This window comes from Strix aluco, chromosome 4 (assembly GCF_031877795.1).
Source record: "Strix aluco isolate bStrAlu1 chromosome 4, bStrAlu1.hap1, whole genome shotgun sequence".
Taxonomy (NCBI): Eukaryota; Metazoa; Chordata; class Aves; order Strigiformes; family Strigidae; genus Strix; species Strix aluco.
The window spans coordinates 106,278,099-106,393,298 of record NC_133934.1 but is presented as its reverse complement, the minus strand read 5'-3'; the positions used below and the strand labels follow the sequence as shown (position 1 = coordinate 106,393,298).

Sequence of the window (115,200 nt, the reverse complement as noted above, 5' to 3'; positions counted from 1 at the left end):
ACACTTGAAACCAAATTTCAACAGATGTTGGCAGCATTTGGCCTGAGTAAAGGCAACAGACTGCTGCGCAGGGTTGATTTTCTGGGAAAGGAATAGGGCAAAAGCAAAAGACAAAGCGAAGCTGCTTTTGCAATTGCAAGAGTCCCAAGAACTAAAGATGCAGCAAAGGAGTACTGATGTGTACAGGGAAAAGTCAGAAAACTGGGAATACAAGTTAGAGAAATATAATGGGGCAGTTGGGGTAATCTGTTTTTGAGCAATTGATGGTATATCTATCTTGTCTTACAAGATACACTCTGACATGGGCCAGTGACCATAAGTTTTGAATCCTTGCCTGCATTCAACTTCATTCCATGTCCCTGGCAAATTATTTACTCTCTGTGCAGTTTGCAGGTTGCCTGCATGCACAACGGAAACTGGCCCATCTTCTCAGCACTACTTTTGCTCATGAAATGCTCTAGGGATGCAAAATGTTCAACACTCTTATCCCAGCTGGATTGTTATCAGCCACTGGGCTTCGTACGTACAGGTTTCTTTTTCCTGTCCATAGGCTATGGTCATCAGTGCTGAACTGTTGCTGGGCTTGGAGGCGGGAGAGGAGACATTAGTGGTGAGGGACATTTTCTGAGGTGAGCAAGAGAGGAAGCTCGGCTGGATGCTATCAGGGTGTTGCTGCAGCGCCTTTGCCCAGTTCCCTCTTGGGCAAGCAGCGGGAGAGGTACAGCCCACTAGGAAGGGGAGAGTAGAGGGGTCGTTGCTCTACCCAGGCAAATGCTCTGCCTGGTCCCATGGCTCTTCCCAGTGAAACCTTCCAGGGGTTAAAAGGAAAAAGAGAGACAGAAAGGGGACAAGAGACAAAGGGAGGAATAAAGTCAAAAAATGTGCCGTGAAGCTTCTTGCAGCAAAATGCAGAGAAAGTCATTTCCAACTTCTTTCATCTCGGAGATGAAGCCACTAAATAAAAGGGCAGCACAGAACACAAGGGCTTTTAATCTGTCTCATCTCCTTCATAATAACTGCAAATTTTCCCTGGGCTCCTGGGAGTGAGCCTCTTTCCTCTGTCTTTGCCTTATCTCCCCCCTCCATATTTCACAGCCGGCTCGGATCCCCTCACTCGGCTGCCCCCGGCCTAGTCTCTGAGAGGCCTGTGGGAGCCGCCAGCTCCCAGGGCCTCATTGTTCCCGGCTTGGGAGGAAGCTCAGGGAGGGAATTGAAGGCAAGTCAAAGGGAAATGGCATCATCGCTGCTTCATTAATGGGAACCTTTCAGCAGAAAACATATCAGAGCGAGGTCTTTTCAGAGGCAGTAATTAGCAATTTGGAGCCTTCCCCCCTCAGGAGATGCAGCTGCGATCTAACAAGTGGGAGCAGTGCTCGCCTCCTTTTACGCTTCATATTTATTGTTTTTCATTTTCTCCATCTTCCTCCCATTGTCCAGCCTCCTCCTCGCTGCCAGATAAGGGCCCTTTATTAATCGCTCCCTTTTAATTCTTCATTAATGATAATAACTTTCTCTGGCGCGCGGAGAGGAGTTAATCTTTCCTGGGTATTGAGAAAGGACAGGGCTGAAAGGGAGGGAGTGAAGAAGTGCATGGTGGACAAGGCTATATCACCACATTTCCCTCCCACCCCACCACCCGGAAGGAGTTTCTGAAGACTTTGGCTGTCAAGCTGTGAGTTGCCCACTAAAAGTCTCAGGCTGTCAGTTTGGTCAAGCTGTATGGGTTTGGTGGGATATACTCTGGCTCAGCGATCCAGCTGTTACCAGAGACAGATATACACGGGCCAGAGGGAGAGACCTTCTCTGCATGTCTTTGCCAAAACAAACCAGCATCTTGGTGTGACTAATGGGTTGTGTCTACTTGTCTTGTAAGAACACTTCCTCAGACACCTTCAAAGCCCAGTTTCCCAACTGCCAGCACTGTCCAAGCTTAAACAGCACCTGAATGTGGAAAGAAATGGTATCTGCAAGGCTCTGCACATGACAAGACTCTCCCTGGTGCCTCCCACCGGCAGCTGGTACAGTCTGCCTTGGATTGCTCCCATCTGGAGATGCCAGTCCACCAACATGGACATCTGTATGAGGTGACTGTTGCCAGGCTGGTTCAGCATGGACAGCCCAGCAACAAAAGCTGGATGAAGATGGCAGGGAGGGGAGGAGGCTGGCATGCATGGGACTACTATCAGTGAATACGAGCCCCAAGAACTTGGCTAGGGAGGACAGTGCCGCAATACCCAACACGCTTACAGAGCTTAGCTTCTCTTCCTAACGTTTTGTACCACTGGCTTCATAGGAACCCCTGCTAGTAAAGGCCATGCAACTGGTCTTGCCTCCTAGTAGCAGCCTCAGCCCTTTCTGGGTAGCTGGGCATGCCACTACCAATTAAGAATATTTTACTACTACCAAATATGAGGAAAAAAGGGATGAATGCTACTGTCACCAGAATAGGTGGCTCTACAACCTCACTGAGGATTGTCAAGTTGGCAACAGTGGGAGATGCTGAGGGAAGGGAACAAATGGTGTGAGAAGAACACAGGAGCTCCAGCTCATCAGTCAACTGCAGAGACAGCTCCGTGGCCTTCCCTCACACAGTGGTCCCATCCCAGCTTCACACCCTGGTGTCATTCCATGGGTGTTGCCAAAGAAGTCAGCCAGAGTTCAAATTAGTGACTCCCATGGCTCTGGAAGTGCAAGTTGCCACATGCTCACCTGTGACAGAGGTTACCACAACACCATCAGTATCGTTGCATGCTGATCTGAGGCAGCTGTCCAGCAGCACTGGGAACTCGGAGGGAAACCAAGCTGCTGAGGGAGTCAGGGCAGGAGTGGGCAGAGACAGAAAAAAACCCGAAATTTGGTGTTTTCATTTGCTTCTTCTTTGATGTTATTTGCAGGGCAGATATCCTGTCTGCATTCTTTTACACACTATGATAGTAGATACTTTTTTTCTCTACAGTCAATGTTCTTTCTCAGCCCAACATCAGGACTCCTGCCAATGGCTGTGGGGCAGAGAGGGTCAGTTTATTTCTGGTTACTGGGCTACGAGCATCAGCGGGTGTTTCCTTAATATGCTCTAGTTCTCAAGTGTCTTTGAGGGTGAAATGAAACTCAGGCCTTCATTTATGTTCCTCTGAGTAATCTGCTGCTGACGTCTTTGGTTTTCATATAATGTGGACTTTGAAGGATTCCTGATAGTCCCAATAATCAGGGATGACCTGTATTTCAGTGTCCTATGACAGACCTGTGCTTAATTTCCAGTGACCTTAGAAAGTGGGGCTGGCCTGTCTGTAAATGTTGCATTTTAATCTCCCAGTGGATCAAGCTAGTCCTGTTAAATGTGGGCTGGCTTTTAGGTCTTATTGTTTGCCCACAGCATCTCTGCATGAAGCCAAAAGACTTCACTTGCACACAGCAAATGGAAGAGGTTTTCGCACTTAACAGCAATAAATGAATTTTGTATTTTAAAACATGCATCTTTTCTTTAGACTTACTGAATCAGATCCTCTCTGGTCTAACGCTGCTCCCCTGCAGTGGCAGGCCAGCAGGGTCTATCAAATCACCTCCTCTACCCTTGCTGCCCCACTAGTCATAGAGATGCTCTGCACCTTCTGGGACTGCTGCCTGCCTTCACACATCTGGTAGAGGATGGACAAAGTCTGCATGGGGGAGACAGAACGAGCTGAAGTGAGGGGAGCCAGGAGATTTGTGGAACCTAGTGCATATGAGGGCCACACTCCTTCCAGTATTGTGTGCTGAGCACTGAATAGAGATGCAGACCCTACCTCAGTCAGGATTCACGGGGACTTCGTGGCTGCTAGCAGCCAGCTGAGCAATGACTATGTGCGGGGTACATGGTTAGGAATTGTGACAAGGTGCCACTCCTGCTGATATGGCCAAGTGAAACTTCTGATTGCTGTGGAGACTACACTGTAAATATAAGCGTGAGGTAACATAAAACAAATGTGATTATTACCATGACAGGCGAGAGACAAGGTATTAGAGATGCAGAGTTCCTTGGGGAAGAAATTTTAAAAATTTAGGTAAATCAGTTTTACTTGGATTCTTCCATGGAAAGGACATTTAAATATAGCAGACAGACAATTAATAATGCTGTAACTTGGAAGCAAGAACTAAATAAAAAGAGAAACTGAGGGCAAGAAAGGCAGGAACTGAAGAACTACTAAACAAATTACAGGAATCCCCTTAGTCTTACAACTGAAAGCCTGGTCATGAAGCTACTCATCTCTTATCTAGCATGTTTTATTTGATAATTTTACTTTATCTGGCAATAGATCAAGGGCTTCTGTAGGACTGGTATGGTCTGGGTTCTTACTACAGTGCCTGTCCACCTGCCATTGCTGGTGTAACAACAGTGGCCTCTGAGACACCCAGAGGGGCACTCTGCAGTCTCCTAGTCAGCCTCAGGGACCCAACTAAATCCCCTGAGGATGCTTTGATGCTCAGAAAAAAAATACATTCTCCTTGGCAGCAGAGAGCTGGCAGTGGCAACAGTGATGCTGGTGAGGGCTGGAACATTGTGGATGTTAATGTCGGGTGGCAGGAACTGAGCGCTAGCTTGCCCTCAACAAGAACAAGCGGTGTTTCAAAAGCTATAGGCCTCAAAGAAAGCCAGCTCAGCCAAGTGTGGGGATCACCCACAAAGACTGGTGGAGCCTCAAGGAGGCTGAAATGATGCCTTATGCAGTTATAATGATTGCAGGTTTTGCTTCCTGAAAGTCCTCCGTGAGTCTCTTTCTCCTCTCCTGCTGTTCCTGCATCTTGCAATTATCTGCCTGTTGCAATGAGATAACTGGTATGCAGGAGAGCAGCAGGTCTTATATAGGATTGGAGGGCATGTCACAAATCTGCATAAAGCAGGCAAGCGTGGGTTGCCAGAAGGCCTCATTGGATGTGTTGTCACTCCTTATTTGAGGGGAAGGGCGAAGCTGCTCTCCTCACCAGATGTGTGGTGTCCTGGTTTCAGCTGGGATAGAGCTAATTTTTCTTCTTAGCAGCTAGAATAGTGTTGTGTTTTGTATTCAGTATGGGATTTGGTGTGAGAATGTTGATAATACACTGATGTTTTTAATTGTTGCTAAGAAATCAAGGACTTTTCAACTTCCCATGTCCTGCTAGCGTGCAGCTACACAAAAAGCTGTGAGAGAGAATAGCCAAAGCAACGGACCCAAACTGACCATGGAATACTACATATCCTATAATGTCATGCTCAGTATATAGATGAGGGTTGGCTGGGAAGCTCACTCTCTTGCTTCCAGGGTTGCGGTTTCGGGATCTTCTCTTCTCTGGGATCACTAGCTAGGAACAGGCTGGGCATCAGTCAGCGGGTGATGAGCAATCACATTGTGCATTCCTCGTTTGTATTTTCTATTGTTAATATTACCATTATTTTTATTATTTTATTTCATTTCAATTAATAAATAATTTTTGTTTCAACCTATGAGTGTCCTTGCCTTTATCTCTCCAATTCTCTCCCCTATCATCCAGGTAGGGGAAGGTGAGTGAGCGGCTATGTGGTGTTTGGCTGCCAGCCGGGTTTAAACCACGACAGCTGGGCTGGGTGTTTCAGCCAGGGGCACACTCAGGTAGCCCTGCAGGTTGGCTGGCAACCGTAGGTTGGGCTGGGCCATGTGGTTTATTTTTAAACATGGAGCTATTATGCATACGGGATCTATAAATGTGCAGCTTTAGAAAGCAACCAAGGGGACAGCATTTTCTGAATCACAAGTGTTACTGGAACACAGTTGCATGCAACAGCAGCTGGATCCCTGCCCTAGCCTGTACTTACCCTCCCTCTGCCCTCCAGACCAGCCTGCAGCTAGGGCTCTCCTCCCTTATCTCCAGGTACTTGCCCATTCCTCCTACCACTGCTTTCTTTCTGCACAGTGTATATTTGCCTGGTCCTTGCCTCTTGTTCCTCAAGACGTAAGTAGATCTGCTGCAAGCCCCTGCCCTTTGAGCAGATCCTTCTCACTGCCTTACCTGGCTTTTGCATGCCGGGTGCTGTGGCCTTCCACGGCCGTTCCCAGCACTGCACCCAGGCACCCCCTCCTCCTACCATGCTTGTGGCCAGGGGAGCCTGTGGTGCTGACATTGCCAAACCTTTCGGAGGGTTGAGAGCACTTCACGGTAAGGAAGAAGGCAGCAGCATGGATCCATGGGGAGGGGGAGGGGAGCAGCCTGACAATCCCCTTCGAATTATAAACATATCCTCTTTAAATACATTTCTAAGGATAACATTTGTATTACTGCGTCCTGTGGCTGCTGATAGGGCCCTGCTTATCGCCTCGGTCTCTCCTCCTTTCTCTGGGCCCTGCTGGGAAAGGTCCCTATCTGGAGCCGAGCTGGCAATCCTCCGCCAAGCAATTGTTTCAGTCCAGGGGAAAAATTAATTTCTGCCTATCGTTAATTGAGAGAATTGTGTGGAGAGCTGGGAGGGGGGCTGGCGGGGGGAGTGGGGGATGGAGTGGGGAAGAGAGAGATCGTGTTATTAACAGTGTCCCTTTCATAACCAAATACCCTGATTTCCATCAGTGAGATGAGAGGCTCATTACAGCAAGAAGGTGATTAGAGAACTTGGAGGAGCTATCAGGCTAAGCAGGAGAGTGGCAGGGAATTCGGGAGGGACTCCCAGCAGAAGGGCAGCTGTACCAACCAACCATCCCCTCTCACCCTCACTGCCATCTCCTCCACCCCTCCTCTCCCTGTCAGCCCCAGTGACCCCCTACTCACATTTGAGGAAAAAGCAATGAAGAAGTTCCAAACATCAGCAGTTTTAGTGGCTGGAGAGATGCTTTACATGGTGGCAGAACCTGCATACTCATAACCAAAAGCCTGGTGGAGTTTTTGAGCTCCTAAAGGCCCAGCTGACAGTTCATCTTAAATGTCTTTCCCCAGTGGCCAAAGAAGATGCACAGAAGTGTTGGTCTCCCTCCCAGCTACATGGGGAGGTCATGCATGACTGTTCAGAGTGTCTGTCATTAGCTGATTCCTCAACAGGTGGCTAAAAACTAGGATCCCTGACCGTCTCCCTCACAGAAATGATGTACAAGTGGAGGAAAGCTACCCTGGACTGGACTGTGATCCAGCTTTTGCACTACTCTTTCCATGTGTGTCTCCTTCAGAGGTATTTCCCCTTTTAGAGGTACCGCTGCTGCGATACAGCCCACCAGCCCCCAAGCCATCTCATGCACCATGTTTATGTCTTCATGAATTTGCTGTCCTTCAGCTCACAATCACTCACCTGACAAATAGCTACAGAATCCCCTTGAATCCTGACATTGCTAGAAATAACTTTCTCCCTCTTTGGGAAGGTAAGCAGCCTTGAAAATTCATCCAGCTTGCATAAACACTAGGGGATGGGACTAGGATGCAAAGTTGAACTTCTTCCACCTTGCATGTGAATGATGCAATGAAAAAAACCCCATCACTTCAATTTTATTTCTTTTTTCAATATAAACCTTTGACATCCCAGACAAATTTGCAGTGGACAGGAAGATAATAAAGATTCTACTAAATTAGTCTATCTAACCCATTACTCCCATACTTAATATTAGTTAATGCTTTAGTTATTAGGCTTTTTTTGTTGTCTATTGCTAATGCTGTACTTAAGACTGTCAAAAGTCCTTTTCTGAGACGACAAAGGGGTCTTTGGCAAGGTCCATACTGGAGAGAAAAGCTGCAACAGAGAAGTCAAAGTGTCAGCTGTGCAGCCGCAGATTGAAAAAAATTATGGGGACTGAACTCTTCTCTTCCTTTGACAAAAGCCATTCTTCTAGGCTCAGGATGAGGTGCACGTTGTCTCATTCTATAGACTGCAGGAAACTCAATCCAACACAGCACTCACAATAAATTGATGTGAAAACAGAAATACTTCTCGTCTAGATCATGCAGGAGAACGTGAAGGCAGACAGAACTGCTCACTGTCACAGTGTATGGAGTACTGCATAAAGCAGCACAAACAACCTCTCCTAACTCCCACCCCAGGCAGATCTCCTACCTCTTCTTAGCCTAATCCCATCTACCCATGACCATGTGTTGAGCTTGAGTAATCTCTAGCTCCTCTGGGAGATCCAGACAGAAGCAGACCCTCCACACAAGGCAAGGCCTCCCATTTAGCACCAAGTTTCATCGCTGACAAGTAGAGGACATGTCCAGGAATATATGGTCTCTTCGAAACCTAGCTGGAGGACAGAGTGGTCACCAAAATACATTCAATCCTTAGCAATTTCTCTTCATTCACTTATCCCCATGGGACAATTACTGGCAAAGAGCAAATTGTTAACAGACAGTTAAGAGTAGGCCCAGAGCCAGACTTAGAAATCTTTGAAGCCAGAGTGATTTGTGAGAATATGTATATTTAGCCTTTCCTCTTTAACAAAGTGTCCGTTTCTTGCTGATTTCTTGTGCAAATCACCAGTAAAATGGAAATGGAGAGTAATGCTTGTCGTAAATAGTTTGTGTGTTGAAATTCTGAGTTACTCATATTGTCGTCTTCTAAAGATGCTGAGGGCTTAGCCTTGAGTTTCTAGTATCACCAGTCAACTAATGAGTAAAGAGGAAAATCCCTTATTAATAGGTAGCTCTGGTCTAATACAATTGATAATAAGGCCAACATAGGCTTCATGTCAGCCCCTCAGGTACTCTGACCTCTGGCCAGAGGTGTTCTGGAGACAAAACACAATAGTATGATAGGCAGTCTGACCCAGGGACTAAGCACCCAGTCCTGGTCTTGCCAAGCCTTAAACAGCAGAGATTCCATAGAGGCTACTGTAAGCTGGTAGCCTCAAGCTACCCAGTCTGAGCTGTTGTTCTGCACTCACATAGCCCAGGTTGCCTTCAGGTGGGGAAGCCTAGGCCTTGCATCTCAAACTAAAAATGATCAGACATTTTCAAAAGCCTCCACTACTAGCTATTTTCTTCCTCAGACAGTATTCTGCCACCAACTTTGCAAGGCTGCAGCAATGAGGTCTGAGGAACAGCTTGTATGGCTGCTTCTCATCATCTCTCTCTCTCTCTCTGTGCAGCTCATCAAAAAAGTAGAAAAGGGGAGAGACTGCATGGTCAGCCTTCTGCTAAATCCATCCCAATTGATGGCTCTGAAGTGTCAATTATAATGACTAGAGCAGAATGAGACTGGGAAAGGTCTGCTCCATTCAGTGAGACTGGAATATGTAAAAGGAACAGAAAGGGGAGTTGTCTGGGGGGAAAAGAGCCAAGCAGTGACAGTGAACCAAGGACAGTGACTGAGATAACACAAGAAGATGGATGGGAAAGAGAAGGGAGGATTACAACTTCTCAAACAGGGGAAAGCACTGAAAAAGAGAAAAAGAAAAGACAGAACTTAAATATTACAAAAATTAGATATAAGTGCTAAACAATCATTTCATTAAATGGGTCAGTGAGAAAACAACATGGAAGTTGATAGATGGTATACAAAGAGAGAAAAAAAAAAAGGCAAATTAATAGAGGGAAGATGGGGAACCAAACAAGACAGTACATACTGCTTCAATGCTACTGAGCTAAAATGACTAATGTTCCTATTTATTACTGCTTTCTTGGCCATCATCTAACTTCTCTTTGCCTCTATGTGTTTGGTCCATCAGCATGGGATTAAAAAGGGGCAGCATGGTTATTTTGACCACCTGTTTCTGTGTTATCATGCATTACTCTAGATTTTATAATGAGTCAGCTATAAAAAAGAGAGCATAACAACCCCACCAAAGCATGTGGAAGTATTTCAGCAAGTAAGAAGAAAGCTCCCCCACAAACACACAGCCAGTCCTGCTGAAACCCTTCCTGGTGCTCACACCGCTTGGGCACTACTGGGTGATGTAGAGGACCACAGTGACTAGGTGGAGCCCTTGAAGAGAAGGGGATGAGGGTGAAAGTGCTGAAAATCAGTTCACAGGGCAACTCTGAGATGCTCTGATGATCTCTGGTGTCCCAGGGAGTCCCAGGGCAGGGCAAGGTGGGACAGACCCTGTGCTGGCATAGGGAGCATGCACTTCCCAGCACCTTTTATCCAGTTCAGCACAGAGAAAGAAGTGACATTAGCCAAACTCATGGAGTGAAAGAGAACATGACACCTGTACAAAGAGGGACACGCAAACAAACAGAGCAGCAAGCAGAGAATATGAGAGAATTTCAGGAGGAAGAGTTTGAAAAACAGAAATGTGACTACAAAGAGAGGAGGGTAAGGGTGAATTAGACAGAGAGAGATGGAGACATGGGCTGTGTTTAGAGGAAAGAGCATAGGGGGAGAAAGGAGGGGGGCAAAGTCTGAGGCACTCAGCAAGTTCAGAACAATCTCCATTCTCTACAGCGCTTTCTGTTTAAAAAAATAAAAAAGGAATGATGGAGAAGGGGAGAGAGTCAGACAAGTTTAATGATGTGTGTTCAAAGCTCAGATTGGAAAAATGACAGAGAAAAGCAGCCTGTTTCGGCTCTAATAAATTGTTCTTTGCTGTAAGAGACGCCTGTCGCAGCATTAATACAGGGCCCTAATACACGGGTCAGGGTTAAGTAATTTTCTCCGGCAACTTAAGCGAATAATGAAGCTGGCAGCGGCTAGTGGCGCAGTGGGAGAGATGGCCCGGGCCGCCGGCACTTTGTCTTCATTTATTATGCCAGCTCTCATGATTTGGGTACTGGCTGCAGCAACGAGAAGCCTCCGCCGAGGAGATATCGCTTCATTTCGGCAAGGTAATGAAAGCTGGGATGGGGGGAGGATAAACCAATTTGCTGGCTGACATGGGAAGGAGTGATTTGCAGACCTGGGTAACGGAGGGGGGCGACCAAGCGAGAGGAAGCACAAGGCTAAACCAAGGGGGGTGCTCAAGGCCCTTCCTGAGATAATGGCACCATGTGTTTGTGGGGAGAGCAACGGAGCAGGACCAAGCAGGAGGGGATGGTGGGGCTGGAGTGCAGCACATGTCAGAACCTGAGAGTGTGGGGAGTAGGGAAGAGCCACCAGGAAGAACAGTGTAGGCAGAAGAGGCTGGTGGAGGAAGAAGCAGTAGGAGCAGGTCCAAGGGCTGGTGGAAGTGGTTGGTGGAGTAAAGTTGAAGAACATGTAGTGGTGGGATGATGGAAGACAAGCAGAGAGTGGCCATGTGGTGTAAGGCAGGCGCAAGAAGCAGGGTGAAATGGAGAGCAAGCGATGCTGTCCTGGCACTGTGGGGAAGGGAGACCCTCACGAGCAACTTGTCTAAGGCACAGACACTCCAGAACTGCAGTTCTGGAGCTCACTGGCATTCATCCCCACTGAGCCTATCGCTCTTCCACAAGAAAAAAACTTAGATGAAGCACAAGGCAGCCCTGGAGCCACATCCCACCCAGGAGAGGGAACTTCTGTCTCCTGCACTCCATCCCCACCACATGGGCATAGGCAATCCATCTCTACGCCTACTTCTTCAAAGCAGATTAACAATGACCAATTTTGTGGCTTAACTCCCAAAACATGGTCACTCTGACCAGCATGGGCATACTGTTTGCATGCTCACAGTCCCCTCTGATTACCACTGCACTGTTATCCTCTATTCTCAACCTGAGAGGATATATGTCTAGCGGCTACAATCCCATCTTTGTCCCTGCTTTAAAATACCTGCATCACTCAGAGCACATCCTTACCTTCTTCAACATCCATGCTCCCCACGCCCAAAACAGTGAAAGGAATGGAGGCAACAGAGCCCTGGCAGAGTCAGGTCTGGGACTCTTACACTTTCCTTCCCTCCCCCTCCTCTCGATGTGGGTTAAGGATTTCCAATAAGGACCAAGTGTTGGAGGCTTAACACTGCAGTCTCTGGAGAAGCAGGCCAATTTCACACTAATCTTCCCCATGAAGGGAGAGAGCATCGGAAGCAAGAATTACATCAAAGAGAAGTTAATGCTGAGAAGCAGACGACAAAAAGGAGCTGCTTTCAGTTTCAAATGAATACACACAGCTGGATTAAGAGATCAGGCAGCTCAAAGCCTGTATCACAAGCTTTGGTACCCAGGATTTAGCCAGCAGGGAAGAGTTCTGATCTGGGGGCTCTTTTGAAAGGAGAGGAGGGTCTTTATGGAGCACTGCAGGTATTTGAGAAGAGCTGGGTAGAAGACAGGGAGGCTGATCTCTTGGTCTGGCCTCCGCTGACCTCTTCTATTAAATATCATGACAGACTCAGATAATGAGATGGGTTTGCGCAGCCTACATAGCTCCCGAAGCCTTTTGGTTAGCGAGCAGTTACCCTGTCATTTCCCCCTGCCCTGCACAGCCCTCCCTCCCTGTTTGGTCTGGGGCGTTGCAGTTGTGTGGGGAATAGCCCTCCAGGTCCTGAAATGCAGGCAGTCCTTTCCTCATGGCAGGAGGTGCGCTCAGCTTCAAATGCAACTAGCAAAGGCAGCTGAGCTCCCTGTAATATAAAACACACCCTCCGGAGGAAAGGAGCGCAGAGGGTGATTGCAGTAATGTGTCTGTTGTCCCGTTTTAAGTGGTGTTGAAGTGAGTCCCAGCGCGCTCCCCCCGCCGGGAGGCTGACAGGTGTAAATCCCGCGATGAATGAAGGCACCGAGCCCTATAAAGCTGGTGTCTCTCCACGCATCTCCGCTCTGATTGACTTGTCGGCTCTCTAAGGCTGACTCTATCAGCTCCTCGCTGCCTCCAATTCCAGGTGTGATTTAGTTTGGAGATGAGAGGTGACAGTTAACATTGGTACTCGTCAGTGTAGATCAGGCACAGTCACGCTGTCTTCTCCTGGCTCACTCCCTTACCTCCCCCCCCACACTCCCCACCCCTCTGGTATCTCCCACTCCTATCTGTTGCTCATTCTCCCTGCCTATCCTCATCCACGTTTACTACCATATCCTTTTGCTTTCCGTCACCATCACCAGAGCTCATTGTCAGTAATTTCTTTCCTTTCTCTTGTCTTTTCTGTCCCAGAATAACTAACTTCAACGAAACTTCTCTCATGCAAAGTCTAGGAACAGCTGTTTTGGCTTGGCCTTTCTAATCCCCTGTAAAGCTAAGCAAGCAATATCTAGCAAGTACTCTATTTACCAAATTTAACCTATTTCTTCATTGATGGGTTGTTCATTCGAGTTGAATTCTCTCGAGTGTATTTGCTGTTTGGAATTCACCACATGGTTTTGAGGAATGAATCTGGGCTTCAAGAGAGAAGCAAAGAGGGATTTTGCACCTGGTATGCGAGATTACAACTGAAATGTTTGGTGTGGAAGAGCTCTTTGTAGTCCATATGCTGTAATATCCTAGAACAGCCCTACAACCAAGCTTTATGACACAAATGCTCAGATTTCACATCTGTAACTCCTCAATTTAAAATTTCCAGTTCACCAAACATTTCCTGCCAATGCCCACTACCTATAACTGTTGTGGAGAAGGAACACAAGGGAAAGGAATCCAACTTTTTATTAGAGTTAATGGTTGCAAAAAACCTTGGATGTATTCACACAGCTCTTTTTAACCCAAGTAACTTTCTACTCTAGGTCAGTCTTGGTCTCCCATTTCCCAATCACCTTCAGTTTCAGTCCCTAGTACTTTAAGTGACAGGATTTCTTTAAGCCACACTAAAAAGACAACTGTTCCAGCATCACCCAATAGGAGGTGACTCAGTGGACAGTGCATTGGTTAGGTTCATCCTTTTCAGTTCCCACCTTTCTAATTTTCAGTAACTTATGTAGCTGATTCCCACTAATCTTTTCCTCTTTTCCAGGGAGTAGTCACCCATCATCACAGGCTTCACTGTACCAGAGACTTTCCTCATAAATTTACAGATTACATAAACTGGAAGAGACTGAATGGACATTGTAGGATGGACTCAGAATCCAAAATGACCTTAACAGATTGGAGAAAAGGTCTGGAAGCAAGAAGGCAGGTCAGTCACAGCACTACACTCAGCCATCAGGTAGGAATAACACAAGTAGGTGCAACTCTACAACTAAATGGAAGGTGAGAGACTTCCAGAGCCACATTGTCTCAGCACAGGACATATCACATGCATGTTGCACTTGGAAGTGATAAAGGAGATGGGCTAAAGCTCCTTTAGCATACTCCCTCTCCAGTACATCTGAGCCTGAATAATCAACTGCAACTGAATAATCATGGATCTGGAGAAGAATCAGGTAGATAGCAGCACTATAGAAATGGATGTAGGGAGAAACAGTGGGTCACAAGTTGAAGAAAAATCCCCATGCCAAGCTGTTGTGAAAAGACAAACAATATACTGGGCTGTACAACAAGAGTACAGCCTGTAAGGCGCAACAACTAATCCTTGTGCTTTCCTTAGTGTTAATAAGGCCTGAGCTGAACTTCTTGGCCCTTCCTTGTTCCTGTCTGGACACTGAAGTTCAAGAAAAAAAGTGGACAAGCCAGAAGGACCCAGGGAAGTTAAGCAAGAATGATCGGAGACCTAGAAAACCTGGCCTGCAGGGAAAAGGCTGTAACTGGGTTTGTTTAGTCTAGAGAGAAAAAAGACTGGAGGATACACGATGGCAATCTTCAAATGCATAGCAGGATGCTTTGAAGAGGCAGGGTCTTTGGAGAGTAGGAGGAATTGTAGCCTTAAACTGCATCAAGGGAAATTTAGAAAGCTCAGAGAACTTTTTAGCTGTATGTATAGTAAAGTCTTGAAATAATTTGACTAGAGAGGTTGTGGTAGCATCATCATTTTTCTTAAAGACTGAGTTAGGTAAGCATTTGGAAGGAAACATATAGGTATCTATGGGTTGGATTAATTTTCAGCATTCTTTCCTGCTGTATTTTCTCTGAATCTGCAAATATATCAATGACACTCTGTTAACATGACAGGGACTACTCATAACATATAGTCCCTTCCAGAAATAAACTCCTAGCTGAAAATCTGCAGTGGAGCCACACTAGCATATGAATGACAAAGATACGAGGCATTAGCTAAGTCCTGTCCATGCTTCCCAGCATGGTTATGACAAAATGAAGCAGAGAGGAGAAGAGCCACTATGCATGTACGATGACACTGCTGAGAATCTGAAGGAGCATGTCCTTTTCTCTGCATGAAAGACCAAGATGCATAATTTGGAGACTGAAGGTTTCTTGCTGCAGATATTGCTGAGTTTTGTGATTCTTTCTATGTTTAGGTAATTTAATGATAAATTAAGTTCTGAGCCCTTGGGCTTCAATGAGGTGTGACAGTAGTTCTGTCCAGGGCTAGTGAGAAAGACAGTGTTTAGAATACACTTATCCTTTAATTCAGACTGCATGAATAATATTTACTCTAGTTTATTCAGTGATATTTTTCCTCTAACCATAAATTATTCCTCTGGCTGCCCTTAGAGCCATACCAATCGTGGAAATTGTAATGATATGAGAAGCTACTGAGGTTGGTTGGTTCCTTCTTGTTTGGTCTGGTCTGGATTGGTTTCATTTTCTTTATTTCAGGTAGCTTTTGCTCTCTGAAATCTATATGTAACCATTCATTTTCAGTAATCAGGAGGCACCATGAAGAAGATATATCCCTGAGAAGTTCCATCTCTTCCTGTGAAAGAGGAATAGAGCAACTCTAACTTACATATTCACCCCTTGAGTCTGAAGGGTTGTCATTCCCCATTGTACCAAACACTAGTCAAAAGCTCAAAGCAGCACAAGGTACAGCTGCGCACATCAATATCCACCAACTACAAAAGTTTAGGAGAAAACCTCAGTGGTAGGGCACATCTGCCTGTTTCATTAACTTCCCTGTGACACACTGATGACAGCCACTGTTAGAGGCTGGATAGTCATAAAATCACAGAATGGTTTGGATTGGAAGGGACCTTAAAGATCATCTACTTCCAACCCCCCTGCCATGGGCAGGGACACCTTCCACTAGACCAGGTTGCTCAAAGCCCCAACCTGGCCTTAAACATTTCCAGGGATGGGGCATCCACAACCTCTGTGGGCAACCTGTTCCAGTGCCTCACCACCCTCACGGTGAAGAATTTCCTTACATCTAATCTAAATCTACCCTCTTTCATTTAAAACTGTTACCCCTTGTCCTATCACTACATGCCCTTGTAAAAAGTCCCTCCCCATCTTTCCTGTAGGCCCCCTTTAGGTACTGGAAGGCTGCTAGAAAGTCTCCCTGGAGCCTTCTCTTCTCCAGGCTGAACAACCCCAACTCTCTCAGCCTATCGTCGTAGGAGAGGTTCTCCAGACCTCTGATCATCTTTGTGGCCTCCTCTGGACTCACTCGAGCAGGTTCATGTCCTCCTTATGTTGGGGGCCCCAGAGCTGAGCACAGTACTCCAGGTGGGGTCTCATGAGAGTGGAGTAGAGGGGGAGAATCACCTCCCTTGACCTGCTGGTCACACTGCTTTTGATGCAGTCCAGGATACGGTTGGCTTTCTGGGCTGCAAGTGAATATTGCTGTGTCACGTTGAGCTTCTTGTCAACCAGCACTCCCAAGTCCTTCTCCTCAGGGCTGCTCTCAATCCAATCTTCACCCAGCCTGTCTTTGTGCTTAGGATTGCCCCAACTCCTGTGCAGGACCTTGCACTTGGCCTTGTTGAACTTCATGAGGTTTGCCTGGGCCCACCTCTCCAGCCTGTCCAGGTCCCTCTGGATGGCACATCCCTTCCCTCCAGTGTGTTGACCACACCACACAGCTTGGTGTCATCAGCAAACTTGCTGAGGGTGCACTCGATCCCACTGTCCATGTCACCAAAGACATTAAACAGCACTGGCCCCAACACTGACTCCTGAGGAACGCCACTCATCACTACTCTCCATTTGGACATTGAGCTGTTGATCGCAACTCCTTGAGTGAGACCATCCAGCCAATTCCTTATCCACCAAGTGGTCCATCTGTCAAATCCATGTCTCTCCAATTTAGAGACAAGGATGTCATGTGGGACAGTGTCAAATGCTTTGCACAAGTCCAGGTAGATGACATCAGTTGCTCTTCCCTTATCCACCAATGCTGTAACCCCATCATAGAAGGCCACCAAATTTGCCAGGCACAATTTGCCCTTAGTGGAGCCATGTTGGCTGTCACCAGTCATCTCCTTATTTTCCCATGTGCCTTAGCGTAGTTTCCAGAAGGATCCTCTCCATCACCTTGCCGGGCATAGAGGTGAGACCTACTGGTTCCCCAGGTCTTCCTTTTTTTCCTTTTTAAAAATGGGGATTATGTTCCCCTTTTCCAGTCAGCAGGAACTTCATCAGACTGCCACAACTTCTCAAATATGATGGATGGTGGCTTAGCCACTTCATCCGCCAGTTCCCTCAGTACCCATGGATGCATCTTGTCAGGTCCCACAGACTTGTGTGCCTTCAGGTTCCTTAGATGGTCTCGAACCTGATCTTATCCTACAGTGAGAGGTTCTTCATTTTCCCAGTCCCCGCCTTTGCCTTCTGTGTCTTGGGTGGTGTGGCTGGAGCACTTGCTAGTGAAGACTGAGACAAAAAAGTCATTGAGTACCTCAGCCTTCTCCATATCCCGGGTAACCAGGTCTCCTGTTTCCTTCTGGAGAGGGCCCCCATTTTCACTAGTCTTCCTTTTATCACTGATGTACCTATAGAAGCTTTTCATGTTGCCCCTGATGTCCCTGGACAGATTTAATTCTATCAGGGCTTTAGCTTTTCTAACCTGATCCTTAGCTGCTCAGACAATTTCTCTGTATTCTTCCCAGGCTACCTGTCCTTGTTACCACCTTCTGTAGGCTTCCTTTTTATGTTTGAGTTTGTCCAGGAGCTCCTTGTTCATCCATGCAGACCTTCTGGCATTTTTGCCTGACTTTCTCTTTGTTGGGATGCATTGCTCCTGAGCTTGGAGGAGATGATCCTTGAATATTAACCAACTTTCTTAGGCCCCTCTTCCCTTTGGGCTTTATCCTGTGTTACTGTGCCAGAGTACTGGCTACTGAAGAGGCCAAAGTCTGCTCTCCTGAAGTCCAAGGTAGTGAGCTTGCTGTGTGCCCTCCTTGCTGCCCTAAGGATCTTGAATTCCACTATTTCATGGTCACTGCAGCCAAGGCTGCCGTTGAGCTTCACATTCCCCACCAGTCCCTCCTTCTTGGTGAGAACAAGGTCCAGCATAGCACCTCTCCTCATAGGCTCCTCTATCACTTGGAGAAGGAAGTTATACTGAACTAGATGGATCACTTGCCTACTCTACAGGTGCATTCCTGCATCCCTCAATTCTGAGGGCACAACACCACAGTGCTGCGTATTCTTCACCACCTTACCATGCATAATCCAAGGTCCTAATATTAAACTTCAAGCTTGTCTATAGTGAGAGGTACTCATGCTATCTGTGGCTCACCAAGACAGTCTGAGTCATTGAAAACATGGGAACTGGAAATGCTCCCATGTATATTCTTGGAAACTGGAGGCTGGGAGGTCTCAGTCCTAGCCAAGGAACACCTTGATGAAGTGGTTCCCAGTAACAAGAAGACCAAACTAGAAATTCAAGTTTAAGCGATGGAGCCTTAAGATGACACAAAGAGAATCCATGAGAGAACTGATAGGAATTACCTAAATCAGATCAGAGACAGAAATGGTGAACTCTGAAATGTTCCCATGGATATTCTCAGTTCTTGCCCCAAAGCTCAGCAGCGCTGGAGCCTGACCATACTCATAGCTACACTCAATGCTAAGATGTTTCTCAACATCATCTTAGCCTCTCCATCCCCTATCTGCCAGTCAGTATTCTTAATCTTCCCATTGTCAGAATCTAAATTATTTCTGTCATTTATATGGCTAAATGACAGCTGTCCTCCTATTCCACCCAAAATCCTGTTCTCCAGGGCAGAGATATGTACCTCTCAATCGGCCTTCATCTAGTTTTTCCTCATTTTTTACTCTGCTGAAGATCCTATCTCTACCTTTGGCCAGAAAGAGAATATTCAAAGATATAGCCTGCATGGTGTATCTGGGAGACTGTTTACCCAGGCAGCCTCATCTTGTCCACAAAAGACTTCAGACAGGGGAATTGCAGAGGGAAATGGGCATTGTCAGCACAGAGCACTGGGGGACTGAGCCTGCCAACTTCTTTGTCAAATTGCCCCCAGCAGAGAACACATGCATTTCATTTTTGAATGTCTGAAGGCACTCTTGCCTGTGTTATGTTGCCAGTGTTGGGATGCAGCAGTGGAGGGAACTTAAAACATTTCAAAGTGGCCAAAAGCCTCTCCAAACAGAGGGCTGCTTCCTGATCCCAGCAGAGATCACTGCAGCTTTCCAAAATGCCCTTTCTCTCTTTCTGGAGGCTAGAAGTTCAGTTTGGGGAACAGACTAGGCTTTACACTTCCTAGTTTCTCTCAAAAATGGAAAGCCCCTGCTTCCCATAACCCCACTGTCCGCTCTTGCCTTGTGTCCATCCACTCCCCCTCCCTGCTCCAGCACCTCCTTCCCCACCTCCAGCCCGGGTGACGATCCATGAAAGCCCCCAGCAGTATGTCACGGGAGTGATAATTACATCCCCCTGCTCGCATCATGCCGCCTGCTGCTGACCTCTCACCCCTCCTCTCTTTTAATCACCCCCTGGCATCAGTCACTCTGACAGGGCAGCAGCACGAGCCACGTGACCTGTCAGCCCAGGGACATGACTTATAGGGCCCGGCTGGTGGACAAAGGGAAGGGAGATAGGCAGCATAAATCTCCAGGGCAAATAAAAGAGAGTGATGGGGCACTCTGCTGGGGCCTGCGTTAGCAGATTCTCAGCCTCTTGTTATTCAGCCCAGAGTTATGGTGATGAGGAAGTGGCCGAGAGTGACACGCGCTGGTCCCAATCAACCTTGCGAAACCTGCAGAGACCTAGAGGAGCCTTAATGTCACGCATGGCTGGAGAGCCTCAACAAGGTGGGCTAGGGCCAGGGGAGCAGTCAGAGCAGTCCCCAGCCACCAGAAGCATCTGACCAACAGCAGCTTCACCTGACAGAGCAAGGCACTAAGTCACACAGACCAAGGATAGGGGACCCCAGAGTTGTACCTCTTCATCTCTAGTGAGCATAGCTGCAGGAGGATTTGTGCATCAGAGCATCCACCACTGGCTCAGGACACAGGTTTCATCCCTATCACATTACTTTAAGATCCCCACCAGTCCTCTGCTCACCTGCAGGCTCCCCTGCCATATATCTCCTTTCCACCTGCTGCCTTGCACTCACCTGTTGCTTGGCAGGGTGAAATCACTGGTGCATCAGTCAGCCACTGTCATTATAAAGATACAGGACATCTGGGGTTTCCACCAAGGAACAGTCCTCCATTGCTCCTCTTGCGACTGCAGAGACCTTTTACTTCTGTACAGAGCACAGGAGGGAGTGTGGTCCACTAACACATGCTATGATGGCTGCTGCAGTGGACAAAGGGCATCAGAAGGACCCATTTGAATCATCAACTCCATACTACGACAGTCACCACCCAGGATCTCTACAGGTTATCTTGTCCCCCTCATCCATATATTTCTCAGGAGGGAAAGTGGCAAGGGAGAGCAGATGTTGCTAGAAGTGCTATAACTCCCCTAGTACTGCACTTCCAGAGAAAAGAAGTTCAAGAGCTTTAACCCAGAAGGTGTAGGAAGGAGAAGGAAGCCCAGAGATAAGAACTGGGGGCAGTTTTGAATATACTGGAGGATAAATTAGCAAGAGGGGAAACACCTGGGAGGAAGACAGGGAAATTTTAAGTACATTTTCTTTCATTTGTTTGAAAACTGAAAGTGGTATCTGGAATTGTAGCTCCACAGCTGAAAGCCAAAAACCACAATGACTTCCCCCTGTGCTTCAAGGAACAAAGTAATGAAGCCCATTTCCAGCTTTGGGTGCAGTTGTTTCTGACTGAACAAAAGAAAGGTGAAGCCAAGTAATCAGGAGGGATTTGGCTTCATAAACATATTTATCTGGGAACCACCATGTCTCAGGTGCTCATAACTCTGAAAGCACTGGGGGCAGAGTGGGAAGGCACTGTGCAAACCTCTTACACTGGTGCCCTGTCCCCATCCTGTCCTGCACTGGCAGTGGCTCCTCTAGACTTCAGATCTCATCTACACAGTAAAAACACTGGCAAAGCCAGCTACCAACGTTGGCTGTTTACATTGTATTTAAGCACCACCTTTGACCATCTCCTCTTGCACTTCTCTGAGACCTACAAACTCACAGCACTTGCAGCACTGCAGCAGAAATTCTCTCATTTTTAAGACATGTCAGTTGCTAAAATGAGATGTGTGTCCAGGCAGTGATGGGTGAAGGTCTGCTTGTGTCATTCCCTGGGCCAGGGCCTGCTCTTGTAGGCTAAGATGTCCCTGCTTACTTACCAGGTGAGGGGCCCCAGACATGGCTGTACAAACCGCACAGCTCAGTGCTGCTGTTGCCGCCAAATGAGAGGGAGAAGAGAGGTGCTAATACCTGATCTGGGACCAAGCAGAGGGCTCAGCACAGCCACAGCAGCATCCTACACATATCCCCCTCCCTCAGTGAGTGCCCACTGCTGCTGACCTCCTCAGTTTTCCCATCTCCACCTGCAGTCCCCCAGTCCCTACATAGCATAAGGCAGGGAGGGCTGCCTCCCACACAGAAGAGAATTAATCTAGGCTGGGACCTGGAGGTAAAACTGCTCAGCCCTGGAGACAAGACTGAACAGGGCCCTACACTTCCCTCTCCATCCTTCCTGAAGGCCTCCTCTCCACCAGCAACTTCTCTCTGAGCCCAGGGGGAAGCCCTGCAGCCCCCAGCTTCCTCACCAGCTGGGTCCTAGCCTCCGAGACAGGAACACACAGCTCCCTACCCTCCTCCCCCACATCTGCCTTTTAACGATGATGGAAGCTGCTGTCAGCGTGCAGCGACAGTAATAAACACTCTTCTTAATAACACAGGGTGTCCCTCTTATTAAAATGAATAGACTTCGGTGGTGAAGCCAGGCTGCCTGCCTTGCAGCCTGGTGTGGACAGCAGCCCTCAAGCAGAGCAGTTTATCTGCTGTAATTACTACAGCAGCTTCCACTCCAGGACATTCCTGGTTACGGCACTGTACTGTACCCCCAGGCAGAGACACAGGTACGTGGACAGACGGAGGTACCTACCAACACATCAGCATACAGAGAAATGCAGGCAGATGATTGCCTATGTGCCTGTAAACATGTACAGTAATCTGTGAGATGCACAGACACAGCAGAGCAGGGTTAAATGTATCCACAGTCAGGCTTTTAGGCATCCTAAATGCCACTGAAACCAGGAACAGCAGCTGGTGTCACTCTTTGTTTCTCTCGTGCATAACAGGTATCACACTGCACTGAAAGCAGGTAGAGGAAGGCAAATGCTTAGTCTGTGGGTGAAAAACCCCTCCTCCACCAGCTCACAATGTATCTGCTCAATTTTTCATGTTCCCTGGTCGATGAGAGGTCACAGGATAAATGTATTTCAGGTTTTACATACTAGTGCAACATGTTGAGAAAAGCTGATGTGGCATTCCTTGTGTCCACCCTTTCTGGGTTTTGGATCTCAGTTAATGTATTGGTTTCTCCCCCATGGGGAAGCTGTCCACTTCCCAAGCATCAAATTCAGAGGATCTCTGTATCACAAGCATTAGCTGTCTTTTACCCTGCATGCTGTAGCCAAACACCAAGTCTGCGATTCATGGGACAGGGAAGGAAACCATCTGACATGATGCTTGCCAGTGGTTCTTTTGGAGGTGTGTTTGGACTGGCTGTTACACAGCAGCTTATATGCATGTTTCCTGGCCTGGGAAACCAAAGCATCCCCCTCCTCTGCCGATCTAGTTTATTTTCTTGGCCTTTACTAAGCTGACTGGTTCTGCAAATGTGCCCAGTGCTGACCTAAGGCTACATGTATGTGGAAGAAAAGCTGCACTGGGAAGCACTTTTCTCCTTTGGAGCTCCCTCAGAGATTATCCAAGGGAAAAAAAATCTATCAGAAAGACAAATGACAGTAGCACATCCCAACATCTACTCTGCTGCCATCTCAGAGCAGTTTTCTGGGCTGCAGAGACCCAGTAAGACCAAATCTAGTCCACTGCCTGTCACCCTCCCAGGACAAAGAAGCAGTCCTCAGCTATTTCATCATTTCTCTGCACCTTCAGCTCATTAAGGCAGGTTTCTGCATCACTGTCATCATCAGACCCCAAACAGCTCATGCCCTCACAGGACTCCAGCACTCAGGAACACCTAACTATCTCACCTTGCTGTAACCCTCACAGAAGAGCCCACAGCAGGCAACAAAGGTAGCGGTAGGCAATTTACCAAATTTAGTGATGGGGTAGAATAAAAAAAAATTTGATTCATGTGTCGCCAGGAGCAGCAGTTGGCAGGACCTCACCATGAAGAACCAGACTGAGGTATGTCTGCTTTTATTATCTGTGAGAGACTGGCATCTGTAAGCTCTTCTTAGAAAATATTCCTGGCACAGGATATTACAACCTCACTGGTTTCACTGGTGTTTAGTACAGCAAGAAAGACTAGAGCAGTGGAGCAGATGATAGAAAAAAATGAAACAACGGATGAATGAACCAGTCTTTTTCAGCCAGTGACTTCCTGGGCTCAGAAGTCAAATGCATCACAAGAAAGATACAGACATGCTGTTTATTCACATTTCCCAAGTCACTCATATGCCATGTCCTGAATTGTCTGTCTTTCTGCTCAGTGGAAGGTTAGCAAGTATATATCGGGGGGGGGGGGGGGGGGGGGGGGAGCTGTTGATGAATGCAAATCAAGACAAGGATCTAATCTAAAAGTCTTCCAAAAGGTCAGTAATATCCCAGAATCAGTATCTCTAGCTACGTGCGAATTGGCTACACCACCTCTGTCAACAGTACTCCACCTGCCCGGGGTGTGGCAGGGACCCTCCAAAAATCACTTCCCACCACCAGAACTAGATTTCTGTATCCACATGGTTCACCTTGCTGAATCACTGCCACCAAGGGCTGCAGGTCAGGTTGGGGGCTGCCAGCAAGGCTGCTAGCCTGGGCTTTCAGAGTTGCAAGCCTGTGTCGGTGGAGAGGGCTAAAGCAGCAGAAAATAGCTCATGGAAGACTGGGGGAGCACTGGCAGAGCTCTGAAGGACAGCCTGGCTTTGCAGTCTGCCTCATCCTATCAGTGCCTTACCTAATCAGCACAAACATTTCACCCACTTCTCACCTTAAAAAAAAAAAAACCCTAAAACGATCAGAAGAAAATAAAGGAGAATCTTGCACAAGAAGCTGGGCAGAGCTAGGAAAAATTGCAGCACACCCTTTGTCCCTGCTACTAGTGATTTTACACAGGGGACATACAAGCTCAACACGGCAGCAGGGCTGAGAGGGAAGCCACATGAAGTCCACTTGCCCACTCCCAAGGCTGCTTCTGGCATGTTCAGTGCCTGCAAGGCCAGGCCACCTACAGGAGCTGGGTAACTCCTTCCCTGGACAAAACCACCCTGCAAGACCACTCCTGAGGCCAGAGACTGCTGGAGAGGTCCTGACACTGATGCATTGCCTGCACAGCAGTGATGGCTGCTGCATACCACCACATACAGAAAAGAAAACACGGTATAGAAACAAATTTTCCTTCCCCGGTTGAGAAAGCAGTTGAAGCTTCATTCACCACAGCATCGGGTCCAGGCCTTCACATCGAAGGGAAGTGGTGGTGTCTGGAGTCACCAGGCTGTGTGTCATTGCCTGTCACCAAACAGCACACGGCAAACACAAGAGGGAAAGAAGTTGCAGTGTTCCAAGCAAAGTGTTTCTCATAAATGTGGATACCTCCAACTCCTGAACAGGTCTTGTGCTCCAGGCAGCCTGCAGAGGAAGATTTTGCTTGAGGATGTTGTTCACCATTGCTACAGTGAAATGAGACATGGGAGAGTAGACAACCAACCCTCCAAAAAATCTTAGCAGCAGTAACACTGTTCACCTCCTTCCACTGGTGTCAACTCCAAAGCAGCATCAAAATTTTGCTGCTGGTGCTCTTTGCTGGGATGCTGGAGGACTTTGCAGCACCCATTGAGCACACAGGAGTTGCAGAGGCATGGGCACAGAGGAGCAAACTGAGACCCATGGCCAACAGCCAGGCCAGTCAACGAGGAGTCAGGAGAGGACCAGCTCTTAGAAAGCTCAGATCATGGTTTTGGCAAATCACTTTGAGCAGGTGCCTGGGTGGGCTGACAGAGGGCAAAGGCCTATCGATGCCACCCAGCTGCAGAGCCTTGCAGTGCTGAGCAGGGTGCTGATAGGAGATGGGAACTTGGGAAAGCTGAGCAGCACAAGGCAGATCCTAGACTGAGACATTTTCAAGCAGTTGACATCCAGAGAAACCGAGACAGAAGAATTCAGCCCTTTGACTTCACTGGGCTTGCATGCTCTACGAGGCTGTGACATGTCAAGAAGCAGATGAAGAAATTATTCTGAGCAAGTGTATTTTTCTCCCATTGCCCTGCAGACAAGCACATACAGATAAAGAGAGACCTCTAGTGATGCTGGAGGGACTCTGCCTGTCCTCCCCCTTAGAGCATCCCTCACAGCCAGAAGCAAGTATCTGGATTGCTCTGACTAATTCACTAATCACTTTCCTTCCGAGCAGGAGAAAACCAAGGGCTGATCACAAGAATGTCTGCTCATCTGTGGAAGAGGTGAAGGGGTAGTACTCAGAACAGGGGAGTGATTATGCCAGACTTGGGGGGGGTGTCAGAAAAACTAATGAAATGGGCTCAGGTCTTGCCGACAGCCTGCCTCTTCAGCTGCAGCTGCCCAAGCTCCATCATGGTCCTAGAATCAGGCATATGATTCAGCAGGCATGTGAAAGGTGGGTAATTGCCAGTGCTGGGAGATGATGTGCAGTTTGGAATGTGTGCCTGAAGTTTGCATTCAGGCAGAGAGGGAGCTTAGCAGCTGCCAGCTCAGCATGGTGAGAAGCAGGAGCAAGGAACAGCAGGTCCCTGGCTGAGCCCAGCCATGACAGGAGATGCCATATCCCCCTTGCACAACCCTGACAATTGCAGCATATCAGTCAGCTGTAGGATGGAGGCACCTTTTTGGCTCTTGTGGAATTCAGTCTCAAAGCCCCAGTGTCCAGGTGTGGACAGAAAGGATGATGGACTGTGCATAAGGACATGTTCATGCTGAGCATCCCATACCCAACACAAAGAGAGAAGGCAAGCAAACAACACCATTCACCTTCCCAACTCTCTGCACCAAGAAGGGCTGGACACAGAGACAAGAAAAGAGTTTAAGTCTACTCAGACACACAACTACTACATTAAACTTTGCATGTATGAAAAGGATTTGAGGGGAAACATGAGGAGAAGAGGCAAATGTTAGGGGCAGACTTGGCTATGGCAGAGGCACAGCGATTGTGCTGTGCAATGTCAAAAAGCAGACAAATATACCTGTCCTGTTGCTTTCAAACACAGGGTGAGAGAAGAAAGTAAGGGCTTCTGCCAGCCAGAAGAGCAGGCCTCTCTTGCCTGCTCCTGCCACTTTCTCCACAGCTCTGAGCTGCGATTACTCAATTAGCAGTTCCCGTAGTACCTTCCTTCAACTCGGCAGTCTCTCCTGTTGCCCAGCCAGCACGTAAATCAAAAAGGAGCAGCTCTTTCCCTGGGCTTTCTTTTTCTTGTGCTAGTCCAAGCCTCGGTGACCTCCTGCTGGGAGAGGGGGCAGTCGTATTTTGCTGGAATGTTTTATTTTCTGTGCTGCATGAAGAGTAATTGTGGAGGGGAGGGAGAGCGCAGGCACAAGAAAACATGTGTGCTGCCAACCAGTCCGATGTCCTTGTCCCACAAGGTTATGAATCCATTTTAGCTCAAATAATAATAAAAAAGCCTCATAGAAGCAAGGGATTCATAAAACAAAACATGAGCTGGGCATTTGGCAGCAGCTGCCCACGGAGTGGGAAGCACACATTAAAGTCTGGAGGTAGACAAACTCTCTGTAACCTGCCAGCAGCTCAGAGATTTCAGGGAGCTGGCAGGGTTTGTGATAGCATGTGCATGCATGTGTGCACACGTGTATGCAGAGATAGCTGGCACAAGCTCACTTTCTCTTTCCCTACATGCTTCACTGATGTTACTTCACATACTCAGTGTGGCAGAACTCAGAGGCATTCAGACTGAGGAGCATATCTGACCCAAACAGGAGCAAGTGGAAGGTGAGAACAGCCTGCGTGGTGATCTCCCTCTCCACCCTGCTGCATCCCAGCACAGCAGAAATGCAGCTTTTTAACAGCTGCATGGGATGCTTGCTTGCATTGAATGTTTCTCTTCCCTGTTTAAAGGACAAACATTATGAAGCACAGAAAAACAAAACAGCTTACACCTGAGACAGAAGAGCCTCCCCTGTGACAATTCAGGAAACTCTGGGGATTTACAAGTGTTCTGATGAAATCCCAACAGGCATGTGAATATTTCCAAGTGATAAATAAGGCCCCGAGGACTAAATTCAAGACTTTCTGAAAAAACACTTCATTTTGCTTAATATATAGTGAGCTCTAATAACAATTACTATTTCTTTCTTGTAACATGCATGGCACTTTCTTGACTGCAGAGGACATCTCACTTGTTCATTTCCAGTGCACCAGGACAGAGACATTTAGATCAAATGCAAAGGGAGCTGGGACAAGTTAAGACTGCCTGGTACTTTGGAGGAGTCAATGGTTTAATAAATTATGGGTTAGCCAAAAAAAAGGACTGAATGGGTTAGAAATTCAGCCAGTGTTGTTGAAAGATAAGATCTATTTCTTCCTGATAGGTGTTCTTACATTAATTAGTCCTACAGTTAACTAGGGAAGCTGAAGGCAAGATCCAAGCAGTTGGGGATTTCTGAGTTTACTGCTCAGAGTGCAGAGAATTAGACCACTGACCAATGTCCACATCAGCCTAAACTGTAAGTGGCTTTTACCCATCAACTCTCCAAGCTCAGCATCTCCAGGCTAGAAGTCACAAACTGGAAGAGCAAAAAGAAACTGAGGACAAATCAGAAATGCTTCTCTAAAAGAAAACCAGCCATACTTAGTCTACTAGAAACCTCTGAGCAAAATTGTTAGAAAAGAAGACATCATTACCTGGACTTCCAAAAAAAACTTCATTGTCTTTAAGAGTCTGAAGCTAAGCCATGACAAGGTAGAGGTGACAATGAAGTTCTGGCATGGGATTAGAAGAGGAAGAAGTAGACCGCTAATCTCAACATACCTGAGGAACAGCTTTGGGATACCAGGATGTGACCTCATATAAATGCTGTTTGATAGATTCGTTGGTGATTAGGGGTGAGCAGAGCAGTGGCAAGCTGTATTAGCAAATCCAGGCCAGAGAAGCAGGGAGCTTCAGAGATGCATGACAGCAGGCACACAAAATGCTGGTGGATGCAAGGCAGCACACATTCAGTTGGTGTCTTCATCAGGCCAGATACAGTTGGGAATTTGTGACATGGAGCAGTGAGGACAGGCTGCTCCTAAGGGGGGGTGAGCTGGGAGCCAAGGGTGATCCCAGCCCAAGTGGTACTCTCACTGACCAAGGTACGGTCCTGCAGCACCCAAGCATGGTAGGCAGAGGTGGGTGCTGTTAACAGCATCCACCCACTGACCCAGGCAAGACAAAATGATGAACCGGGTCCAGGGTTCCTCCAGGGAGCCCCATCAGGAGCAGCAAGAGATGGGGCTGGAGACGTTGATGCAGCATAGGTCTGAGACCCATCCAGGAGATGAAACCAGGGACAGGACTAGAGACTTGAAGACCTACAACACAGCTCAGGAAAGGAACAAATGGCCCAGGCTGAGCTTAAATGGAGCCCCTGGGGAGAGGGTGTGGGTGAGGGCCCCCAGGTGAGATCACTCAGGGCAATTAAAGCTTATTGGTGCCATAAGGACCCTGACAGTTTTGCTTAATGTACAGACCTCCTTCACATGGGGTAGGATCATTCACATAGGAAGTTTATGTGCAATTGCCCTTCTGTGTTAGCTGGCCCTTAGTGACAGCATTCCTTATACACTCCTGTAACATCTGTCTGCCTGCACTCACAACAGGGAACATGTGTTTATATCCCTCAGGAAAGGATTTAGCACCATCCAGGCAACAGCATTAGGGAAAAAAAGCAACACCCAAAAAAAGGTAAAAAACACCAATTCCCTCAAACTGCATTAAAAATAATGCAAATGCATTTCCACTTCTGAAGAACAAAAAAAAAAGGGGGGGGGGCTTGTAATGAGAATACCCTACTGTAGCGCATAACTAGCCTGTAGGAGCTGTTGATGGTGTGTGGAGGATGTAAGCCCAGAAGAGACTCGGACATTCATGCAGTTTAGGGGAACACCCACAGTTACCGCAGACAGGATTTTAAAGACAACATGTAATTTGTGAACCTTCATGGTCGAGGGCATGTGGCGACCATTAAACAGCTTGGAAGGAGGAAAACAGTACACTCTGAGTAGCTTAAGCCCCTAATTGTCCATTACAGCATTTCTTGGCGGTTTTTTCCTAAAGTTTTCAATTGTGGCCACCCTGAGCACTGGGCAGTCAAGTCAGTTCCTTCTGCCTGGACAATTCATGTGCTAAGGGAGTGCTTTTTTCCACCACGCTCCAAAAGATGCTGCAGGATCGAACAGAAAGTGTATTTTCTGTCCTGAGGAGTGAGCTGTGCAGACAGGAGAGCATGAAACAAGGCAGCAGATCAGAACAGCGATCAGCAGAGAGCACAAAGGCAGCACAGGGGCTCATAAATATAATGTTTTGCTGTTACTTTGGAATGGCAAAGACATGTCCTTGCAGGAGCAAAACTGTACACATTGCTTTATTATTTTCAGTCCAATGAAATTAGATGGAGAGGAGGGAGAAGTGAGCGAAACAACAGACAGGAACAGCGGGGATGGGCGGTTGGTACCACAAGGGTGCCCTGTGCTTGGGCTGCACAAACCCCAGTGCCAAACCCACTGAGCTGGGTGATGCCTTGGAAGCACAGTGTGGCTGGCTGAACCAGGGGTCTGTCCTCACAGCCACAGCAGGTCCCGCTGACACCTGGGTGAAGGTTTGGCAGCAGGGCCACTCTGGTTCGCTGCAGGAAGCTGCAGGGAGCCTCCAGCTCCCTGTTGCTGCTTCACAGCGCTGGGACCCCACAGTGCCCCACCCTCTCCCTGCCCCTTCCCAGGTCCATGGTACACCCTGCTCCCCTCCCTGGCACTGAGAGCAATACGAGCCTGTGCTCACCCCATCCATCCACCCCACAGGCTCTGAAGGAAGCAGCACCGTAACTGCCATGCCCATAGGCACGTTGGTCACTTATTCCCCTACTGCATTTAGTGATTTATTTATTTGATGTAGAAGCCTTTGCATGCTCCCCCCACCCCTGGTCTCCTTTCACCATCTGTCCATTCATTTGGAAATCTGTTCCAACTGACCTCGAGCTGACCAGCGCTTCCCTCTTCCCTCCGTCCTGCCATGGGCTCCTCCAGACGTCCCCAGCTCAGCTCAGGGGCTTTTAGCTGACTATGCAAATGTCGCCCAGCCAGCTGGTGTCTGCCTCCCAGAAACACATGTTCAAAAGCCCCCTGGACAGCCAGGGGAGAGGAGGGGGCAAGTCCCTGTGCCCCGGACTGGGGGCTATGCAAAGAAAGTTACTTAGCCAGGAATTATTCAACAAACAGATGGGAGGAGAGAAGGAAGGCCAGAGAACAGAGAAAATAAGAGTCTGGTGCATTTGTGTGAGTGTGTGTAGGTGTATGGGGGTCCCAGGCTAGTGTGTGGGAAATGAAATCACTGTGTGAGGATCGGTGGTGGTGGAAGGGATGTGTGAGAGAGATATACAGATCAGAGGAGGATGTTGCTGATAATTTTATGGCCTCCTCCTAATGACATCTTCTGTAGCATGCAAAAGGGGCTGTAATAGCACAGCATAAAGGAGATGCAGCTGTCAGAGGGCCAAACAGCAAGCCCACAGAAACGGCACCCCAGGAGAGTTACTAAAGCAAGGCAAGGCCAGGAGGGCTCATTTAAATTCTTATTCAAGAGCTCTCTCTTCTCTCCATCACCTAACATGTGACCATCCACCTAAGATCCCTAGGTCTCCATGGAGGAAGAGGATGGAGATGCTGAAACTGGAACTGAGGATCTGGGGAAGGATTTGGGACTGAACCAAGGAGGGGAGAGAGCAGAGAAGCATTGCCACAGCACCCCACCAGGGCTGATAACCACTGCAGGACATGCACGCCAGAAAGCCACTCACATGCAGCAGTCCAGCTCCCTTGGGTATCTTCGCAGGACATAGGCTGTGACACAGTGATTTCCTGAAGTGTTAGCAAGGAACAGGATTAACATGATGATGGCTGCTATGTCTTTGCCATGCATAAGGTGAGATGAAGGTTTGGAGAAAAAAGGACAAAGTATCCACAGTGCCTCTTAGGGACCCCTTCAGCCAGTTATGGACCTCCTCAGCAGCTCTGCTGCTGCACCCAAAGGCTAATGCATCCTCAGTTTTTCAGACAGAATGGAAAGGTTGGGTGTCAGCATGTAATAATACAGGGCTTGGACAAACTTGAGAAACTAATTTTCTTTACCTCTTTCAGATGCTTTCCCTCATCTGACTTCAGGTGTCTGGGTATTTACTTCTGGGTACTTCCCGATAACATTTGAGCAGGAGAACACCAAGTCACATATCACTACTCTCTCTAGGCTAAAGAAAAATCAGGATATTTGCTCTTAAAATTTAACAAGATTCTTCCTTGTAATAGCAATTAAAAGTAGAAGAAGCCAAGGTACCTCTCCCCAACCTAAATTTCTCCTGTCACAACCACAGCTCTGGCCTTCTGATAAGGACCCTTTGGGCTCCCTGGGAGAAGGCAGGATGGCAGCTCCAGATGTAGCTGACAGATGATGCTTTTCCTGGCCATAGGCAAGAACTGTGAAATGGTGAGCTGCCAGGAGCAGCTTAAGGAAGAAATGCAGAGTGTGTGTGCAAGGGAAACTGGGACATTACAGCATCAATACAGAGCATAAGGGAGCTGCTGGACATTGACAATGTCTCTTTTGTATCCTGACCACAGGTGATGATGAAGCCTGTCCCTAAGTCAAGCCTAATGATAGAGAAAATGTGCACTGTGTGAAAGAAACCCAGGCAGTACCACGTGCTCCTTTCCACTGAGATTAACATGACTCCATGTGAGAGACGAGATGGGACGTGACACTCCAGTGAAGGTAACCAGGGCTGAGTTTGTTGCCCAAAATGTACTTGAAGTCTGGGGTAAAGAGACACATTGTTCAAGGATGGAATGGACTGGTCCTGCTCACATCCATGTCCATCTCGTCTGGATTTAGAGTGGCTCCCAAGATGTCACTGGTTTAGAAAGAACAGCGTGGAATATGTGAACGGCTACTGCCATTCCTTAGCATGCATTTGATGTGGTTGGGTTCAGCATAAGAAATAAAAGTGGTGGTGGGTTTTTTTTAATGAAGAAGAAATTTGGGTTATTTTTGCACTATGGCAAGGCTCAACACAAGCAAAGCTAGGGGAAATCACAGGGCAGGTCAGCAGACTATATGAGCATAGAACCAGATCTTCTTGTTTCACATATGCTAGATGCTGTGTCATAGGTCTTGGTCATCCCAGAGATTATAGGGGAGGTACCTGACAGGCTTAGCTCCTTCAGGCTCAGGGGCTTGGGCTAAGGGGAACAAGGCAGCCCTGTATTGGTTGATACAGTCTTCGGAGCAGAGACCTGTGAGTGCATGCTTTAGACACTATAAGACCAACTGAATGTCCCTGAACAGTTTGAGGCTGAAAAAGATCTCCATCACCAACCTGTTGTGTTTCTCTAGGGCCTTCAACCCAACTTCCATAGCAAGCACAGCAGAAGCATCCTGTGACAGGCTGTCAGGAACACACAATAAAGAGGCTGTACTGGGTTAGTCCAAAGGGCCATACAACCCACTATCCTGCCTCCAACAGGCAGACTGGGTGCAATACTGGAACAGGGTGAGCACCACTGTGGGCTTTAATATGAGAGAGACTGTATCCCACTTCTTCCAGGGCAAAACAAGCATCAGCTAAGCACAGCATGAAGCCAAAAAGAGCAGAAGTTACCTGCCCTCAGTGTGCACCCATTTTCCTGACAGTTGATGGGATCTTTGTGCCTTGTACTGCAGTCCTCTCCTGAGCATCTCTCAGCAACATTTTTGTTGCGATATGTCTTTTTCCTGGTAACCCCGATACCCTGAGATCAGAAGTCACCCACCAAATAGCGTCAGAAGGAAACCACAGGGCTGCATGTACACTAGTGAATTTACCAGGGCACTGGAACTCTCTGAACATGGGCAGGCTCCTGGTGGGGTGCTGGTCCTCACCAGCTAGTGTCCTCCCAGGCACTGCCTGGCTGTGAAATGTGGGGGGACCATGGGTGACATGCTGTCCCCCAAAAGCAGAACAGAGGAGGCCTCTTTGTTGTGTGATGGAAGAGGATTGGGACATTTCAGCATGAGCCATGCCATTCAGCTTGAGGTTGCTTGAATATACTTGTATAAGCATAACCACAGAAGCCCATCAAAGGATACCAAAGGGAGCCCATTTCAAAGAGAAACTCAGAAGCTGCGAATCAGTGGAGTGCTCTCTGATGCTCAGGTCTTAGCCAGACCCACCGAGCAAGACCCAGCACCTAGGCTCATAAATCCCCAGCCTAACCATAAAACCAGAACTTGAGCATTCAGTTTAACACAAACCCAGGGAGTCGTTCTCTCCTTCTGGCTGCCAGCATGCAGTACTGGCTTGGCCTCTCAAGCAGCCCTGAGCTGCTGCGCAAGGGAGCCGGCAGCCCTCCCACCACCCCGGCCCAGCCAAGCGGGGTGCGGGGTCCCCACCAAGCTCCCCCAGCTCCGCGGGAAGGCTGCGAGGCAGAGCATGTGAGGAGGGGGAGTGGGCTGCGTCTCATGTCTCCTCTCCCTTTGTATGTACCTCCTGGTACGATTATTAAACGCAAATTACAAAAGATGTGACCCAAACGATCTTTATTTCTTCTTCACCGAGCAGTGCCTGCGGGGTCCTGATTCTGAATTCCGTTTCAATTACCGATGCCATTTTAACACAAAGCGGCTTCTGTCTGCAATTACCGGTACTGACGGCGGCGCAGAGGCAGCTCCGGTGGCAGAACACAAAAGCCTGGCATCTTCCGCCTGTTTAGAAACTTTTATTTGCCGTGATTAAAGGCAGAAGACGCGGGAGTTGTCTGTCTGCAGAAGTGCGCCGCACGCCGCACGCGCTCCTTGGCGGTAGGGTCCCTGAGAAACCAGCCCTCAGTGCTCACCTCCACGAACAGCTCAGAGGACTTTAACTGATGTTCCAGCCGATATTATGCAGACAGACTGACAGAGTTAACCCCATCACGCCTTAGTTTAGCAAGAAGCTGTCTGCTTTTACTGCTGGTAAACCCAAGCAGCCTGAACTGCAGAGCAGAGACGCTGGTACGGGCTGGGGCACCAGGCAATGCAAAGATGAGTGTTTTCCTTTTACACCGGCAAGCTAAAGCACTAGTTAACAATTTACAAAATACACTCAATCCACTTGCAGCTGAAATGCAGCCTCCTGTAAGTACGAAGGTAGGAAATGCTACATGTATTACTGGCACAAATTAACACAGAGAGAGGTGATGTATCCCAGCGCCAAATGAAACTGGTAACAGGAGACGTACACATATGCTGGAGTTGTCAATTACCTAAGACAAGAGGGACTGACGACACCTGAAATCTGCGGGGCATGGACCCAGTTTTGCATCTTCTTGCAAAACCAGCAGCTCCACCCGCACAGCATCCTCTGGTTCTCAAGCAAAATTCACAGCGACTGCAGTTTTGACAGCTAAAGTCAAACACAATGGAATTCAAAGAGTACATTTCTGTGCTGTGGCTGCACATCATTCCCTGCAGCTGTATCCGAGAGCCTCTGCTCTGACTCAAGCTGGGGCACTGCCTGTGTGCTGACTCACGGACAGCCACACATGTGCCCCCAGGGTCACCCAGGCCCACGGCCAGGGAGACAGACACCACCCCTCTTTTGCCCCATCATCCATGTTAGTTTTTGCTGATGCTTCTTCAGTATACGTGACTGCGCCTCCTTGTCCTTCAGCCTCCTCCACAAGCTCATCTTGCTTGCACGTGAGCCTCAAGCTTATTCTCATCTTCCAGACCCTTTCCTTCCTTTCTGTCCAGCCTCCGCCAATGACATCTGCTTTGTCCCCTCTTGCTCCCTTTTCCCACACCATCCATAACGTACCAACCAATTTCCACCTCTTTAATGCCACTGCCCTCAATGGAGTTTCTGCACACCCAGGAAGAAGCTGATTGCAGGTGCTGTTGGCTGGTGAGAGGTGTTGTTCACATTTATTTTGTTACCCAGTCTGTTCTTTTTCCTCTTGCCTGTTCCTTGACATGTGGTTTATTTTTTCTCAGGCGGTGCTTTACGTCTCTCACCTGTATGTTTGTTCGGACACGAGTGCACAGCACCAAGCCCATGTGAGCACTGCAGCGACATGTGCAGGGCGAGTGTGCGGCTGGGGCAGCCCAGCAATGCCAAGCCCCCCCACCAGGCAGAGATGCTGTATCCCATGCTCAGCAGCAAGGGGTAGATGGCTGATGTGCCTTGGCTGGGTTGGCGTGGGCATGGGGAACATCAGCCATGGAGGTCCCGGCTCTCAGAGGCAACATGGTGCCTGGCCAGAGCTGCCAGCCCAGCTCTGTCACCTGGGAACAGAGGGACCCTTGGGAAGACACTGTCATCCTTACCCTTTAACACCCTCCCAGAGCTTGCATGGATGGAATGAGTCTTGAGACTCTTGGCCACAAAATATGACTTAAATAGGTGGTTTGTAGGTCAGGAAGGCACCCCCTTGCTGCACAACCCCCATTTTCCAACAACTCCCTGGGGCCCCTTGGTCTGCATGGCCCCACCAGGGAGTGAAACGGGGACAGTAAATGTCACAACCCCAAATGACAGTGCTGTAAGGTCTCTGCCCCAGCAGTGGCTGGTGTCCAAACTCCCGCGGGTTTTCCCCATCCTGTCCTGTGGTGGGGCAGCACATTTTGCATGGGCCTGACTGAGCCACCGTCTGTCTCTGGGAGCTGGCAGAGGGTGAGGAGGGGGCAATTTACAGCCATGGTTATTGAGTGGTGTGTGAGCCGTTTGTCACGCTGAGCCCTGGCACCTTGTTCTACCTGTGTTGTGCGTGTTTTATTGGTGTTGAGCAGAGGGAGGCCGGAGCAGAGGGGAGTCTGGGAGGAAAGGCACTCAAGTGAAAAATGAACCGAGCCAAACAGGATTGAGAAAGAGAGAGAGAGAGACATGCAGGGGAAGGGGGTGAAGGGGCCAGATTATAAAACACAAGACAAATGTCCCCACTGGCAGCAGGGTTAGGGAAAGAGGGAGAGGGAAGAAATGAGGGGGGGCAGGGGAGGAAAAAGAAAGAGAGAATAAAGACACTGCCTTGTGGCCAGCACTATCCTAGTGGGATCGGGGATGCACATGTAGTCAGAAAAATAATTCTCAGTTTAACAAAGCAAGAAGAGGGGGGTGGCAGTGGAGGAAAGCTACAGATCCAAATGGAAAGTGCCCCAGGGTGTCCAATCTGCTGGGTTTTAAAAAAAAAAAAAAAATCATTTTGCCTCATCCCCCTCCTTCCCCCACCGGGGAGCCGACTCCTTCTCCGTCCCCCCAGCCGCCACCACCAAAAGGAATGGGACCAGGGAGAGAGCAGAAGGTCTGTTTAGAATTTCACATCCCTTCCATCCTGCTCCCTCAGTGCTAAACTTTCAAGACAAAAATCATAAAACGAGGTGCTTTGTTGGTGAGGCAGATTCAGAGATCTTCCTGTTAGGAACAAGAAAGGGAAGAGAAAGACAGAGAGTGAGACAGAGAGATAGCTAGATGGAGGGCTGGCTTTGTGCTTGCAACAAGCCACTAAAGGTGCATTTTTAATTAAATTTATACAAAATGTGTCAGTTTTATCTCTATGTTTCAAACCTGACTCTTTTCTATCAAAGTAAAGTATTGATCTTCACTGCCCCGAAGCTACCTGACTGAATTAAACAGAATAAATAGAAGAAGGACTGAAAGGGCTTAGAAACAACTGCAGAGAAGCGAATGTTTAATGGCTCCACAGTCATTTGCTGCAATTAAAAAACAAAACCGTTTAGAGGGGCTGTTAACACCTTGAAGTCTGAAAATCCTCACTTCAAAAAAGCCCCAAAACAGCTTCCAGGCAAAACATTTTAATTGCCATAAATACTTCCAACCTCAGCCATCACTGGTGCATGTGCACGTTGTACAGATAGACAAACAGATCCCTGGGCCCAACAGGACAGAATGCTCTCAACTGGTGAGATATAGGTATGCTCTATATGGCACAGAGACACTTCCAGCCAAAGAAACACATGTATGCAATATGACCCAGATACATACCCACTTTATGTAAGCAAAAAAACCATTTATCTGAGAAGTCAAGGAGAGACATTTTAGACCTCCACACGTGTTCCAGGTCTGTTTGCCTAATGTGACATTGCCTATACTGAACATTATTCTCCAAACTGGTCATACTCAACTGCATGTCATGCAAGTCATAGGCATCTTACAAAGCTCTCTCTGTGCCTGTCATGTCACAAGAAGCCATCACAGACTGCGCTGCAACCAGTCCCACTCAATTAAGAACTAAGTGTGTTGGGGCTGGGGTACCCTGTGACAAGAGCCTACAGCCCCTGGGACAGACAGGGTCCACAATTTTGTTAAAGGCTCTTGACCATCATGTGACTTTAAAAAGGGAAAAAACCCCACATTTCCTTGGTTAATCTTAAAGCAATGTGGTACTATGTGACTTACCAAAGCCATTCTGAACAGCCTTTGCATCTCTCAGCATGGAGAAGATTTCTCCTCTTCTCTGAGCTCAGTAAAAGAGCTGGATTTTGGAAACTCTGTAGAGAGACATCAGCAGGCTGAAGAGCCCTATCTGCTTCAGACTTCCAGAGTTTGCACTTGAAAATAGTTTGGCACAACCCATCCCTTCCCCTGGCTATTTCTGGGATGAGGGGAGCTGGCTTATGGCAGGAAGTCATTTTTGCAGGAGATGATTAGAGTTTTCTATCTCAGCAGGGTTACTACCGGGTGGGCAGTGTGCTGTGCTGTTCCTGGGGAAGGTGTTTTGTATAGAAACTATGAAGTTTCACCTTGTGTTTCTGAAAATGTGGAAGGAGCTTGAAACCAGCTTTTGGTTGGAAATCAAAATAAACAAATATACTGGCCTTGTTCATCATTTCAGTTAGTCAGTGAACTAATGTGGCTGCAGCACTGGATGGATGCTTGGAGGGGCTGGATTCAGTTCCTAGCTGTGTCACAGTCTCACCACGGGACCCTGGAGAACTTGCATTATCAGCCCATGACTCTGGTCCCTGTGTATGAAATGAAGAGCATCCAATCCCCCTCACACAGGAACAGACAGGGTCTTAAGTCTTGGGCACCATGGGTTTGAAAGCCATGAAAGTAAGAGTATCTCTATGAAGCATAGAGCAGTACAGAGGGGCAATACCAGAGATGGCTTTGAAAGGGCTAGCTCAGATCCCTGAGGAGGAGCCACAGCACTCCACTGGGCAAATCCAGGCTGTTTCTCATCCCTCTGGGTTAGATGGAGTTTGCTATCTGGACTAGCTTTGAGTGAGCTCAGGTATAGCTACGATAGCCTGAGCTATTATCACCCATTTACTTAGCAGGTTGATTCACCAAGCCATTCAGCCATCTGTACACATAAACCCAGAGGCCACAGTGAGCCACAAGCTTAACTCATTTGGCTTTGGAGCTCGAAGCACTAAGAAGGTTGCTTGACTTGGACCAAATTCTTGGGCAGTTTCCCAAAGTACTTTTCTGGCCTTGTGGGTCTGATCGGGATCTGCTGATCAGGATAATGATCAAAGCAAGACTTCAGCCTATTAAGTGGGCTGCAAGTCCATCTTTTTTGGCTGATTCGAAATGTCCCACAAAACCAAAAACAGTGTCCCTCATCATTTCTCAGGGCCAAAAACTATCCTGAGAATTTTCCTTACTTGGATCTGAAGGGGAGGTGATTTTGCTGAAGGAACAGGGTCAGAGAATAAAAGCTCTGAACAGTTATTAGTGTGTCAGTTTAGGCAAGTGAATCCTGCATCTTCTCATCTTTCAAACATTTTGTTCAACATTAAGTAATGATGAAAAGATTTTCTGTGAGCAGCAGGACATTTCACATGGAAGCAACAGCATGAATGTCACCATGCACAATTCTTGCCTGTGATTGTTACAGAATCACATGTTTTTAAGGGATCTGCTAAGCCATGCACATGGATTTGTACTGTGGCAGCTCCCTCACCAACATCTGAACTGCAGGTTAACGTTCATCCCAGTCAGCTGAAATGCTCAAAAGCAACAGAAGCACAGGGACAGAAGCCAGCGTGGCTCTGCTTGACAGGATTTCAGAGCTACACTCTCACTTGAGCATCAGGAAGTTCTGCCCTATAGCCTTCCTGGGCTCACAGCCTCTCAGGGGTGAAACAGCCCTACAAATCTGAGCCAGTTGCCATATTCTGTAGCAGAGGGTACATACGCATTCAGTCAACGCTGCAACTTGTGCATCTGAAATGAACCGTTTGGGAACCAAATAATATGCATTTTTAGCGCTAAGGTTGAATACTCCTGCTGCTTATGGGCAAGCTCCTGCTGCTGCACTTCAGAGCATTTTGCTTTGTTACGGACCCTTGATTAACACTTTCTAAGCATTTCAGCCCACACTCCAGTCACTTTACGGATTGCAATGAATGCAGATTTGAGTTTATGGGTTCATAAAAGTGTGAATTAGCACAACAATTTTCCCGCAACCTATTTGCACAGCTCTTCCTCGAGTGACCTGTCCCTTCAGACAACACAAATATTTCAGCTCAAGCAAACTGCCCGGTGAGGCGTTTTTAAGAGACTAGAACGAGATCTGTGGCCCCAGGAAGCAATGCCTGTGGGAGCACAAAGCAGGAGCATCACTGTGAAGCCCAGCACTTGCATCGCTTGGCAACATTAGAAAATGCTGAGAAGCAAAGTCCTTTAGCCCCTGTAGGAGCTGCAGTGATCCCAGGAGCCCCGGCAGTGCCACCCATACAGGCTCTGAGCCTGGCATTGCTATTGCCACCCGTGCTAAGCAGAGAAGGGTGAACAGACCTCCCCTGCCTGTCTTGCGCTGGTGCAGTGGTGCCTCTTGCCTGTGGTAGACATAGTTGCACAGCCCTGCACTAATACGCTGGGTCAGACACAGAGACCCCAAACCGAGCACCTCACAGTGCCCCAGTGCTGTGCTTCTCCGTACACATGCGCCTTATTCTCTTCCAGCCTCTACTCCAAAATCCCATATCTTTGGGCTGTGGAAAACACTGTCACCCAGTAATCTGCCCCCTTTCCTGCTCTCCATATATCACTAGTGAGATCGGCCCTATCTCTGCATGGAGGAGGGGCTGGCTGACCAAATTTCTTTAATTAAAAGAAAAAGGATCAGGTTTATTCCAGATAAGCAGGCAGGATTAAAATAGACAGAAAGAATAGACAAGGGGCAGCTGTCAGCACTCCAACCGATCCAGCGTGATTATTAATAATGATAAGCAGGAGAAGAGGGCTAATAAAAGGATAATGAAGTGGTCCTGAAAGTGACAGGAGATGGAGCCTGATAAGAGGGCCCGTGGCCCAGAGCTGCTCCGGCCCCAGCGAGGTCTGTGCAGAGCAGCCTGCTGGGGCAGACTCGGGTAGCAGGGCACTAGGTGGAAAGGTTTCATCTCTCCAGGGACCACAGCAGAGATTAATGGGCTCAGGAGCTCTGGACGTCCATGTCATGCAGCATTCATGACTGAATCAGTCAGGATGCTTCCCAGGCTGTGGCCACAAGGAGTGCGGGTCATCCCCCCAAATAAAGCATGGCCCTGGGAGGACTGGTCTCACCAGGGCAGCAGATTGTGGATCCCTCGTGGTGCCCCACAGCTGGGGCCCTGCCTTGGCCCTCACTCAGCACTGCACAGTCTCAGCACAGCCCAGGACTGGGATGCCACATTCTGAAAGGGATCCCAAGCGGGAGAAGCTGCTGAGGTATGGGGGCAGTTGCTGGGAGAGCACAGAAGCAGAGTGGGGCATCTCTGCCCTGTCTGGGGATCACCCACTGCTCCAGACTCTCCTGGCTCTGTCAGCTCTCCAGGCCAGAAAAGTGACCCATATCCCAGGCAGTTGTCCAAAAAGGTGGAAAGATTTGGCTGAAGAAAGAGCAGCCAGTGGAGGACTGACTCTGGGTGCCCTTTCCCAAAAGGGAAAGCTCACATTCAGAGCATGAAGCACAGGCAAAGATCGCTGCAGCATGGAAACAACACAGTGCACCCACCTGTACTAGCTGGATACAGCTCCTGGCCGTGGTGGGGGCAGGCTGGCAAGCAAGGCCTGAGAGAGGAGCAGGGAATACGGGCTCTGGCTCGCGCTGAGTGGCACTGCGCTCCCGCCACTCTGGGTCACCACAGCAGATGCTGGGAGCATATGCCATGAATTAATTCCACTTTCCCTGAGACGCTCCGGTGAGAGGAACGGTGGTGCCTTTCCAACTTATTAACATAGGAGCTCCCCCCCACCTCCCATCACTTTGTCACACTTAATAAAACAGCCAGCCACAGTCCCTTTAAGAGGCTCCTGGCTGGCAGGCAGGCTCTTTAATGGCAAGTTGCTGGGTCTGGCTTTTTTTTCTACAGTTTTTTTTCCGTCACTGTGTATGCTGTCTCTGCCCCAATATCCCCACACCACCAACAAACTGTACTCTAGTAAAACGTCTCCACCAAGAAAGTCTATAATCCACCAAGAAAGCCTATAAATATTGTATCCATTATTATAAGCAAAACTAGAGATTTCTAAAACTGATAGGACCTAGATTTAGTTTTTCCTTTGTGCACTTCTTTTACTTTGTCTGTGATGAGGCTCACTATTTGCCTGGGGTAGCCTATGGAGCCCTGAGCCTACAAGAGGCTATCTGCGGGTAGATATTTACACTCATCCAGAATCCCAGCAAATCTCTGGGCAAACACCCCAGATCAGCTCACTGACAACACACACTTCGACAGATTTGCAGCTCTCCCTCAGCAATATATGAACAGAGCAGAACAAAAAGCAAGCAGGACACAACTGTCTACATTGAATTGCCATCTTCAAATCGAAGATGGGAAACACCAGGTATATGAAAGCCGTGTTTCAATCGGGCACTTGAGGTTCCTTGTTTCTAATTCTGATTCTGCCACAGATTTGCTGTGTGGCCCCGGGCACACCACTGCACCTCACTTTACCCCTCTGTGATCCAGGTCTGTGGAGATGTGAAGGGATTATTGCTCTATTCCTTGGCTAGGAACAGCCCAGAGGGCTGATCTGAGTTCCCAGGAGCCGGGTGCACTGTTCTGAGAACTGCTCCTCACTTCTCACCTCACCTGGGGACCAACCAGAGCTACACCTTTGCAGGCTACAAGAAAAAATTTACACTTGCCATTTCTTCCTTTGCATGCTCTTTCCATGGGACTTTTCACAAATGCAGGTTCCTGAGGCAGCTTTGTCACAGCCAATACACACTGGTGCATCACCTCAAGCTAATAGCTGGCCTGGGCATGCAAAAACATCTCATTGTTTCTTTTTAGCAAGGAGAGTAACAGGAAATAGGTTCTCCTCTAACAGCACCAGGACTTGAGAGAGAAGCAATAGGTCTCAGTCACCTTCCCAGCACTGCAACCAAAACACCACTGTGGAAGGAAGCTGGGTGGGAACAGTTTGCTGGAGGAAGGCCAGGAGCCAGACGCTCTCCTCCCCTCCTCCAGCTGGGGAAGGAATTGAAAAGACAGGGAAACAAGTCTCAGTCTATTAAGTTTATTGAAGGAAATTAAAGAGACAACTTGATCACAGTGCACATAAATACTGAAGCAAGGAGAAAATATCTGACAGCATGGCTTAACCGGGAAGGTGAAAGCATAAGCAGGCACAGGGAACAGAAGATGAAACTCAAAAACTGAGTCTAAAAATAAAGTAGATTTTGAACCATAAGGGCAATTATCTGTTAGAAAAACTAACCAGGGAAGACCTTCAAATATACTCTCTGCCTTTTAGGAAGGCAGGCAAAGCTCAGCCACATCTCACTGGACTCTGCCTTGGCCTGTATTATAGCAGGCCAGGCTAAATGACCAAAGCCACCCCTTCCCGCCTTAAAATAGATGAGGTTGTGATTTTTTTCAAGTCCTAATCTCAAACTCTGCCTGGGTATTTGCTGGGCTCCCAAGGTCCCAGAGTGGGCACAGGCCTGGCCCACACACACTTGCCTCCCACTCCATCAATCCCTCCCACTCCCACTCCATCCCTGCCTAGAGCCTCAAGCCAGAGGCGGGTAGCCAACATCACCCAGCTCCAAGCACATTCCTCTGGGAGATTTTATGCAGCTTTAGAGCTGCTTGTCCAGCATAATGTGACCACAGCTCATCAGCAAAGGCCTTATTCAACTCCCACTATGCTCTTCCTGTGCTCTGTTCTCTCCTGGCTCCCCACCAGCACCTGCTCTGGCCTCACTCCCCTCCAAATTTTATGCATACTCTGTTCCCAAATCACGCAACCTCCTTGCTCCTCTTGCTCCTACCCTGCCTCTCCCACAAACGCCACTCTTGCTTCTGGCCCCCTTCTCCCCACACCCTGCCACAAATGGCCCTCCCCAAGCCCTCCCCCATTCCTACCTCTCAAATTCTCCAGGAGGACCTCCAGGGTCTGATATCCCTCCTGCTCTTGTTTCAAGGGGTGCTTTCATCTTCCTCTTGACTCCTGAAGGGCCCCTGTGGCCTCTGAGGGGCTGAGCACCACTGCACAGCCCAGCTCCACTTCTCATTCCTCCCTGCTGGGAGAGCAGCCAGACAGGAGTGCTCTGCCCACCCAGGATGATCAGAGCAGCTCTTGGAGGCAGAAGATGGCTCTACCAGCATTCCTGGAGACAGCCCAGATTGTTGGTGCAGCACACAGCTGCTAGAGGACAATAGGCTTGGCACGACTCTTGCATGGAGCACTCAGTGGTTACAGTCCCAACTACTGCTTAGTTATCCCCTCTTAATGCTCCACATGGCCAGTAATGCCACCTCCCTAAGCTCCTAAAGAAAATGCAACACGCAATATTCCACATATCACACACCATACCTCAGGCTGGGTGGCCAGAGATGCTGGATTCATAGCTCAGCCGCTCTTGTGCCTCGGGCCTTGGCATCTTCGGCTTTTGTGGTCATTGAAAACTGGTTGATTTGCACTGGGTGATTGCCTGGTTTTATGAGGTGACCCAAAAGTCCAAGGCCTCCTATGCTTTGCAGCAGTGACTGAAGGGTGGGCTCACCTCTCAGCCTTCCTTTCTCTCTCTGCTCGTGTTGTTTTCCTGCCCTCCTCCTTGATAAACAGGAGGCGAGTGCAGCATCGTAGTAGGAAGACAGTTACTTTGCTGGTAGGGACATGGTGCAGAGACCCAAGTTGCAGTGGGGGTACTTGCAGTCTGTTTAGGGCCATTCCTGCAACCACCAAAGTTTGTCCTTTCTCAGGGCACAGAAAGTTATGTTTGCTTCATGCTTCAAAGAAGACAGTCTGAAGCCAGTCTCACTTGAAGCAGATATGACTGAATAAGGTGATACCAGGCAAGCATCTTATAGGAGCAGTGTGGATTAGAGCCTCAGATCAAGTAGAAGGGAGACAACCCACACTAGATGGTCCTACAGTTCGCAACTCGGAGGAAACTGAGTGCCTCTGCTTTCTCTGTGATCTCTGAGAGATGAACTGAGCAAATCCATGTCCCATACCCTCCTTCATTTACCATTCTCTTCCTCTCAGACTGGCTTGTTGGGTTTGTCTGATTTACTAAACTATTTCAGTTTGCTGAAGTTAATTTATTTTTTTTCCTGGAATGTGGGAAGCATTCTAAATTCTCTTTGTCCAAGAACCATAGGTGTCACAGAAAAATAGATGTTATCTCAGCTGGGAAGTTTCTGTTCATACCAAAACAGGTTTCTCTGCTCAGAGACTTTGGAATTACCCTCCATACACTGGCCTCTCAAGCTTCTGTCTCACCTAGTTTTCTAGTTATAGGGAAGATTTCTTGGTTGTAAAAAAACTTAGTGTCTCCTTAAGACAGATGAGCACCCCCTTATTTTGGTGGCCCCAGAGTGGAGCACAATTGCTTCTCTCTTTTTGTTAGAATTGTTTGGCATATCAACTCTGATCTGAAATTTTGCAGACTACTAAATTCACAGTGAGTTATATAACCTGTCCTGCTGTCATATAACCCCACAAGAGTGGGGATGCAGTGCTCTATTAGAGTGACCAAACAAGCTAAGAAAAGCAGCACAGCAAGCCTTCCTCCCAGCACCTGCACTGCTCCCCACAAGTATGGTGCAAGATTCACCAACGGGACAAGGTTTTGAAGGACATTGGCTTACAAGTAATGTTACTGTTTCCTGCAAATAATGACCATGGTTCTATGGGGACAAGGCATTAACAGCTAAATGGGTTTTTCTTTAGATTACAATAAGAGTGGGTTACTTGGTTCCAAGGAGACACCCACCAGGGAGTTACCTTGTTTCAGAGCAGCAGGCTCCACTCTTTCAGATTCGTGGAATAAACAGTGTTTTCTTTGCAAACTACCTATTGCCTGAAGCTATCTCCGTTCAGGCTGTGATCTCATCTGATTGCAAAAGCTAAGCAGGGTTAGGCCTGGTCAGAATTTAGCCGGAAAATCTCAAGGGAAAAAAGAGGTGCTGTAAGAAGTGGTGTTGGCAGTTTAATAAGTGATGCCGCTTCCTCTCAGTCAATACAGAGGTAATGTTCCAGGAGAGAGGTTAAACTAGCAGGGGATGGCTGGAAGCTGCTGGATGAAATGTAAAACGGATATCCTGACAACTTGCAGCATCTGTTGCGAGGAGGAAGGTAATCTTGATGTCCTAGGCAAACAAATCCTATCAGCCTAAGCTTCTCTGATAGCCATCACCGAAAACCACACTCCATTGTAAGATGGTCCAATTCAGAGAGGCTGCATTTCCGCAGAGGAAAGATCAACCATTGCAGTGATCTGTAAAGGTGCTAGTGAGGTGGAAGTGACTGTTCATAAGTAAATATTTTATTGGGTTTAGAATTCCTAATCTCTTTTGTGAATAAAGATTCTTATTACAAAATACCAAAAACTTCTCATGAGCCAGTTTTCCTATGAAGCAAGGTCCTATTTATTTTCATGTCTGAAATAAATCCTCTAATACAAACAAGTGAATATAAAATTAAAGTGCTAAACTATTTACAGCTATGCATGTATATGTCTGGTGTGCCAGTGCTCTAGGGCAGACTGAGGTGGTCCTCTCTCTCAGACTGTCCCAGGTCCCACTCAGTCACTAGTTCTGAGGACACCTCTGTGAAGAGATGGTCCCAATCCCAGCTGACATCATCCTACCAAGAGGAAAAAGACAAACATGCTGAAATGTTACTGGTGATACCCAAAGGTCTCTGAACGATGCCAAATATTCAGGATGAACAGCAATGAAAGAGAGAAACTAAATGGCAACTGCCCTGGCCAGGGAAGTCCCAGATTCAGTTGGCTAGAACAGGAATCCTAGTCAGAATGAAATGTGAATCCCTTCTACAATTTAAAGATGTTGACAGAATTATTCATGTTCCAAAATTCCATAAAGGACAGATTTTTTGATACTTGTTAACCTTAGATATTCCCTGGCAAGGCATAAAGAGGAGCCATAAAAATCTTCCACCCTTCTGCACTTCTGCTGAAGCATCTGCAATTTTGAGCAGCAGAAATCCTTTGTTTTAAGTCCTGAACTCCTGCCTGCCCAGTTGTATTGAGGTTACTCTGTCCTGCTTTAAAACATCCCTCTGCCCAAACTCCAAATGCCTTCTGCCTTTGTTCCTCTGTACCACCCTGTAAAACCACCTGGAGCTCACGATGGCTACCAAAGACAATATACAACAGAGCACTGTTTCTGCAGGGATCTGTGACAGTGCCAGGTCCTTCACATTTTCTTTACTAGCTCTTTCATACTGAAGGGGGCCAATCATAGTGATGCCATAATCTCACACAGATTATATATCTTTAAAATAATCTGCTGTGGAAATCCAATCTCCATCAGTTTGGACAAGCTCCTCCTCACCTCTTTCCTCCACCCCACCAACAAAGGCTTACTTTCCAAGTACAGTATGAGACACACAAGAAGCTTTTGCCTTGTTGGTATTCCAAGACTCACCTCTCGTAGTTCATGCTCTGGAGCCAAAACTTTGGTAAGAAGCTTCAGGTCAACCTCTCCATCCTACGAACACACACACAGAGTCACCGTCTTACAGACAGTGAAAAAGTGGACACCACTGTTTCACCAGGTAGGTCTTACTAGGGATGGGCACATTTGCCCCATAAGGGACATATACTTTGTCCAGAACAGCAGGAGCTTCATCTGAGCAGCAGATACCATACCCACACTATTTACAGACACAAACAAGCACGAAAGCCACACTGCAGGGAGGAACACTGCAGGAAGCCTGCAGGTTGTTTGGATGATAGGGTTGTGTATTTTATGCAGCTGAGTATCACTGTGGAGGACGATGGGAGCCTGGAAGGAGAGGGATTCACATCGGTCACTCCATAAAACATCTACTTACCAAAGTCTGAAAGGCAGCATACTTCATTAGGTCTTTGTCCAGGTCATGGTAGGTCAGCACTCGGTTCACCTGCACACTGTAACCAGAAAGGGTCAAAGTACAAGCCTGGGTAAGTGTGGAAGTGCATCTGAGGAAAAGGGTGTCATGAACGGTAGTCTGGTGACACCTATTTCAAGTGTCCATATCACCCATGTGGACTCTTGAGATGGATGTCCCCAGGCGGAAGCATATTTCATTCAACAAATGAACAGTCATTGACAAATCTGTTGTGCACGTGCATAAAAACAGGACATGGAACAACCGTGGACTCCTTCAGAGAAGCCAGCATGCTGGAGAGAAGATCCACAGTCTACCTGGCAAGGACCAGACAGAAAACAGGAACGTAGTGAACATTCAAACAGCCCCAGTGCCATAGCAAAGCAGGCTCTGAGCGCCCTACCATACAAGCTACAGAACAGTAGGGACTTTGTGATTTCCATGTCTGAGCTGAGTCACAGCTATCAAATACCATTTCTTAAAATGTAGCCTTCAAAGAGAAACATGGCATAGGTGGGTAGTATACTGTCATGCCACGCTACCCTTCACAGGTGATGCAATAGTATAGAAAAGACCTCTGTTGATTTAATTTCTGTTTGTGTTTGTCCATGAAAATCACTTGTCTTTTCTGTTGCAGGAAGACTATGGATACAGGAGGAACAGATGGGATTATAAAAAAGAGAAAAAACACAGAAATTAACTCTGGTAAGAGATGAAGTAATTTTGAATTTACTACTATAAATTGTCATTTATTTTTGTTAACAGCTATTTAATTACAATAACTACTCCATACTTGTGAGAGAGGCATCTGTGGTCAGGAGTAAGATATCCCAGCCCTCCAAATAAGGGGCAACAGAAATCCCAGTCTGTGATCTTGGCAATAGGCCCAACAGAGGAGAGAAGACTTTCCTGATATGTTTAAGTTAAACCCCCCAGAATTTCATTTTTTAAAAACTTGCTGGTCTCCATTGAGCTAACCCCAAGACTACTCTGATAACACCTTCAAACAACAGGATTGTACTTTGCAAATTAACTAGTCACTTGAGTAAGTGAAGGATATCCTGTGGAGGGCAAAGCAGCCTATGACCACGCATAATCAAAGAGTGTGTGATAATGCATGTGTACTGGAGGCATCTGGTGTTATACAAGCAACCTTAAATCAAGCAATTCCTCACTCTTGAAAGTTTGATTTTGCAATATCAAACATGTTACTGTAGGTTTTTTATATATGGAGAGAATATGCAGTAATTGCTTTCTCTGTGTAACAGGAATCAAGAAGTTTGCACTGTTCAGCTTGGAGCCCTGATGCCACAATACACAGCACCAAATCCTGCTGAATGGCACTGCTGCTGACATCCAGAGAGCATGAGATAAGGTGGAGTTTAATTTCACCAGCCATTCTGCACTGCTGATGAGAGCCTCAAGAGCACCTGGCAGTGCTCTTACCTGGGGGGAGCGGCCACTTGCATGGCCAGATCTTCCTCCTGGACTTCCTCCAAGTCAGGGATCACGGGAATGTCTGCAACAAGAGAAAGCAGCAGCAGTAGGTGGGGAGTGTTGTGCTCTCCTCTCACTAGAGACAAAGGTTCCTTTGCTTCACAGATATGAAACAGCCTGTTTATTATTACAAGAAAACACAAGGCAGTTATTTAGCAATGATTAAAAATATATTGTTTAATATTAAAACAAAGCAATGAAGCTTTGAAGCTTGGGGTCAAAAGAAATCTTGCAAGAGAAGCAGATTTGGGCTGGGTAGGACTCCATAGGCCATGGATCATGTATTTGAACACAACCTTGAAGCTGAAAGAAGCCAGCTGCACTAAACCCTGCTGCTTACTTGTCATCATCCTAAGACTGGCAAGAATTTGCTTCTAATGTGTTATCATTTGCTCAGGTCAGCCGCCAGTCACTTAGACTGTTAGAAATGAAATGTGGGACAGAAACTGAGAGAAGCCATGTAAAACTTCATGTTGAAGGAGCTGCTGGCGGGGTCTCAGGCTGTGCAGAGGCCTGTGACCTTCCTGATAGCTGAGGAAGAAAATGCTGGTGGTCTAGAAGATACAAAGACTAGGGAAGATGCATCTAGTTCTAATGTCATAAACATTTTCACGTTTTCCAGTGTGACTGTGGAATGGCTGATGTCTGGGTCACTGGGTATACCCAGCACAAGGACTACAGCTACTCCATATAAATAGGATGCTAGAGACAAAAGAATGGAAGAGAGGAGGAAGAACAGGGCGTACACTGAATCCTACTAAAGCACCAAGACTCTGAGAACATTGCATGGGTTTTGATTTAACAAAGTGCTGTTAACAGAAATGAAGAGAGCAAAAACGGAGAGGGAAGAAATGGGAAAGTAACTGGAGGCGCAAAGCAAGGACAGAGTTCACCGGCACAGGGCTCCTTTAAAGGCTCAAGGCCACAAAGGCTCTCCAGAGACCCTGAGCCCTCAGACTAAGAAGCTTGTGGTTTGGCTCTGGGAAGAGGTTTCCCTTGCACAGTGTATGGGCAGAGCTGGCCCCTTTGGCACTGGAGCGAGCAGGCTGCTCCCGGCTGTCGTCAACGCAGCCATGCTACTGCTGGATGGCAGCAGGTGGCTGGGCCTGGCTTTGCCCCATTTTGCTGCCCCAAGCTGAGATGAATATTCAGGAGCTGGAGAGACGTTCCCACCTATGGCACTTGGGGCTCTGGGCAGGGTCTTCCCGAAGAGCCCTTTGTCCGCCGCCTGTCAGAGCTTCGCAGGCTCTCAGCTGCCCTCTCCCGCTCAACGTCCACTGCACATCCCCAGCTCACCGGCCGGCGGGGTGCGAGGCAGCCCTCACCCAGCTGCAGCAGGGCACGGGTCAGCCCGGGCCTTGGCACGGTGGCCGTTCGGAGCTGGCCACACAGTGGGATTTCTCGCTAATTGGCTGCCTGGCGGAAGGCTGAGCGGGACAGGGGCTGCCTTGAGAGCCTGGCCACAGCAAAAGGCAGTGACAGCTTGGGCAGCCTCAGCAGAGCTGTGCCTTCTGGCTCCCCAGCCGCCCAAGGAGCAGGTGCCTGCAGAGCGGCTCTCCAACTACAGCAAACTTCCCAAAAAACATTTAAAGGGAAACTGCAACAACAGACCCCAGGCCCCCAGGCTGTCCCTTAGATGGAGGAGGCATGTGCAAGAAATGCCTTACCAGTGCATCACTGGGCCTTTGGGGCAGATCTCTCCCCGCTCTGCTTGTAGGGACAATACACAGTAGTCCCGCTGGCTCTTCACTGCAGGGCTCCCAGCTCTTGGTAAAACTTGTAGCAAAATGCAATTACGGGACAAAAGCATCTCCATGGACAGACAGACTGACCTGTGGAGGCAGCTGGTAAAACCTGCTCGGTGATGATATGGGAGAAAGTCCCTGTAAATAAGCAACAAAGACCAAGGAGGGAACAGACTGGTGACACTGGTCCAAGGGGAAGGTGCAGAGGTGCCCTGTTAAGTGCAGACAAACAAGCATGGGAATGAGAAAGTCTAATCTCTCCTGAGCTAATTTATTCTTTTCAGCAGGAGACCATGAATGTTGCTCAGCAAACACAACTAAATTAAGAACTAACTGTGAACAGAACTGCCCTCACCCATGGAACAGCACTCCCTATAGCAGGAGAAAGTCATATCCCTATCCTCTTTTGACAGGAGAAATGTGAAAGGTGTTTGCAGCTAACTGAATTTCTTCACTCAGTGCTCATTTTGGCAGCTATTTCTGGGGTCTCCTCCTCTTCCTCTGCTTTCACTGATGTCTTTTTGTACTAGAAAAAAACTGTAAACTTAAGGCCCGGATCAGTGATATTCCTCCCATTTTGCAGGTTCCCCAAGACTGCTGAATTCTTCAGTGCTGATTTTATCTCACTGCCATTGAATTCCATGGACAGATTCCCAAACCCCTTGCAGAGTGCTACCTCTACTCTGTATTAGCAAAATCCAGGCAATCACATAGAAATTCTTTCCAAAAGAAATTCAAGGCTCCAATATTTTATAGACACTTTGAAAATATTTCAGACAGAAGAGCTGGAAACGCTCTGGGGGCTCCTGCCAGCCCCTCCAACAAAGGCCAGTGCATGCTTGTTCTTACTGCAAAGTGCAGATGATTTGTCCATTACTAGGCAGAAGCAATGCCCTTTAGGACTGCCAGAGACTGACAGGAAACAGAACAAAAATGTCGCAAATTATAAGAAAATATCAGTTCCCCAGGCTAACTGCTATCAGTGGCAAATCAGCCCTGAAATATTTGGGTCTTTATTTCACTCATTACTCAGAATTTCCTCTTCCCTCTGCCAATTCCCAAGGTGCCACCTCTCCACAATCCCTTTCCCTTCTCTCTCTCTGTACAGTTTGCAAAGTGTCTCAGTTGAGCCAACCTTTCCCCTCACTCAAGTCTCCAGCCCCCTATTGTTTCTGCTGCTCTTCTTAGGACTCGGATCTTTTTTTCCAGAAAGCTCTGGTAACACAGCCAAGTCATGGCACTATGTCAGCTGCAGGGGGAGAAGTACATGGGCTATTGTGCTGGAAGACTGTAGGCATATGCTCTACTTCCAGTATTCCCCTTAGCTGTAGTGAGGCTACTTACATATAACATTAATATATCCAGAAATGTTCACAGGACCGTGTTCTCCCAGTCTTACACTGCAGATTTTTCCAATGACAAGGTTACATTACAAACCCCCGCTCTGTGTGCTTTGCTCTGTGACCCACATTTTTCCCCTCCTGTTCAATGTGGGGGCTTCAGATCATTTTCCATAAGCCTGTGTTTTTGGTGCAGAATCTTGACACATACTTTACTGTCCAGGCTCTCATGTCTGAATTCAGTGCCCATGTAGGTAAACCTCAGAAATTGCTGCACAATGCACCTACATGCTAAGGAGCTGCCTGCGTGCAAAAGAGGACACCTTCACAGATAACAGGTCACTGCAATGAAGTGAACAAGTGGCCTGTGCATTACAAAAAGAAAACGTTTTGCAGCTGAGCAGAAGGGGTAGTTTCAAAACCTGGAAACAAAAGATTATTCTCTGCAGTCTAGTTATATGTTTTGAGGGTGGTTTTTTTGCATAACTCAGATGCATTTTGGAGAACAGCTTCCATATTGTCTTTAATATCAACCAATTTTAATCAAAACAGGCAAATCTCAGAAGCAACATGAAAATCTTACAGCTTCAGCTGGTTTTCTCCCACTTTCACATCCTTTCCTGAAGACCTTGAAATGAGAACAAACTGATATGATACTAATAGTAAGAAACATTAAAATAAAAGTTGAGTTACTGGTAAAAAAATACTAAAAAGGGGAACAAATTGAGTACAAATCACCTTACCAACCTTGGTCTCCCAGCTGGCCTCTGAACACTGTGCTGCTAAGTACTGTTACCTATGTCACCTCCCTCAACCATCCTCCCCCAGATAGAACTCCTCTGAATCTCCATTTCATATGGCAGGTAACATTCCCAGAGTAAGTGCTCCTAAAAATGACACTCACTCTCCCCCTGAGAGTGAGCATCCTGCTTTCATTTTAGCTGAAGAGAGGGGAGACTAGGTAGACACACACATCAGGTAGTGTTTTACAAGCAGCAGAAATGACTGTATGCAACAGAAGATGGAGGGGGGAACATAAAACCTCAGTGCATGCAGTGACCTTAAAAGAGGAATGTATGAGGCTTCTCTTTATGGCTCAAAATGACCGGGAACAGAGTAACAGGAAGTCTTTCCCCATGGATTTCTCAGCCCATAAAGAAACAAGATATTGGCTTTAGAAACTGCTCATGGTGGAGATGTGAAATGCTGAGTAAGCACCAAATGCTAGGTGATGAATGCAAACTCCCCTCCATCTTCCAGATGATAGTGAACACGAGTGAACAAAGAATGAAACCAAAATGAGTGTATCCATGCAGAAGTTATGGTGGGGTATGAGACACCAGTATCAAATGTTGACTAACATGTTATACTGCACCAAACATCATCTCAGAACACCTGAGTCCCAACATATAAGTAAGAATAGTAATTTTATTACAACAGATGGACTGAGCTAGGTCCTACACAAAAACAGCTTCATGCCTAAGTTATGGCAAGACACCAATAGCATAAGGCAGAAATGTGTGGATGGTAGGAGGAAAAGATGGAGGGGAAAGACCAAGAGTAACCCATACTACATGCAGATAGCCAAACAATAAGCAAGGAACAGTGGCTTTTCAAGTCATAAACAAAGGAGTTCATATGTGTTCATATTAGAGTACATGCAGTAACCATCACCTTTTTTACCTCCTGACAACTAACTTACTGACTGAGAGCTGAGGAAGAAAACCACAGAAAGCAACAAGCAGGAGGTAGAACCTGCACCACTTTTAACACCCAGTTGCTCCTACACATTGGTGAGCTGCACTTCCCCTCCCAGGCAGAGCTGATTTTTGGTTTAGTAGCAACACCTGAAAGCTGGGTGCCTTAAAATCCTGCAAGCTCATACTAAGATCTGGTCCTAGCCCCAAGGCTCTCTGCTAGAGACAAGACAGCACATAAGTGGGGACAGACAGAATCTGTTCAAGGTCAGGCAATAAATCTGTGGCAGAGCTGGATCTAGAAATCATGTCCCAGGTCAGGCCTGCAGTTAGTCAGCAGTGTGGTTGCCACTTTCTCCTTGAGCTGCTTTAAGAGTCTCCTGAGCCAACACCCTGACACTCAAAAAAATTACTCCATCTCATGTAGTCTGATTTGCTTCCCCAGCTGGGTGAGCATTTCAAAGGCCAGTTCAGAAGGGACGTTCTTGCAGTGGGGACCATGCTGCCCTCCCTGCCCACACACCACCATATCCAGAGAACACAAAGAGGGTAGTGGCTTCTGGAGCTGGCAGTCCTCTGCCACTAAGCAGGCATAAGAATGAAACTAACTTTAGTTTAAGTTGCTTGCTCATAAAATGTAAAACTGAAATAATTACAATATCTCTGCTGCTGCAAAACTTTGTTTTACTGAATGCTGTTACCTTCTGCATCACGTTTGGGGAATTTTAAACAGGCAAATGGAAGAAGGTCTGATTGAAGATGAAGTTAAGTGAAAGAAATTGGTCTCATTTAGCACATGACAGGATTCATCTGTGTTCCCAAGTCCACTGAGGTAGCATCATGGGCGTTTCATATTCATGAGCTGCTGCGACACTGTGTCCCCTCATTTACAAAGCACCGTGTTCAGCAAATTCTGTCCCTGTGGACACTCCGTGCATTTCATGGTCTTGTCAGAGAGACATCAAACACTTCAGTAACCAAATACCAGAAAATGGCTTTAATTAGCGCATCTCAATGCAATAAATAATTTTTCTCTCTAAGTGGAAAAATGGAGAATTAAAAAAAAAGAAAAGAAAAAAGTGGAAAGCAACAGGCAAAAAAAAATCTTCAAAAAAACATAAGGAACAAGGGACACAGACAGCTTCTGCTGAACACACAAACAAGCTTGAAGCCTCTTGGAAGATTTCTCAGGAGAGCAGCAGGCAAATGGAGAGGATAAAGAACACTTCTTTGGATGCTTGGACATTAATTTCATAGGGATGCCTTTTCCTGACTGAAATTGCCCTACTAGTAGGCCAATGCAGAACAGCATACCTGCCTGATCAGCCAGCAGGGAGATGAAAACAGTAGAGTGAAAAGCAGGCAGTACCACTGCTACTAGGGCACTGCTTTAAAAGCTGAGACAAGCAGATGATAACCTGAGTGTCCCATGTACCAAACACCCTTTTGAGAAGAGAACGGCAACAGCACAACCTGGACAAGCTGATGGGAAAAGTCACCCAGCGAGTGGGTGCCAGAGGATTAATAGGATCTAGGGGAGGTCATGCAGCAGATTCAGTACTGATCCTCCAGCCTTGCCTTAAAAGATTATGCATTTGCCTTGCATCAGACAAAATAATTTTTTCTTCAGCCACCGAGCTCTGATGATACTGTCAGGATGACTGGCTGCTTGCTTCGATAGTGTTGTGCTTTCACACACTGCTTGGGGTGGCATGGCTTCCTCCTCAGCTGAGGGCTTGCCAGGGACAGGCATTAGGCCTATTTGCCCAAGGCTGCTACTGACACAAAGCCTCTGCCCAGTTTCAACCCCTGGGAAGTGTGAAGAGATACAGGGCACAAAACAGCCCTGTCAGATGAGTCGCTGGGCTCAGTGCAGGGCTTCAGCAGGCAGTAATCCATGGCTTGCGTTGTGCAAGAAGTAAAAGCAGACACTGATGACTTTAAAGATGGGGAATCTCTTAATGCATAGGTTTGTTCACCAGCAGCAGAAGACAGGAGAGACTGGAGGCCAGGCTCAGGACTTGGGAGTCCACCATATTCCTGAGGTTATCAGCATTTAGAGTGGTAACACACCTCCTAGCCTTACCAACAGCTCCCTGACAGAGCACTATGTCTGCCCTCCTTTTCGGTAACATGTTTTCCTCTTTTCAAAGGCTGTTCCCTGTTCCTTTGCAGTATTCCCCTGAAACATACTCAGAAGGTGGTGGGGCAGCAGATGAGAAGGCATGAGCTGCCCTGGGAGGGTCTGGTGAACTCAGAGACACAAAACCCTCCTCAACAGTGCTGGAGATGAGTGATTTTGCATTAGAGCATTACTGTGGCAGGGAAAGAAGCTTCTCAGGATGCTCCTGTGGAAGTATGTTCAGGAGCAGGCGTGTCTGATTCTATTTCATCCTCTTCATGTTATGCTGGAAAAACAAGACAAACTACATTTCTTTTATGCTAAATCCTTAGGTTTCTTATTTTTCTTATATATATTTATTAAAAAATGCCTCTTTGATCGGCAGCACCCATGACACTTCCACATCCAGCAACTCCTCAGAAGCCTCCTCCCTCCACACAAGGCCACCGCTGCTGACAGCCAGCCGGGTTTGATCAGAGCCACTCAGAATCGGATTTTCATAAGACAGATGAGGAATCTTACCGCTGCTCTCTCTCATATCAGATGAGAAACTGAGGGGGAGGGGGGACGGGTCCTGAGGGAACAACACTACAATCAAGGGCTACGCGGTTCTCTCTCTGTCCCTCCACTGCTGCAATTTTCAAAGGAGTTTGCCTCAGGCAGTTTTAAATGATGGTGTCTCAATTCTGTAATCATCTTTCAAGAGCTTTTTCTTAAAGGGTATTTTAGGTAAACCTAGTCCGTCAACTACACTTATGGACTCAGCAATCACAGACCCAATATGACTGTATATCTACCATATCGCAGAATTTAGTGATGGAAGATGCTTACCCAGACCATCATTTTCAGCCCCCAACAAGCTGTGCGTGCTCCCTTGCAATTAAGCTGCCCACTGCCCCTTCACCAGTGGTCTGCTGTTTCCAATAGGACTTCAGACATATCCCTTGGGACGTATTTTCTGCTCCCCTCTGCCCACTGTGGCTGACAGGAAGGAGCTTTCCTTGAACACCAGAGGCTCTAGATCACAATGTCAGCAGTCACTGGAGGAGTTCAAACTGGCCTGGACCAACAGTTCAGTGGAAACCATCAGGTTGGGCAGAGTCTGACCTTGTGCAGGGCAGTGCATTAGGGGAGCAGCCAAGGGGAGGACTGTGGTGTGCTGACAGCGCCACACACAGAGTCACAGTGCAGAATCCCAGAAACTCAGCAGCAGTCACTGTCACTCTCTGCCCCAGGCCCCTCTCTTCAGCCCATTCACAACGCTTCCAAAACACTCTGTCTCCATTTCACTGATGCTCAGAACTCTTCGTCCATTTAGCTCTCCCCAAACCATTCCACCACTGCCTCCTGAGCCTGTCAAGTATCCATGGGCCATCTCCCTGGCTGTTCCTGCACATCCTCCCCCTCTCTTACCCTCAAGCTCAACCAATGCAACTGTCCTTGCAGCTCACAGCCCCTGGAATCCACTAGCACTTGGTGTGTTCTGTAAAAACAGCACCTCACCAGGGAAGCAACTGGCAAACTTTATCAGAAATGATAGAGCCAACAATAACCCACACTGCACTCTATTTTCAGCTCTGTTTGGAGCAATTTCATCATTGGTGCATATTTGCATGCAGCTCAAGAGGTGTTTGATATTTTATGGCTGTGAATTCCAGGTGCCAGATACCCTGTAAGGACTGTCTCCCACCTGACAGACAGACATCACTCCCCAGAAGAATGTGGAGACCATGGCATATGCCCACCTCCTCTGCTGTGCACAGACCCTGGACTCCTATCCTGTTCAAATGCAAAGGAGCTGCTGGCACACGCCAGAAGGGTAAGAAGTCCTTCTAGAGGTTTGACATTGTATAGAGAGGTCTAATCGTCAGCTCTACTTCCTTGAGGAGGCTTCCCAGCAGGCAGGAAGGGGTTTTGCCTTGAGGGCACAGATCTAGTGACTGTCTCCTGGCAGCTTTCCTCACCTGCAGGTCAGGTTTGGGTTGTCTGTGTAGCATAGTCAGGCTTTCATTTCAATCAGCTGTCTCATTCACACACACTATCTGCTTTAAAATAACAAGCCGTTGTTCCTGCAGACAGAGAATCACACATCACATTCCAGTCCTCCAAGAAAAGCCCTGTTCTAGGAGCTATGCATCCCAAGGGTAACAGAGAGAAGGGGGGAAGTGACTTCTGAAGATGGGGCAATAGTCTATGGGGGAAGGATAGCTGGGAGAGATGACAACCTTAGCTAACAAGCCCCTGTAGAGTGCTGAGGAGAAAAATACAAGGGCAATGTAGTGAGGAGACAGGCATCCGGGGGAGTGCAACTCAGCAGTGCAGAACTGGTGGACAAGAAAGGAACAACAAAGAAACTTTTAGCCAAAAGGACAAAGCAGTTTGCTGATGGAGGAGGGGGGAATGACAGCACTTCTCACCCAGACAGGAAACAGCCCTTTGTAGCTGCATGCTAGAAAGACACACACAAGCAGACTAAAGCCAAATGAAATACCCAAGCGAAGTCGAAGCAGAGACTCTACTGCCCTACCAGAGAAAGGAGCAAAGGGAGGGGAAAGCCCTTCAGTATGAACTGGGTTGTTCTGTCTTCCCTCCCACCTCATGACAAAGAATAGTCTGCACCTGGGAGAAGCTCTTGGCTGCTACAGAAAAGGAAGCAGTGCTCTGCAGATAGCACTTTTTAAATTCCACTGATAGTCTCACATCTCCCATCTCATGCAGTTTTCCTGCCATACAGAGCTCAGTCACTGCTGCCCATTTCCCCTGTTGACACAGACAGAAAATTGAGCAATTACCCTTAAACTCCTCTCTCAGATTGCCCAGATTGCTACATACACAGCATTAAGCCCCCAATTGCCCCTGGCCAAAAGTGACTCAACTAGGTCTGTCCTTTAGGAATTAAATGCTTTTGTGTTGCTTGTGAAGGTTTATTATTTCTCAAGTTGTGATGCATGAAATCCTGATAAAGCAGGTTTCCCACCATGCAGAGGCCCTCACCCTGCCATAACAAGGTTCAGCTGCACACACACCCACCTAGCAAAGGTGTGTTATTCATTTACTATGGGTAGCAGGAGGATGGGCAACTAAGCTCACAGTGGGTGCTGTAGGAAACCCCAGTATCCATCAACTAAACACTCCAGAGCTATTTCTAGAGAGCCACTGCACTTTTTCAAAACAGTCCTTCCAGCCTGGAGTTTTACAGGAGCAAATGGTGCTTTTAGTCAAACACAAGTCTTTGCTTCCATATAACGCAAAACTGGCTCCTCTTTAAAGTGGTGCTCTCGTCCTGGACTGGCCTCTATGAAGAAGAAATATGGATTAGAGAAAATGAATTCTGAGCATGACCTGAGTCAAGGTACCTCACTGCTAATATTTCAACAGTTTGTATCGTGCAGTATGGATGACTTGCACATTTTGGGTTTCCCTGTGCAACTATAAGGAATGGCTAAAACTGCAGATAGCACCATGCATGTTCCTACTGGTCCACCCACTTACAATCTTCCATACTACTTCAGTTTTTCCACACCACCTGAGAAGTGACTGTCCTTCTCTCCCAAACTCCCATGGAGATGAGGAATCAGATGCTATTTCATGCACAGGGTGAATGGCCAAGAGCATTGAGAGAATTCTACTCTTATTTCTGAAACTACAAGGCATATCAAGGCCAAAAGTCTCTACTTGGCTGTACAACCTTCCCTCCATTCGCCACGTGCTAAACTGGGCTCTCTCCAGGCCCTATGCTTTTTTAACACTTTCTCCAATGGACCCCAAATTCTGAGCCTCTGGGTGTTAATGATGTATAAACGATCATAACTGAGCACATTTCAAATACACAAAAATATCTTTTTGAGGGCATATAGTTTTGTCCTTCATTGTTCTAATGAAAAGGTTGGATGGCGGACAAACAATGTTAATGGAATGGTACAGCTCAGCTTTCTAATAGGTTAAAGAAAGGCGATCCAAATGTATTGGTTGACAGCAGCAATCATTACGCAACTGTGCCTGTTCATATTAAGGTGTACAAGCTAACACATTATGCAGCACAAAATAACCATGACCCATCCTTGGGGATCCATACACCAATGTCTTGATTTTTGTATGTTTAGAATCTGAGTTTTACTGCTAGAGTTAAGGACACAAGACCAGGTGCAGTTCTGTGCAAAGGGGAGGCTGACACGGCTCAACTTACTGCACAGCCACAGCATGCTACTCCCTGCTTTCTATACTGAGCAGTTTTTGTATCTCTCTGCTTATTCAAAAAGTAATTTTATTCAGGTTCTGGAGTTTGTTTATATGTCACTTTTCTTTGCTGCAATTGCTGAGCCCACATGGAAAACTCCTCTCCCAGAATAGCTTGCTTAATCTCCCTGTAGAAATAGGAGCACAAGCATTAGAGATCTTCCGTATGTACATTAGATTCACAGCCCAGTGTATCTGACTGTATCAGAAAATGCCTGGGTAGGAACTGTAATCAGATGAGTGGGATCTTTCTTCTAACACATAGATTGAATCTAAAACTGAACTCTGGTTTGCAAACAATCCAAATACAACTGTTAACCACAGGTTAGGCACAGATAAATGAGTGAAGTGTATTAGGACTTGCCATGTCTTCATACCACATTCTGCATCAATTCTATTTTGTATTTATTACCCAAGGTCTTAGAGCACTAAAAGTCACATGCTGCAAACATGCGGCAAGCATTTTTATGCCTGGTTAGCAAAGACAGTTATAATACTCTGAATACAAGACCAAGGTTCAACAAGAAGGACAGCACGTACGCAAACAGTCAAAGAGCTGTTCAGAACAGACTATCAGCCTCAGTGACATACGTTGAAATTTAAGAAGCCTAAGAAACTTCCCAGGGGGAAAATTAAGTCTATTCTGAAGATGCCAATGCTATAAAGGTGCCACTTCTGGCAGGCATGTGTTGCAATGCTTAATCTGTCTGGAAGACCCAAATAAGTCTTCATTTAATCTCATTAACCATACTGATGTCTGATCCTTTGTGACTCCTGGTAATTCTTCTGATGCTTGGTGATATTTTACAGATGCAACATTTTATACACTGTATAAATTCTTAGCCCTTGAAAACTGACATAGCTCCTACGGACTTTAATGAATTTCTATGCTCTCCACAGTTCTCTAGTGCTCGTCTCAAAATTCATACTGTGGATTTTTCCTGAGATTTCTCTTAGCTCATCCAGTCCTAGAAGAGCAGGTGATATACACTATAAAGAAAACTAGTGCTAAGTCAGGAGTCCAAAAGATTTCACAGCAGTCTGTACAGGGATGGGATGGGATGGGATTACCCACCAGTGCCTATGTTTAGCTTATGATCCATGATCTTGGGTTAGAGCAAGCGAATTTTTTGAATTAAGAATTCCCTCATGACAGTGACCCCAGGGGAGTGGTGCTTGTCCTGATGAGAACAAGAAAAGGATGTTACCATAAAACATGAGAGGCTTTAAGCAGAGCATACTATTACTTAAACTAGGAGACAGCAACGATTTCTTTCCCTGCTCTTAACATTTTACTGCTCTTTTAGCTGTCTTTTTGCCCCTGTCCACTATTCTCCACGTGGAGGTAATCACAGAGAAAAGCGTGTCCTTGACACTTTCCTTCCTCCCAAAGGTGCTTTATCATTCGGTGTTAATGAAGAGCCAGAGTTAGACTACAGGTTCCCTTCCTCATCCTCCTCTCCATCTCCTTTGCTTTCTCTCCCTCAGTCAGCAGCTGGGGAGATGTAATCAATTCCTGCATTTGTTTACCCTCAGGGTGGTTCACTTCCTTGCAATTTCTTAGAGGGTGCCTCTGCTCACTTTACTGAAGAACCCCCAGACAAGCATGAAGGCACTTCTTGCAGTCAAGTAGGTGATACCTTACCTCCTCCATCATCTGATGCCTCCAGGCTCTGCTGTCTGAGACGATGGCTGCAGCAAAACACAAGAAAGAAATAATTTTAATTGCAAGGCCAGAAAAGCATCTTAGTGTGTCCCCTTCCTCCCCACAAGCCTCATGACTTGTCAAGGGGAGAGTTCCCAGGTACACTTAGCCTGCAGACTGACCTTCTTTCATTCGCCTCATTGCTGGACTCAGCAGAAATCTCAGCTTAGAGCGCTTAAGGAAAAGGCCTTGTACCTGAGACAAACCCTTAGGCTGCAGACACTAGGGCCGGGGGTGGGTCTGGGAGGGAAGCGGATGCTTTGTACTTTTCCTTCTTTCTGTCATATGGGAGTGACAGAGCCATCACCTACTCCAGGGAGCTATAGAGTGACCAGCCCTACCCCATCCCAGGACACAACATGAATTCATGCCAGGCTCTGCACCCTTCCCAAGTTCCAGATCTTGGTGTACTGGTGCTTAGAGCTGCATGTCCCTTCTCCATGAGATCAGATGTAAAAGTTGTGGAAGAAGTCTCAGCAACAATGGGAACTTACTCTTCTACTTCTTCTGCATGCTTTCTTCCTGACCTGCAAGACAAGGAAGGGCTTAGAAAAGGCTAGAGAAAATTAAAAAAACGGCACCTTTCCCTGTATCACTATTATGCAAAACAGTTCCTACACCAGGTCCAATATAACACATTGCACCCTTAAAGAGTTCTGAGTGACCATTAAACCAGTGTATCAAAAAGTCCCTGAGTGCATCAGATTGAAGCAGAACCACTTGGGTCCAATAATGCAGCCATGTCCAGATACAGCAAGAAACATATTCCCTGGTTTTTAGCTTCTGAGATACTTTTTCATCCCCTCTGCCATCAGCTGCAGGTAAAGCTTGCCTTAGTAGAAAGGTCGGCACATTGAGGAGTGAAGAAGATGCTATACTTTGTCTACCTACCCCTGAGAGATCAACAGGTCTTTCTTCCCCCTGGTCGTGCATAAAGATTATCTGGTTGCCTTTGTAGGTTAGGAGCCCCACCTGAGCTAGCCAAGTTCAGGTCAGATGTGCTGTCGCTGCAGTAAATCAGGGTTGATCTGGCTGAGTTAACAGGAGTTCATAATAATAACGTGCGGGGGAGGCACTGGCAAATGGCAGCTCCCTTGCTCTCCACCCCAGCAAGCCCAGAAGTAATTCAGTCCCGATTAGGGACGCTTGTTCAATATTCAAAATGTAAAACATGGAGGTTGCTGAACCAGCACTTTGAAAAGTTAATTAAATGCCAGGTTTCTTTTTAGCAGATACTCCATCACTCGCTGATTGCTTTGGCCATTTTGCAGAGTGAAGTTTCATCTCTATGCACTGGAATAAATATTCTCCCCTTCCTTGAAGTCAGGGTGCCATGACAAAGAACGCACGGGGCTCTCCCCTGCCACACACACTGCCCCAGGACACACCAAGATGTAAGAGAAGTTGCTTCATTGCCTTGCACTGCTCCTTTCAAAGCACTTCCATGAGATGGGACAGGCCTCTCCTCATCTGCTTTCTGTTCTACCAGGTTATGGTCCTCTTCTAACCCTCCTGTGAATAATCTACTGTTCTAAGAGCAAGGAGCAGGGCACAGAGAATATCTGGATATGAGGAGAAGCCCCTTGTCTCCACTGCTCTCCCTGGAGCTTGCAGCCTGCGAGAAGCGAAAAATTACATCAAATCAGTGATCTGAGCCCAGTATTATCCACTGCTGTAATCAGAACTGCAGCTGTGTAGGTGACATCTGCATCCGGGCTTTCAGCTGTATCTGCACCCTTCTGTTCATCAGAAGAGGCAGAAGTGCAATGGAGCTGGGGAATTTAGGAAAGAGCTCTTCCAGTGAGGAGTAATTGTCCAGCTCCATCCTCCTCCCCAGTGGCAGTGCAAAGCACTTTTTGTGAACTGCCTGATATTATGCAGAAAGAGAGAGCCCACCACCAGCTCTCACTGGAGTTTAGAATCTGAGGAGATGGAAAGGTGATGCAAGATTTATCCTATTTTATCCCTCCCTTCTGCCTCCACAGAACTGCTTCCCACACCCTGTCTTCAGATCCTTACCCTCACTGAGCTGATACATCCCAAACGATGGCTTTGCACAGCCTTGCACAGTGAGATGATTTCCTGGAGGTTCAATCTAACCTCTTCTTAGCATGATCCCGTTACTCTTGATAATTGTCCAGCCCCAGATAACACTACACGCCTCAGTACTCCCACTCCCTACATCTTTGCCCATCTCCTGTCCCCAGGCAGGAGTGAAACACTTCACATGTTTATACCTCCCAGGAGAGGGTCACTCCTGCTATCCCTGTAAGCAATTTTTGTTTCTTTTTCCTCAGCTCCCTGTCATGACAGATACCCAGGTGGCCCACAGGGAAGGCAGTCATATGTTAGTCCTAGAGGCAGAGACTACTTTACTCATATTCTGAGACTTAAAGCTTTCTCAACTTTTTCTTGTTATGTTAGGAGAGGACTTATTCAGGGCAACAAGAAAATACTTCATTATGAAATAGCTGCACTATACTGGAAAAAATAGTCATTTGGGGAACAAATTCATAAAACAGGAGGGGAGAATAGTACTGACCCCTTTAAGGCCAGAGCCCAGGTGTTGGAACACTCTCCCGTCAAACAAGACAGTTCCCTCCTCTCCCTAGGGCAAGCTAAAGCCCCACAGTCAGCCCCCCAAAAGAACACCCTAGTCCCTATATCACAGGGTCCGAAGGTGGCAGTGGGTGATGCCAGTCTTTCATGCTGATAGTCCTGGAGTTTATACAGAGCATTTAAATACCAACAGCACTAGAGCAGGAGCTAGAAATGACTGTTGCTCTGTTTAGGTGAGACATCTGCTTCCAGTTACTTGTACTAAATACATTTGTTAATATATGATTTGGAATAGCATTATTTGATGAAACTGGCATTTCAAACCAGCTGATAAGCTCACAGGTAGAGAACTATCCTGGAAATATAGTATGAAACTTCTGGAGCACAGGAAGGAAATGCATGTTTTACACTCTCTGGGACCTTAATGACTGAGCTATTAGGTAAAGAAGATACCCAGTCTGCTGTTTCCTTTCCCTTCTTATAAGGTTTCATTTCATTTTGTTTGAGATGCCATATTACCTTTTCATTCCTTATTTCAGATTGGAAAAAAGAATTCACAAAATATTTTTGGTTTGTTCCTGACTAATCTTCTGCTTTTTTGGCCCAATTGCATTACCTAAATCAACCTAACAAAGATACCCTGAAAGAAAAGTTTTTCCTTGTGTCCTAAGGTTAAAAACCTTCGAGGCAGTAAGAGAAGTCATTAACAGATCCTCAAAAGGTGCCCTACCTCCAGCCGGGTCCATTCCATAAGCTCAGCTGAGGGCTACGTTATACATGGAGATACTGTTCCTGCAGAACCAGTCACCTGCTTGTCTCTTTGCTCTCCAGGTGCTATGGGAAGCCCCACAGGCATTCTTCATGAAGTTATCACACTGCTTTAAGCACTGTGGAGTATCCCTTCATGAGAACTGGCTCAGCTTATCAATGCCAATTGCAACATGTTGAGACCAACACTTCATCCTTCAGGAATATCAGGCCTGGGTACACAGCATCCTCTTCATTCACCACATGGGCACAGCTTTCTAGTGGTGAGTGAAAGCAGACATGGAAGAAACCAGACTGTAAACTCAAGCCAGCACAGACAGACTCCCTATTCTTTCCTTACGTACTCAGCAACAAGAAGTACACTGCCCTGGTTTGTTTGCTCCAGCTGGAGGCACAGCCCAGGGAAGGCAGCAACAAGCGCCTACAAAATGACCAATTGTGTATGAACTATAGATACACCCACCCAAGTAAGGGCAAACAAAACAATACAATTCTGGGAGCAGTGCTCAGAAATGCATTCAGTCTGATGTATTATACACCAGCCACCTCCAGGTTTTGTGAGACAGCAATACCTCTGGTTCTTCCATTTCTTCTGATGAGCCCATTGCATCTGGAGGGTCAAAGAACATGGACCGACCCCATCACCTGGACAACTTCATTTAAATTCTCTTTCATGGAAGGCTGGCTGTGCTCCCAAACATAACCAAAATCCCAGAATATTCCCTCTGGCTTTGGCCAACTGCTGACCCCCTCTCTATTTCAGGGTGCTGAATAGCTGAGAAACTGGGCAGAAAACCCTGACGGACCCCATGTAACCCCCCTGTTATGTAACTCCCAGTACAGAATACCTATTTCTCTCCTTGTGTCCTGGGACAGAGGATACGGATCTGATCTTGCTCTTGAGTGCTGTCTTAGCTCAGTTCTGGCCAGCAGGAATCCTTTCTCCACATTAATGAGAGGGGGTTAAACCTCATACACACACCCCTAATGTACAGCTGAGCTGCCTCGGAGCTGCCCGCAACTTCTGTGCTGAAGGGTGAGAGGCAGTTCTAATGTAGACATCATCTCTGTTAAACTGTTTCTTTCTCATTTAATGGACTACCACGGAGATCTAAATGGAGATAAAGTAGCAGGGCTCAGAGAACAGCCAGGATGCTATCTTTATGCAGCATGACAATGTGCAGTGGTTAATTAGACACCGTTAACCTATTTTAGCAGGGGACATAACTGGGATGAATGGGGGGAAATGTCCTTGAAATCCTTTTAATGTCCACAGCTCATGAGCGCTCTAGACACGCTTGCATCCAGCACCGAGCCACAGCCAGGCACCAGGAGGCCAGCGAGCAAGATCCGCGGCTCTCTTCTGTGTGCCCCGGCAGGTGTGAGGGCGGGCGACGCTGCGAAGGAAAAGGGCGGCAACTACGGCGGGAGGTTAAAACGCACATGGAGGCGGCTGGCCAGGACCGCCGGGCCTAGCCTGCCGGGGGCAGCAGCCGAGGAAGAGAGGGGGCTAGGAGCGGGGGTAGCCCCCTCGCCCGGCGCGGTTGCCATCCGCCCGGCCGGGGGGCCGCGTTCTCTCGCCGGCGCTCCCGCACCCGGGGCGCAGCGCCCGCCCCGCTCCGCCCGGCGCCGAGGGCCCGGTGCCGCCGAGCCGGCGCGGCTCCGGGCCGCGGGCGGGCCCCGCGGCGGCCGCGCTCCCCTGGGGCCGCCCGCCGGCGCCGCGGCTTTGCCGGGCCGCGGCCGCCCTCTGCCGGGCCCTGGCGGCCTGGCGGCGGGCCGGGCCCCCCGCGGAGGCGGCGGGTCCCCGGGCCGCTGCCGAGCGAGGAGGGCGGCGAGCGGCGGGCTGCGATGGGGCTGTCGGCAGGCAGCCGCAGCCGGCATCCACTGGGCTGGCGGGCTGTCCCCGGGAGGGTGGGCCCGCTCCGCAGGAGCGGCGGGGCCGCCAGCCCCCACCGAAAGGTGTTCTCGGTGTCCGACAGGGCCTGGCAGCGCGGGCGGAATTTCATCTGCCCGCCTGTTAGCGTGTTGCCTGGCGTGTCTCAACCGCTTCTCGTTGTGAGTCATGGGGAGCCAGAAAGCTGCTTCAAGCTGCCCTCTTGCTGAAAAAAGGAAATGGGGAAAACGGGGACGTCCTGGCACTCAGAGGTACGTTTTGCTGTGAGAGCTGGGCGATCAAAGGCAGCGCAGAGAGGCGGCTGTGTGCGCGGGCAGCTCGGCACTGGCCAGCGGGCGGCCTCCGCGCTGCCATCCAAAGCCATCCCCACCCCAACGCCGAGGGCTGGGCTCGGCCCGCAGGGAGACGGCAAGCCTTTTGCCTCTAGGGCACAGGCTGTAATTCAGGTCTAGGCCTGAGGGAGGAGGGGGAAAAAAAAGATTAAAAAGGACATTGTACTCTCTTGCTCAAGTATTTTTTTAGTGCCCATCACCACAGTGAGTGCACGGTGAGCTACGAGTTGCAGCTTGTTCAATAGCCTAAGGCACACCTAAGTTACACACCCAAAATGACGCACGAGTGCTAACTGATCGGTTCTCCGGGCTCTCCCCGGGTGGGTCTTGGTCACTGCATGTTTGCTGAGGCACAGGGAGAAAAAACACTCATCAAAGCTGTGTGTCAACTAGAACTGCAGCCCGTGCTGGAAAGCACTGCCACAAGGTGTCTTCTCAGCACCTTCCCTGGGGCTCTGATCAGTTCAGTTTCTACCCCCTCTCCCTGGACTGTGGCAGCCTGGAAAAGCCAGATTGATTCAATCAGTGAATTCAATCTTCACATTTCCTAAAATGAAGGCAAGTTTTGCCATTGATTTCTGCAGAGCAAGGACCTCTATGAGCCTTTATTTCTGTCACAGGGTGTCACCTCACAGCCCTCCACTTCGAAGCCCTGGGGCACATGGCTATCTATATCTCCACAATGGGGTTTTGGGCAGACACACATTTTTTTAAACTGTAATGGTCCCACCATCCACTTTCTGGCCCCTCACAGGCTCCCTGGGCTCCACATCTTGAACATACTGCTCTAGAGCATGGCACCGGAGGAAAGATGAAACAGTGAGCAGGCATGCTCTGTGGGATGGGATCTGACAGACACTGCAGCTAGTCGGCTCCAGCTGAAATGAACTTGTGAGGCACTAATAATCTCTAGCAAAAGTGTTGTTGTTTCTCCTCACGTCCTAAAACGTGGGCTTGCTTAACAGAAGCAACAAAGGAGGAAAGCTCTGGCAAGCAGGACGTTAGGAACTGGCACGAAAGAGCAAGCTGACAGAGAGAGCGCATGGGGGTCACTGAACCTCAGCCTACTCACTGCATTGTCCCCGTAACAGATGTTCCCAGGGTTCCCCCACTCGCTCACTGGTAGAGAGCTGACCGGCAGAGCTGTTCAGAGCTCCCACTGAGCAACAGAAAAAACAACACTTAATACAAATTCCTGCTGTGTGGGAAAACAGCGCTGCAGTTTCTAGAGGTATCCACCACACATCTTCATTCCCTGAGAACAGGGGCTCCGATCCAAGTGATCCCGTCTTCAGTCTCCAGTATGCACCAGGGCCAACTCTCACACCAAACAGCTCTTGAGCTTACAGGAGCATTTCAGTTTCCATTTAAAGGGAAAAGCATACTTCTGATCCTCATGGTTACATGGAAGAACAGACTGCTAAAGGAGAAAGAACTAAAATGCAAAGAAAAAGTATCTAAGGTGGTTTTTTTCAAATCCCACAACAGAGAGCAAACTCATCATTCTGAAGTACTGGGCCAAAGACTTTTTGCTTGTGATTGGCCTCACTGAAAACATTTAAATGAAAAACACTAGAAAGAACTAGGTGTTTATTACCAAATGGCACCTTGTGCTGTCATCTGAGAGAAACAGCTTCTGAAAGAAGGTATTTTAAGAACTTGGATTAAGAACTTGAGAATAATAGAGGGGTTAAATGGGGAGGGGGACTGGGGGAGGGGGAAACAGGGCCAAACAAGTAGATCAGGTCATCTTAGGTCTCTTTTCACAGGTAAACTGCATTAAGCTAGACTTCACAGCCAATTTAGAGGTGACCTACAAAGGCCAGACAAGTTTTTAGTCTTGGCTTTGACAGATACAAAAGGGTTGCAAGTTACATGTGTTCTTCAACAGGGTTTTGCTTTTTTAAACTGGAAATATTTGGGACAGCAAGGATAGTATCCCCTGAATTTGCTGGTAAATTCCTTGGAGATGCCGAGAACTAAGGAAGGAAGATGCTTTGTCCTCAATCAAAAAAATCAAAGAGATTATTTACCCTGAGCACACTTCTGCCACCTCAGCAGCTTATATGGACTGTTACCAAATATGTCACACGTCTGTTCCACTTTTGTCATGCATGCTTCATTTTCTAGGGGAGCAAGAGGCTACAATCCTACTAGTTCTTCCATTGCTCAGTGTCTTTCAGGAAAAAGAAGTCAAAGAAAACTTCATTAACAGACTAAAAATAAACAGAAATCTAGCTAAAAAAAAAAAAAAAAAAAAAGGAAAAGAAAGAAAAAAGGAAAAAGAAAAAAAAAAGCCCAACTCTTTTTCCAGGTTCCTCTTGGCACTGCAAAGACACAGGAATGGGCACAAGTCTAGCATTTTCCCTTTGCAGGAAACTCTTGCAAGTTACACTAAGCAGGATTAAAAGGAAAAAAATCCCCTATCACATCATGGTACTGAGGGATTCTCAGGTGACTCTTCTGTCTTTTAGGGACTTTCCTTTTTCTGCCAGTTATCTTTACTGAGTCTAAACAGAAACACCAAGGAGAGCTCACCCCAGCAATGACATGGAGGGACAAGAGGACAAGAGCCTGTTAGCATTCCTGGAATAACCAGCCTATTAAAAAAAAAAAAAAAAAAGAAAAAGAGCAGGGAAGAGAGAGAGTGAGGAAAAAAACCCACTCTGGGCCTGCACATTGCAGCTTACCGCCATCTTGATGTCCTTGATGCGTGCCGATGGCATGGAGGCGGCTGGCACCAGATCAGCCCAAGAGAAGGAATGAGAGGCCAATGGAGATTTATGTGAGGAGAGTGAGATGGACAAGGTAAAATTGTCAGGAGGAGTTGTTAGAAAGTAAAATATATTGTGACAATTCCACTCCTGCCGTTCATCAATAAACTGACAGATCATTTAGTGTCAATTAGGAGTGATAGATGGACAAGTCCCCATGATCCTGGGCCAAAATTAATGGCTGGGAGGGAGAGGGTGATTGAAAATGACGGCTGACATTGAGAGGAAAGTCCTGAAGGTCCCCAAGGGGCCATTACTTGCCTCATTCCCTTGCAGATCAATGCAGGGACAAACCCAAAAACAGACACTTCAAGACAAAACTTAATCAGACTTCCTTTTCTTTCTTCTCCTTCTAAGTTGTGCCCCCTCACTTGGCAGCCTTGATCCTTTGTGACTATACTCTTCACATCACTGAGGACATCCACAGATGGCTGCAAGATGCAGAGTGAGGCTGCCGTCTTCCCCACAGCCAGGAGCTTGGCTCCACTCCTAACATGATGGTGTCACAGGGAAGCCCAGCCTGAGATTTACCTCAACACTCCTGGACTGGGAGTAGAGGGCAGAAGCAATGACACAAGCTTCTCCCTGCCATGTCAGATAGGGAAACTCATGAGCATTTTACTACTCCCACTTGCAAGACAGGGATTGCTAGAGGTTCTATAAACCAGGCACTCTCAGGGGTCATTTCGTATAGATACAACACAGGATCGTTTAAGCCCATATTTTTGAAACAGGAGGTTTTTAACTTTACTTACCTCTAGAGACCTTGAATCATAAAACCCCTTAATCTCTTAAATAACTTTCTTCCAGCCCCAGGGTGCAATCTCACCACTGCCCACCCTCCAGAGCCCTAAATGATACCTACACAGAGGCTGGGTTACCCTGCTCTAAAGGTCACCTCGACTGCATTCCCTTCCTTCCCATAGGCCTTTAATATTTGCCTTCTTGTTAAATGCATTCCTGGACACTGCACCACCACTTCTGTTCCAAAATACTTCAGCATTGTCATTTTCCTAAACAAGCCTTGAATATTCCAACTCTGTATGACCTATCAGTCAGAATGGAGAAATGTCAGTTGTAGCTGGAGCACCTGTTGCTGAACTGCCACAATCCCTGTAGAAGAAAGGAAGTACACGTGCAGGCACTGGAAGGGACTTCCTACTGAAAGCAACATTTGCATTTGCTTGCACGAGGACCTGAAACAAGCTGTTTATTCCACAACAACCCTAGCTGCTGCCTGCAGAACTGTATGAATTTTAAAGGGCTGATTGCAAGACCAAAGATCAAGGACCCAAGTAAACTGGAAGTGGCCTGAGAAGCAAAGAAATAAAGATACTAATAGGGAGAAAATGGAAGAAATTCTGTAAGAAAAGTCAGATAGATGAGTTCAGTAGAAGCTGGAATTAAATGGATCCTGGAAGCACCTCTCCTTTGTGAAATCCTCACTCACCACTATGTAAAACTGAGTTCCCTTCTCCTTTTCCCATTGTCAGGCACTTTGTGTTTCTTCCTTCTGATGCATGAGATAACTTGACAATAAACCTCTGCTTTGCTTGTCACAAGTGTCAACACTGATGTCATTAAGGACATCAGCACAGCGTTCAGAATGGCACTTGGGCTCCATCCAGTGGTCAGAGAGCCGCTTCTGTAGCAATACCAGCTGTAATTACTATTATTTATGTAATCTCAGCAGGGTACTAGGCCCCAAGTGGCTGCCCCAGTTCTTGGCTGGTCCCCTTTCCTCTAATACTGGGGCTAGAGTATTGCTGGGGCAGCAACAGGACTGCCTCTTCTCATAGAGAGTGGTTCTTCTCTCTGAGTACAAATTTAAATAAATACAGCAGATTCAAGTGCAGAGGGCCCCATAACTAAGGAAAAAAGATTATTTCATCGCTCCTCTGCACCATTTATTTGCCAATTGCTGAGGACAAGCCCAAGGGTTTGCTCAGACACTCACCTGCAGTCATCATCATTATCCAGATTTACAAAAGGGGACTCGTAACAATGACATCTGTTCTACAGAGGTACTGGGAGTCCAAAGTAATCTTTCCATGCTTGACTTTTGCAAACTTAGCAGTAAAAGACAGCATTTTAATAGTTTTCGGGAATTTAAATATCGGACACTTGTAAATGCTATGGGAACTCATGATACAATACTTCATCTTACTTGCACACCATCTGGGCAAATTAATTTCAGGAGTAATTACAGGTCAGAAAACTTTAAGGCCCCTCCTCCTCTTCCTATCTTGCAACAGTCTGAGACAACAGTAGTCTGATGGAAAGAACCAGCAAGATGGTGAGAATATTTGCAAGTGTACCTAGGTATGACAAGAGCTGGGCAGGTAAGGGACTAAGAGGGAGCAGCAAAGGTAGAAAAACTGAAAAACAGGTTGCAAATTTAATTCTACTCTAACATGTGCCAAATGAAACCACAAAGAACATTTTCAAGTGATAATTTCACATTGATAAGACTCTGAACTAGAAATACACAGTAAAGAGTTTAAGTATCCCTGCAAGAAAAGCAACAAGTGTGCAGTTGCAACAGGCTGAATCTGTCAGAAACAGAACTAAAAGCTTAGACCTCAAATGGGGAGAGAATAACACATAAACAGCTACAACATAATTTCACTGCAGTATCCCGTCTGACCCACAATATATTTACACAACACAGAAAATCTAACTGTAGCCACTCTGCTCATCCTTCCTTATAAGTTAAAAAAAATATCATAGAATTTAACACTGTCGGTTATGAAAACCAAATTACTTAAACCAGTATGATTCCCAAGTGTAGGCTCAGTTACACTGGCATAAAAGTGCTTACACCTACATCAGATATATCAATAGAAGCATGTTATTCTGACTACATCTACACAAGTGAAATTGGAGCAAGTTAACTTGATGGGCTTCCAAACTGAGTCAAATTGGTTGAAAAGCTGTGGGGAAATAGAGCCTGAGAAAACAGAAACAACAAAGCTACAGCAACATTGGTATGACATCAGCCGATGACTCAGACTTTTCACATGAAGGCTTTACTCTGGGATATATCACAAAGACAGCCTTACAGGCCAGCATCTCAAGACTTTTTTAAGGGAGAGAGATCAGCTTGGGGAGAATACAAAACTGAAGGAAAACAAAGACAGGGGAACTAGTTGTGCAAAATTCTTGTACCTTGTATGACTAAAGAAAGTCAGAACAAACCTCCCCTTCATAAAACTCATTCAATAAAATCTCTTAATATAAATGAATACTGGCAGATATGATATGACATCGTATGTAACAAGGGGCACATCTTCACCTCATGTCCTATTGTGCGGGGTCTCACAGGTAGAAAGGTCTGCAGCCCTCCATCTCCTGTTGTGCTTCTTCAGCTGAATTGTGTCCAACCTCACAGGAGCATTTACTCCAGACACCTGCTGCATCTGTAAGCCATGCAGTTGGGATGCTGGAGAAGCACCACTGATAGCTGCTGCTCCAAATCTCTCAGATGAGGCTAATGTCAAACAATGGAAAACATCCTAAAGTAGCACATGGCACAGTGCTGTTACGTTAGGAACCTGTACACTTTCCTTCAGGGCACATTAGGCACAGCCCTGAATAACTCAATTACCTCCAATCCAGTACTTCACCTAGACAACAATTACATAAATTATTTTTCCTAAACAATGCAATTCACCCTTGTTCTCTGCTGTCATATTTCCATAAAGCTTCTACTTGGTCCTACAAAGATCCAGGATCATTGGTGGCATTTTTTTATAACCCTGAGGTGGATGCATCTTTTCAATGGCAATTTCTAACTGCAGCCAGCCTACAAGAAATAATACCATTATCAGAGTCAAACTGGAGAAGAACAGGAGTAGTTCAGGCTGAGATCTTTATTCCTTTGCTTTACTCCAGTCTCCAGATTTTCATCTGATTTTTTTCTTCAGAGACAAACTGATAATTTTCCCAGAAAAGTACTGTTTTCCAGAAAGGCTACCCAAGAATATAGACCATCTTTCTCACCACCCAAGAAATACTGACTGTGTACAGGTTTCTGGATGTCCTCTCCCATTCTCAGGGTTCCAGGAAGGAAAATACATAACTTTTCCATAACTTGGAGTGCCTCCATAGTGTATGTCCAGACATATACACTCTTATTATAGGCCTTAATGTATACAAGCAATCTCACAGCCCTTCAGCTCTTGTGAATAGGAAATATAACACCAGCATAACTTTACAGCTTGAAAAATAACAAATAGGTTGAAACCAAGTCATCTCCTCCTAGTCTGAACTGTCCTTTAGTTTTCATACCCATTCTGTTACCATGTCCAGATATTTCCTTTCCCTTAGGTGTCCTTAATAAGCATCAGGCTTCTCAACCTACATGCTACAATTTGTATACTTTTTTCCTCCCATCTTTTCTCGCTGACCATCTCCATCCATCTCCATTATACCATAACCCCATACGCACACAAACATTGACAAATTTCACCTTTACTGTCAAGGCCAATCACTAAATCCTGACCTGTTCATTGCATTCTTGTCAGTGGGGCACTGTCACATGTCACTCTCCTGGAAAGGACGCAACCAGTCAAATCCGCCCCTCCCAGCTCCTGCATTTAACATGCTTATTATGTTCTTGACTCCTTCCAGTTACTGTACCAAGTAAGGAATACACTGCCTCTGGCAGACAGTGACATACAGTGACACAGTTCTGAGCCCCGCCAGGCTAATTTATAAAGAGTATTAGCCTGCAGAACCAAGGAAGAGCAATACTTCAAATGGTTTGAAGGAGTTACAATGATATAGGAGACACAGGCCATCTACAAGATCCAGAAAAACTGTTTCAATGTCTGTGACAACAAAGCCAAACTAGTGATGTTCACTTAATCCATGCCTAAGTCCCTCTGATTAAGGAAAGAGGTGAGGACTCACTTGGTAGGTGCCAGTACAGGATCATCTGCCCAGCCTCCTTGCCGGCGTGGGGGTTTAGGTGGTGGACCCTTTAATAAAGAGAAGAGACACATTACAGCCAGCTCCAGTCAAGACAATTGGCACACCAGGTCCACACATACTAACGTAACACTTTACCAAATAACAGATGGAGACATAGTGTTTAAAATGCTGCTTATTCATAAAATAAATGGAAGACAAATACTGCAGAACAGGTTTTTAAGTGTTTCTGTAAGCAAAAGTTCTATCACTCTACTCGGTATCTTGACAAGTTTCAGGTCTGTATGCCTTTGACTTGTCCAGGACACACAGTACAGTAGCAGACTGATCCACAGAGGAAGCGCTCTCCTGGCAAAATATGGTTCACTGGGAACTCGGTCATCACTGCTGCCCACATTTCAGTGGGAGGTATCACATGTTACATCTTTCCTAATGTACAAGTCAGCATGTTTTAGATATCTTGCTTTAGATGAGGAATTGTTCCTAAAAAGTGTCTGCTTTTGTCCACTGCCTAGAGTAAGAGGCTAGATGCCAAGTTCAGGTACAGCCAGATATACCAAACACCTCTAAAGTTAGTTGAGATGAATCCCACCACTGCCACCACTGAAATGCTGAAGGGGAAGGTCACCTGGAGCTTAAAGACACTCCCTGCTATTTTCTTGCATTGTCTTGTGTGGCACTCTGCCGCACGGCGAGAGAAAACAGGAATTCAGCTTGGGGCTTACGATGGGAATTTTCAAAGAATGGGGCCATGAATTCCCAGCATGTGGGAGCTGCCTGTTGCCTTTTGCAGTTTTGGGCTCGGTTCCCCCTTCCTGAAGCACCTCGTACAACACTGCCTTCAGTGTTTTGCATGACAGGGAGTGATGAAAGCAGAGGGGCAAGGTGAACCAGTGGATGAATTTCAGTTTATATAGCTCCCAGTTGATGGTGCCCAGTGAGGGAAGATGGGTTACAGGGACCTGTGAAGGGTCCATCACGAGAAAGGATGATTGGGTAAAAGATGTCCCAAAACAGGGAAAAAATGGTAACTGCAAAGGAGTCTAAACTGGAGCAATGGTGGGGGGACAGGTGGCTCCCACAGCTATTATTAAGAAAGGGAATGAGCTGCGTGACTCCTGAGGATTTTTGACTTGACAGAGGGGACCTTGCATGTGTGGTGGGGTCAACCCTCAGCCAAAGTCAAATTACCTCTTGCCACAGATGAGGAAGGGGTTGACCTAACCCCTGATGGTAGGGGGCTCCCATGTTTATTTCTTGAAGCAGAAGCATTGTTTGTGAGTGTGGGAAATGAAGAGACCCTGCCAGGGGCAGCCACTGCCTGCTGCAGGGAGGGGGCACGACCCTGCATAGCTCCCTGATAGGAGCAAAAATAGTCATCCTCCAAAAATAAACAGGGAGCAGGAATGAGGCAGGAGCTGCAGTCCCAAAATACCAGCTTTCTTCGGCAAAGGGAGCACAGGAGGGCAGAGGGACAGGCAGGGAGCGTGAAATGCAGGAAACAGCCTCCTTATATGGGCTCATCCGCAGGGGACAGAGCTCAGTCGACTGGAATGACCATGTCACAGAATGTGAAGCCTTCAGGGGCCCAAGTGAATGGAGTTTTCTGATCTTTAAATGATTCCCCCAGATTCTTAAGATGCCAAACCAGAGAAGAGGCTATAGTGCCAAAAAAGGAGCATTTTGAATTCAGTTGATCTGGACACACCCAGAGCCCAGGAAAAAGGGGAAAAACACACCACATATGGGCGTGCATGCCCACATAAACATCCCTATTCCCATCACACACACCCCTACCTCAGAAACACACTCCCTCCCACATGGATCCTTCCCATGCAAACAACCCTCCTCCATCCTCCACTCACACCATCTTCCAGATAGCCAGCAGGCCATGTTCCCAACACACAGCCTCACAACTCCTCACAGAGGTGCACAGAGTACCACAAATGTCACCAAAGAACCTGGACCATAAGGCTGAGGGAAAATGCAGCATCTCCAGAGCATTCCAATGCACCTGGAATTTAATTCCCTCATCATCAAAACTAGCTTTCAGACCCAAGATATCTCAAGTTGGACACTCCAGATCAGAGGGTGATGAGAATGACTGCCCCAGTCCTTGCACAGGGCATGACTCCATGGCATCTAGGGGTTTGATTCCAATGTCTTGCCAATGTTATAACGTCCTCCCATTGATCATACACACCAGGCAACCCTGAATGTCTGTCAGACCCTGACAAACACCTCACACATACCTACAGGTCTTTTATTCCTCTTGCAATAAATCAGGTAATTCTTTCTGAACTGCCCACAGGAGCACTAGCAACAGGAAAGGCAACGTTAACTGTCAGCTGAGAATAAATAGCTTTTCTCTGTTAGTTGCCTAGAAAGTGCCATAATAAGCTCACATGCCACATGCACTTTTGTCAAGTAAATAAACTTACTTTCATATACTTTCACATTTCCAAAACCTCAGCATAATTTACAATTGAGAATGCAGTGTGTGCATTGCCATAATACGATGACAGGTAGGGATGATGCAGCTGCAAGAGCTTGAGGCAGAAAGTGGGAAGAACATCAACCCCAGAGAGAGCGAAGCAGAAACAGAAGACATTGTTCTTCTGTAATGGAGCAAATGTGCTCCTGAACACACCTTTTTGGTGAAAAAGACTAGGGGCTTTCTGGGATCACAACTTGTTGGTACTTACTGTGTAATACTTGGGCATGATTTTTATGTATGTTTCCAAATGCAAAGCTAAGCTATACACCCAAATGGTTTGGTGTCCAAAACACTGAGATTCCACCAGCTCCTGACAACAGTGTTCTCTCTCAGCTCTTGCTGCTCAGTCTCTTTCACAGCATTTGTGACCACTAGCTTGCTGCAGTTTGCTTTTCCAGTTCAGTTTTGTCAGTTATTTATCTTCAGAAGATTTTCTCCACATTAGTTTCTGCAGATTGTTCACTTTTTCAAGGAATGTTGCCACAGTCCAGTCCCTTCATTTGATTTTTTCTCAGAAATTCACTTCACGATTTTTGTGATGGCACTTTTCCAGTACTTCTCAGACTGCCTTCCTTACCAACACTTTCATACTACCACCATAATCGGTATTTTATTTGTATCTTTGAAAAATGATTGGCCTGAATTCTATCTCTCCTGCATTAAAGCAGTAGTCAGGCCCTTTCTTATCAGACAGATGTAGAATTCTAATTTGGCTTCCCTATCAAGGCAGAAATTTCGAGGCCACTTGTCAGATCATGTCTGCAGTTTTGAAGGTGCTAGCTGGATGTTGCTTCCCTCATGGAAGCAACTACCCCGTGTGTCTCTGGATCCTGAGGCGTACCCTCAGCTTTCTTTTAGGACCTAGCACAACACAGGGAGATTACAGACATGTTGGGTCCCTCAGATTCTCAGGCAGGTCTGGAAATATGCAAGCACTCCGTGCAGGGAAGCAGAGACTCAAATGACATTGCCAGCATGCAACAGGACACACAATTTTTCTGTCATGTAATACATCTCCTAAAATGTGTGTGATCTACATTCTGCCCAATATACAAGCACTGTGAGATTTTATACAGTGTGTATGTGCCTTGGTTTTATCCAGTATTGACCATGGAGCAGAAAAAAGAGGTGTGGCCAATCTTGAGTTTCCTCTTCTCCAGCAAGTTGCCTGAGGCTCCTCTGACTGAGGAAAAGCAAATCTCCACAAACAGGCCTGATGAATTAGTTTTGACTGCTGCCAATTAAGGAGCTGTAAGTCAAATAGCCCCACTGTTTCCAAGCAGCCACATAACACTAAAAGTCTATAGCAATCTCAGAGCATATATGATATCAAAAAGGGCTCAATTCCCACATCTATGCAAACCTCGGCTTTTTGCAAAGAACAGACCATCTCTGCTAGTCCACTTTATCATGTCCACAGACGGTTCAAGTAGTGCATCTGATTTTACTGAATCCCCTCCAAGGACTTCTGCATGTCTTAAATGCCTAGTAGAAAATACTGGATTTCCATTTCATCCACAGACTGTCCTTCGTGGTCACTGACGTTCGTTTTTCTAGGGAAAGTGCTATTGAGACAGAAAAATTTCTTGGGGGGCTTTAAATATACTCTGTCATCTATCACAGCAGGTAAAGGAGCAGCTTATATCATTAAACAGCTATCAGGAAGTTGTTCCCTAAAACAATTGTCAGCTACCTAGTCAGCTTACATGTGCACCTGCTAGGAAAGCTGTCATATTGCAGTATTTGGCACTCTCAAGAGTTACTGCTCTCCCCTGCATGAAAACAGTGAAGCAGCACACAACGATCTGATTCTCTGAGCAAGGTGTTACCAGGTAGAATCCTCTCACAACCCACAGTTACAGGGCAGTGCCCCTCCAGCCCTCCTAGGTATCAACATCTCTCAAGCAGTTTGCTACTACCTTGTGCTACATTCAGTCAGACATGTTCCCATCTATCTCCACCACTCCTACAGTTCTTTTAGTGCCTTCAGGTGGGTCCAGGAGCACCCAAAACATGAAATAAATGTGTGGAAAAGGAAAAGCTTTTAATAAAACTATTTTCGATGAGATTGTCCCTAATCCACATCAAGGTAGCTAAGCAGGGAGGGCACTACTAGAAAGGCTGGGAAACATGGCTGACTAGAAATGCTATTTCAGTGGATGTCATCAAAAGGCTAGTAGATAACCTCAGAAAGCTGAAAATAACTGCCCTGCTGGCCAGCCACTCGGGGTGCACGGGAGAGAGGCAGCACAAGGCCTTGGGGAGCTCCAGGCCATGCAGTGCTGGGGCTCACACTGGGGAAGTTGGCCTAATTAGGGAACAAAAGTTCAGCTGCATTTTTTAGATTCCTCCTGGAGAATCTGGCCAATTTCCAGCTGAGCGGTCCCCGGGAACAGGCTGGGAGTCCAGCACTTCTACAAGCAACCAGAAGACCACTGGAAAAAAAGCAATCCCTGTAACATGGAAGCAGGTAAAAAAGCCAGTGCCTCCTTGGATGCTGGTTCCTTTTGGTGGAGGGTGGAGGGTGTTTATTAGCACAATGCAAGAATCCAAACAGATGACAGAAACTCTGGGACATGGGACTCTGGGACAAATTCAGCTCAGACCAGGACAAACACACAACTGGTAGAGCATTCACAATGTGCAACAGCTACAGGAAATTCTGCCTCAGAGAACCCTCCCAGGTTCTCAGAGATGCCAGTTTCTTCAAGAGCTATCTACTGCCAGTCCACCTCACTCACAATTGCATGCCTAAGAGGGCAAAATCCTGGCAACATGCCATATACAGAATGCAGCTAGCCCCTGGTGAGGGCTCTTCTACAAGCTGAAGATCACAGGGGAGAACAGGATGCTAGAGAAAAACAACACAGGCAGACTGTAAGATCTTTGGGAATAGGAAGTTTTTGTCCCAGCCACACCCCAACACTCTCTAGATCTTAGTGCAACGCAAGTTGTAGATACAAAAAGAGCTATACAGGACTGCATTACAATTACACACAACTTCTTGGGTCATGAACTCTCTGACCTAGAGGCTGGACAGTGCCTAAACCACCATGATTATTTTTATACAAATAAGGCCCCCCAGAAAGCGCCCCGCTGAGTGCAGACAGTGCTGGGCTCCTCAGTTGCATGTTTCTAAGTTTCAGGGGATGTGAGGAAGAGCACTTGGTGGGGGTGGCTGCTGCACAGATCCAGACCAGACAATGGAATGAGAGTTTGGAGCTGGGTGCCAACCACTGTGTGAGGGTAAGAACTGGGTCAGGAAAATACCGCTCTGATTAAAGGCCCTGATCATATCAAGCCCCAGGCCATGTCTACACCACAGGTGCAGACACACCTGCAAGCAGGATCCATGTGAGTCAGCTCGAGTCTGGAAATGGTCTAGCTTTAGATACTTCTGGTAACCAAGCTGGTACCTCCCTGGGTAGAGTGCATGTTGCTTCTCACCAGGGGATCTCTGCATCATTCTGCACTATATTTTAGGATGCAAATACACTCACTCAAACAACCCAACCAAACTGGGCAACCTAGAAACATAAGTTCACAATTGGCTTCACATTTCAGGCAGTTAATGTTTTTTTATAGTCATTCTTCCAACAAACAATTGCTCCTGACATGTCGTCTTAACCTAAAAATCAACAGTCCATTTTTCCACCTGAATTGTTTTAAAAGCACCGGGAACTAGAATTACAGAAGGACTTGGTTGCCCCCTCTGGAAAGGTCAGATCCTCAAATCTCCTTTCCTTAAAGCAGCATGTCATCACTTGAACTTTGAATAGCGTAGAGCCACAGAGGTCAGCATCCACCTAGCTAAGAGTCAGAAATCAAGTGCTTTTCCCCCCCTTAGTCCATGAAGGACCTTGAGACTACCTATGGCATGTCTACCAAAGCACTAGAGGACAAGGTCCCAGCTGGACTCATTAGGGCTGGAACAGACGTCTTCCCACTCAGATGTTGTTGCTTTCAGTTAGAAAGTCCTTCCCTGTGGCCCAAGAATTTTTTTCAGCGCCATTTGCAAAGCAGAGTGGCTTCAGGAGAAAGGACTGAGAGCCTTCTCAGACCCAGAACAGCTCGTAGATTTGTCATTACATACAATATTCTCTAGGGAGGTGGGAAACATTACTTGATACATCTTTCAGGAGGAGGAAGAGGACAATAAAATCAGTATCTTCCAGCTTGGAAAAGTGATGGTGGGTTTAATCTTTAAGTTTCTGTTTAGGGTGTGTGGCTTCAACATCAAAATGAACACCTCCATCCCTGGAGGTCCCCGAAGGCAAGGAAAATCCCTGCTCCACTGCTGAGGCTACAAAACACAGGATGGTGATCAGGATCACTCACTGCTAGTGCAGGAACATGCACCCCCAGAGCTCTCAGAATGGGGCCAGAACTCCATGGAAGGGCAGGGTTTCCAACACACTGCAGTCCCCAGCCACTCTTTACCACCTTAATAGATCCACAAGGCCCATCCTGAGATTGTCTACATACTACACAGGCACCTAATACAGACTGTGGATTTTGCTATAAGGATAAGACATCTAAATCCCCCTGTGGATCTACATTTAGGGAATCCCCACAGTTCTTCTGCATAAAGCTCTAGCTGTCCTTTCAGAGAGGGACTAAAGCTAACTAGAAGAGGGACTTCTCCAAGGCCCCAAAACAAATCCATGGCAAAGCCAGGAAGCCAACCCAGCAAAATCTTGGCTCACAGTCATGTTCATAACTCCTCCTGCCTATTCTGCCTCTGCAGATTAACTGAGATATTAGGATACACCCTTTATTATACCATTGATCAGCCTTACAGCCTTTGGCTAAATGTCCCAGGCAGCCTTGGAAGGTGCAGCCAAATGAGTGATTCAACTGGCAAAAATTCAGATCCAGGATGAGTGGTTTGCCAGGGGATGCAAAACAAGTCTCAGAGCAGGCAGATGGCTGGAGGGCAGGACTTCAGCAGGTACGTGCACATCGACAGCCCAGATGGGGCTCTTTGCTAGTATCCAGGCAGCCACAAAGTATCTTGAGCGCAGCAAGAGGAAAGGGACCAAATCCAGGAAGAGTTCAGATTGTAACACTCAGCACAGCCCAAAGGGAGTTCAGAGAAGGGTTACATGAGCCATCAGGGGGACGAAGGGGCCAACTTCAGACAAATGATTCAAGAAGCCAAGTATTTCAGCTTGGCCAGGCATGACTAAGGGAGGGATATACCACAACAAGTTTTGGATCACACTTTATAATATAAAGTTCCACTAATAATTGGTTTGGAAGAGACTTACAATACAATTAACAGAAGTTTGCAAGTATATGGTATTGTAAGTTACAAGCAGTTTACTGATCAGTTAGATTTCTCAACGCTCGGTTAACCATTTCGTTACCCTTCACTGGCATTTACAAATGGCAAAATACTATAAAGTGTGACTGTGATACTTAAGAGCCTGAATAAAGGGTGCAGGAATTATCCAAACAAGAGGGGTTTCAAAGCAGGGATCACTTTGTATTAAGGAAAATCTCCTTGCCAGGCACCATTGCATAACATCCCTGAAGCAACAACAATTGCTCAAGTGGAAGAGTCACATCAGTTTAGTTATTTTAATGAAATTTAGCAGCCAGGAGCAAGAAAGTGCCTGTGGCACGTGACCAGCCACCACAGTACAGCAGACCTTAGGAATCAATGATTTAGGGCACTGTATGGAGGTGGAATCAGTTCCAGTGAAATGACTGTAAGGACTGGTTCCAGTGAGGTGGCAGGAGGCAAGTTTAGATCAATTATCAGGAAAAATCTCTATTGGGTAACCAGTCCCCAAAACTATTCCCATCAGTGGGAGGTCTCTGTGCCTGATAAATAGAAAAATGCTCTGGGCATAGTCCTGACTATGACTAATAAACCCAGTGGATCCTTCCTACAATACCATCTCTAGCACTACCAAGAGAAAACTGAGCTAATCTGAATAGTCTTGACTCCTTGTGATGAGCATACCCTTCTGAGGCCAGAATTAGTGAGATGGGTGATAAGGGTTTCTTTTCTGAGCTTTAAATTTCACAAATTAATCTACTATGCTACTAGTACTGGGCTGGTGCTTCAGCAGAAAGAATTAAGAGTATGGAAGACGATGCTTTAATTGTCTAACACATACAGAGAGCAACTGTAGCCAGGAAAAATTGGGCAGCACCAATTCCATGGTTAGGAAGAGTACACAACAATTAGCCTGAAGACTTTAACAGAAACAGGTACTAGTTCTCAGGTTGCTCTGAACAGCACCACCCTAGCTTCTAATGCCAAATGAATGCCAAGATGTATTTTAGCTTTGCTGCAGGATGAGAAAGGATATGTGTATTCCTTTTCTCTGTATAACAGGAGCCTGGTAAGAAGCACTATGTCATCCTATTAACCACAGATATGAGCACTCCAGTGCTGGTGCAATAAAGACACATAGAAAATACAAAGGCACACATCCTTGTTACTACTGGCTGGCCTTCTCCTCTGGGGTACCAGCAAGACTTCATAACCCCTGAAGACAAGTTTTCATGTTATGGGAGCAAGCTAACCATATTGGACAGCAAATCTAGGCTCAGTCATGTTTTGTACTCTATTAGCTAATTGCTGCCCTGACTTTTAAATGAAAATAACAGTATCTTCCAATGGCCACACATACATGTGACCTCAGAACAAGATGCAGCAGCTAAGAACAGCTGTTACAAAGATAATAAAAAAACTCATCAGCAATAGCAACAGAGGATGCAGGAAAGGCACTGCATCTGAGCCAAACTCTGTCTTATTCTCCAACACAAGAGTCCCCTCTTAAGGTAGTCTCCAGACACATGAATAGGTTAGTCCTACAAGTCCCCTTCAGAGGAGCCAGCATCTGCCTAGAAAGCCTCTAGTCTTACATGGTCAACCTTTTCCTCAGGGTCTTCATCCTAGAAGGATCAGGAGGGAAAAAGAGAAAGAAGTTAAAAGGAAGAACTATGGAATCCTGCACAAAATAGCTTGAAGATTGACATGAATGTCTGTCCTGCAGCACATGCTTTGCAACCTTATTCACTTGAACAAAGCTGATCCCACCGTTATAAAATTTTATGTCCAGAGTAATTTATGCATATACCAAGTGTGATATATAAAGCAGGTCTATTTGACTGCAGTGGCAGGAAAGTCTGCCAGCAATCAGACCTTGAAACACATACTAAAGACAAAAAACTACAAATAAGAGCAAGAAGAGAACAGACTTAGTTCCTTCTCCCTATAGCATGAGAAAACCCAAATTACTCAGGTGTGCAGGATGCTAAAAGATTTGTATGGATAGGCTCTGCAACAATGTCAGAGACCAGAAATTATGTTGGACCAGTCATGCTAGGGGTTATATATTGTGGCAGGCTGCAGCCCTTGTTTTCAGGAGCTACTGTTTCTCAAGGCAAACTCAGATCCTCCGCTGCAAGCAGGAGCTGTAGCAGTTAGCACAAGATAGACATAGCTGACAACAGTGTTAGCTTTACTAGATGAACCTGAGTAACCTTATAGTATAAGGGAGTAGCTTGGTGTGAGAGACGACTTGTAACTCCCCAATGGGGCAGATGAGTAACTCCAGGAAAGCAGCCTGTTAATCACTGTGAAAGCTGCAAACTGGTTGAGAACCTTTCTGATGAGCAGACTGCCAGCACCAGCAGTGGCAACAACCAGTTGTTAGGCACCAAATGCAAGAAGGAGGCAATTAAGATCCCAGTAATCTTTATACTATCCTAGAAATGACAGTGTTCAGAATCACTCAGGGGAGGATCTAGGGTATCCCATGACCCTGCACCAGGAGTACACACAGGATGGCTGGAAACACTCCACTAACCCACCGGAATTTTCTTCTGGACTGCATCATCTCTCCTGTGGAACAGGGAAGCCATGTGATTCAGAAGTTGCATCTACCTCTGATTAAAGTGGTTTGGTATCTGAGTCCACTTAGTGTCTGCGCTATCATCTGGTCTTATGGTCTTACCATGACATGAGCAGATGGAGGCTACATGCAGGTTAGGGCAGCTGGGGTACAGCACTGTCCTCATCACTGAGCAGCATAAATGGAATCAGATTTGTCCAATGGTAAAATCTGTTGGAAGTGTGTATCTGTCAGTCAGGGACCCACTTGTTCCAATACCCAAGAGCAGAAAGGCTTCTGCAGGTCCCAACATGACTTAAGCTCCTCTGGATGTACGGAGCCCAAGTGGTACAAGACTCGCAGCAGCATGGAAGGAAATTCAGCTGCACAACACATGTTGAAAAAGCATTTAAATAACCACTTCTTTGAGCAATCTTCCACGTGGATTTCACCCTCAGCAATTGATTTGCGGTTGTTTATTCACTTGGGTTAGATAACCAAGTCCTACTTAAACACCGCCTGGATGTCAGCCTAAAGAATCACTGCCAGGAGTGTTTGTAAGCTGGGTGGTGGAAGTCCAAATAACTGCTTTGCAAAATTCACCTGTGGGAACATCCTTCTCATATGCAGTGGAGGTGGCCCAAGCTTTTGTCTGACTACATTAATTTATCCTGAACAAGGTATTTTTTACAGCACAGAAATGCTCACTTTTTAATTATCACCCAAGGACCACAACTACATAGGCAAACTTACAAATATCAGGTAGAACAACAAACGAAGAACATACTTTCAGAAGAGGAAGCACAGAGCCTTTCCGCAGGCTTTGGTGAAATGCGGGGAAGAGAACATGCACAGAAATTAGATGATTTTTGAGCAAACCCTGATATAAAGTGAAACTGATCCCGTCCTACCTGTGTGGAAATATTCTCAACATAGCCTGGAAAACCCTCAACCTTTAGGCTGACATATTGCCTATTAAAGCAGTCTCCACTCAAAGGATCTACCAAGTGCTGTCAGAGAGATAGATACCGGTAAGAGGCAGAAACCAGGGAAGTCTTGAACAAGGTCCCAAGGGAATCCCGTCACTGTAGGATGAAAACAGACTGTGGAAGCAGGATAACACTACAGTATTTTTTCATACTGATTTCTTATGGAACAGCAATTAGTTCACTCTTGCCTAGAGGAAACACAGAAAAGGAAAAATTTGCTGATATATTTCAAAAAAAGGCTTTTCCACTCAGCTTTCCAAATCAATCTCCTCAAGAGCTCCAAACCTGTCCAAACAGCTTCTTTTGGTGGATGTCATGAAGCCAGTGCTCAGGCTGTTGGATGCATTGATGTAGAGCCAGGAAAAAGGTTTGACTTTTATTCTATAAAAGTGTCCAGAAGTCCTGGTAGGATAGGACAGCAAAGGTCTTCAACAGATCTCATTATATGATCTGCCCCTCCCATTATACAAATAACATGACCAGCTTGAGTTTGTCCCATTTTGTCAGAAACTTGATAGCATCAAGATGAGTAAAAAGTAACACATCAAGCCAGGGGATGGGAAAGGCCTCCCAATGGAAAAATGGATACATTACCCCTCTGAAAATGAATGCTTGAAATGCAGAATTCTGGCGTGCAGCGAGCAGATCTATCTCTAGGAATTCCCATTTACAGTATATTCCCCTGGGTGCCCAAGAAGCGCCTGCCGATTTGCCAAGGAGCTCTAAAGGCCAGGAACACGCACAGCCATTGCTGCAGGAGGATGCTGACTGCACCAATTACAGCAAATAATCATGTTCCTTCTTGCCTCATGAAATAATACAAAGCTGCAGTGTTGTTTGTTAGTACTTGTACTTCTGAAAAGGCAGGAATGTTCTGCATGTCAGATGGCAGACTGTGAGCTTTGTGACCCTTAGTGAGACCCTTGAGGAGACAAATCAGAGGTCTAAACTTGAAAATAACACAGATATTTCCACACAGGAATGGGAATTTATAGAGATTTGGGCAGAGGAATTACAGATAGACCACTGCAGTTAAGAAACTTCTTGTGGGAGATACATACACGCAACAGGCACTGAAAAGATACTAAGATATGCGGCTTTCATAGAGTTTGGGGGAAGTATGTTAGGCTACAAGGCACATGAGATTGCAGTTGTGTCCTAGGGAAGGAGGTTTTAATAAGACATTTGTGAGAGAAGACACACAGTTGAGGAGATATACCATTGTTTGGAGTCTCTCTTGGAAGACAGAATCCAGGTCAAGGAAAGATCAGCAGTAATCTGATAAAATCTATGCTCCAAGTCAGATGATTTGCCCATTGACTTCAAAACAAAGACCTTTTAATTATGTTAAATGAGTTGTTCACCCCTCGAAGTGAATTTCCTTGTAATAAGCCCGAATGTTGAAACATAGATAGAGAAGTACTTTTTGCTTCCTTCAGGGAAGCTGCTCTGACTGGAAAACACTTCCTGGATGGTTCTCAGTGTCATGAAAAGATCTGAACAGTAGCACAAATAGTATGTTCATACCAGAAATTTGAGCTGAGTGGAAACTGGGTGGATTGACAAGGAATTAAAAAAAAAAAGTCAAGGTGAATCTTACAACAGTTTTACAACTCTGAGAAACTACTGAGGGAGGAATCACCATCCTGAATGCGAAACTGCACACGAAGGTGTGAATATGGTAAAGGTCTAAGACAAACCCCTCTGTCTTCAAAACCAGTAATCAGAATAAAACCTCCTGTGCTGAAATTAATTACATGAGGCCTCCTCCACTACTGCCAGTTCCAGAAAAAAAGTACTGGTTTTTTTTATTTTGCGTTTCTTTTGGGAAGGTTCCTTGAAAAGTTTTCAAGATGACCAGATGGCTGAATGAGACATCCATTGTAACAGCTGACCCCACCACTTGGAGGCAAGCCAAGGCCAGGCTTCCAGAAAAGTGAAAGGTGATTGCCAATCTAGGGTGAAGGAAAAAACAGTATTAGTTATATTAAATGCTCACTTTGGTATCAAATATGATCGTGTATGAGAAGCCTCTAATTCTGGAGCAAAGGAAAAGGCTGAGGATTATTTATAGTGAATTTTGTCTCTTCTCCAGTAACTCCAAGGTTTTCAGTTAACAGCAACATTCGGCAACAAAGAACTGTCTGAAGGGAGAATATTGACACAAACAGTTCTTCCTGGTGGTTAAGATCCAGTAATAACATATCTGAATCTTGTAAGGCGTGGAAGGCCTCACCCTTCTGCTGCTGAAAAGCTCACTGCTTTCAAACAGAAGATCATAACTATTTCTTAGTCCTCTTCAGGAGTGCCCAAGGACTGGAGCCTTTATGATCTCTTCCCAGCTATTACAATGGCTGTGATGTGAGACACACCAAGTACAACTGCAGTAAGTTACAGTCAGTCAGCTGTACCCCTACATCACGCCCTGGTCTCTTTCTAACCAGGGAATCAGTCCATGAACTAGGACGGCCAGTTCCAGTAAAAGAACAATCTGACAGTGAGACACCCTAATCTGGAGGCTAACCAACAATTACACCCACTTAAACCACCAGCTGGTTTCTTGAAGACCTTCTTTACCTATGAGGCCCATGGTTATTTCAATTTCTTAAATTACGCCTTCTGCAAGCTCTCTCATGGAATCCCTCCTCAACTCCTGTAAGCATACCCAGGGAGGGGGGACTACATAGGTTGAAGATGATTCCCCATTATGCCTATTAAGAGAAAAGAGTATACTTTCTCCAGAAAAAAAGCCTGTTCTACAAGGTGTTATTGTACGCTAAGCTGTAACAGTGTAATTTCAACAGCATTGCAGGGACTCCAAGGAAATATCCCCCACAAAATTGTTTCAGCACAGATGGCTGGGACACAACTACTCAAGGTAGTAGTAGTTTTGTCACGGCACAGAGGATCAAGGAGTAGCCACTCCCAAGACAGAAGGTCCCCAGGCTCTGAGCACAGTAGCTTGAAGCACAGTTGGTGCCAGGGTGGCCAACAGGGCAAAGCAGTTCTGCAATTTAAAGAAGCCAAGAGTGTGGTATGCTGGAGACCACTACTGGCAGCGCAAAAAGCTAAGTGTCATCTCTTTCAAACAAATATCACTGTCAGTAAGATGGAAGTCTGACGACCCTTTTGTCCATCTGAAAGTGTCAGGGAGCAAAATCTGTATGTCATTTCTTGACAGGGGGTCCTTCCAGAAGGATATGCCAGTGGAGAAGCCATACTAACATCAGAGAGCAAACTTCCATGTAGAATTTGAGCATTCTGGAGCCCTAAGCAAGAAAGTGAATTGAAAGGGTTCAGATCTCATCTTTCTGGGTATTGGAGGTTGTTGCCTTACTCTCCTGTGAAAGAAGGGTTACAGACCATCTTCTGCATTTTGAAGACGTACTGACAGTGCAGACTCTGAACAGAAGTTTTTCTCCAAAGCCAAGTGATAACTGAGTTTGCATATTATTACTCACAAGACAAAGTCTCAGATGCTGCAAAGCTAGTTCCCAGCATGACCTTTGTAGCCTGTGCATGGAGGAAAGGAAAAAGAGTGCCACTATATAAACTTCATACTGACCACCTCAGATACTGTACTCTAGCAACAGCAAAGTGCAAAAGTAAGGTATCTGCTTACCTGTACTCTGTCTTGCTACCATACATGGTGGTGAAACTGGTCACAAAATTATGTGCCTGCTCATACTTTAATTCCCATGGAAGATAGGCCTGTACAGGAGGGAGAGGCCCCAAGTCCTCTTTGATGCTACTCTCCATACCGCCTCACACATAAGAAACCATAGCCCCAGGTGTGACCCTGTGTGAAAACTACACATCATGCAGAGGGCAACACCAGGAAAGGGACAGAGCAGTCACGTGAGTCCCAACTCTAAGGATAAACTTCAAAGGACAGAGCATACCATGTGGGAAAGAGTCTCAGAAGAAAGGAAAATTCCTCCCCTGGGGACACCAGCAGGCTTACAGACTGGTTTCCTGACAGGACACCCACCTCTCCAAGAGAAGCAGACGAGGAATTCTTCCTGCTGAGATTTTCATCTGGAAAGAAGTCCTGGCGGGCTCGGCGGCCCATCTTTAGTACCTGCAGCGCAGGGGGAAACGCGAAGGGGCAGAGGGCACACGGTTACTGACGAAAGCTGCTTCGGAGCAGGCGGAAACAATACAAGAGGCAGCTGGGCAGTTACCTACGGCCGGCAGCCAGACACCTTCCCCGAAACAGCGCAAACGCACCACCGGCTGCAGGTATGAACCCCGCGGCCGGTGTGTGGCTCACGCTCCTCCATCTCACCGGCGGGCTGCTCGGCCCTTCCCGCTGCTCGGTGTCCCGCAGCAGCCTACCGCTGCGGCGGTGCCCACAGAGAGCCCGGGCAGGCCTCCCGCGGGGCGGGCGACGCCATTTCTCCGCCTCCGCCGCCGTGCACTGGCGGCTGCCGGCCCCGAGCCGGGCCCCCCCCGGCCGAGATCGTCCCGCTCGCGTGCGAACGACCGGCGGTGACAGGGCTCAGCGGGACCGCGGCCTGCACTGCGGCCCGCGCCGGCCCCGGCCCCGAGGCGGCCGCTCGCGCCCCGCGGCCGTTAACGGCCCGCTCGCGCCGCGGCCGGCAGAGCGGCCTCACCGCGGCCCGCGCCGCTCACCCCGGCGACGCCCCCCCGCCGCGGCGCCTCCGCTCGCTCCGGCTCAGGCTCCATCCGCCGCCGCCGCCGCCGGTGCCGGTGCTTCCGGCAGACAGCCCGCCCCCGCCGCCCCGGCAACCGCCGCCCGCCGCGGCCGCGCCGCTGACCCCCGGCCTGCGCCCACTCCGGCCCTCTCGTCACTGCCCCCGCCCCGGGTGCCGTCCCCGCGGGGCCCACGGCCCCTCAGCGCCCGACACCCCGTCCTGCGCGGCCCCGGCCCCTGTCAGCCCCGCCGGGGTGGCCCCGCTGCCGGCGGCCGGGCGCTGGGTGCCGGGGCAGCCGGAGGCCGCACGCCTGGTACCGCCTGTGCTCTGGTACCGCCTGGCTCAGCACGGGCTGGGTGCTGCTGCCAAACAGCCCGCCATGAATTGCAACGCAGGGTGCTCCTGGTAGCCGTATAAATATCCAGCCCCGTTAGCAAGCTTAAAATCTTGGCCTGACTAACGGTGACAGTGGCACTACAATTGCTCAGCTCAATACATCATGCAAGTACTCTTTTTACCAGTTTTCAGTTTTACATGCAGTGGGGGCAGGTTAAAAACAGCCTGCCGCTCTGCCTTCTCCAGCGCTTTACTGTACACACTTTTTAAGTTCCCACTAAGGCAGATAATCCCAGCCTTGGAGATCTGTCTCCTCACAGAGGGCTTTGCCAAGTCTCCTGATGGCTTCTGATGCTCTTCCCAATTCTCTCTAGCTCTCTAACACTGCTTTCCAGACAGGGCAGCCGGTCCCCAGAGCACTCAGTGGAGGAGACGGTCCCAAGGATCAAATTATAAGCGCAACCATCATTACACACATGCATGTCTTCTGCAGAGATTTCCACTGAGCTACGTAAAACCACCCCTGCTCCCTTTCTTGGCTGGACAGATGTATAGATTAATTGTAAATAGATCTATGAAAGGGCTCAAACAAATGAATTTCTAACAATTATTAAGACTAAACTGATCTGTGATGTATGAAAGCTTTGCTTGTGCTTTGCTTCATTTGCTTCAAAGCTTTGCTTGTGTTTTGCTTCATTTGTTTCTCAAGGACTCCTGACTCCTCAACGGTTTCCTTAGGTCCCTTTGTCCGTTTAGGTAAGATTGAAACACTCGTTAGGCTCCCTACATAAATCACTGATAGCAGACTCAAGGCCTTCAGTGGACACTTGGGCAACTCCTAGAATGAGATAAGGGGGCTCTAACAGACACAGAGACCCTATTATAGGGAAACTGATTTTGCTGACTTAGGAGACACCTGGACTTTACTTCACAGCGCATGCGCTGGAAAGAGAGTCAACTAGCGAACACTGTGAAGAAGACTGCTTACTTCCTCCCCCGACCATGGACGACCCTCACCCTATTTTCACTATGCATGCTCGGATTATGCAAATGAATTCTGGGAATTTATTATCATAAGACACCCCTTTCTAGGAAATCTAACGAATATGTATGATTTGTGTGTCTGTAAACTGATGTCCCTTGCTAATTCTTGGGAGCCCTTATGGTGGAGAATCCTCAGGGCGACCCCAGCACTGCCGATAAAAGAATACTGCTTAACAGTTCTATTGGATTCTGACTGTTGAATTAATTTCTTTGTTTCTCTTGTTTTAGCTCCACATGTTAAATAAACATTCAGTTCTCTGGCACTTTGTCCATTTGCCTATATTCTTCCAGTATCTGACATTCCTCACAATCTTCCCCCATCCTCATTAGCCTAAATAATTGTCATCCATTTATTCTGCTGCTACAATCAAGAACTGTACCACCACAAAGTACACTGTTAACACTTTGCCATGATGAAAATCAACTGTGTAACCCTAAAGTTTCAAGCCTTCCAGGAATACCTTTTTCTAAAGGCACCAGATCTCACTCTGGACCTGCTTGCTGTAGGAGAAGCTCATGGTCTGGCTGAAGAACTTTAAGAAGTCTAAATAAATTGTGTCAAATAATTCTCCTTTTTTCCACTCCTTACTGACATTTTCAAGTAGTTGTGCTGTGACTGTGATGATCTAAGGATTAAGTGAAGTAAGATTTGTGGGCAGAGGTAATAACTTTTTATTAGACCAACTGATATAGTTGGAAAAAAACATACAAGAAGTGTTTCTGTGCCTGAAAGCTTGTCTGTTTTTTCCAGCTATATCAATTGGTCTAATAAAAGATATTATCTCCCTTTACAAACCTTGACATGTTCAAGGAATTCAATAAGTGAGACGTGATTTTCCTTTTTTGAAGCCAGGCTGGTTAGGCTCTATGAAAGTATGATCTTCCACATACTTTGCCCTTCTCTTTTAATTACAGATTCAAGTATTCACGAGGTAGAGAGAGCAGTTTTCACCACTGGGGCCACAGGAATATGGCCCTGCATTTCCCACTGCCCATCTGCTCCTCCGAAGAGCTGCCGCAACAGTGCGGCTACACAGATACCAGGAGAAGGAGGGGACTGTAGCCCCCAGGTTGCAGTAGCTACTGCAGGATGTTCGAGTACAAGCATACAGTTACCGCTGACCTTCTTGGTCAGAAGAGCATCCTAAGAGGAGCGTGATAGCGTCCAGAGCAACATCTGCTAAAGCAGGAGGGCATGCCTGGGGTGGGAATCCCTGGGTAGGGGTGCATTGCCAGCTGTGGCCTCAAACAGCAAGCTGGAGGGGTGTTTCTGCCAGAGGCGGGGTAGGAACAGTACAGGGTGCCCTGGATGGACAGATCACGAAGACCTGGCTTCACCCATCTGGAACTGACCCCCCAAGCCCCTCCTCACAATTCCCCCCTGTCTCCATCCCCCATGCCACCAGCACATCCCAGCTCTCCCCAAGACATGCTGTGCTGCTTGCTGCCCACTCCAGTGACAGCAGTCTTGGGCCAATTGAAGGAGGGTGGAGTCCACATGCAGGAAACAAAACATCTAAGCACTTGGGGAATTAAGTCTTGCCTCAGAACTTTGACTTATGACTTCAGAGATTCTCAATGAGAGAGAAGAGCAGACATGCAGAGAGAATGTAGCCTAAAATCTGTCCTGTCTTGAGTCCCTCTGGATTCCTCCACTCATCAGAATGGGGTTTGTCACTCACCCTGACATATTTTTGCCTGCTTGGGGAGGGCAACAGGGGAGAAAGAGTTTTCAGCCATTGTTTCATGTTGTGGCTAAAATGGATCTTGCTTGCTTTAAACGTTGGGGTTACCTTTTCTGAACAGCTTAATTCTCCTCTGCTCTACTGGTGACGCTGCAGGCAACATTTGATCCTGGGCCTAGAGCAGCCCCACTAGACCAAGAAGAGGCACAGTTAACAGGACAAATGTCTGGTGCTGCTGTGGCTGTCTAAAGCCATTTTCTGTGCTTTCTGCCTGTCTAGTTCAAGTCTGTGGTGCGAGGGTTTCTCTTTCCCAGTGTACGGTTTCAGGTGTATTCTCAGCTCGCAGTCTGCCTTACTTGTTCAGTTCTGTCCTCACTATAAATCACACTGCTGCCACCCCCTCTCATCTGAACAGCAAGTAAGAACTACGCAAGCATTCCTTTCACGGACAAGTTCTCACACCTAAGCATGGACTCCCTCCATCTGGTTTCAACCCAAACCCAATCACGCAGAATAGGACTAACAGAGTCCCCCACCAGCGCTGTTTGCTGTTGATACTCATTGACTGGATCTATGAATAGAGCTTGTGTCTGGTCCTCCTCCTACCCAAGAGAAAGCCAGGAGAGTCTGGGAAAGCAATCACACTTGAGCACTCTCACATGCTTCTGGTCCTAGACCACCTTTAGAGCAAGGGCACACACGCATAGTTAAAGCTACAGCTATGGTGGAAAGCCCACATGGCAGCACGAATGTGGGAGAGAACAATGACCACCTTATTCTGAGCAGCCAAAGGTTTTGTTAGGCAGCTCTCTGGCAGCAGTAGGATTTATGAGATGCAGGGCAATTCCAGTAGCAACCAGTAACACAGCGCTGCGCCTTTCTTCCTCACCCGGTCCTCACATCAGGTGGCCAGCCACACTCCCGATTTTGATATGGGCCAATTCACTGAAAAAATTAAGCTTCCACTAGGAAGCAAAGCGCTCAGCAAAGACTGCTGCCGTAGCCTGCTCCACACTAGCAGCACACCGGCAGCTCCAAGCACTAGAGTTTGATTTTTCTGCAATTTTTTTCTCCATGTACCTCAAAGTATTTACTCCATCTCTAACGTTTTTTGGAGGAGGGAAACAACTGCAAATATTCTGTTATTTGTGTGGGTTCCAGGACAAAATCTCCTAACAATTGCAAAGCTTCAAACAAGAGGTCCCTCCCTCTGGAAGGTGGAAGGGGCTTTGACAGGCAGAAAAGGCCCACGCATTTGCCTGTCTTGATCTCCATGAGAGCAGACGCTGTTCGGGTTACATCAGCCCCAGCTCAGACTGTCAAATCCCAGTCAGGGTTGCCAAGTGTGAAATATTTCCTACGATACTCAGATGTTCAGTAGCCCTGTCAGGCTCTCCCTCAGCCCAGCTGGATTCCAGCGTGTCCAAGATGCGCAACCTGTAAGCGATGGCTGCTCGCAGCCACCATCGGCAGTTCCAGCGCACATCAGACCACAGAGCTTCCCCCTCTCTTCTCAACCCGGAGAGAGCAACGCCCAGAGCAGAAAGTGAGCGGCCCAATACTGGAACCGGCACCATACCCACATCCTTCTTCTCCGCTATTATTTCCAAGCAGTAAGTCCTCACTGTCAACTTGTAACAGAAAAGTCTGCTCTCAGCCATTAACAACATAACCTTACATTTTGTACTATTGCATTGCATCCCATTTCTACTGTCTCAGCCATCAGAATTGCCTACCTCCTCCTATAGGATATCCCAGTCCTCCCTTGTATTGACAATGCCTCCTAGCTTTGGATAAGCAGCCAATTTCATTAGAACATTCATTTCAGCATGCCAAGATCATTAATGAAAACTGGGCCCAGGACCAGCCACTGGAGAACTCCTGCAGCAATCTCTTATAATTCCTGTACTTATCTCCATCTTAATTAATAACTCACCATGCGGCACTGTAGCAAATGGATTACTGAAGTCCAAAGCAACCAGTTCTACTGCGTTTAGCGTGACCTCCAACCCAACATGGGGTAGAGGAGGTTCCAGAGTGGAAAACCATCCAGAATTCATTTCAGAAGTGCCCAGGGAGCTCTAGAAACATCCATCTCAATCTACATAAAAATATTCCATGGATAGTTAACAGCAGCACTCAGACTTTGCACCTTACCCCAAGTCATGATTCACCCGATGTCATCTTAGAGCCACTGGATCTTGTTACATCTTTGTCTGCTCCAGCAAGGAACTCTAATTCCTGTTCCCCAAGCAAAGCACGGGCAACCTGTGAGCAGCTGACCCATCGGTCTCCTCAGAGCTGCAGGGAATGGGCTCACCGGGCGCCCAGCACCTCCAGCTGCCCCATGGATTTCCTCTGAACCGCTTCCACGCTCCGTGTCTTTGGTGAGCCTCTGGCCTCTGAGCTGGCCGTGCTCTCCCAGCCCCAGCCCCCCAAACATGTAGGCGAGGGAAGGCTCCCCACAGCCATGCCAGGTGTTCCCAGCCACAGATCAGCCGTGCTGCTGCCAGACACCACCCCCTCCAGGCGCCGGGGCTATGCGCCCCTGGGGCCCACCTCTCTCAGAGCACGAAGCCCCCAGGACTTGCTTCCGCAGAGAGCTCTGCCCTGCTCCCGCCTGGCCCACCCCGCAGCAGCTGCCCCTGCTGCGTCATCCCACCAGCACAGCCAGGCCGCTGGCTTCTTCAGCAGAGCAGCCAGCGCTGCAGGCAGGTCAGGAAGGCACCATGCCACCATCCCACCTCAGTCCAGGGGTGTCTGGCTCCCCCTCTGCCAGCTCCCAGGAGAAGCGCTGGGTGGTGGGGTGGGGAACCCCTGCGTACCTGGGGCAGGGTCCAGGTGAGGGCAAGACAAGGGTGCTCGGTCCAGGGGCCAGGAGCCCCTGGGCTTCAGGGCAGTGGGCACAGGCCCAGCCCAGGGCAGGGGGCAGAGAGGCTGGTGTGGGGTGGCTGTGGTTGGGGCACGGCCCAGGAGAGGAGACTGCCCCGGCCCAGGTCATGGATCACGAGGGGCTCAAGTGGGGCCGGTGTTCTGTCTCCTGCGGGTGGCCCCAGCCCCCTTCGAGGGCAGCGGGTGCCTCAAGCGGCCCCTTCCCTTCTGCGAGGGCTGCCATGGCGGGAGACTCCTCCGCGCTCCAGCGGCCACCTGCTTTCAGGGCCGCAGGGCTTCACCCCGCCAGTCCGCCACCTTCCCGCGGCCCCCGGGGCCTCGCAGGGCCCGCCAGCCCCGCCGCCAGCCCGGGCCCCGCCAGCCCCGCCGCAGCCCCTCGCCCGCAGCGTGGCGCCCGGCCCCCGCCGGCGGCCCGGCCGGCCCCTCCCTCCCTCCCTCCCTCCCTCGGAAAGAAACCACATCAGGAAAGTATTCGGGGTATTTTTAGCCGCTTTTAATGCGATTTCGCAGCTGGAAACGGGAGGGGCCTCCCCGCGCCGCCCGCCAGCGCGCGGCGGACCACCGCGAAGGGCCCGGCCGCCGCCGCCGCCCTGCGCCCGCCGCTGCCCGGCCGGCGCCAGCAGGGGGCACCCGCGCGCCGCGGCCGAGCGGCGGCCACGTCGGAGGGCGAGCGGGGCCGCCCCGCCGCGGAGGGGCCCGGCCCCGGGGCGCGAGGGGCCCGGCGCCGGCGGCCGCGCGGGGGGCGGCGGCGAGGCCCGGCGAGGCGGGGGGGGGGGGGGGGCGGCGGAGGCGGGCGGCGGTGGCTGCGCGGCTGCTGAAGCCATTAGCGCGGTGCTGCGGGTGAAGGACGGGCTTGGAGCTCCCTCCCCCGCCCGAGCCCCGTCCCGGGGACGTCATGGGAGGGAGGTATAAAATTTCAGCGGTGAGGCCGAGGGAGAGGCAGTGCGCGCGGGAGGGGCGGCGCGGCGCGGCGCGGTGCGCGGCCGGGGCACGGCGGCCAGCGGAGCCCGCGGGGGTCAGCAGGCGGCCCGGCGGCGCTGCTACCGGCTGGGCGGGGAGCGTCGCAGCGCCGCGCTCCCGGCCGCCGGGCCGTGGGTCGGGCACCGGGCGATGTAGGGCGCGGGGCCCGGCGGGGGCATGAATGGTGCAGCGAGAGGGGCGGGCGGCGCGCTCCCCCCGCGGCGGCGGGGCGGCGCGGGCCGCTGACACGTGCGGCGGCGCGGCGCGGCGGGGCGCCCCCGGCTCCGCGGGACGCGGGGCGGCGCATGGGGAAGGAGCCCGGCGCGGCGAGGCACGGCGCCTGCCGCTTCTCCTTGCGGAGCGCTGCCAGCTCTTCCTGGAAGTCCTGAGTCGCGCACGGCGCAGTGAGTTCATGCACCTCCTCGCCAAGCCTCAGCCTGCGGGATCTGGAGAGGCTGCCGCCAGCACACCGCCCGGTCCCCCGCGCTCGCTCGCCGCCGCCCGGGGGTCTCTCCCGGGGGCCCCCGCCGCCGCCCCCTCGCACATGAAGATGTACGTGCAAAGGGCTCTGGTGCTGCTCTCACTGCTGAGCTTCGCCACCGTGACCCTCGCGCTGTCCTCCTGCACCACCTTGGACCTGGACCACATCAAGAAAAAGAGGGTGGAAGCCATCCGGGGGCAGATCCTGAGCAAGCTGCGGCTCACCAGCCCCCCGGAGACTGTGGGGCCGGCCCATGTGCCCTACCAGATCCTGGCCCTCTATAACAGCACCCGGGAGCTGCTGGAGGAGATGGAGGAGGAGAAGGAGGAGAGCTGCTCTCAGGACAACACCGAGTCCGAGTACTATGCCAAAGAGATCCATAAATTTGACATGATCCAGGGCCTCCCCGAGCACAGTAAGTGCTGGGCTCCCCCCGTGCGGGCCGGGGTGCCGCGCCCGCGGGGCAGCCTGCCCGGGCCCCCGGGCGCGGAGGAGGGGCGGCTGGCCGGGGCCGAGGGGTACAGGGCCCCCGCCGGCGGGGCCACTGTCCCGGCGGGGCGGGGGCCGCCGCAGCGGGGTGGGGGGTAACGCGTCCCCGCCTGCCTGCGCGGGGGGCGCACGCCGCTGTGCCGGGGCCGGGGGGGGGTGGGGGGGTGGCGCGGAGCGGCGAGCGCTCGGAGCACCGACGGGGCGGCGCGGGGCTTGGCGGCGGACGGCCCCGCCGCAGGTGGAGGAGGTGGGCGCTGGCGGGGGTGGGTTGCGGGGCGCGGGAACAGCGTCGGCCCAGGGAGGAGTGAGCCCGGCCCGTATCTGGAGCCCTGAGAGCTGGGGGAAGGCGGGAGGTGGGAAGGCAGCAGGAGAGGAGGCAGCCGGGGTGTCGGGGTGAACGCTGCGCAGCGGGCTAGGAGAAGGCACAGCTCTCGCGTTTGGGTGGCGAGCAGATAGCCAGCCGGACTCCTCCCTGCTGAAGCTCCGGCGCCTGCCGCAGAGATACAGGCAACCTGTTTGGCCTGTGCAGCCCCCGCGCCGGCTGTAGAGAAGGTAGAGAGGCGCTTGCGGAAGAGACAGCTGCCTGGAGGACACTGGCGAGGGGGTTACTCGGGTAGCGCGAGGGCGCAGAGAGCGAGAAGAAGATAAGGGAGATGCTGAGCAGGTGCAAAGCCGACAGTGATGCAGAGGGACCCTCAAGGGAACACAGGCACTGAAGGAAACGTGACAGATGTTGAGCAGGTGCAGAGCAGATGATGAGCAGGCCCAGATGCGGACACTAAACAGATTCAGGTGCAGAAGCTGAGCAGATGCAGATGCAAAGACAGAGACTGAGCAGACATGAACCCCGAGCAGACTGCAGATGCTGAGCACATGTAGGCACAGGCAATCCTTTTGGTCTGTGCTTAAGATTCCTTAGGACTGGAAGATGTTGGTGGGCGTGCAGTCATACCACCATTCAGGGTGTCCTCCCGTGATGTAGTGCAGTCTTGGGGACACAATTTTGAATGCCAGCAGTTCTGGGGAGGAGCTGTGACTTGGTGCAGGCAGCCTCAGAATGCAGTTATTCTGCCAGGTTTATGTTAATCTTGACATATGATGAGCTGGAATAAGAGCTACAATGTGGTAATGCAACAAATTTCACTTAATCTCTGGCAGACTGCGCTCCATATGGTTATATGATTAGCTCTTAGCTCAGGAGACACCAAGACTTGAGGAACAGAAAGTGCACAGGGTATAGCAGCTTACCCGTATTTCAACATTTTTGACCTACTGAAGTGTTGTTTGTGAAATTCTAAAAATATATGGAGAAACCAAGTGTCTGTGCAAAATAGTACAGCCACACTATGAACTGGTGCATTTTGGGGAAGGAAACTGGGAAAGCACAACAGCGGGAAATGAAGTCAGAGGAGTGGATTTGGATCAAATAGAGGGGAAAGAGGAATGAAGACTTGTGGTGCACAAGAAGGAGCAGTGAGTGAGGAGGGACTCCGGGTTGGAGAAAATTCCTGTGGAAATGAATGAACCTGTCCCGTGTTCCCGTAGGACGCTGGGGCAAGGTACTGAGCAGTGGGTTCAAAAGACCAAGCAGTGCTGACATTGAATTCCTGGGAATGGGCAGTGTAGATGCCACCACCCAGAGAAAGAGGGAAATGTGGAACTGGGTCACACTAGGAGATACTAGCTCCAGACAGGCTGTGGTGTCAAGAGGCACACTTCTTTTGAAACCTGGGGAATTTCATCGCTTACACCATGGCTGAATTTGGCCCTGTGTCTTCAGGAGTGGCTGATGTTCAATTTTCCCATGACTCTGTCACTGTGCCAGGTGGTGATCTCAGAGCATGCTCTGAGCCAAAGCCAGTCTCCTCTGGGGGGGAAGGGGAGGACTGCTCCATTGAGGGAACTGCAAGGACGATACAGACAAGTCTGAAATGTGTGTGCATGCACACGCACACGAACTGTTCTAGCTCCAAACTATTAGTTAAGTGGCTTGTTGGCTCAGAACTCACTCTTCTCAAAGGCTTAAGGCCCAAAAGCGAGGAGAGCTGAGGAGCAAAAATAGTAGCAGGGAGAGCCCCATCCTTCTAGGAAGGAAGAATATTCAGGACCAGGTTCCCCATGCCTACTCTGAGCTGTTTGGTGACTCACAGAATTGTTTTTCTGTTGCACCTCAGGCACATAACCTGAATTATAAGGGACTTTCTTTCAGAGAATAATTTGCTCTTGATCAGCCATTCACTTCAGGGATCTCCTAAAACTCGTGGCAGTTCAGACCCCCTTAAGCACTGACTTGGTTAGATTCAAGCTCAGAACATCTGCAGTGGTCCTGCAAATGGATTTGCTTACCTTCCTGAGGAAAAACAGATGCCATTTTCCAAGCCAGCTTGAGAGACAAAGCAATTAAAGCTATGGGTCATTGGGGCCAAGAATCTTTTCCTCCACACCTGCCATCTGCAGAGTTACAGAAGGATCAGGGTTTTTTTCTCCAAAGTTATGCAGCTTTGGCGTAAAGCACCTTGAAGTACTAGTGGTATAATATGGAGTGAGGCAATACCTGCTCACAGACAGCCTGCCCCTCCTCAACCTCAAACCCTCACCACATAGCCATCAGCCTTCTTGGGGCTTGCCAGAAACGGCAGCTGCATAGGGTCGGCAGCATGTGGAGAACCTTCTCCTCACGGAGAGCAGTGGTAGGAAGAAGGAGGCTCCCAAAAGAACCTGCTCCATGTATCACATTGTCCATGCTAAGAGGCTACTGGTCTCATTGTTTGTGCAGTCAGCAGCTCTGGGCTGTCTGGGCTCCACAGTTGTAGCAGGGTCTGATCGTGAGGATGCATCCTGTCGTGTCAGACACAGCCTGGCATGGGTGCACAGGGCATCACAGATTCCCTGTCTCCAGGCTTGGTTACAACCACTGTGTTGTGGACTGGAAGAGCTTGCAGGAATATTGCCTCCAGGCTTTGTTCCGTGCAGGTAGGTGGACATGTCCGGATTCCAGTGTGATTAACACACCTGAGCTGGGACTGGACCAAGCTTTCTGAAAAATCACCTCACCTCCTTTGCCTGTGACCGCTTGCAAAAAGTACTTTGCCCCAAAGCAGTCGGCTTCCTGGGAGTGAGACCTGTATCCTGGACACCCCGCTATGAGAAACAGGTTCCAATCTCACAGTGTTCAGAGTGAAACACAGAATGCAGCTCCATCTCCCCATCACAGAGGGCTTCTTCCCAGGGTACAAAGGGAACATGAAACAACTTCTTAAGGAAGGGAAAATAGGTATTACTATTTCCACTAGGAAGGTCTCCCAAGACACCAGCACCTTGCGTGAAGTAAGTAGGTAGAAGGCAATGTGGGGACAGCAGGCAAAATATAGTAGATACAGTAATCTCTAACCACCTCGGCTGCTTAACTTAGCCAAAAATCTTAAGGAGATGATAAACAATAAATTATTTTGTCTCATCTGCACTGTGCTGTAGGACCAGATCTGCAGTCTCTAAATAGATTGTTAGATAAAGCACTACTGTTGGAAACAGATACTGGGCTAGACTGACCACTGGTCTGATCTAGAAAGGCATTTCTGATGACTACTGGGACTCCCCTCATGGACAGGCAGGCAGGTCTAAAATGGAAGGGGCAGGCTGTTAACAGCACTATTAATAGGGCTAAGAGTGCAAAACAGCTTAAGGGGGTATTAAAACACGGTATCTGCCTAGGTCTAGGAGACAGAACAGTTATCAGAGTTAGACTTCAGCTAGGAAGATGCCTTGGGCATTTAATGATATCAGAGCTCAGGTTTTCTGCTGTGCTTTTCTGTGGCATAAAACCTAGAACTGATCAGAGTGGTGGAATCCCCGCAGTGGGTGTCCTCGTGTGGCTCGGTGTACTCTGCACCGCAGGGTTGTTGGGCTGAGCACTGCAGCTCATGGCTGCGATAGGGTCTGGTCTCCTGGGATTATCCAACTCTTCAATAGCATCCAGAGACTTTCCTGTGTGGGAAAGCTGTTCCATTCCATAGTACAAATGACAAAACCCCCTCCAGTTAAAGCCCAATGTGAGCATCTGGTCATTAGCTTACTGCGTAAAACTTCAGCACCCTAAGAACACATCCTTGTAAACTGGCTTCATTTCACCTTCATGGATATGACTTTGGAAGTGCATCAGTGTTGCTCAAAGCAGAATTTGGCATGGGAGGCGAACCTCTGCGCTGAGGCACCATTTCACACCAGCTCCACCTTCAGAAGTTGTTTCCCTGGGGAGATAGCAGTGATGGTGTGAAGAGAAGGGCTGACTCTAGGAATCTAACTCGAAGGTTGCTTCAACTAGGGCTTCTAGCCTATTTGTCACAGGCTGGAACTGTGGCTGGGAACAGGTGATAGTTTTCCTTTCTGTTTCTGTTTAAAAACAAGTATCAGCTGACACAAGAGCCCTGTGCTGCACTGGACAACAGTCAGATGTCATATGAGAGGCTCTGTAGGGCTGCAAACAAACTCGCACGTGGGTGTAGAGCAGGAGCTGCTGTGTCTTGTCTGCAGGAAGCCTTAATGATGCTAGAACCTCGAAGGCTAACAGAAGTCAATAGGAGAGGAACAATAGCAATAACAAAGACTTTTCCATGGGACCAAAATGGTCCCATTGAAAAGAGGCTTGTTTTTTCTTGAGGACTCTGTTTTAGACCTCGTTGCTTTTACCTACTCTCTTTTGGGGCACCTGTGAAATGGATTTTTCTGTTCAGCAGGCACACATCAAGGCAGAGAATTGCTGTGTTATTTCCTGCCCATCTGTCTGATCCCCGCAGGCCTCTCAGCACTATTACTCTGTCCTTGAAGAACTCTGTATCTAGTACTATTCATGAATTCCTTCTCCAGGTCATGAGTGAGAACTGATCTTAAACCCCAGTTCTTTCAGTACACACTGAATAGTCACTGCCCGAAAAAGTCTTCCACACCTCATACTTCATGGGCACTTGGCTGGTTTTCATTCTGGGAGACAGTCAGGGTTTGTAAAACTAAGATTCAATGGCAATGGGATCATCTGTGCAGCTTCATGTCTCCAGCATGAGGAGAGTCACACCATCACCCCTACTGGGAATTGGCCCCACTAGCTGCAAATGAGGTTGCCCCATTGCCTTGGCTGGGAGTGTCATTTTAGATGCAGCAGACTCATGAGCATTAGCAACATCTAATGAGCAGAGTTAGAAGAGAATATTAAAATTACTGTGATTGATCTGTACTGATTCTCTGGCTTGTAGCATTGAAATAACGGTGGCAGTAGTGGGAAGATTTTGCAGAATGTTGCCATGTAGACCAAATTTGAGTGAATTCATCCTGTGTTACCTTTAGCTAGATAGCCATGCTTCACAGGTAGCAAGATGTCTGAATGACAGGCCTCTGCTGGAAAGTTCTTTCTCAAACAGTATTTATTTGAGATCCCACCCCTTTAACTTGTGGTTCTCAGTCTTTCCATCGTTCTTTCTCCTAGATGAGTTGGGCATTTGTCCAAAAGGTGTCACCTCCAATGTGTTCCGCTTTAATGTGTCCTCGGCAGAGAAGAACAGCACCAACTTGTTCCGGGCCGAGTTTCGGGTGCTACGTGTGCCCAACCCGAGCTCCAAACGCAGCGAGCAGCGCATTGAGCTCTTCCAGGTGAGTATTCTTCTCACCTTCCCCTGTGCCTGAGCCCAAAATAGCTTGGCTGTTTAATTGTTGCCTCAATTGATATGTGCAGGGCTACAGAAGAGAGAGAGAGAGAAATCCCATGCTGTACCCCAGGCTTCTTCCAGCATATGTGGTGATACAGTCACCTTTCGTTCCTTTTAGAGCGTGCTGCTGTCCTTTCCCCACTCACATTGGCTGGCTGCTTTGGCCACCCTGGTATGGTGCCCACTGCAGCACTTCACTGCACTGAGAAGGGGGTTGTAGGGGGAGCAGGCCTGACCCTTCTGTCACATCAGCATGCTAGGTCCCTTGGCAGTTTTGTTCCTTTGACTGTTGCAGTACAGTTGGTGCTAATCCAAAGGGTGGAGCTCTCCGTCTTGTCACTGATTTACTAGAAAAATAAGGCTTGCTTTCAATGTTCCCTTCAACAGCAGCTCCTCAGGGGCACAATTCGTGGCACTGCTAATTCAGGGACTTATCTGGAGTTTGCTTTGAACCCATGGACTCCCCTGGCAGGATAAGGTCTGGTTCAGGTTTGGAAGTGGCCTTAGGCTGGGCTGAACCACCCAGCTAATCGTACAGTTAAGCATCCAGGCAGTGCATTCCCACAGGCTGGTGTCTGTGCACTTTGCAGCAAGAGCACAGCTAAAATTGCCCTGTGGCTGGTAGCTCTTGAAGACTTCGCAGAATTCAGCTTCAAAGGTCAGAGCAATTCTCCACCAGATGACACAGCTGGCAAAGAGGCAATCCCAGAGCTTCTGCATAGGTTCAGTGCTCTGTGGAATGAACCTGGGGTCCTGCAGGAAGGAGCACCTTGCACAGGCTGGGGCTATTTGTCTGGAAGTGGGAAGGGATGACAGAGCAGGGGGAGAGGTCTCCAAACTGGATCAGCCCTGGTGTGTTTTGATAGAAATTGAAGAGTGTAGGACACATGAAAACGCCACAGCGTAGGACTCAGTAGGCTTGCTGAGCAAGGGACCTGTGGCAAGATGCTCTGTTGCCCACTGCTGGTTCTACTCGGAAATCCAGACCCATATGCCACAGGTGTATACAGAAACAAAACTACCCATTAGATCAATTAGATTCTGCCTCTGGATATGTGACCCGAAACAAGGATGAATTGAGAGAGGTGGGCTGCTTAGGACACAAAAATAAGCACTGTGTAGATCTCTGGAGTTCAGGTTGGTTGTGAAGCATGTCCTTCTCACCTGTGCCAGGGTGTTCCTGCTGTCTCACTTGCTGGGATCAACCTTCTGAATTAGTTTTTAGCAAGCTGTGGAAGAAAAAAGGCCCAAGGCTATCCCTTCCTTATGCATGGCACTGGCTGATTCTCTCTACCACTCCTTCTGACACAGATCCTTCGGCCGGATGAGCACATAGCAAAGCAGCGCTACCTCAGTGGCAGGAATGTGCAGACACGGGGCTCCCCTGAGTGGCTGTCCTTCGATGTCACCGAGACTGTGCGTGAGTGGCTTCTGCACAGAGGTAGGGGTCTTGGCTGGATCGGGTGTCAAGGCATCCATAGAAATGTGGATCAGTGTTGACAGGAGCCTCTCTCTGCTCCCCTTCTTGCAGGAGCTCAGCTCACATAGAGAACAGCTTCTTTCAGTTTGAGAACAAGCCTCCCCCCAGAGCGCTACCTCAGTGCGTGACGTCTGCTAGATTCCTAGCTCTGTCCTGGAGTCCCCACTGTGTAGCTCTGTGGGCTGAGTCAGAGTGAGCATTCATCTTCTGAAGGAGGAAATTGTTTTCACTGAGAGATGCTGGAGCTTCTTTTGGTCCTTTGATTCTAAGCCCAGAGAGGACCCCTCTGCTTGTCTAAACTATAATCTGTAATATATAGAAAATGAGGATTGCTCTGGTTTAACTTTCATGTGGACTAGAGCAAATCTAGCAGGGAAAAAAACAGCAAGGATTCTGGTTTCTTTAGCTGTTTACAGCTTGTCAGGTATAAAGGTGGGGAAATACCAGAGGCTGACACACCTAGACAGATGGAGGCATTAGCACTGCAGAGAACGTACCTCTGCCACCCCTGGGCAGCTCAATAGATAGTTATGGGGCAGCTCCCAGCAAGAACACTGACTCCATTCACAGCTGGACATAGGCACCATGACTCACAGCTGGATCAGCCTCACAGATAGAAGCTAGGTGCCACTGAAAACTGAAATGCAGGTACTGGCAAGCAGCCGTTCCCTGGAAGGGTAAGCTGTGAGTTTGTAGGCTCCTCCTATTTCAAGCGAAGTTGTGTCCTGATGGCTGGAGTTCAGGGCTGGAACTGCAGAGAGCTCTGGGCAGGCCTGCTAGCTGACAAGACGTCACAGAGTATACAGTACTTAGGAAAAAAAGGTGCTAGGCACCTTGTCAATGCCCCAGGGAGCCAGATGTTTTAATTCATGACACAACATAAAAAAAGGAGCTTTCCTAAGAGTCTTATGTTCTCTTAGTCAGGGCCCACACAGCATGACTGGTCCAGGAAGTTATGAAAATAGACTTGCCTCTGGAAAGTCTGTGTGACTTAGACCGCTAGCAGTTCAAGAGAACAGGAGGTTGCAGCTGCTGAGAAAAATGCTTCCAGTGAAATTACTTGTCCATATCCAATTCACTCATTTTCAGATCTCTCCTTCAGACACTACCAGAAGCCAGATAGTACACAGGCACTGAGGATGGCAAAACTGATTTAACACAGACACCACAAGCCAGCTCTTCAAAATACTTGTTTTTCAGTGGAGCTCCTTAAATCTCACAAATGCTTTTGGATGCTGAATAGCCTAAAAAATGTAACCAGGAGCACCCTTCTTACCTGCCCAGGAAGCTCCCTTTAGTAAGAGTAAGGCTTTTGGCACAGCTGAAGCCACAAGATTCTGCTTCCCATTCTCCTTTTCCAAGGCATCTCTGTTCCCCAACTCTGATAGCATCCCTGACTTTGAGACCAGCCCACAGTCTAGAAGTTACCACATGTCCTCAGTGGAACTCCCCTGCACCAGGAGCTGTCCCAGCTGAGGAAGACTGTTTCTCACAGAGTCATCTTCTTTGCAGAGTCCAACCTTGGCCTGGAAATTAGCATACACTGTCCTTGCCATACTTTTCAGCCCAACGGGGACATCTTGGAGAATTTGCACGAAGTCTTGGAGATCAAGTTCAAAGGTGATAAAGAGCTGTGTTAAGGGAGGCTGTAGGGGAGGGGGAAGGACTGGAGTATTTAAAGAAGAAATGAGGTCTTGATTTGCATATTTGAGCATTTTACGTTGCATAACATTTGTCTTAAAGAATACACATCTGGGTTTGCATGTTGATTTGCATGATGGGTACATCCACTTTGTACATAGGTTAGAAATGGAAGAAAGTAAGTGAAGGCTGTGTGGGTTTGCACAAATGTCTGCAGAAAGGAATAATTTTGTATTTCAATGTCTCTCTGGGAAGTTCAGCTTGATGCCTTCTCAGATTTCCACGGAGGCTCTGCTTTCCAGTTAGGGTGACTGAAACACAAGGAAGTCAGGCATCCTGTGTGAGGTGGCCCAGAGAGTCAGTGGCTTGGCTGGCCTAAGAACTAGGAACCTCCTGGCTTGCAGCCCTGGGCTGCAGCCACTGGCCCCCACAGGCTCCATTTCTGAGGCTGTTCTGCAGAGTGCCAATGATCTGACATCTTCTTTAAACCATTCATCTTCCTGCCTGTCCTGGGACTGAAGCCAGGAGTGAGCAGGATGGATTAATGGCCCCACCAGCAGTTTGCAAATGGTAAAACAGGTGGCCCGTAAGCCTCCATTTCAGGCCTGCGGCAGTCAGATTCCCCAGGAGTAAAGGGGACCCTGTGAGGGAAGAAGTCCCAGAGTAGATGGACATGGTGCCTAAACCCCTTTCACCCTGGTTCAAGGGTAGGCATGAGAGTGTTAAATGCACTGAAAAGTCTTGTTGCATCCTCTACTTTCCTACTGATTTCTTCTTTGTGGATCCTGTTTCTCTCTGAAGGCATTGACAGTGAGGATGACTATGGCCGTGGGGACTTGGGGCGCCTGAAGAAGCAGAAAGACTTGCATAATCCCCACCTCATCTTGATGATGTTACCCCCACATCGGCTGGAGAGCCCAGCATTGGGAGGCCAGAGAAAGAAACGGGCCCTGGATACCAACTACTGCTTCCGGTAAGTGATATTCCTGCCTGGAGTGACCAGGTCCCATGCCTGAGGTGGGCAAGCCTGGCAAGACTCATGCCACCGGGAAAGGCAGAACCCTCCAAGGGGGTTGTGGGCCACCGTGGTGCCACAGGGGCCACAGGAAGAGCACAGCTCAGCCAGCTGCTCCTTGTGGTGTCCAAGAAGGGGATGCTGGCCAGCTCAGCAGAGTCAGTATGTGCTTCTGGCTGAGCCACTGGCTAGAGGGAGACTTGCAAGCAGCTTCCTGGAGCACAGCCTGGGCAGGGACCTGCAGCAGCCCCCTGCTATCTCCAGGTGCCAGAGAGCAGCCGGGTGCTGCCTCCCTGGGCCAGTGGTTAGGCCGCCTGCCAGCAGGCACAAGCAGTGCCAGGCTGCTGAGCTGCCCGCCGCTGCTCGCCTGTGCCGCTCCTCTGCACTTGGCGCAGGCAAACAGGAGGCTGCATCACACCATCGTGTATAAGGCCCCTCTTTAGATTCACTGTGTTTCAATACTGTGTTTCAGGAACCTGGAGGAGAATTGCTGCGTGCGTCCTCTGTACATTGACTTTCGACAGGACCTTGGCTGGAAATGGGTCCACGAGCCTAAGGGCTACTTTGCTAACTTTTGTTCGGGCCCTTGTCCATACCTCCGCAGCGCAGACACCACTCACAGCACGGTACATCCCGTATATGATCCTGTTAGGGCTTGTGGCTGTGACTCCCCCTTTCTCCCTAAGGCTATGATCATATCCAGTCTCTTCAAAGCACCAAAAGCTGTTTAGATCAGTCCTTTTAAAAACTGTCCAGGAAAACTGCAGAAAAGAGTCTAGGTGGTTCATCAGGGAAAATGCACTTCCTTTGGAGTCAAAACTGAGTCCATGCTTCCAGCCAGATGTTGAGGAGAAGCATCCTGCTGTCTCTTGGGTAAGATGTGAAACAGCAGGACTGATGGTTTTAGGGTACTTATTTGGTAATGGCCAGAGTATTAACTGAATTGTTCACATCAAATGTTAACTCTGGTAATTATCTTCTGCCTAAATTTCTCCTGCAGTTTGCACTGGACAGAGGATTTTTCTATGCTCTGTGCCACGTTGTCATGCAAAACTGTTGTGCCATGGCACGCAACTGCTGTCTGCTACCACAGGGGCAGCCCGAAAGAGAAGGTAAATCCATGTCTATGTCCAGAAGTGAACACAGCCATGCAGTAAGCTCTCCTTTCTGCACAGGCATCCTTTCCAGCTGTATAAATCCTAGCTCACCTATGGCAGAGTGAGCTACTAGGGAGGGGAACCTACTAGGCAGTGAGATTCATGTGTAAAAACTGGCAGAAGGCAAATGTCTTTAGGTAACTTATGCATAATCTCTAACATGAGTACACTAGGCAGCCTTTGGGGAAGAATACTACCTGAACCTAGCTACTGTCTAGAGTGGAAGAAAATAAAAGCAATAGAAAAGCACAGGCATGGGAAAGTACCAAGGGGAGAAGACAGACTAAGGAGCAGGCAGTCGTTTGCTGAAGCAAGAAAAGACGGAGGAAAATCCTGTGCTTCTGTCCACAGAAGAGTAAAAGCAGCAATCCAGACAATGCAACAGCTCACTAACAACTTAGCTTCAGGTTTCACTAAAAACGTTACTGGAAAAAGCGGATCTGGCTGAAGAATAGATAACTAGGTGAAGATGATATTGCAAAAAAGATGCTAACATTGAGAGTCTGCACAGCAGCAAGGCTTGCTGAAGCTCAAGGACTGATATCAGTGGGAACAGTCGATCTATGGGAGTGAAGGAGTGAACAGATGCTGGGCGTTAAGCACAAGACAAAGCAAGGGAACGAACAGCTTTGAAAGGGTAATAGGCATGTAGCTTTACCATCTGGTTGTCCTGAGAAGCTCTCTAGTAGATAACTGGACTGAATCAGTGTGAGAGAAAGGAGGTTTTAGAATGGTTCCTAATGTTCTTTTCTTGAGCAAGAAAGGAAATGATTAAGCTTTAAGGTCAGCTGGGTGATTCAAGAAACATTTAGAACTATATAGTTGCTGACAGCTTGCCAGCATCACCTAGGCAAAACATGGTGAAAAGAAGATTACTCATCAGTCTGTTTAACCTATTATCTGTTGAGAAGAGTGGCCCCAGAGCTCTCACATGGTACCCCTGTGGTACAGTCAGGAGTACTTTGTTCAGTATCCCAGGGAGCTGCTACCAGAACGACTGCGATTACATGGATCTGGATGATAGAACAGGATATTTCCTTAGCACCTCATCCCCAAAGACTGACTGTAAAGTACTTAAAAGACAATGTGCCAGACCCTGTCGTTTATACCAGATAAGCACTAATGAGACCACAGTAGTGCAGGTGAGATCATGTTTTGGCCCCATAACTCAAGAAGTTGCTTACCACTGAGAAGCAGCCACCTCTGGCAAGAAACATGGCAACTGTTCTGTAGCGGTTACATGGCTGAAGTGTACAGTCATCTGTGGGCTGGGGCCAGCTGGGAGGAAGAATCCAGTGGGGTCCCACAGGATACTCTGCTGGCTCCAGCATTACAGTGTAATGACTTGGAGGATGGAGTGGAGGGAGAAGGCATCAGACAGTTCAAAGCTGGGAGGGAATTGTGGATACTCGAGAGGATTGGCATCCATCCAGTGCTATCTAGAGATGTTGGTTGAAATAAGCAGCAGGGATGTTCTTTCTTCTGGTTTCTTTAATGGAACCCAAACCAACATGGCCCCAGGCTGGTTACACCCAGCCTTATTAAAAGCAAAAATTGTGACACTATCCACCATACCAAATTAGAGATGAAAGGAGGCAACTACTTGCACTCCTTCAACCCTTAGGCATCAGCCACAGAGCATGGCTACTACAATTAAAAAAAAAAAAGTCTTAAGAGCCAGGCCAGGGCAGGCAAGACCCTTTAGAAGCAAGCCATGATCAGGAAGTGACAGGGGAGTATTGCTCGCCTCAGGGAAATACTCTGATGAGCATAGTCCAGACACCTAGAGACCTGTTGGCTTTGCAGTCCCTTCCTGTCCTCAACCAGCTTAAACGTATTCCTGACTTTGTCACCACATTTACTTTGTTTTTGCAGGTGCTGGGCTTATACAACACGCTGAACCCTGAGGCATCTGCTTCACCCTGCTGTGTCCCCCAGGACCTGGAGCCACTCACCATCTTGTACTATGTCGGGAGGACCCCCAAAGTGGAGCAGCTCTCCAACATGGTGGTGAAATCCTGCAAGTGCAGCTGAAAGGCACCCTGGCCCGCCCAAAGCCAAGAGAGAAACTGTCAGCACCCACTCTCCTGCTCCCAGGCTAACACAAAAGTAACTGGGGGTCAGAGACTATGCATGCTGAGGGCTGAGTGCCAAACCCTGTGGCTTAGGGTCTGGAAGCCCTTGGGGATCTCTTCTGGAACATTTCTTGGTCTTGTTGGCAGTGTCATGTTCCTTCTGGGAGTTACTTTCGTGACACGAAGGCCACACTCTCCAAAATGGCTGGACAGTTGGTGCAGAAGAGAAGGATAGGGTGGAGGAACTGCTCTGTATTTGAATGCTGGGTGGTTGAGCTGGGAAAGCAAGAGAATGAGAAAGAGCAGGTGAAAGGGGGAATGGAAATGGGGAGATGTTTTCTAATCTAGCTTTAGCTATCTTAGGACCTCAGCCTTCCCCACTGGCCTGAAGAATTAGAGGTTTCCCCTGTAGGGGGAAACCGTGAAAGTTTCTTTAGAGAAAGAAAATGCATCAAGAAGGGAAGCTGCTGAGAGAAGAAATGCTCAGAGATACACTTAGACTTTTGTTCCTCAGAGCTGTGATCCAGAGTCCTGCAACTGAAACTGTGTCTGCCAGACCTGTAAATTCAATTGGCAGATCCTGGCTATTGGTTTCTAATGCAAACTGCAAGGCTCCCAGCCAGCCTGCTGAGGGTGGGCAAATACAAGGAAAGAGGGTGCTAAGTCCATTTTCAGAGGGACTGATGTCTCCATTCAGCTCTTTTCCCTTCCTGGAGTTTCTGAGAGATGGTTTCTGGGTCAGGGCAGGAGCAATATCTGTGGGTACCTGAATATGGGCCCATTCATTTGTGAGCTGATACACCCTGAGGACCTCTTGTCTGTTGTGGTTTGTGAAGTGCTTCGGGGTGTTCTGCACCTGGTTCTGCACAGTGACCTAAACGTGACCCAGGCTCATCTGCCAAGACTTAAAAAATAGTAATCTCAAAACATTGTAAAAAATAAATATTTGGGGGGGAGATGCTCTTTTTTTCACAAGCAAGTTGTTTGTTGGAGGGTTAGATGGTTTGCTGTTTTTAATTTGCTACTGCTGTGGCACACTCAGTCTAAAACCCTTTCCAAAATGTCTCTTCAAAGGAACAGCCAGAATTTAGGCCAACCAGAGAGCCCCAGAATGGAAATTCCTTGGTACCCTCAAACTGTGCCTGGTGTATATGTGCCCTGCCCCACCCCAGTCCAGACATGTATATCACCTCTGGCATCTGCTTTTATAGAAAGCTCCCCTCAAATGTAAAACATTTCCAACAATACTGTTTAAATAACCAGGGCAGTGCAGTTGCCACAGCTGACAGATGTTCTGTGTCCATTTGAATATATATGGTCTGCTAGCACAGAATTGTACACACAGGTAGAGAACACATCCCTCCTCCCAATTTACCATGAACATTGCAGATGCTTATAAAAAGCTCACAGATGTTGCCCAGGCAAGAAATCAATGTACTCTTTATTTTTTTTTTCAGCCACAGATAGTCCCAAAGGTAAAAATCTCCAGTGCTTGCATGCCATATGAGACTCAGAGGCTGCCTCTCTGACTCCAAACCACAACTACTTAAAGTCATGTTCTAGAGACCACAGAGGTTCCTCCCTGTCCCCTCCCAATTCCTGGTCTCCAGTAACTGAGCGTAAAATGATACCTAGCTGGTTAATCACTTGTGGCGAGGGCTCTCCATGGTCAGCTCAGAATTCAGCTCTTCCATCAAGCCCTTTACAATAGTGGCTGCTTCCATATACCTCACGTGAGGCTGCCGTAACGTGTAATCTCAAACATCTTAATAAACTATAAACAACCCTTCCTGCACCATCACCAGCTGGCTAGAGGATAGCAAGGGTGGGTCAGTGGAGGGAGCCTGCCAAGCTATGTGACATTTTGGCTGGGGCAGACATGCTCTGATAGAGGCACTCCCCAACACTTATCTTTATCCCTTTCATCATTCTGGGGCTCCTTGACCTGTCATTGGTGTGATGATGAAAGGTGCAGCTCTGATCAGTCCTGCAGCACTACTGTGTTACTATGCCCTGTACAGCTGGCCATGCCCATGCTTCCACGTGACCTGCCCAAGGAGGGAGCAAATACACTACCATGCTGATAGACAGGCCAGAAATGTAGTGGCTGCAATGGGGGGTGGGGGGGAATCCAGATGCCAATTGGAGTAGGAATTCTCTCTAATCTCCTTTTAGCAGCAGCCCCTGGGGAGGTTTTGGTTTACAAGCTGCAGTCTGTTCTTTGGTCATTGTTCCTCCTGAGCCCTGGGCTGGCTCTGCTGCCCATCCAATTGAAGGGCTTCCTTGCTAGTAAAGGGGAAAAAACAAACCCAAGGAGGGGGAGCTGCAAAGAGCTGAGCTAGAACACTCGCACAGCTCACAGTCCTACGTGGCACTTGGAGCATGTCAGAACCACCCACGGATTAACCCTGGCAAGCCCCTTGAGGTGGGTCTGTCTTATTAGCCCTTGTTCACTGCTGCTCCTCAGTGGCAGGGAGGGGTGGCAGAAGGACGAAGCCATTTGTCTTCTTGGAAAGGAGGTGAAATGGCAATGGAAAATCAGGGGAGAAGAGTCTCAGAGTGTCCAACCAGTAAGGACATGGGTAATCTCACGGGTACAGTAATCCTTCAAGTCAAACACACATTTCAGTTACTGCTTCTCTCTCCAGCCTTCTGTTTCCCTAGCAACATTTGAAAATAAGATTTGTGAGACAGGATCCGAATTAATTTTCTTACAATCAAAATAGTTTTCTAGGGGTGTTTTAGCTATAATTCAGCAACAAACTAAACTATCTACATGGGGTTAATAACAGATTGAATACACTCCTGGGCACAGGCTTACCACCAAAACGTTTCAGGACACTAGTGTGAGAAAGCAGAGGGCAGTTCTCTATATGCTCTGTTGCTAGCTGGCAAATTGAGGAAGACAATGGGAAAGAAAAAGTGGGATCTTCACTGCCAACACTGAATACAGCTCCCAACAGTTCCCTTTTGTTGTTCGC

The 115,200-nt window shown here is 48.0% G+C and overlaps 2 protein-coding genes and 1 long non-coding RNA gene across 9 annotated transcripts; 2 read left to right on the top strand and 1 right to left on the bottom strand.

Moving 5' to 3' along the window:
* Positions 1-46,178: 46,178 nt before the first annotated feature.
* Positions 46,179-91,324, bottom strand: IFT43 (intraflagellar transport 43). Of its 7 annotated transcripts, none has more exons than XM_074824778.1 (10): positions 91,246-91,324; positions 90,602-90,691; positions 84,651-84,680; positions 75,254-75,321; positions 62,507-62,539; positions 61,953-61,999; positions 49,117-49,189; positions 47,635-47,710; positions 47,226-47,288; positions 46,179-46,419 (listed from the first exon to the last, which is right to left on the bottom strand). In XM_074824778.1, the coding sequence occupies exons 1-10, from the start codon at positions 91,297-91,299 to the stop codon at positions 46,309-46,311; spliced, it is 645 nt and encodes a 214-aa protein (XP_074680879.1). In that variant the 5' UTR covers positions 91,300-91,324; the 3' UTR covers positions 46,179-46,308. The 7 variants fall into 7 exon arrangements, with proteins under 7 accessions (XP_074680879.1, XP_074680882.1, XP_074680883.1 ...); XM_074824781.1 differs by having other exon boundaries at positions 91,227-91,287; XM_074824782.1 differs by lacking the exon at positions 91,246-91,324 and adding an exon at positions 90,795-91,092.
* LOC141923491 (uncharacterized) lies at positions 90,630-92,911 on the top strand. The gene is made up of 2 exons (XR_012623306.1): positions 90,630-90,852; positions 92,539-92,911. It is a non-coding gene; the product is annotated as an uncharacterized LOC141923491 (long non-coding RNA).
* A 5,234-nt stretch (positions 92,912-98,145) lies between these two features.
* TGFB3 (transforming growth factor beta 3) lies at positions 98,146-114,005 on the top strand. Its single transcript, XM_074824777.1, has 7 exons — positions 98,146-99,081; positions 104,632-104,795; positions 106,163-106,292; positions 107,844-107,951; positions 108,774-108,945; positions 109,460-109,613; positions 112,020-114,005. Exons 1-7 carry the CDS (start codon positions 98,367-98,369, stop codon positions 112,176-112,178), a joined length of 1,602 nt encoding a protein of 533 aa, XP_074680878.1. The 5' UTR covers positions 98,146-98,366; the 3' UTR covers positions 112,179-114,005.
* The last annotated feature ends 1,195 nt before the right edge of the window (positions 114,006-115,200 follow it).

Excerpts from the sequence above, each read along its gene's own strand:
- IFT43 (XM_074824778.1), bottom strand. The coding sequence starts at position 91,299 with ATGGAGCCTGAGCCGGAGCGAGCGGAGGCGCCGCGGCGGGGGGGCGTC. Across the intron at positions 75,322-84,650 it reads CTGAGGAAAAGGTTGACCAT|GGTCCACCACCTAAACCCCC; the intron begins GTAAGACTAGAG and ends TCTTTATTAAAG. Across the intron at positions 46,420-47,225 it reads CAGAGCATGAACTACGAGAG|GATGATGTCAGCTGGGATTG; the intron begins GTGAGTCTTGGA and ends TCCTCTTGGTAG.
- TGFB3 (XM_074824777.1), top strand. The coding sequence starts at position 98,367 with ATGGTGCAGCGAGAGGGGCGGGCGGCGCGCTCCCCCCGCGGCGGCGGG. Across the intron at positions 99,082-104,631 it reads CCAGGGCCTCCCCGAGCACA|ATGAGTTGGGCATTTGTCCA; the intron begins GTAAGTGCTGGG and ends TCTTTCTCCTAG. Across the intron at positions 104,796-106,162 it reads AGCGCATTGAGCTCTTCCAG|ATCCTTCGGCCGGATGAGCA; the intron begins GTGAGTATTCTT and ends CTTCTGACACAG.